This window comes from Heteronotia binoei, chromosome 5, assembly GCF_032191835.1.
Source record: "Heteronotia binoei isolate CCM8104 ecotype False Entrance Well chromosome 5, APGP_CSIRO_Hbin_v1, whole genome shotgun sequence".
Classification (NCBI taxonomy): domain Eukaryota; kingdom Metazoa; phylum Chordata; class Lepidosauria; order Squamata; family Gekkonidae; genus Heteronotia; species Heteronotia binoei.
Window position 1 is genome coordinate 18,793,961 of NC_083227.1, and position 142,713 is coordinate 18,936,673.

General features: G+C 46.5%; 2 protein-coding genes across 2 annotated transcripts; one reads left to right on the top strand and one right to left on the bottom strand.

Moving 5' to 3' along the window:
- The first annotated feature begins 27,202 nt into the window (after positions 1-27,202).
- Positions 27,203-107,949, top strand: LOC132571134 (complement C4-like). Its single transcript, XM_060237815.1, has 41 exons — positions 27,203-27,344; positions 32,378-32,570; positions 37,717-37,894; positions 39,508-39,578; positions 40,500-40,588; positions 41,892-41,974; positions 43,568-43,664; positions 46,903-47,008; positions 48,111-48,234; positions 50,956-51,071; positions 52,931-53,101; positions 56,319-56,498; positions 57,310-57,492; positions 59,506-59,661; positions 61,326-61,452; positions 61,566-61,637; positions 63,379-63,567; positions 66,286-66,397; positions 66,733-66,803; positions 71,037-71,176; positions 72,817-73,026; positions 74,618-74,669; positions 75,273-75,362; positions 76,084-76,287; positions 77,957-78,032; positions 79,602-79,758; positions 80,671-80,796; positions 84,914-85,085; positions 85,908-86,080; positions 88,559-88,717; positions 90,071-90,130; positions 93,446-93,539; positions 96,035-96,218; positions 96,747-96,837; positions 99,519-99,593; positions 100,444-100,549; positions 101,777-101,866; positions 102,852-102,944; positions 105,153-105,236; positions 107,033-107,165; positions 107,358-107,949. The coding sequence occupies exons 1-41, from the start codon at positions 27,268-27,270 to the stop codon at positions 107,497-107,499; spliced, it is 5,106 nt and encodes a 1,701-aa protein (XP_060093798.1). The 5' UTR covers positions 27,203-27,267; the 3' UTR covers positions 107,500-107,949.
- A 14,496-nt stretch (positions 107,950-122,445) lies between these two features.
- Positions 122,446-138,224, bottom strand: LOC132571788 (zinc finger protein 260-like). The gene is made up of 5 exons (XM_060238582.1): positions 138,186-138,224; positions 134,246-134,372; positions 133,168-133,293; positions 130,170-130,370; positions 122,446-124,843 (listed from the first exon to the last, which is right to left on the bottom strand). Exons 1-5 carry the CDS (start codon positions 138,222-138,224, stop codon positions 123,003-123,005), a joined length of 2,334 nt encoding a protein of 777 aa, XP_060094565.1. The 3' UTR covers positions 122,446-123,002.
- Between the last annotated feature and the right edge of the window lie 4,489 nt (positions 138,225-142,713).

The window sequence follows — 142,713 nt, forward strand, 5'->3', positions numbered from 1 at the left end:
TTCCAAAAATATTGGACCAGAGGGTCCAATTCTATGAGCCCCAAAAATGGTGCCCCTATCCTTAATTATTTCCTATGGAAGAAAGGCATTTAAAAAGGTGTGCTGTCCCTTTAAATGTGATGGCCAGAACGCCCTTGGAATTCAATTATGCTTGTCACATCCTTGTTCCTGGCTCCACCCCCAAAGTCTCCTGGCTCCGCCCCCAATGTCCCCAGATTTTTCTTTAATTGGACTTGGCAACCCTAAACCCTAAATATGCCCTATTCAGTCTCTCTTTGCTTAGCAAGTTCAGGGCCTCATAAAAAGGCAATCCATCAGGTCCAGACTCTGCTGTTTTCCTCCCCAAAGACCCCCCCCCTTCCTTGATGTCAGATCAATACTATTATAACTTCCTCTTCCCAGAATCACTTGGTAAAACTTTCCTTGGACTGTTCCACTTTGGACTATAAGCTTTTACACTTTGAAAAACTCTGGCTGCACTAGGGTTGCCAATCCCCAGGTGGGGGCAGGGGATTCCCCGGTTTGGAGGCCCTCCCCCTGCTTCAGGGTCATCAGAAAGCGGGGCGGGGGAGGGAAATGTCTGCTGGGCACTCCATTATTCCCTATGGAAACCAATTCCCATAGGGAATAATGGAGAATTGATCCATGGGTATCTGGGGCTCTGGAGAGGCTGTTTTTTGAGGTAGAGGCACCAAAATTTCAGCATAGCATCACGTTCCTCTCCTCAAGACATCCCTCAGGTTTCAAAAAGATTGGACCAGGGAGTCCAATTCTATGAGCCCCAAAAGGAGGTGTCCGTATCCTACATCTCTGCTGGAGGGAAGGTATTTAAAAGGTGTGCAGCCCCTTTAAATGTGATGGCCAGAATTGCCTTCAGAGTTCAATTATGCTTGTCGCAACCTTACTCCTGGCTCCACCCCCAAAGTCCCCAGATATTTCTTGAATTGGACCCGGCAACCCTAGGCTGCACATTAAAAATAGAAACCCAGTTGTGCTCTTTTATTTATTGAATGGATTCATTCTATCTTTGTGTGGAAGAAAATCAAACACATAACACACACCTCAGCCTTTAGTAGTGCAGTCCTGGCAAAGTTTTGCTTATAAAGAGACTCGAAGAGGCTTTCATTCCCACAAAGCCTTGATCTGCAAAACTGAAAACTGTGTGTTCAGCCTGCAAATCAGCCCCAGACAAGCTGAGCTCGGCATCCTGGATTTACTAGGATAAAATACGAAGGGTCTGTTTAAGTGTTATGAAGATGGTATGCCTGCTATGAAAGAATCATGGCCAGGCATTTGCTATCTGTGGAACTACAGAAATGGAGACCGGAAGCTGTTCCTGCTGTTAATCAGCAGTTCAGAGATTACAGGTTGCATTCAATAACAACCCAAAAAAAAAGACCCCACAACTAGTTGTGTAGCTCCCTCAAGCAAGTAAGCCATGCCACGTGCCACAAAAAAACAAAACATGTAGACTGGGAGAACACTTTCCAGGCCCGCATATGGATATTAACCAGCAAGGTCTTTGTTAACCAGCCAAATAATTTTAAATCATTAACCAGCTGTCTTTAATTGGTTAGAATGAATAAATCTGCATACTGCCAAAATCTCCATACAAGCTGTTGTTTAAAATAATGGAAGGAAAAGGCGAAGGAGTTTTTGTTTACTGAAACGTCACTCATTTGAACAAAGGTGGGTGAAGAGTATCATTCAAATAAAAAGATAAAAGCCACCATTGACTTTCTCATTCGCTGTTACAGAATTACGTCAAAGCCGAAATAGGTTTTAAAGGAATATGTCCCTAGCAATCTCAATGATTCAACTACAGATAAGGTTGCCAACCTCCAGGTAGGGCCAGGAGATCTTTTAGAATTACAACTTATCTCCAGGCTGCAGAGATGAGTTCCCCAGAGTAAAATAGCTGCTTGGATGCTATGTCATTATACCCTGTTGGGGTCTCCTCTCTCCTCCAGAGGCTCCACCCCTCAAGGAATTTTCCAATACAGAGTTGGCGACCTATGGGTGGTCTTTGGGGAGGGGAGGAGCCTCCTTCCAAGCAGCCATTTTCTCCAGGGGAGCTGATCTCTGCCAGCAGGAGATCAGTTGTAAAAGTGGGAGATCTCCAGGCCTCACCTAGAGGCTGGCAACCCTGATTGTTGGAAGGGACCTCCAGGGTCACCTAGTCCAACCCCCCTGCGCAGGAAATTCCCAAATGGAACAACAACAAAAGCCAGGGAAATTCGCCCTTTATCAGCTGATAGCAGGGCTTTTTTTGAGCAGGCACACACCAGAACACAGTTCTGGCCGGCTGGGTGTCAGGGGGTGTGGCCTAATATGCAAATGAGTTCCTGCCGGTTTTTTTCTACAGAAAAGCACCGCGCAGAACAATGGTGCTGTCAGGGGCTGTGGCCTAATACGCAAATGAGTTCCTGCTGGGCTTTTTCTACAAAAAAAGCCCTGGCCGTCTCCCCCATCCATGCCAAGCAAATAACCAATAACCTGCTTTCCTCTTCAGTGTGCTTCAGAAGAATGCAGGAGGAAGCACCCATTTGGAAATTGCTGCCTGCCTCCACCACAGAAAGAGGTTTAGAGTGGAAATTCCCTCCCACACCAACATCTTGTGTCTGGCCCTTCATGTGGACAGGGCCGGCCCTGTTACTAGGCAAACTAGGCAACTGCCTAGGGTACTGGGCTTCTGGGGGCACCAAATTGGGCACCCCCCCCACTTGCCACAGTGACCTGGGCTATCCAGATCAGGGAGCAATTTCAAGTTTTGTGCTTTTTATTTTTCCCACAATTCATCTGTTTTTGAAAACTGGTTATCAGTGCGGGGCGGGGGGAGACGAAGTTAGCCTTGCCTAGGATGCCAGATAGTCTAGCGACAGCCCTGTGTGTAGAAGGGTTGCCAACCACCATGTGGTGGCTGGAGAACTCCTTGGATTTCAATTGAGCCCCTCCTGGTGATCTTTCCACTGCAGAAAATGGCTGCTTTGGAAAATAGGCTTTGCAGGGGTGGCCAATGTTAGCTCTCCAGATGTTTTTTGCCTACAATTCTCATCAGCCCCAGCAATTGGCCATGCTGGCTGGGGCTGATGGGAGTTGTAGGCAAAAAACATCTGGAGAGCTACCGTTGGCCACCCCTGCATTATACCATGCTGACTTCTTTCTCCTCCCCAAACCTGGTCCTCCTCGGACTCCAGCCCCGAAATCTCCAGGAATGTCCCATCCCAACCTGGAGCTGGTAACCCTAGAGCTCTCCAGGCCCCACCTGGAAGTTGGCAAGCTTACTTTGGCACAAAGGTTTGACTCACCAGCACATTCATGCAAAGTTCAGTCCTTGGATTTCAGGAACCTGTTTTTCAGGTTAAAAGGGCACAGTACTAATTTCGAAATAAATAAACAGGCAAAAGTGTAAGACTGAATACAGTATCCATACCAGATCCCGTTTTGAAAATGGCAAATTTCCCCTTTGAGGATGCAATCCTAAAAATGCTTTCCTGGGAGTAAGTCCTATTGAATAAAATGGGACTTACTTCTGACTAGACTGGTTTAGGATTATTCCCTCAATCTTAGACACATAGTTAACTATTGCATTCCCAATAACAGCAGGTTTTCATAGTAAAATGTACAATATTTATGATGTTTTATTTACTGTTAGCGTTGCTAAAAAGGTAAAGGTAGTCCCCTGTGCAAGCACCAGTCGTTTCCAACTCTGGCTTACCTGAAAAAAAGGGATGGGACATTTTCCTCCAAACTAGTTGGTAATCCTATTTTTTAAGGAAAGACTTTTTTGCCCGCTTGACTCCTGTGAAGACTTGAGATGGTTAACAGAACAAAAAAATCAATAACAAAATTGCACCATTTTTAATACAATCAAAACAATCACCACTAGAAAAAACTAGTAGGGTTACTAACCTCCCAGCCGAGCCTAACAATCTCCCAAAGTCACAACTGATTTCCAGACTACAAACATTAGTCCCACCCCCCCCCCCCCACCCGAAGAAAATGGCTACTTTGGAAGGTAGACTGCATGGCATTATAACCAGCTGAGTTCGCTCCCTCGCAAAACCCTGCCCTCCCCAGGTTCAATGCCCAAATCTCCAGGCATTTCCTAGCCTGGAGATGGCAACCCAACAATTACTTAAAGGCACCTTTAAAAATTCCGCCTTAGCTGTTGTTCTCTTGGTGACGTAGAATAAATGCTGACATTTTTAAACATGAATTAAAAACAGGGATTCGGATAAGGGTTTTCAGTTAGAGATGGAAATAATACAAAGTCCTCTACTCACAGCAGGGCTTCTTCTTTACGATGGAGCATGTCCAACAACAACATTTGTTGGGAACTTAACAGTTCACAACCCAAGGAAAGCTATGGCGTGGCTGTGATTTCAGCAAATGCCTACATTGTGTTTGAATTGCAAATATACCAGACCACCAGAAGATCTACAGTGGTGTATGTGCGAAGACTTTGTATAAGGCAACTAGACCAAGATTCCTGTCAGGCCTCTTGTGGCAGTTTTGTGGGGGTCACAGAACTCTTAAAAAAAAAAAAAAAACACTTGCTGTTTGACAAGCAAAAATATATCAAGATGGGTAGCCATGATTTCACGCAGCAGGGGACCAGGAAGGGCCTTCTACTGGCTGCCACCTCTCTGGTAAAGGTCTGTCTTGAAGGACCCAGAGCACCCACCCAACCTTTTTGTCTTCATTATTAACAGATACCTTTTAACCATGACTGAAGAGATGTGAGGACCCAGGCAGTATAAAAAGTTTATTGCAAGTGCTCTAGAGCAAGTGGGTAGTAAAACATTTAGTGCAACAGTGAAATAAGAAACAGTAAAGGTTGGTGTAAATAAATAAAAGCCCTGGCGCATCTGACTAGACATTCCCTTTCTATAACTCCAAATCAACTCACTTGCTGCTGCAGCTTTTCCAGAGAGCACCTACCTCCCTGCAGCCTTTCCAGAGAGAGCAAACTGCCTTTCCAGCCAGGCCTTTTATGCTTTCCTCCCAGGTCCCACCCCCTGTAGGCTAGTTTACACTCCAAATCTCTGCCACCCAATCAGAGGGACAGAAGGAATCCTGGGAGATGTAGGCCCCTGTATCTACTCCTGGGCAGGCTTCTCCCTACCCTAAGCCATACTAGGCCTCAGATCATGACACATTGTAGGGTTGCCAAGTCCCCACCAGCTGCCAGCAAGGTCACTCCAGCAATTTGGGGGGAAACTCTATAGCATCATAGAGTTCCCCTCAAATTGCCAGAACATCCCCTTGCAAAACCAGAGTCCCCCCACCCAAAAAAAATTTCTAGAATGTCCCCATGTGATGTGCCTGCCATCCCAGGGCAGACCCCCCCCCCAATCCCTCTCTTCCTTGGGGAGGGTGTGATCAGCTGCTGAATGAAAGGTCCAGTTTTAAAATGTGTGGGTATTTTACAGAGACACGTAGGGTTGCCAAGTCCAATTCAAGAAATATCTGGGGACTTTGGGGATGGAGCCAGGAGACTTTGGGGGTGGAGCCAGGAGCAAGGGTGTGACAAGCATAATAGAACTCCAAGGGGAGTTCTGGCTACCACACTTAAAGGGACCGCGCACCTTTTTAAATACCTTCCTTCCATAGGAAATAATGAAAGATAGAAGCACCTTATTTTGGGGCTCATAGAATTGGACCCCCAGTCCAATCTTTTTGAAACTTGGTTGGTATTTTTGGGAGAGGCACTGAATGCTATACAGAAAATTTGGTGCCTCTACCTTTGAAAACAGGCACCCCCAGAGCCCCAGATACTCGTGGATTAATTCTCCATTATTTCCTATGGGAATAATGGAGTTCCCAGCAGACATTTCCCTCCCCTCCCCTTGCTTTCTGGTGACCCTGGAGCAGGGGGAGGGCCTCCAAACTGGGGGATCCCCTGCCCCCACCTGGGGATTGGCAACTCTAGAGATATGCCTTTTGTGTGCGTGTGGAAACTGAGGTAAATAGGTTCTCCTGGGTTCACAGAACTCACAGTTATAGTTGTGACTGGCCCTACTGTGTTGGTGTTTTTATCTGCAAAGATGTAGCCTGTTAAACACTGGGATGTATGCCTAACGATGTACCATGCAAAAGACTGCATAATACAACAAATGGATCTTTTAAACATCCTGGAGTTGAGATATTCCTGAGATGTGGGTCCAGATGAAGCCTGAAGAGGGTGGGGTTTTGTAAGAGAGACAAATGCCTTACCAAGAAGACCATAAGGTGAAGCAGCGAAATTTTATTAAGCGTTCTTGCAAGAGCGGGTGTCCAAACAAGTAGGCAGGCACACCTGCTCCAAATGAAGCATGTCTTTTTATCCCTATCCCGGCCGCAAGGTGTTCCTCCCGTCTCCAGTTCTCCAGGCTGGATACTAGAGTTAACAACCTATCAGATTCACCTAAGCATGTTACAGGAAGTCCCGCCTCTGTTTACATCTCCCACCACCCTAATTAAAGCGACCCCAGCCTCTTATTTGTTAAATGCCTTATTTGGTATGTTAGTTCTCTTAGACTCAGTGGTTTTAGCAAAGCTTAGCAATTTTTAGCAAAGCCACTGTTGTGTCTTGCATTTCAGTCCCAAAATTACAACACAGCGGACGCTACGGAGGTGACCAGTGGAAGTCCACTGGTCCCCGGATGTAGCTCCACAAATACGCTCTGCCAATCAAGATCTGTGGCGGGAAGTTTAACTGGCCAGGATTGGACCTGGCCAGACTGAGGGTTGTTCCGGGGTATGTATATAATCGGGACCCAGCCCGCGTTGTTTTGCCTTGTTATGTACTTGCTAATAAAGCATGTTGCCTTCAACACGGCTCATCACTCAGTATATTACAGTGGTGACGAAGGTGGGATCCTAGCCAGGTAACTCCCCAAGTGGGACTTCGCTGACCTGGCTGGAGACGAGGAAGGCACGCATTCGAGGGAGACGGAAGCGCCCGCCGCTGCCATGGTGAACCCAAGTGGGACGACGGGCCACATTGCAGAGTTCGACCTCGCCAACCCCGATAGGTGGGAGACCTACACGGAGCGGGTTGACTGCTACCTACGAGCGAACATGATTACAGACGACAGCCGTAAGAGAGACGTACTCCTGAGTGTCTGCGGGGAGGCCACATTTGAGATTGCAAAGGGTCTCTCAGCCCCCACGAAGATCACGGAGAAAACGTACGAGGAGATAGACTCCTGACCGGGCACTTCTTGCCCCAGCCTTCCACCATCGCCCGTCGATTCCTCTTCCACAACAGGGATCAAGGGGCGGGAGAGACAGCCGCCGTCTACCTGGCCACCCTCCGCCAAATCGCAGGGAACTGCAGCTTTGACAAGCTGGAGGAAGCCCTGAGGGATCGCTTCGTCTGGGGCCTCCGAGACGAAAGACTGCAGCAAAAGCTCTTCGCAAAGGAAGAGCTCACCCTCCAACTCGCCTTCAACGAAGCCACCGAGTTCGAGAGAGCAACCAAAGCTTACAACAACCCGCGAGCGGAAGCAGTCCACCAGGAGGAGATGCCACCGGACAACCCAGAGGAGGAGGAGGCAAACCAGCTACGTCACCAACCAGGAATGGGGCCGAGAGCGCCCACGCGGCCACGAGCGACAGAGAGACCAGCCAACACCAAATGCACCAGCTGTGGGGATCCACATGAGCGCCGGTACTGCCCCTACCGCAACGTGGACTGTAGGAACTGCGGAAGAGTGGGCCACATAGTGCAGGCCATGGGCCACTGCCAAGGCCACCCGCAGACACCAGTCCACCAATCACAACTCGACCAATGCCTACTCAACCGCTTCGACTAGCCTGCAGGTAATGAACTTGCCCCTCACCACCCCAGATAAGGTCAGGGTGTCGGTCCTAATCAAGGGCACTCCATGCCTAATGGAGCAGGACTCGGGCTCCTCCATCTCCATAATTTCGGAGGAGTCTCTAAGAAAACTTTGTCCCCATGGTAGGCCCCGGCTGCAACCGGCGGACTTTATACTGCGGGACTTCCAAAAAAACCCTGTACAGATTCTGGGTTGGGCCACTGTAAGGGTAGAGTTTAAGAACTTTAAGGGCAAGCTGGACATTCTCATGGTCAAACGCCAGCTCACCACAGTACTGAGGCTGGCCTGGTTTCGACCGCTGGGTATTCAAATAGTGGGGGTGCAGCAGATGCGAACGCAAAATTTCGAGCACGTGTGCAGGGAATTCCCAGAAGTGTTTGATGGGTCCCTGGGGTGCTACAAGGGGCCTCCCATCACCTTACTCCTCGATCCCCACGTGAGACTGATAAGGCTGAAGGCCAGGCGAGTTCCGTTCACTCTTAAACCAAAAATAGAAGTGGAGCTGGACCGCCTCACGGCCCAGGGAGTGCTAGAACCGGTATCCTATGCTGCATGGGAAGTACCCATAGTCACTCCAGTGAAGCCGAATTACAAGTGCACAATAAATAAGGCACTTCAGGACAACACATACCCCGTTCCGGAGGTCAGCCACGTACTGGCAACCCTAACAGGCTCTAAGGTTTTTGGGAAACTGGACTTGGCCCAGGCGTACCAGCAACTCCCGGTGGATGCCGAGACAGCAGAAGCCCAGTCCATTGTTACTCACAGGGGAGCTTTTCGGGTGCGGTGGTTGCCATTTGGGGTTAGTGTGGCTCCGGGGATTTTTCAGAGCATAATGGATGCTCTTCTCAAAGGGATCCCAGAGTGCAACTGTTTTTTGATGACGTTTTGATCGCCGCCCTGGACACTGAGGAGTTCAGCAGCCGTCTGCGTGAGGTACTCCGCCGTTTCCAGGTGGCGGGAGTTAAAGTAAAGCAGGAGAAGTGTTCCCTCGGAGGGTCGAGGATAGAGTTCTTGGGGTTTGCAGTAGACGCTGCGGTAATCCACCCAATGGCCGACAAAACCAGGGCTGTTGTCCATGCCCCGGCCCCCACGTGCAAGATGGAGTTACAAAGTTTCTTCGGATTATTAAATTTTTATCATTCATTTTTGCCCCACAAAGCGGCTATCGCAGAACCCCTTCATAGGCTCCTTGATAAAAACGCCCCATGAGTCTGGGAAAAGAAGCAGGCCGTCACTTTTCAAGCAGTCAAGGACCTCCTAGTTTCCAATGATGTGCTCCACCATTTTAACGAATCCTTACCAGTGATTCTGGCTTGCGATGCTTCCCTGTACGGGGTGGGCGCCATTCTGGGGCACCAACTCCCGGACGGGAGGGAGGTTCCCGTGGCCTATTATTCGAGGACCCTGACCCCCGCAGAGTGCAACTATGCCCAGATAGACAAGGAGGCCTTGGCAATAGTGGCGGGTGTGCATAAATTCAACGACTACCTGTACGGTAGGCGTTTTACGATCGCCACAGACCATAAGCCGCTACTGGGGCTCCTCGCCCCAGACCACCAGACACTGCAAATTCTGTCACAGCGCATCCTGCGGTGGAACCAGTTCCTCAACTCATACACATATGCCCTGGTCCACCACCCCGCCAAAGCTATGGGACATGCGGACGACCTCAGCCACCTGTCGCTGCCCTCTATGGACCCGGATCCCGCCCCCGCCCACCCTGTGATGCTTATAGGGACTCTACCAGAGAGGCCCCTCCACGCCGCCGAGGTAGCTAGGGCCACGGGTAGAGACCGCATCCTTGCACGAGTTTTAGACTGGGTGGGAAGGGGGTGGCCCACGGGCAAACTGGACGCAGAATTCAGGGCATTCGCATCACGCAGAGAACTGTCCATGCACAAGGGGTGCCTTATCTAAGGTAGCAGAGTGGTGGTTCCCTCCGCCATTGCGGAAGCAAGTGCTGGAAACCCTACACAAAACACACCCGGGGATAGTGCGCATGAAGACCCTGGCACGTAGCTATGTATGGTGGCCAGGGATGGATAAGGAGATAGAAGGGTGGGTTCGAAGGTGCCAACCCTGCCAAGAGTCCCGACCTGATCTGCCCAGTGTCCCTGTCCACCGCTGGGAGTCCAACAGGAGGCCGTGGTCCCGGTTAAATCTAGATTTTGCGGGGCCATACCAGGGCCAAATATTCTTTATCTTAGTCAATGCATACACCAAGTGGTTGGAAGTGATTCCCGTAGCTTCAACCTCCACCGCAGCGGCAGTCAGAGCCTTGCAAAGGGTCTTTTGCACTCATGGGATTCCTGAGACCCTCGTCACGGACAATGGGACCGCTTTCACCTCCCGGGAATTCCAGGAATTCTTGAATCAGTACCTCATCCAGCACATTTGGTCTGCCCCTTTCCATCCAGCCACCAATGGCCAAGCAGAGCATATGGTGCGCACCACTAAAGAGGCCCTGGGTCGCATTGTACAGGGAGATTGGGATCACCGCCTGGCAGCCTTCCTATTTGATAACAGAATCACCCCCAACCCCATCACCGGGTTAAGCCCTGCCGAGTTACTAATGGGGAGGAAGGTGATCACGAGGCTAGACAGGTTGCATCTTGACCGGGCTATGGACCTCCACAGTTCCCCCCAAACCAGGGAAGCCGCTGGGGGATTCTTTCCAGGGGATCCGGTATATGCAAAGAACTTTGCAAGCGGGCCGGAGTGGTTCGCCACCCGGCTGCTGCGGGTCACCGGGTCCCGCTCCTACGAGGTCTCGTCGGAGGGGGGCCAGATCCTAAGGAGGCATATTGACCAGCTGCGCCGTCGCACATTGCCGGAAGAACCGGCAGCAATCGGGGGAGCGGGAAGCAGGGGAGTACTAACAGCAACACCCCCGGAAGCTGCCCAGCCTATGCCGGCCGCACCGACTATGCGGGCAGAAGAGCACCACAGCGGAGGGAGCACCCCCCCCCCTCCAGAGAGGAGATTCTGGAACAGCAACAGGCGACGGACAGCCCTTTTTCGGTGTCACCCCACAACGAGGAACCAGCCACCCCACCAGCCACGGCAGCCGTTCCAACTCCCCAAATAACCCCGAGGAGGTCGACCTGGGAACACAGGGCGCCAGCCTACTTGAAAGACTTCGTGTCTTGAACTAGGGGGGGGGAGGAGTGTTGTGTCTTGCATTTCAGTCCCAAAATTACAACACAGCAGACGCTACGGAGGTGACCAGTGGAAGTCCACTGGTCCCCGGATGTAGCTCCGCAAATACGCTCCGCCAATCAAGATCTGTGGCGGGAAGTTTAACTGGCCAGGATTGGACCTGGCCAGACTGAGGGTTGTTCCGGGGTATGTATATAATCGGGACCCAGCCCGCATTGTTTTGCCTTGTGATGTACTCACTGATAAAGCATGTTGCTTTCAACACGACTCGTCACTCAGTACATTACAGCCACCATTCTGATTTCAACTAGCTTTCCCTGCTTTAACTGTCTACTTCCCAAAAGCTTCCTGTTGTTCTGTCTACTGGCCCTTAGCAGCACTGACCACAAGCCTCGTTTCGGATCATGTAAGCAGCAAGTAAGGTTAATTATAAAACATACATTTTATATCCTTATTTTATGCCTGTAAGCATTGCACCTAACTATTCCTATATACAAAAACAACATTCCCATTCTTCATTTCTCTCAGTTTGGTGAGCTTGCCGTCTTCTTCACCAGTTTCGACTCTTGTTTCTTTAGCAGCACCTTACATAGCAGATGTAAACTGACGTTTATTTACGTGCAAATAAAAGAACCATCTGTTGATGCCCGTATATCAAGCAACAGTTAACAGAAAAAGGAGCAAGCCAAGTTCTTTTCTTCTGGTGAACTGGCAACCACACAAACTCGCAACACTGCCGTATACTGAGTCAAACCACAGATGTATCAGGGTCAGTAAACAGCCAGAGTGGTGGTCAAAGACTAACCTCTGGGAGAATCAGGTTCAAATCCCCACTCTGCCATGATGGAAGCTTGCTGGATGCCCTTGGGCCAGTCACACATTCTTAGCCTAACCTACCTCACAGGTTTGTTGTGATAATAAAATGGAAGAGAGCAAAATGGCGTGAGCCGTTTTGGGTCTCCATTGGGGGAAACAGCAGGATAGAATAACAGAATCATAGAGTTGGAAGGACCCCCAGGGTCATCTGGTCTAATCCCTGCACAATGCAGGAATACCTCCTCCTAAGGTTCATAGGATCAACATTGCTGTCAGATCGCCATCTGGCCTCTGTTTAAAAACCTCCAAGGAAGGAGAGCCCACCACCTCCTGAGGAAGCCTGTTGCATTGAGGAATCGCTCTGTCAGGAAGTTTTTCCTAATATTGAGCCAGAAACTCTTCTGATTAAATTTCAACCCATTGGTTCTGGTCCTACCTTCTGAGGCCACAGAAAACAATTCTACACCATTCTCTATATGACAGCCCTTCAAGTACTTGAAGACGGTGATCATATCACCTCTCAGCCGCATCCCAGTTCTTTCAACTTTTCTTCATAGGACTTGTTCTCCAGAGTCCAGACTCCTCACCATCTTCGTTGCTCTCCTCTGGACCCATTCCAGCTTGTCTATATCCTTCTTAAAATGTGGTGCCCATAACTGAACACACTACTCCAAGTGAGGTCTTACCAGAGCAAAGTGATATTATCACTTAACGTGATCTGGACACAATACAGTCCAAAATTGCATTTATAAATGAAGTAAATAAATGAATAAGAAAGGATTTTCTGCTCTGTCTGGCATTGGCTCTCCAGGGTCTCAGGTGGACATCTTTCACTTTGCCTGTTACCTACTCCTTTTAACCGGAGATCACATTGTCACCCTACATGACAAGTGGGTACTCCCAAAGCCCACCCATTTCTGGCAAATCTGCTCTCACTGTATCCTGAACAGGGTTGACAACCTACAAGAGGTGGCTGAAGATCTCCCAGGATTACAACTGATCACCAGACTACAGAGATCTGTTCCCCTGGAGAAAATGGTTGCTTTAGGGGTGGACTCTCTTACTGAGATCCCTCTCCTCTCCAAACTTTGCCTTGCCCTAATCTGTACTCTTATAACACCAGGAATATCCCACTTTGGAGCTGGAAAACCCTTGATTTCTGAAGCCTCGTTTCCTTAGAACATGATGACTCCGTGGTGAGAAAAATGCACCTCACCAATCCTCCCTCTAAGCTGTGGCATCTTGTGAACAAATATTCTACTTTGTGAGCTACTGCCATTAAAGTTGTGAGCTCCTGCATAAATTCGTTTGCTCTGGGGCCATTTTACTTGAGCTAAGAAAAAAATAGGTGAGCTGGAGACTAAAAAACTGTGAGCCTGCCAGCTCACACTAACTCAGCTTAGAGGGAGCACTGCACCTCACACATGGTCAGAAGCACTCTTGTTTTTATTATTTCACATATGACAGAATCTGAGTCCAAACTGAGTTCTCGTTTATGACTTGAAAGCAGAAGAGAAGGTGGGCAAGTGAGAGAGGGCCTGGAAACCAAGATTGTGGGGGGGGGGGGGGACCTGAGGGGAAAACCGACTGAATGACAGAGCGTGTCAAACAACAACAACAGCTCAGCACTGAGATTCTAAGACATGCTGGCTCATTTTTCTTCCGCTAATTAGTCCCCTAATTACTTGGCTGTTTTGCTTAATTAAAACCAGAGAGAGACAGAAAGGGGGGATTTATTAGGGGTTCTACTCCTCGCTCCCAATCAGCGCTAATTAATATCATCTCCAACGGCACGCTTAATGAGCTGCTAATTAACCATGGAGGGAGGAGAATTCATTCATCCTCCTCTTCACCTGCTTGGCTGGTTGACCCCCCAAAAGATGGGGAGTCACTGATTACACACACACTTCAGCAAGCATGCCCTTGATCCCGATCCATCTCTTCAGATTTCCAGTCAGGTTCAAGAGCTTCTTTCTGTTTATTGTGGAGTGTGAGGGAATTTCCCATCAGTCACGTGAATTCCCAGTAGAAGGAGGCTGGGATGGGAGAACAGCCAATAACCCTGGGGTGATGTCCAGTTTTGGAGGGTGGATACCAGAGGGGGCGGGAGGGGATGGGCTCTTGGTGAGGCTGGCGTGAGCAGGATTAGACTTTTCTCCCCCTGTTTCCTTCGAGCCTGAATTGATACCCGGTTGAATCTTTCTCCCAATCTGCCTCTGTGTTTGCTGTAGTGGTTAAGTGCATGGACTCTTATCTGGGGGAACTGGGTATGATTTCCCACTCCTCCACATACACCTGCTGATGTGACTTTGGGTCACCCACAAGTTCTCTCAGGTTTGTTCTGCTTAAGGGCAATTGTGGGAGAGTTCTCTGTTGTGGAGAGGGGAAGGGAAAGGAGATTTGTAAGCTACTCTGAGACTCTTTTCACTGCTAGCACAGGATGGGTGTAAATCCAATCTCTTTATCTCTTCTTCTCTGTGTGTCCCCTCCAAAGGGTGCAGGACGCAAGTGTCGAAAGGGAGGCACCCCAGAATTTTGGCACCCAGAAAAAACTGTCTGGGTTCTTAACCTTTTTTTTTTGCTATCGAGTCTCAGCCAGCTTATAGCAAGCTGTAGGGTTTTCAAGGCAAGAGACATTTCAGAAGCTGTTTGCCTTTGCATTATAACCATGATATTTCTTGATGGTCTCCCATCCAAGTACTAACCAGGGCTGAACCTGCTTAGCGCTTCTGAGATCGGTCTGGCCTGGGCCATTCAGGTCAGGACAAAGGAAAGTGGGGGTGATGGAAAGTGCCATCAACTCATAACTGACCTCTGGTGACCCCATCATGGGGTTTTCAAGGCAAGAGATGAGTGGAGGTAATTTGTCATTGCCTGCCTCTGTGTAGCGTATGACTCTGGGCCCTTCTCACTTAGATTGGATGCAGGGCTTTTTTGTAGCACAAACTCCTTTACATATTAGCCAATCCTACAAGATTTCAGGTTTTCACAGCTGGTAACATCATTAGGGTTTGTAGAATCTTTCGGGCTCAAGTGCCGTGTTCTACTGGAGAACACTCAATGCACAGCAGCCAAGAAGGTCTGAGCGCCTGCTCCGGCTGCAACGCCACTGAGGATGTTCTCTGCAGCTGAGAACGAAACGTCTGGAAGGAAAACTTTCTCCAGTAGAACACGGCACTTGATCCCGAAAGATTCTACAAACCCTAATCCTACAAGAGCTTACAGGGCTTTCAATACAGGGCCTACTGTAAGCTCCAGGAGGATTGGCTACATCAGAGGAGTGTGACCTAATATGCAAAGGAGTTCCTGCTACAAAAAAAAGCCCTGAATGAGATAAGGCTAGCTAGGTCAGGGATTATTTCTTCACCTTCATACAACTATGAGGTTAACCCTAAGAGGTTGGGGGAGATCATTGTGGCTACATCCAAGCAGTTTTTCTACCCTAGCTTCCAAAACGGAGCAGTGACCATCCACATTACGTCACCCTCCAGTTATCCTCATTCCAGGCTTTCCCTTGCTTTGCCCAAATCTTTCTGGCAACATCACAGTGGAAGCCTGTTAGTATGGCATCTGGACAACGAGGTGCACATTTTTAAACTTCCCATACTTCTGTAATTCCCATCACTTTCCTTTTTAAAACAAAATTCATAGGGCTTTTAAAAAAAAATCATAATTCCTTCTTTTTCTCTCTTTCTCTCTTTTTTGCTGTCAAGTCACAGCTGACTTTCAGTGACACCCAAGGGTCATATTGTAGAAAACAAGGTGCTGAAGCTCATTAGCATAACTCATTTGCATATGCCACACACCTCTGACATCACCGGAAGGTGTACTAAATTATATCAGCCCAGCATCTACCTTAAAATGCTTATTGAGTTATAACTGTCATAATAAAACCTTACACCAATCATACTTTTAAAATTACTTTCTCCTATGTGGCCACAGTGGCATGATGAAGATTTCCGTCTGCTTTATAAGTTCTGGTTATTTTCCCATTTTTTGTGGGGGGAAATATTAGAAAATTTGTCAGATCTTAGAGTTCAGCAAAAATTCTCACAGGGGGGTTGAACAATGGAGCCCAGAAGCAAGTATTTTTCGGTGAGGTGGGCAGTAAGAAAGAAAAAGCACAATAAAATTTAGAGGTTCTGGAGCTCTGCTCCTGTGAGCTCCTGCCCAAAATGAAGCCTGGTGACACCATAGGGTATTAAAAGAAAAAGAGATTTATTTTTATTTTATTTATTTTATCTTTAGGATTTCTATCCCACCCTATCCTGCAAGAGGGCCCAGGGCGGCTCAGAACATGAGTCCAAGAATAAAACCACATACCAGATTAATTAAAATAAATCATTAAAACATTATCATTAGCAATTAAAATTAATTAACTAATATAAATACCTGTTGGCTGCTCAGCAGATACTTCCTTAGTTCAGTACAGGCTCAGCTTGGTGATGCACTCTAATTAAAATAAGTCACTCACTCCTGGCGCCCATGATGTAAGTGGGGCCAGGTTGCTTGACGCAGAGGGGAAACATTCAGAGGTGGTTTGAAGTTGCCATTGCCTGCCTCCAAGGCTTTTCTTTTTTTGACAGGAACTCCTTTGCATATTAGGCGACACACCCCTGATGCAACCAATCCTCCACGAGTTTACAGGGCTCTTAATACAGGGCCTACTGTAAGCTCCAAGAGGATTGGCTACATCTAGGTTTCCCAATCCCCAGGTCCCAGTGGCGGATCCCCTGGTTTTACAGGCTTCCCCCCGCCCCCAGTCAGCTGGCCGGCGGGGGGAAGCCTCGCCCCCACAGCCACCATGTACCTCTAGAGCTCCTGCAGGTTTAGAAACCTGCAAACAGGTCCCGTTTTAAAATGTCTGCGTGTGTTTCTGTTGTTTGTGTGCCTTTAAAGTTGAGCAGGAAGCAGGAAACAGGAAGCACTTCATGGGGAAGGGTCAGCAGCTTCCGTTTGTTTTGCTTTTGTTTTCAGAGCAAGTAACCAAACCCAGTAAGTGTGTGTGTGAGAGGGAGAGAGAGGGAGGGTTGCCAATTCCCAGGTGGGGGCAGGGGATTTCCCAGTTTGGAGGCAGTCCCCCCACTTTAGAAACTTTAGAAAGGGGGGGGAGGGAACTGTCTACTGGGCTCTCTATTATTCCCTATGGAGAACGATTTCCATAGGGAATAATGGGAAATTGATCTGCAGGTGTCTGGGGTGGAGTGTTCTTTGAGGTAGAGGCACCAATTTTGCAGCATAGCATCTGATGCCTTTCCTCAAAACACCCTCCAAGTTTCAAAAGGATTGGACCATGGGGGCCAATTCTATGAGCCCCCAAAGAAGGTGCCCCTATCCATATTTCTAATGAATGGAAGGAAGGCGTTGTAAAGGTGTGCAGTCCCTTTCAATGTGATGGCCAGAACTCCCTTTGGAGTTCAATTGTACTTGTTCCAACCTTGCTCATGGCCCCACCCCCAATGTCTCTTGGCCCCACCCCCAAAGTCTCCAGATATTTCTTGAATTGGACTTGGCAACCCTAGCTACATCAGGGGTGTGTGGCCTAATATGCAAAGGAGTTCCTGCTACAAAAAAAAGCCCTGCCTGTCTCTGCATAGCAATGCTGGACTTCTTTGGCCGTTTCCCATGCAACTACTAACTGGGTCAAGCTTGCTTAGCTTCTAAGATCTCATGAGATTGGGCAAGCATGGGACATCAAAGTCCAAGGCACTCACTTGCAATATCATTTATGTTTTAAAAAGCCCTTCGGTGGTGTGCCATAGGGGGAGCTGCAGCAATGCAGGAAATGCCTCATGTGGACAAGTGCAGATTTTGGTGCATTCACAGCAGCGATTAATTCATGACAGAATTGCCGCTGTGTGGATGCCGCGAGTGTTGCTACTGCTGCTTCCATTCCACAGCTTGAGGTGGGTAGCTATGTTGGTCTGTAGAAGAAGAGCAAGATTCAGATTCAGGAGCACCTTAAAGGCCAACAAGATATCCAGGCTATGCCCAGGCAAGCCCAGTCTCATCAGAGCTTGGAAGCTAAGCAGAGCTGACGCTGGTTAGTCCTTGGATGGCAGAGCTCCTTGGAATACCAGCAGTCTGGAGGCAGGGACAGGCTTTACTCTGCCACCTCTCTGATTATCCTCCAGTAGGGGTCAGTCACCAAAGGTCGCCATGACTTCCAGCTGCAAAGAGAGTGAGAGAGAGAAACAAACAAGCAAACAAAGTTTTTCAGACTATAAACCTTCAAAATAATTGTATACGATGGCAGGAGCTTTGACTCTTGATTAGGGTTTCACCCTCTAGGTTGTAGCTGGAGATTTTCAGGGCTTCTTTTGTAGCAAGAACTCCTTTGCATATTAGGCCACACCTCCCAGATGTAGCCAATCCTCCACTGTAAGCTCCAGGAGGACTGGCTACATCAGGGAGGTGTGGCCTAATATGCAAAGGAGTTCCTGCTACAAAAAAGAAGAAGCCCTGCCTACTATTACAACTGATCTCCGGTGATAGAAATCAACTCACGTGGAGAAAATGGCTACTTTGGCATTGAAGTCTTCCCCTCCCCCAAACCCCACCCTCCTCAGGCTCCACCCCCAAAATCTCCATGAAAATATGAAGCTGCCTTATACTGAATCAGACCCTCGGTCCATCAAAGTCAGTATTGTCTACTCAGACTGGCAGCGGCTCTCCAGGGTCTGAAGCTGAGGGTTTTCACGCCTATTTGCCTGGACCCTTTTTTAGCGGAGATGCCAGGGATTGAACCTGGGACCTTCTGCTTCCCAAGCAGATGCTCTGCCACTGAGCCACCGTCCCTCCAGGTATTTCCCAACCTGGAGCTGGCAACCCAACTCTTGAAAGTGTATGCCCTGGATATCCAGTTGGTCTCCAAGTGTGTCCTGGACTCAAATCTTGCTCTCCCGTAACACATACGGAAGGGAGGACACTCACATCATGAACTCATGATGTGTCCAAGGCCGCATGATGCCCACAGCCAACTTGGGAGAAGACCAAGTCCTCTCCTAAGTCTAGGTCAAACACACAGTTCACAAGCCGAATAACTGTCTGTCTGATGTGTCTCTCTTAGGGCTACCAATCCCCAGGTGGGCAAACCCTATAAATAAACCACTGTGTTTTTGTGTTGCAAATAAATGCTTAAACAATTTCTTTCCTAATGATGCAATTATATTATTATCATCACAAACCAAAATTCATTAAATGTCCATAGAAAAATCAAAAACTGCAAAGTAACATTGTATTGTAATATGTGAACAATTCTATCCTCTCTGGTGGTACTTGTAGAATTTCTGCAAGAGACTGGCTTACTAACTTCTGCAAATCTTCAGATTTTTTCCTCTGGGACATTTTGAAACCTCAGCATGTAAGCTGCTCTGTCAATTTCTAGTTGAAGAAGTCTGGTATCATATAATTTCTGATCTTTACCCAGCTGTTCAATCTTTTGAGTGTTGTCTGTCACTTGCCCATCTAAAGCCTAAAGTTTTATTGGTCTCTTCTGGTTTTTTTTCTGTTTTCCCATAGTCCTTGTTTAATCTCTGTCATCTGCTCTCCTTTGTGGCTTAATTGTGCTATAGCCGTTAGGAGAATATTTTGCATTTCTTTCCTGACCCCCTGCATACTTGTAGATGTAGTTGCAAGTCTCCCTGGTCCAAGCGAGGAGCTGGGTGAAGGAATCATTAGTTTGCCCTCTCGGTTGTCCTTTTTTGGGGGGGTCCCTCCTTGAACCCAGCAGCCGTTTTAATATCGGGTCTCTCTGTCATTTCTCCCTTCCCAAAATTGTTATGGAACAGCGCTCCTATTTTATCAACTGTCTCAGCAACAAGATCTTAGGTTGTTTGGATACTGTACCTTCCAGCTACTACAACAATTCCAGCAACCCCCAAATAGTGATTAGGAGAATTATAAACAATATGGTGTTACAATAACAACCACTTAAGTGCAACAAGTATCTCCAGATACTGCAAGACCAAACAAGCAATCGTTACATTGTATTTTAGTCCTCAGGTCAAGTCCAATAGTTCTGTCACATCAAATTCTATTGGATCAGTTCCTGTATAAATTTAGCCACTCAGTCTAGTGTAGAATTTAAGAGAAATGGCATCTCAATTGTAATCCAAGGCAATATAAAAATCCAAGCTATAATCCAAGGCAATATCCAAACTATAATCCAAGGCAATATAAAATCCAAGCTATAATCCAAGGCAATATCAAATCTAAAACTGTAATCCAAGGCAATATAAAATCCAAGCTATAATCCAAGGCAATATCAAATCCAAACTGTAATCCAAGGCAATATAAAATCCAAGCTATAATCCAAGGCAATATCAAATCCAAACTGTAATCCAAGGCAATATAAAATTTAAATTATAATCCAGGGCAGCCAAGTCCAATTTGAAAGCACTCCTCTGATTTAATTAAAAAAGAAGAACAAAAAAAAACATAAAACCAAGCAAAAGAAAGAAGCAAAAGAAAAGAGCAAAAATATATTATAATCCAATTGCCTGCTTATATGTCATCTAAAAAAGGGAGAAAAAAGAGAGAAAAATGCCAGCAACCAAAATAAAAAAATAATCCAGCCATGTGTTTGGAATTCCAGGTCCAAATCAAATAAAAACATTTAAAAAAGAAGCCCAAAATTTCCATATTCCATATAATCCACCAAAAGAGAGAGAGATAAAATAACTTCTCCGTTTAATCCGCTACTCACAGCACACTGACTACACATTTAAGAACAACAAAGTTTTGTTCAATGGGCTTTCTTCATAAAATAGAACTTTCTGGGTCATTCAGCCATCAAATCCTCATACCACGATACAAAACTTCAATTCTTCTGGAAAGCTTTGTGTATTTCTCTAATTTATACACATAACCCCCCCCCCCCCCCCGAGGCCGGGAGCCTGCATCATCAAATACAAACATACGGTAGCTTCACACAGTCCCACGGCATACAAGAATCAGTTCAATTTGGGTTATAGTAGGTAATAACAGGTCTTCTTTAAAACAGAATGGTGTGAACTGGGAAAGTTATTTCCAGAGCAACAGGTACAGAAAGTCAAGATTCAGAGAATTAGGTAGTATCTTTTGAAAACCTTGGCAAAGGAGGAAAGACAAGCCGGGTATTCCCCCCTCTCTTTCCTCCCTTAGAGACGCCTGCTTCACTGCTCCTTTCAGTCTTTCACTCTCAAAGTTGCTCTAAACATGTAGAAGGTAAAAAAGAAACACAGGGGTGCGGTCACACGTCATGTTAAAAGCGGGTGTGTAGCGCTCAAATTTGAACCGCTGAATATTGATTCGATGCAGGGTTGTTCAGACGAGCATCCAAGAATGTGACTCATTCTGTTGTTGAGCGATCAGACATCCAATATTATCACGCTCTTTTCTTGGAGCATGCGTGATCAGATGGTGATTTCTGGGGGGGGGGGGGGGGGTTCCATTGAACATGCACCCAACTGTTTGGAGGTGGGAAATCAAACGTTGCTTCAGAGGCAGGGGGGGAGGGGGAAAGTTTCCGGAATCAACGTTGCCGATTCAAACCAAGGAACTGCCACGAATTACTTTCCTAGAAATTGGCAGTGACAATGATATCTGGAAATCCTCCACATTGAAAAAAAATATTTTTTTCCTGCTCTGAATAGTGGGATAACGTTCCCCCCCCCCCCCCCGTCCGATCCTGTGTTGATTGGAGAAGCAGAAGCGTCACCTCAGATTCCCGGATGATCTGGCAATGCGCATGTCTGCTGGGGCTTTTTTTAAAAAAAAAAAGGTGGGAGGAGCGGTAAACATTCCAAGGGGCAGTATCGCGCGTGAGCTGTCCAAACAGGAAAAAGCCGATCTTGTGGTGCTTTTTTGAAAAAGGGCCGGACTTTCTGCGCTGTCAAATTAATGCGGCACTGATCCGCAGCAAGTCGGAATGACCCTGGATGATGCTCGATTGCCAGATGTGGATGTCTGGGCGAACATATTTAATCCGTCAGCGAGACAGAGCTGTGTCGCCACTAATGGTACGTGTGACCGCACCCACAGACAGTCCGTTTGAAGTCAGCACATGCAGAATGGAGAGTTGCAGCACTTGAAACAAGAAGAAGGTCCGCTGTTCAACCCCGATGCCATTTAAAAATGGCAATTGGGACGGCAAGGCTTTGCAGCACCGGTGAGCTCGGGAGGTATCCGCTGCTACCCTTCCCGCTCCACGCCTTGAGCTGCCTGCCCGCTTGGACCTTCCCTGGGTCCCAGACTTGAATCCCCCAAGCCTGGGGGGCTCCTCCACCGTCCGATTAGAGAGCAATCCTCGGGAGCTAGCCGGGATCGCCTTCTATATTGGGTCACCGAAACCGGAAGTTTCGAGCTGGCCAAGTGTCATCAGTGGCAGCCATTGCCAGGAGAACATAAGAACATAAGAGAAGCCATGTTGGATCAGGCCAATGGCCCATCCAGTCCAACACTCTGTGTCACAGAAGAACATAAGAGAAGCCATGTTGGATCAGGTCAATGGCCCATCCAGTCCAACACTCTGTGTCACAGAAGAACATAAGAGAAGCCATGTTGGATCAGGCCAATGGACCATCCAGTCCAACACTCTGTGTCACAGAAGAACATAAGAGAAGCCATGTTGGATCAGGCCAATGGCCCATCCAGTCCAACACTCTGTGTCACACAGTGGCCAAAAAATTATTTATATATATATACACATATACATACACACACACACACACACTGTGGCTAATAGCCACTGATGGACCTCTGCTCCATATTTTTATCTAACCCCCTCTTGAAGCTGGCTATGCTTGTAGCCGCCGCCACCCCCTGTGGCAGTGAATTTCATACGTTAATCACCCTTTGGGTGAAGAAGTACTTCCTTTTATCCGTTTTAACCCAACTGCTCAGCAATTTCATTGAATGCCCACAAGTTCTTGTATTGTGAGAAAGGGAGAAAAGTACTTCTTTCTCTACTTTCTCCATCCCATGCATTATCTTGTAAACCTCTATCATGTCACCCCGCAGTCGACGTTTCTCCAAGCTAAAGAGCTCCAAGCGTTTTAACCTTTCTTCATAGGGAAAGTGTTCCAACCCTTTAATCGTTCTAGTTGCCCTTTTCTGGACTTTTTCCAATGCTATAATATCCTTTTTGAGGTGCGGTGACCAGAATTGTACACAGAATTCTGGTGTACAATTCGGTGACCAGAATTGTACACAGTATTCCAAATGAGACCGCACCATCGATTTATACAGGGGCATTATGATACTGGCTGATTTGTTTTCAATTCCCTTCCTAATAATTCCCAGCATGGCGTTTGCCTTTTTTATTGCAATCGCACACTGTCTTGACATTTTCAGTAAGTTATCTACCACGACCCCAAGATCTCTCTCTTGGACAGTCTCTGCCAGTTCACACCCCATCAACTTGTATTTGTAGCTGGGATTTTTAGCCCCAATGTGCATTACTTTGCACTTGGCCACATTGAACCTCATCTGCCACGTTGACGCCCACTCACCCAGCCTCAACAGATCCCTTTGGAGTGCTTCACAGTCCTCTCTGGTTCTCATCACCCTGAGAGCTGAGCAGGGTACAGTGCATTGCAGCAGGAAAAGCAACTGGTGGAAATAGGGTTGCCAATCCGCAGGTGGGCAGGGGATCCCCCAGTTTGAAGGCCTGCCCCCTGCTTTAGGGTCATCAGAAAGCAGGGGGGTAGGGAAATGTCTGCTGGGCACTCCATTATTCCCTATGGAGACCAATTCTCATAGGGTATAATGGAGAACTGATCTGCGGTTATCTGAGGCTCTGGGAGGGGAGTCTTTTGTGGTAGTAGCATCAAATTTGCAGCAAAGCATCCAATGCCTCTCCTCAAAACATCCTCCAAGTTTCAAAAGGATTGGACCAGGGGGTTCAATTTTATGAGCCCCCAACGAAGGTGACCCTATCCTTCATTATTTCCAATGGAGGGAAGGCATTTTAAAGGTGTGCGGTCCCTTTAAATGTGATGGCCAGAACTCCCTTTGGAATTCAGTTATGCTTATCACAACTTGTTGTTCCTGGCTCCACCCTCAACATCTCCTGGCTCCATCCCCAAAGTCCCGCAGACTGAATTGGACTTGGCAACCCTAGGTGGAAAGGAGGGAGGCAGAGGAAGCCGTGTGGAATGGGCTGGGGGCGGGGTGGGGTGGGGGGAACGGATGGAGCTCCTGGCTGCACAGTGCCAGGGTGGGAGATGGAAGGAAACCCCCCTGTTAGCACGCAAAGTGCAGTCCCTTCTTCACTCCAAAGTTTTAGGGTTGGCTGCCTCAATGTGGCCATATTCAGAGCCTCCAGCTTTTGCCCCTACCTCAGAAAGCTTCTGAGGAGTGGCAAGCCCCGTGGTAGTGGATGGAAAAGGATGCCCCCTGACTTTTTAAAAAGCCCCCCGGCTTGTAAAATCCTGGCTACGGCCCCGCTCTGACACATGGAAATACAGAAGGTGAAGCTTTTCCGAGGAACAGGAAAATATGCTGGGCAAAGTTTAACATCTGAGTGACAGGCTCGGTTAAAGGCAGGCCCAGGACAGAAGCTGGTAATCCATGTGCAATCAAGCAACGAATGCTTTAATCGCAAATCAATATGAAGGGAGCACAGCACATGGTTTCGCCTTGTACTGAATCAGACCATTGGTCCCTGTCATGCTCAGTATTGTCTCCTGGCAGCGACTTCCCAGATGAGGTCTTTCGAGGATTGCCAGGTCTGTGTTGGGAAATACCTGGAGTCTTTGGGGGTGGATCTGGGAAAGGGTGGGGTTTGGGGAGGGGGGTGGGCCTCAGCATGGTATCTGACAGGAGGCGCCCTGTTGATGGTTCTGGGCTCCTGTCCTCAGTCTCCAGATTAGTGAAAGACAGGCTCGGAGGCAGAAATGACATTGCACAGTACACGATGTCACATCCAGCTGAAAGCCTGGACATGATGTCATTTCCACCTCTGGGCCCACTGAGAAAGCTTCTGGAGATGCCAGCCAATAGCCTAGGGTTGCCAAGTCCAATTCAAGAAATATCTGGGGACTTTGGGAGTGGAGCCAGGAGACATTAGGGGTGGAGCCAAGATCAAGGCTGCGACAAGCATAATTGAACTCCAAAGGGAGTTCTGGCCGTCACATTTAAAGGGACGGCACACCTTTTCAATTCCTTCCTTCCATAGGAAATCATGAAGGATAGGGGCACCTTCTTTTGGGACTCATAGAATTGGACCCCCTGGTCCAATCTCTTTGAAACTTGGGGGGTATTTTGGGGAGAGGCACTAGATGCTATACTGAAAATGTGGTGCCTCTACCCCAAAAAACAGCCCCCCCAGAGCCCCAGATACCCATGCACCAATTCTCTATTATTTTCTATGGGAATAAATCTCCCTAGGGAATAATAGAGTTCCCAGCAGACATTTCCCTCCCTTCCCCCCGCTTTCTGATGACCTTGAAGCGGGGAGAGGGCCTCCAAACCGGGGGATCCCCTGCTCCCACCTGGGGATTGGCAACCCTACAACAGCCTGACATCTTTTCCAAAGCGTTCCCCTTAGGGTTACCTACTCCAGGTTAGGAAAGTTCTGGAGATTTTGGGGGTGGAGCCTGGGGAGGGTGGGGTTTGTGGGAGGGGAGGGACCTCCGCAGGATATAATGCCCTAGAGCCCATCCTCCAAAACAGCCATTTTCTCCAAAATGGATCGCTGTCATCTGGAGGTCAGCGTCAGAGATTATGTACCAAAGTGTCTGATGAAGAAAGCTTTGATGCTCAATCTTGTTGCTCTCTAAGGTAATACTGGAAATCAGCTGTAATTCTTGGAGATCTGCAGGCCCCACTTGGAGACTGGCAAGCTTATTTCCCCTGTACTCACCCACACACATTAGGGTTGCCAAGTCCAATTTAAGAAATATCTGGGGGGTGGAGCCAGGAGACGTTTGGGGTTGAGCCAGGAGACTTTGGGGTGGGGCCAGGATACTTTGGGGGTGGAGCCAAGTTTAAGGTTGTGACAAGCATAATTGAACTCCAAAGGGAGTTCTGGCCATCACATTTAAAGGGATGGCACACCTTTTCAATGCCTTCCTTCCATAGGAAATCATGAAAGATAGGGGCACCTTTTGGGGGGCTCATAGAATTGGACCCCCTGGTCCAATCGTTTTGAAACTTGGGAGATATTTTGGGCAGAGGCACTAGAAGCTGTACTGAAAATTTGGTGCCTCTACCCCAGAGCCCCATATACCCGTGGATCAATTCTCCATTATTTTCTATGGGAATAAATCTCCATAGGGAATAACAGAGTTCCCAGCAGACATTTCCCTCCCCTCCCCCTGCTTTCTGATGACCCTGAAGCAGGGGGAGGGTCTCCAAACTGGGGGATCCCCTGCCCCCACCTGGGGATTGGCAGCCCTAACACACATACACAAGCAACAGCAGTTTAGACGTATACACCCTCTGAACAAAGAGAATGAGCTGCAGAGGTTGATAGACATTGAGGAACTGATCCTCTACAGCAGGAGTCTCTGATCTTTTTGAGACTTGCAGGCACCTTTGGAATTCTGACACAGAGTGGTGGGAACAGCCACAAAATGGCTGCCAAGGGAGGCAGAGCCAGTTACAAAATGACTGCTGCAGCTTACCGTCAATCACACAGACCGATTTCGCACTCAGCTTACCCCGCTGTCACGTTCCTCTTCTCCACGCAGCGTCCTTCGGATTTCCCACTATGTGCTCCGGAGCTGCAGCAAACATTGTGGTTTTCGTGTGGCAAACAGAAACCGCTAAAAAACAGTTTCCGTTTGCCGCGCTCAAACCGCAATGTTTGCTGCAGCTCCGGAGCAGATAGTGGGAAATCCGAAGGACGCTGCATGGAGAAGAGGAACGTGACAGCGGGGTAAGCTGAGTGCGAAATCAGTCACAGTGAATATCCGTATACTCTGCAGGCAGCTGCTGCCAAAGCAATGTCTTACATAAGAACATAAGAGAAGCCATGTTGAATCAGGGCAATGGACCATCCAGTCCAACACTGTGTCGCACAGTGGCCAATATATGTGTGTGTGTATATATATTCTTCTTTCCAAAAAATCTGCATAGCCAATCAAATCCCCAATGGCCAACCAGAAGCCTTGCTTGGCAAAACCCCCACCTGGCCCCACCCACTCTTGCAAAATACTTGGTGGGCCCCAAGAAAGGTGCTGATGGGCACTGTGGCATCCCCAGGCACCACAATGGGGACCTGTGCTCTCCACATTTATCCACAGGAACCAGGTATGGAAGGAGATCTCATTCCAGATCTCTTTTTGCCCGGAAGGTTTCCAAAGGATGTGACTCAGTGTGAGGGCAGGGCCTTGGGTCATTAATAATTATCACAGCATGCAAACACACTTTCTCTTCTCCCCCCACCCCCTCCTGGCAGTGGGACTGAATTGCAAAATCCTCTTTCAGCACCAGAGCAGAGGAGAAGTCTGCCCTGCACTGACGCAGCCCAGAGATGTTGCCCAGCAAGTGGCTGCCACTTTGGCTAGCATGGATGGGGGCTTTGGTCACCCTCAGCCAACAATCTCCAAGGTAAAACGGGGGGAGGGGTATTGGCTATGGGGGGGGGCATGTAGAGACCACCACCCTGGTTTCTTCTTGAGGGATAGCTGTGTTTCTTTTCTGGTAGAGTTCTACTGTCTTCAGTAGTGGTGTGCCAGGCAGAAATCCAACCAATGAAGCTCCCCACACCATTGTGTTTCGTTGGTGGTTGGTCCTCCACCTGTTGGTTTTCTGTCTGCCACAGGTTGGCTGCAGCCAACGTTACAGCAGTTGAAGGTTTTTTGCATTGTCGTTAAAAAGTTGTAACCCTGTTTGCTTTAAAATTATTTAACAGAATCTGGCACTTTGGTTTACTACATTCCATTGCTTTCTGGGTTTTTAAAAAATTATACTTTGTTGCAATTATGTTATAGATTTATTGTCTGCTTTATCCTGATTAGAGGAGTCAGGTTGGGCATATGGTAAACAAACGATGGTGCAGTAGATTCTTCTGACTGAGTTTGTAATAATATTTGCATGTAATTTCACTTACAGGCTGCTACGGCACTGGAAAAGCACATCATATTTGTTAGGTGGTAGGTGGGATGGGGTTGTCGGGGCCAGGAAGAGTTAATTAATCCTGGTGTTGAAACAAGCATGAAGGCTAGCAACAGATCTGAGAACAGGGCTAGCTGTGGGAGAGGAGGTGGTGGTACAGTTGCCAACTTTGTAACTGGCTGGCCCCTACACCTGTACCTTTAAAAACCTTCCAAACTGTACCAAGTATCAAGAGATACCATTTAGCTCCACACCACCAGCTGCTAATTTCTGCACAACTAGGTCAAAAGAACAAGCTAGGATCTGTTTTCCTTGTCCAATTTGCAGCAGGGGGGGGGGGGGTTTGCAAACTGCGAGGTTGCATGTGAATGATTCCCTCCCCCTTTATTGTCTGAAAAAAGCAAAACAAAAAACAGTCAGGCAATGCCAGACCACCTCTGAATATCTCAGGGGTGGCCAAACTTGTTTAACATAAGAGCCACATAGAATAAATGTCAGATGTTTGAGAGCCGCAAGACATGAATGTCAGATGTTTGAGGGAAGGAAGGAAGGAAGGAAGGAAGGAAGGAAGGAAGGAAGGAAGGAAGGAAGGAAGGAAGGAAGGAAGGAAGGAAGGAAGGAAGGAAGGAAGGAAGGAAGGAAGGAAGGAAGGAAAACAGATTGGGAGAAGGAGAGGTGGAAAGAAAGCAACTTTAACTTTAAATGCATTCTCCAAGCCACTGGCTGGCTTGGCTTGGAGAAGTGATTTAAAAAGACAAATGCCTTCTCCAGGCTGGCTGCTGATGGGTTGGAAGGGGCTTTAAGAGCCACACAAGATGTGTGAAAGAACCACGTGGCTCCCGAGCCATAGTTTGGCCACCCCTGGAATATCTCTTGCCTTGACAACTCCACAGGGTCACCATAAGTCAGCTGTAACTTGACAGCACTTTCCACATCCATCATTGGCTAGCGGGAAACTTGTAGGGGGAAAGTGTCCTGCCCTTTTAATAGAGGCTTAATGTGTGGAAGCGGGAAGCTGAAACTTCTCATGGCATGGCATGGCATGGAGGTAAATAACATCACCAGGTAAACAGCATCCCATTAATACTCAGCTTTCCATTCCCCAGGCCCAGGTGGGGAATCCCCTGGTTTTTGGAACTTCTGTCTGCCATGGGCCGGGGAATCCCTGCCCTCAAACAGCAACATGGTGTGGTGACACTCTAGTTTGGAGGCAAAACTCTATGCTATGGTGCCAATTTTACCATAGACTTTTGCCTCAAAATCAGAGTGTCGCCCCAACATCACTGACACGTCGATTTCACTTCTTGTTGATGTCAGCATGTTGCACCACATCCCACCCATTTCCGAAGCACACCCCCCCCCAAAAAAATCCCCCCCACTAGTGTGACAAGAGGAGCTGGCAACCCTACGTCTACTACAGGAACCAGCCAATTTTCCAAAGCCTGTTGACAGCCCTACTCTTTGGGTAGGGTTAGCTGACAATCGTACCCATGTACACTGGTATGACTACACGTCCCTTTCCACAGTGTGGCAAGTAGAAGCCCCCAAGGGCTATTTCAGGCTAGGGAAACAGTGCAAAGGAGGTAGCCGTAAGCCTCCTCTCCAGGGGTCATTTTGTAGAAAAATAGGTGGTGGAGCTCATTAGCATATGCCGTCCCCCTCCAAACAAAAGCAACCTGGGTGAGCAAGCCCTGCCCTCAGGCAAAAGGCCAGCAAGCCACCCGTTGCCCAAAATCACATAAGAAGTGGAGAAAGGGTGGCGAGGGCTTTTCCAGGGGTTAATGAGGGCTGCTGGGGGTGTGACAAAGCTCTGGTGGCTGGCTGGCTGCCCACTCTCCCAATCCAGGGATTGTTATGCAGTTGCACCTACTATTCTATGGACAAGGTAGGTGGGGAGGAAGAGGGGGAACCATCAGAAAGGTCCTGTGAGCTCTCGCTGAATCTGAGGACTGCTCCTCTCCATATGCATTGTTGGTTCAATTCCAGTCAGCCCTCTGTGTTTCTAGAACCTCTTTGGGTGAAGGACTTCCTTTTATCTGTTCTAAGCCTTGATCCTTTTCACTGGAGATTCTGGGAATCAAACCTGGAACCTTATCCATGCAAAGTAGATGCTCTACCACTGAGCCCAGCTCCTTCCCCTAAACTATTTTTTAAAGCATGTTATTCGGTTGTTATATTCGTAACATCCTAAAAACCAAGGTAGACAAGAAGAGTAACATATTCCACAATACATGACTATTGAACAGAAATCCAGTATGGTTAAGAGTGGCAAATTCTAATTGGAGAGAGCTGGATTTGATTCCCCACTCCTTCACATGCAGTCAACTAGGTGTCCTTAGGTCAGTCAGAGTTCTTGAAAGAGCTCTCTCAACCTCACCTACCTCACAGGGTGTCTGTTGTGGGGAGAGGAAGGGAAGGAGATTGTAAACTGCTCTGAGACTGGGGTATAAATCCAACTCCTCCTCCTCCATGTTTTTTTAAGAAAACATGCAAAAAAGGCTCTTTTCTTACAAAACAAAACAGAAAACAGCTTGTGCAGCATTGGAATTTCCATAATTGTTATTACTGGATGAAGGTCCAAAGACAAGACCAGGAAATTTCACTCTGTGTGTAATTGCAGCCAAGCTTCATATTGCGAAATGATGGAAATCTACAGTTTCCTCACTGAATTTTTCTTGGGTTTAGGGGGAAGGGATGAGCACAGGCTGTTCTAGAGGGGAAAATGTATGTTGGGTTAAGATTAGAACGTCAGAATTGGTGTGCTGGATGTCCGAGGAAGCTGATCCCTCACCCCAACACTGGGGTTGAGATGGGCTGCCTAAACGGGACCAGCTACTGAAACAGATTTATGAGCAGGCCTGTGGCTACAAGGGGGCCTTGTGGGGGTCCTGCCCCCTGACTTCCTGTCAGGTGCCCCGACTTTCCCTTCCCCCTGCCACCTCCCCCCCATGATTTAAATTGCACAGGAGGGGCACCCAGGAGCATCTACTGCCCCTCCCACACCTCTCAGTTTTCACCCCTGTGGTCCCTCAAGCGGTGGTGGCAGGGTAGAAAGTCATGCACCCCATGTCAGGCACCCTGAGTTATGGCGGCAGCAGCCAGCAGAGAGAAGCTCCTAAGTGCCCCCTGACTTTTTTACCCAACTTTTAAAACCCTGGCTACAGGCCTGTATATGAGTCCTGTAAAACAATAGCGTTTGGGGAAATTATTGCTTTCCAGGAGGTTTCTTTCAATGGGAGATTTGACCTGTGTGTTTGTAGTGAACCTGTGTTGATTCTTCTCCATTATTGTAAAGGTTAGGGTTGCCATCCCTCAACTGGCAACTTCTAGGAATTTGGGGCATTTGGACATAGTGAGTGGTGTGTGATTTAATAGGGTTGCCAACCTCCATGTGGGGCCTGGAGATTTCCTGGAATTAGAACTGTTCTCAAGAAGACAGAGATCAGTTCCCCTAGAGAAAATGGCTACTTAGATGGTGGGCTCTACCTCACTGATGTCCTCCCCTCCCCCCGCAAGCTGCACTCCCAAATCTCCAGGAATTCCCCACTCAGAGTTGGCATCCTTAGGTGACATCAGTTCTTTTTATGTACCTTCAAGGCTTTTTTTGTGCTGGTATTCACTGGTAGTGAGAACCGGCACCTTTCCTTCAGGGTTCTCCCAACTCCTGAGGGGAAGGATTGGACAGTGGAACCTTATATCTGAATATTAGCACCTTCTTTGTTTACAAAGAAAGCACTCTGTCCTGTAGAGACATGGGAAATTCCCAGACTGGAACTGGACGCGAAGCTGTGGTGTTGTGCAATGTCACTCTCCCCCCTTATTCTGTTCCCACTGCTCCATGGAACAGTAGCAGGGAGGGCCAAGAGTGTGGGGGTGGAAGTTCTCCTGCCATTATGGGTGCATGCGTTAAGTGCTATCATTTTGCAGGGGTGGCCAAACTGTGGCTCAGGAGCCACAAGTGACTCTTTCACACATGTTATGTGGCTCTTGAAGCTCCTTCTTCTGCTCCATTGGCTGCCTTGGAGAAGGCATTTATCTCTTTAAATCACTTCTCCAAGCTAAGCCGGTCAGTGGCTTAGAGAATGCATTTAAAGTTGCTTTATTTCACCTCTCCTTCCCTCCTCTCTCCCCCATATATTTTCATCCCTCCCTTCCTTCCCTCTCTCCCTCTCTCCTTCCCTCCCTCAAACATCTGACATTCATGTCTTGCAGCTTTCAAACATCTGACATTTATTCTATGTGGCTCTTATGTTAAGCAAGTTTGGCAACCCCTGGTCTCCAGTATTTGTGAAGCACTTTCCCAAGTACTTTTCCCAGGGCTTTTTTTTTTTTTTTTGAGCAGGAACGCACAGGAACACAGCTCTGGCTGACTTGCTGCCAGAGGGTGTGGCCTAGTATGCAAATTAGTTCCTGCTGGGCTTTTCCCCTCTAAGGCTGCTGCGTGTCCATTATATTTGCCTTAGAACAAGGGGGGAGGCATTGTGGGCCTACAGATATTATATCTCTGCCCCGTTCTCTCTGTGCAGGTTGCTGATGGTCGCCCCCAGCGTGGTGCCTGTGGGGGCAGAAGTGGCAATCGTGCTTCAGGTCGATGGAGCCTCCTCCTCCAGGTTTTCGGGCACCCTCTATTTCCAGAACGAGAATACAGGGGTGAAATGCTCTGTTGAGGAGCCGTTTAATCTTCAGCCCAACGATTTCTTGCAGAGAATCACACTGAAGGTACAGAGAGCCATGTCCCTTAGGAAAGGTACTCCCATGTCTATCTTTGGTCCCAGGAGGAAAGTCATCTTTGCATGAGCAGTGAAGAAGAATATGAGTCTTCAGGGCTTTTTTTTTTTTAGCAGGAACGCACAGGAATGCAGTTCTGGCTGTCTTGGTGCCAGGGGTGCGTAGCCTAATATGCAAATGAGTTCCTGCTGGGCTTTTCCCACAAAAAAGCCATGTGGAACAATGGTGCTGTCCGGGGGTGTGTGGCCTAATATGCAAATGAGTTCCTGCTGGGCCTTTTCTACCCCTGTGTGTCTTCGGACATGTGCAGAGTATCTCCCCTTCAGCTTCCATATAGGCTAGTAATTTGAAATTAGTGTGGAAGGCTTCTGGGGGATTTCCAGACATTTAACACTGGTTCAGCTATCTACTCAAGACATTTAACACTGGTTCAGCTATCTACTCAGGTGCCCCAGGCTGGCGCCTGCCCCACACCCCGCCTCTGCACTCTTGCCCGCAGGGTGGGCAGGCGTTGCGGCGCTCCAGGTGAGCTGCACCTGCGCAGTGCATACACAGAGGCACTCTGAGCCTGCCCTAAAAGGCTGAGCAGGGGCTGTGGGCAGGGCACAGAGGAGACCACATGCCGATGCACCACCCTGTCACTCTCGGCTTCCCGGGAAGCCAAGAGTGATGATGATGATGATGATGATGATATTGGATTTATATCCCGCCCTCCACTCCAAATTTCAGAGTCTCAGAGCAGTTTACAATCTCCTTTATCTTCCTCCCCACAACAGACACCCTGTGAGGTGGGTGGGCCTGAGAGGGCTCTCACGGCAGCTATCTATTCAAGGACAACCTCTGCCAAAGCTATGGCTGACCTAAGGCCATTCCAGCAGCTGCAAGTGGAGGAGTGGGGAATCAAACCCGGTTTTCCCAGATAAGAGTCCGCACACTTAACCACTACACCAAACTGGCTCTCACACACCTCTGCAGTGCTCAGATAGAAGCACACCACAGCAAAAGTACAATATTCAAGCCAATGTCTGCTCCAGGGGTAGAATTCCAGCTTAAGACTGCCACTGATGCAATATGCCAGAACCAGAAAACATAGAAATATGTGCAGAGCCAATGACTCTGTACTCTATAACAGGGGTCCCCAACCCCTGGGCCATGGACTGGTACCAGTACGTGGCCTGTCAGCAACTGGGCCACACAGGAGGTGAGAGTGGTAGGGTGGGGGGAGGAGTGCCCAGCACCGTAGGCAAGGTGGCACCCTAGGCAGCCACCTACCTCGCCAGCTCCCACGTGCCGGCCATGTTCTTATCCAGCCTTTCCTTTAAGATGCTGGAGGCAGTATGCATGGTTCTCCTTTCCTCATTTTATCCTGGCAACAAACCTGTGAGGCAGGTGAAGCTGAGGTAGTCATGCCAGTCTCCAAGTGGGACCTGGGGATCCCCTGAAATTACAGCTCAGCTTCGGACTGACAAGAGACCAGTTCTCCTGGAGGAAATGGATGTTTTGGAGGGTGGCCTCTGTAGCTGGGGACCCCACTGATGTCCTGGCTCAATCCCTAAATCTTCAGGAGCTTCCTAGCTTGGATCTGGCAGCCCTCCCTTTAAATCCAAAGATTGGGGACATGAACAGGCAGGGGTCGTTTTGTAGAAAAATAGGTGGTGGAGCTCATCCAGGGATTGTTATGCAGCTGCACCTATTCCCTGCCAGTGGCCAGGAGGACCTGGCAACTCTCGGCCGAGGAAGTGCTGAAATGTGCATGTTCTGTGAAAGGGTAAATTTTTGGCAGGAGTTCCCAAATGGAAGAAAAAGAATGGCGTGTAAGGCAGAAAATGCAGCAGACTCTGAATAACAGAGTAGGAGGAGTTATTTTCATAACCCTCCCCCCATTGTAAAACAGAGAGCAGTCAGGGGGCAGGGGGGAGATTTTGTTCTCAGAGCCAGTTTGGTGTGGTGGTTAAAGTGCACAGACTCTTATCTGGGAGAACCAGGTTTGATTCCCCATCCCCACTCCTAGTCTATAGATATCCTAAATTGCTTGATATTTTCTTTTTTTCCCCAACACAGCATTACTTCCATCAGGTTTTCCCTTACAGAATTTCTATATATAAACTGAAAAAGTTAAGGCGAGCCGCCCCATCTCGGAGCGGGCGGCCGCTGCGCTGCTGCCGCCTCTTCTCCGCTCACCGTAGCTGCTCCTCCGAGATGGGTTCAGGCTGAGTCCATCTCGGAGGAGCAGCTAAAATGAAGCCGAGAAGAGGCGGAGGCAGCGCAGTGCCATCGCCCGCTCCGCCTCTGAGGTAAAATCAGAGAAGGACCCAGATTCGCGGCTCGCCACGCTCCTGGCCTGCTCGCCACGCTCCTGGCCTGAGCCCATCTCGGAGGAGCAGCTACGGTGAGCGGAGAAGAAGCGCCGTTTCCCCCCTCCCCCCGCTTCCGTTTTTTTGGGGAGCGGGGGAAGAGGCTGGAAATTCTGGGGTCCCCCGCCAGGGCGGGAGGGTTGGGAAGCCTAGAAAACATAACTGTGATTTATAAAGGCTACCATACTTTTAAAATAAAAATACTTTTGAATTTACAAATACCATTTACACAAAAATAACCATTTTCCACAGAGCTCGTTGTTTAGTAATACAGCATACAAGTAACCAGTTATAATAATAGACACATTTTGTGTTGCTACTTCATCAGTATTCTTAACGAACGTCTTCTTATTGTTTAGCTGTATGTAATAAAGGAGTAAGCCAGGCTCTTTTTTCAAACCTGTACAAAGCCTTCCATTTCATTGCTGGCCAAAAAAACCTCTCCATGGAGACTGGATACAAGCCCTGAGGCTTCATGAAGGAACCACCCATTGTTGCACTGCGCTTTTCTATATGGAGCAAGCCAATTCATTTCTCTTGTATCTGCTTCCAAACCTTCAATTCAAAAGTTGGCATAATGCTCTTCAAAATGTAAGCAATGCAACAATGAGACCTCATAGAGGAAAATATTTATAAATTTCTTATATAAAGAGTAAGCCATTCTTCATTTTAAACAGGAACAAAGCCTTTTTCTTCTTAATTCCAAAGAGCTTTTTGGCCAGCAATAAGAATAAAAGCCTTTGAATAAGCCTAAGAAGAGGACCCTGATGCAATCCTAAAATGGAAGTTGTGGATCAGACCACTGGTCCGCCTAGTCCAGCATCCTGTTTCACTCAGTGGACTAGCGATGGAGAACTGCTTGACTGACTATATGCCTCCTTGCGGGGGTCATCTCATTAGGGTTGCCAATCCCCAGGTGGGGGCAGGGGATCCCCCGGTTTGGAGACCCTCCCCCCGCTTCAGGGTCGTCAGAAAGCGGGGGGAGGGGAGGGAAATGTCTGCTGGGAACTCTGTTATTCCCTATGGAGATTTATTCCCATAGAAAACAATGAAGAATTGATCTGCGGGTATCTGGGGCTCTGGGGGGGCTGTTTTTTGAGATAGAGGCACCAAATTTTCAGTACAGCATCTAGTGCCTCTCCCCAAAATATCCCCCACGTTTCAAAACAATTGGACCAGGGGGTCCAATTCTATGAGCCCCAAAAGAAGGTGCCCCTATCCTTCATTATTTCCTGTGGAAGGAAGGCATTGAAAAGGTGTGCCGTTCCTTTAAATGTGATGGCCAGAACTCCCTTTGGAGTTCAATGATGCTTGTCACAGCCTTGATCTTGGCTCCACCCCAATGTCTGCTGGCTCCACCCCCAAAGTCCCCATATATTTCTTAAATTGGACTTGGCAACCCTACATCTCATAGAAAAAGAGGTGCTGCTGGAGCTTATTAGCACAACTCACTTGCATATGCCACACACCCCTGACCAGGGGTCATTTTGTAGAAAAATAGGTGGTGGAGCTCATTAGCATAACTCATTAGCATATGTTGGCTTCCCCAGCCGAAAGCAACCTGACGCATCAAAGGAGAGCCCTGGGCGAGCGAGGCCTGCTTGGGCTGGCTAGAGATTCAGCCAGCCCAAGCAGGCCTCGGTCACCTGGGGCTCTCCTGGGCCGCAACCCCGCCCCCCATCAAAAGGCCAGCAAGCCACCCACCGCCCAAAGTCACTTGAGAAGTTGAGAAAAGATGGCATGGACTTCTCCAAGGGTTAATGAGAGCTTTTGGGGGTGTGGCAAAGCCCTTGGTGGCTGGCTGGCTGCCCACTCTCCTAATCCAGGAATTGTTACGCAGCTGCACCTACTATTCAATGGGCAAGGTGGGGAGGAGGAGGGGGAACCCTCAGAAAGGTTCAGGAGCTGTGCTCCTGTGAGCTCCTGCTGAATCTGAGGACTGCCCCTGACATCAGCAGAAGGTGAACTAAATTATATCAGCTCAGCATCTACCTTGAAATGCTTCTTGAATTAAAATTGTCATAATAAAACCTTACTCCCATCATGCTTTTAAAATTACTTTCTCCTATGTGACCACAGTGGCATGAGGAAGATTTCCATCAGTCTGCTTTCTATGTTTTGGTTATTTTCCCAATTTTTTTTTGTGAAAAAACATATTAGAAAGTTTATCAGAGTTCAGCAAAATTCTCACAGGGGGGTTGAATAATGGCGCACAGAAGCAAGTATTTGGGGGTGGGGTAAGAAAGAAGAAGAAGACGACTGCAGATTTATACCCTGCCCTTCTCTTTGAATCAGAGACACAGAGTGGCTTACAATCTCCTGTATCTTCTCCCCCCACAGCAGACACCCTGTGAGGTGGGTAGGGCTGAGAGGGCTCACACAGCAGCTGCCCTTTCAAGGACAACCTCTGCCAGAGCTATGGCTGACCCAAGGCCATTCCAGCAAGTGCAAGTGGAGGAGTGGGGAATCAAACCCAGTTCTCCCAGATAAGAGTCCGCACACTTAACCACTGCACCGAACTGAGAGAGCAGAATAAAATTTAAAGGTTCTGGAGCTCTGCTCCTGTGAGCTGCTGCCCAAAATGAGGCCTGCCTACTTATAGGGAAATCCCTGGACCTATAGAGAAAAGCGTTTGTGTTTGGTGTGCAAGGAATTTTGTTCACAAGATGATATTCAACTATATGACTTATCCACCTGTAGGCTGAAGCTTTGCCACTCAATTTTTTGTTGGGTAAATGAGGTCATTGTCTTCCTTCAATACTGCTCTTTCTTTGTTCACTCAGGTGACCCACGAACTCTTCTCTCAATGCGGACTATCTCAACAGAGAAGGGACCGTTACATTCAACTTGTTGCCCGCAGTGGTTCCAATCCTGCCCAAACCCTCAACCTGCGTTGGAGCACCCAGAGAGGGTACCTGTTAGTGCAGACCGACAAGCCTATCTATACCCCTCGGCAGAAGGGTGAGCCCACATTTAACTAGGGTTATGGGGCACAGGCTTGGCACAGCAGGAATTCTTAGGAGAAGGGCCTGGGAAGCTGGGAGCATTGTGTGATGTGGTGACTCTTGGATGAAGACCCAGAAGTGGCGTCACCGTGTTAAATGATGCTCTAGGATTTTCCTCGAGGTCTATGGTAAAAGCCATAGCGTTTCAAGGGATTTCTAGAGAGTAGCTTGATACAGTGATGTCACTTCTGGATCTTTACCTGGAAGTGATGCAAGCACAACATGCAACATTGTTGTCCCTGTTTCCCCCTCCTTCTCTAATGAGCAAGGATGGGGAAGGGGAGAGAGAATAGGTGGGGGTTTACCTTAACAGGCAAGTGGCCAGGGCCGGCGCGTGGGAGTAGGCCAAATAGGCAGCCGCCTGGGGTGCCAACGGGCCAAAGGTGCCATAAGGCGCCCCCTCTCCACATGCACCGTGCCCGCTGCCGTCCTGACTTCACTGAGGCTTCAGTCCAACACTTCTGTGTTTTTTGTTGGTTACCCTTTTCCTTGACAAACAGCACTGAGCTTCAAAAAGAAAGACCCGCAGAATTTCCATCTGTTACGCTGATGTTACAGGGCAGTCTCTTAGTTTAAAGTCACTTAAGGCATCACATCTATCCTAGGCCTAGATCTGTGACATTTCTAACATTTACAATTGCACTGTGAAGAGTTACAACCTTCTAATTTCATTGAAGTTAATCGGATGAGAAGGGTCCAACTCTTTGATTAGGACTGCACAATTCCTCGTCTAGTGAAAGTTTTTAAAATGTAGTTTAACACATTGAAAAGATCAATAATATTATCACCCCTCCTGCTCGGCCATTTTTGACGTCCACTTATTTTTTCATTCTAGGTAGGTAGGAAGGTCGGGGGAGAGGGAGACTCACACACACAAATTATTAGGCAATCTTCTTCCCTTTGAACATATGAACATATGAAGCTGCCTTATACTGAATCAGACCTTTGGTCCATCAAAGTCAGTATTGTCTACTCAGACTGGCAGCGGCTCTCCAGGGTCTCAAGCTGGAGGTTTTTCACACCAATTTGCCTGGACCCTTTTTTGGAGATGCCGGGGATTGAACCTGGGACCCTCTGCTTCCCAAGCAGATGCTCTACCACTGAGCCACCATCCCTCCCCCTTTCATCATTAAAGTATACATCCACCCTCTCTAGTTTTAGTCAAAACCAAGAAACACAAGTAATGCCTATCAGAGAGAGAGAGCAGAAACACAATAAATGCTACACGCACATAGTCCCAAACTCCATCCTTATCATTTCCAGTTAAAATAACACCAATTGTCAGTTAGGAAAAATCCAGCAATGCTTGGGTTAAATGAACTCAAAATGTGACTGTGCAAAAATTGTTTATTAGCAAAAGATGCTATGCTACTGTTGCCAGAGGCGGGCTAGCACTAATTCAGTGCCAAGGAAAAACGTGGAGACCTCTGGAAAGGCATTTAGGAACCTTTTGAATCCAAGTCCAACCCATCTCTGTGCAGATTCCCTCTCGGGCTTCCTTTGGCCTCTCACCTGCCTTTCCCTTTCTCCCCCCTTCACCTCCATATTCTATCTATCTTTTCCTTCCAGTGAACTACCGAGTCTTTGCCTTGGACCACAAGCTGCGGCCAAGTTCTGAGCCTGTCATTATCACTGTGCAGGTAATATGAAAGCTCTCCAGCCTCTTTGCAAATCCATCAAGTTAAGGCAGGGTCCCCCAATGTGGTGCTGATGGGCGCAAGACAGCCTGCCTTTCTTGGCACCAGTGTTCCCTCTAAGCTGAGTTAGCGTGAGCTAGCTCACATATTGTTACCCTCCAGCTCACACATTTTTGTCTTAGCTCAGGAAGGATGACCCCAGAGCACAATAATTTACGCAGTAGCTCACAACTTTAATGCCAGTAGCTCACAACTTTAATATCAGGAGCTCACAAAGTAGAATTTTTGCTGATAAGATTCTACAGCTTAGAGGGAATATTGAAAACTGGATGGGTCTCCTGCCAATGAGGGCTTTGAATTTGCCACTGAAGATCTGATTGGCTGTCAGAGTAAAAGAACATCATTGTTTCAGCGTCAGCTGCCACCACAGCGTTCATTCTATTCTCTCTCATTCCTCTTGCCCAGTGTATTTTTGCATTACCCCTCTTCTGTCCTGCACTTGGGCTTCCTCAGTGTTTGTGGCTCTACTTTCTCAGGCAACCATTTGGGGGTTGCTCCCACCAGTGGTGCCCACAGGGCCCCGAAAGCAGGGCTTTTTTTTTTTTTGTAGCAGGAACTCCTTTACATATTAGGCCACAAACCCCTGATGTAGCCAATCCTCCAAGAGCTTACAGGGCTTTTAATAGAGGGCCTACTGTAAGCTCCAAGAGGATTGGCTACATTGGGGGCGGGGACCTAATGTGCAAAGGAGTTCTGCTACAAAAAAAGGCCTGCCCAAAAGATTGGGGAACCCTGAGTCTTATAAGGGGTGAGTCTTGACGAAGGAGTGAGTGGAAAATGTTACTCGTTTAAGACCCCCAGCCCACCCCCACCAAGAAAAACCCCATTCACTGTTTTGTCCTCCTGTCTCCCTGTTGCCACCAGAATCCGCGGGGTCTTCAAGTCCGGAGAGATCAGCGTGCTGCACTCAACTTTGTGATCAGTGATCACATCAGTATCCCAGATATTTCAGAGTAAGTATCCCCAGCTTTTCAACCAGTCTAGCTCAAACCAAACAGGCAGGATACTAAGGTTTGAACAAATTATAGGAAATACACCTGACACTAGGCAATTAATAATTAATAACTGAGTCCTATGCAGTAATATTTTTCCCCAAGTTCATACGACGATCCCAGGTATGTATTACTTTGTTCCAAATTTTTCCTTCCACAGTGGTGTGGGCTCTATAAAAAATATAATACATAATTTAATGTTAATTACATGCAGTTTGTACAAAAAAATTAATTAATATAAGCAATTTCGTTATTATTTCTCACAGGCTGTGAGAAATAATCAATGAAATTGTTTATATTAATATTTTTTAATATTTTTGTACATAATGCATGTGATTAATACAAAATTATGTATTGTATTTTTGATAGAGCCCACGCCACTGTGGAAGGAAATATTTGAAACGAAGTAATAAATACCTGGGATCTTCGTATGGACTTGGGCAAAAATATTACTGCGTGGGACTCGGTTATTAATTTTTAATTGCCTAGTGTCGGGTCTGCATTTCCTATAATTAGGACACTAAGGTTACCTGGTCTGTGTTGGAAAACACTTGGAGGCTTTGCAGGTTGATCCAGGAGAGGGTGGGGGTTTGGGGAGGGAAGGGGCCTCAGCATAGTACAATTCCCTAGAGGCCACCCTTCCAAGCAGCCATTTTATTCAGGGGAGCTGATCTCTGCCAGGTGGAGATCAGTTGTAAAAGCGGGAGATCTCCAGGCCTGCCTGGAGGCTGGCAAGCATACAGGACATTTGTCCTCCTGCTGCCCTCCTCCTCCATGTTTGGCAATCCTAACAATGCACCAACTCAAGATTCACCATGTGTGGTGTGGTGGTTAACAGCGGCAGACTCTAATCCAGAAAACTGGGTTTGGTTCCCCATTGCTCCACATGAAGCCAACTGGGTAACCTTGGGTCGGTTACAGTTCTCTCAGAACTCTCTCAGCCCCAGGGTTTCTTTTGAGTAGGAACGCACAGGAAAGCAGTTCCGGCTGGCTTGGTGTCAGGGATGTGTGGCCTAATATGCAAATGAGCTCCTGCTGGGCTTTTTCTACAAAAAGCCCTAAGTGAAACAATAGTGATGTCAGGGGGTGTGGCTTAATATGCATTTTTTTTCTGCTCAGCCCCACACACCTCACAGGGTGTCTGTTGGGGGGCGGGGGGAAGGCAATTGTAAGTCACTTTGAGACTCCTTTGGGTAGAGAAAAGTGGGGTATAAAAACCATCTCTTCCTCCTCACCCTGCTCCCTTTGTCTTTCTCCTTCCCAGGCCTGGCATTTGGCGTATCACAGCCCAGTTTGCCGATACTTTGGATTCCAACACCACCACAGAGTTCGAGGTGAAAAAATATGGTACGTCAGGGGTGGGGGTGGGGTGTGTGTCGCTAACTTGCAAAAACTGAACAGGGCATGCACAATATTTGTCTCCTAGAGATAAAATAATATCCCAAATGGCACGTGTTTTCTGTTATATTTTTAAAGCGGCATATTCTCACTGGCTACTGTTTTCAAGCAGCCCCACTTACAACATCCTGGCATTTCTCCCTAATGATATGATTGTCTTTGTATGTAGATAACATGTGGAATTCACTGCTGCTGGAAATAATGGTGACTGCTCATGCAACTGGTTTGAAAAGGGGGATCACACACATTCGTGCTGGGCCGGCCCTGCCTAGGACGCTGGCCTTCTGGGGGTCCCAAACTGGGTGTCCCCCCATGTGACTCAGTGATGGTATGAGTGCGAGGGGGGGGTGGTGCATCAGAAGTTAGCCTTGCCTAGGGTGCCAGGCAGTCGAGGGCTGGCCCTGCATTCGTGGGCAATAGGATAGACCTATGATGACTTTTTGGTAAGATGACAAAATGGAACCTCCATGTTCATTGAAAGTCCATGTCTTAGTCTGAGTACCAGTACAGGGGAGGGGTATGAGGAGATCTAGGTCTAGACCATTGGTCTGATCCATAAGAACATAAGAGAAGCCATGTTGGATCAGGCCAATGGCCCATCCAGTTCAACACTCTGTGTCACACAGTGGCCAAAAAACCCAAGTGCCATCAAGAGGTCCGCCAGTGGGGCTAGAAGCCCTTCCACTGTGCTCCCCCCAGCACAAGAATACAGAGCATCACTGCCCCAGACAGAGAGTTCCAACAATACGCTGTGGCTAATAGCCACTGATGGACCTCTGCTCCATACGCCTATCCATTCCCCTCTTGAAGCTGGCTATGCTTGTAGCCGCCACCACCTCCTGTGGCAGTGAATTCCACATGTTAATCACCCTTTGGGTGAAGAAGTACTTCCTTTTATACAGGGGCATTATGATACTGGCTGATTTGTTTTCAATTCCCTTTCTAATAATTCCTAGCGTGGCAGTGGCCCTTTTTATTGCAATCGCACACTTTCTTAACATTTTCAGTGAGTTATCTACCACAACCCCAAGATCTCTCTCTTGGTCAGTCTCTGCCAGTTCACACCCCATCAACTTGTATTTATAGCTAGGATTTTTAGCCCCAATGTGGTCCAGAGTGGTTCTTCCTGGCTGACGACAGATGGGCAGTTTGGGGACAATGGGAGGTGTCCCAAATCCGGCCAGCTCAAAATTGAGTGTCTGAAGCCCATCCCCTGCAAAGCGCCCGTACCCTGCCCACAGGGCAACTTGGCACAATCAGACGGCTGTTGCACACCATCTCCATAGCTTGGTTTGGGTTTCTTCCCCCCCCCCCCCCCATTCATTTATTGGTTATGTGTATGTGTGCTCATGCTCCCATGCATCTGCACACTTGAAATCAATATGTTTTTTAACAAAAAAGCTGGAAGCGGCTTTCCTAAGTAAAACATAATTCTAGACCAGGAACTTGTGCGCTGATCTCAAAAGGCATAGAGCGTTCATATGGGGGATACGGGGAAAGCTACTCCCATTAAATGTCTTCCTATTTTCTGTCTCTCATCAGTGCTTCCTAATTTCGAGGTGACGATCGTTCCACAACAGAAATATATCCTCGTCTCCGGACAGCAGGACTTTGAGTTGCAAATTGATATTCAGGCTAAGTACGAGGCACTGGGGAGATACCGTTTCAGATTTCCGCACTCCACTTTTGTAGCTTTAAAGTTTTTGGAGAGGTTTACAATTGGGAATAAAATGGTTTACAGCACAAGCCATATAAATCAAATGTAGGCAGTCAGTCTGGGTTTGTGCCCCTTCCGTTATTTGGCTACCTTGCCCAAAATGGTGAAGTTTGAGCCCGAATGATAGTTGCCACCATCAAAGTCCAAACTCTGGTGAATTTTGAGAGGGGGCATCAGGATTATCTGCAGACAGAGAGCCAGTGTGGTGTAGTGGTCAGGAGTGTTGGATTAGGATCTGGGAGACCCGGGTTCGAATCCTCACTTGTGCCATGGAAGCTCACTGGGTGAACTTAAGCCAGTTGCACTCTCTCCGCCTAACCTACTTCACAGGGTTGTTGTGACGATAAAATGGAGGAGAGTAGAATGATGTGACACTGGGGAGAAATTCAGGGTATAAACAAAGTAAACAAAGTCCCCCAGCCCACCCCCACCAAGAAAAACCCCATTCACTGTTTTGTCCTCCTGTTTAGTTTCCAGCTAAACTTTAGGAGGAACTTCCTGACAGAGCAGTTCCTCAGTGGAACAGGCTTCCTTGTGAGGTGATGGTGGGCTCTCCTTCCTTGAATGGCCATCTGACAGCAGTGCTAATCCTGTGGATTAGGTAGGTCATGAGAAGGAGGACAGGAAGGGTTGCATCAGTGCTCAGTTCTTGTGGTCCTTTATTACACACGTAGGGAAATGGTGGCTGACACTTTGGGATCAATCAGAAATTTTTCACCAAGCCACTTTGTTAACGGATCCAGGAGGTGTTTGCCATCTTCTGGGCATGAGGATGTGTGTATGTGTGTCTGTAGGGGGGTATTTGTGAATGTCCTGCATTGTGCAGGGGACTAGATGACTTTGGTGGCCCCTTCCAACTCTAGGATGCTATGATTCTGTGATTAGGAGCAATAACCCAAGGGGACCCAGGCTTGGTCTCTGAGAGGAACTGATATCTGGAGATCAGGGGTGTGCGGCATATGCAAATGAGTTGTGCTAATGAGCTCTGGCACCTGCTTTTCTACAAAATGACCCCTGCATGGAAACAGCATCTGGGAAAGTGACTTCCCTGTTTTTGCTGCTCCACATACATAGAAGACTCCATGTGGAGCAGCCAATGGGTGAGTGTTAAGAGCGCATGCTCCCTGTAACAGCTAAATTGTTTGGAGATAAAGTTTTGGTTTCACCCCTGGGTCTTTGAAATGTATCATATTCGTTCATAAACAACCTGCATTAGAGTTTTGTCATTTGTATTTCCAAGGTGGTACCTTTAAGAAGCCTCAGGGTTTGTATCCAATCCCTATGAAGAGTTTTGTGGCCAGCAATGGAGTTGAAGGCTTTGCTATGCTTCTATTGAAAGGAACTGGCTTACTCCCTTGTAATACACAGCACAAGTGGAAGATATAATATTGATGAAATGGGAAACACGAAACGCGTCTATTATATTATTAACTAGTTATTTGTATGCTGTATCAGTTAATCACTATGGGCACTGTTTATAAGGATTTAATTGTTTTTTATGGTTGTCAATGTGAACTTTGTGTTGAACATGTTAAGTATGAAGCCGTTTTCTATTTAAAAAGTACATAAACATATTTTAAAAGTGTTTAAAAGTTTGGTAGTTTATTCATATCACAGAGATTGTTTCAGTTCCTGTATATATTCTCACTCTCTCTCACTAGGAGAGCCAGTTTGGTGTAGTGGTTAAGTGTGCGGACTCTTATCTGGGAGAACAGGGTTGGATTCCCCACTCCTCCACTTGCACCTGCTGGCATGGCCTTGGGTCAGCCATAGCTCTGGCAGAGGTTGTCCTTGAAAGGGCAGCTGCTGTGAGAGCCCTCTCCAGCCCCACCCACCTCACGGGGTGTCTGTTGTGGGGGAGGAAGGTAAAGGAAATTGTGAGCCGCTCTGAGACTCTTCGGAGTGGAGGGCGGGGATATAAATCCAATATCTTCATCTTCTTCTTCACTGTGATTCCCCTGTTGTTCCCACTTGGAGATTGGCAATCTTATTTGGACTCTTCTTTATTTTTAAAAAGCTATTGTTCACAGCTGCTCTGCAGCTGCAGGGAACAAGCTGGGTCCACAGAATCCAGATCCAGCTCTTTCAAAACATAAACATGTAATTCTGGCCTTTGCCACAGTAAAAGACTAAGATAAAGCAGATAAAAGTAATATTTCAATACAGCATCAGATGTAAAACTGGGTAGTTCTTAAAATCCCAAGAGCAGCCAACGTAAAACCACAAAAATCCCCCTAAAAGAATGGGATAAAAGCAGAATAATCTAGTAAAACTGTCAATAAAACCTCACAGGGGGAGAAGGGGGCTTGAGCAGCTGGAGGAAATACCAGTAGTGTCTCTTCCTGATACCTAAAAACTTCTATATTTGTTGCAAGCTGAGCTTCTGCAGGGAGTGTATTCCCAAACTTGGGAGCCATCACAGAAAAGACTCTTCCTGTAATGCTCAGTCAGGTTGTCTGGGAAAGCAGAGACCAGGGCCTCTGAGCCAGTTTGGTGTAGTGGTTAAGTGTGCGGACTCTTATCTGGGAGAAGCGTGTTTGATTCCCCACTCCTCCGCTTGCACCTGCTGGAATGGCCTTGGGCCAGCCATAGCTCTCGCAGTTGTCCTTGAAATGGCAGCTGCTGCGAGAGTCCTCTCAGCCCCACCCACCTCACAGGGTGTCTGTTGTGGGGGGAGATGACATAGGAAATTGTAAGCTGCTCTGAGTCTCTGATTCATAGAGAAGCGCAGGGTATAAATCTGCAGTTTTCTTCAGATGAAGATCTTAACAGGTGTACAGTCCTTCAGATGTCCTGGTAGGGTCGCAAGCTCCTGGTGGGAAAATACCTGGAGATTTTGGGGGTGGACCCTGGGAAGGGTGGAGCTTGGGAAAGGAGGGGCCTCATCATAGTACGCCATAGAGTCCACCCTCCAAAGCAGCCATTTTCTCCAGAGGAACTGATCTTTGTTGTCTGGAGATATCTTGTGATATTGGGAGATCTTCAGCGACTTGGTCCCAGATGAAGAAGAGTTTTACAACCCTCTTTATTGTATTCAGAAGCAACCAATGGCAAAAAACTGGCAAGATAAAGAGTCTCTGTAACTTATGCTATGCTAGCAGTCTAGCTGTGATATCAGTAACCCTTGCCAACCAGGCTTTCATTTCTTCTCCCTCAACAGGTTTTTCTATGGGAAGGGGGTCACTGGAACAGCTTATGTGCGGTTTGGAGTAAGCGATGATGATGGAGCAAAATTTTACATCCCAGGACTGGAGAAACGAGTTCCAGTAAGAGAACTGATATTTTCAGTCCCACCTCCATCTGCAACTTCTGTCAGCAGAAAACTTCATTGGGTTCAGCCTCCCTTCGTTCCTCTCTGCCTCTTACAAGGAGTCATTCAGTGCCTTAAATGAGTGTGCTGGAGTCAACAACTGGGAAGTTGTATTCTCTCCCTGGATACTATTTCCAGCTGTCTGTGTAACTGGGTGTGGTTATTCAGAGTTTCTGCAAATCCTCATCTTTACCATCTTCACATGTTCCAGGACGGATCAAGATCTGAACTCCAGCTTAGCCCTTAAAACCTGGCCGCTAATTTTTGATGACAGCTATCTTTTGAAGTATTTATTTTATATTTTTATTTACAAGATTTATGTCTCACCTTCCAGTCCAGTTGGGCTAAAACCAGAGCAATATTTTTTTTAAAGCCATAATAAAAAGGATTGAGAGAATGCCAGAGGAAACAAAAAAGTCTTCACATCTCTGATGAAAGACAGTGATAGAAAGGGTTAGATGAATCACACTGGGGCGAGAATTTCACAATCCTGGCATGAAAGTTGTGAGCTACTGCATAAATTAGTTTGCTCTGGGGCCATTTTTCCTGAGCTGTGTGTGAGCCAGAGGTTAAAAACTGTGAGCTAGCTCACACTGACTCAACTTAGAGGGAATACTGGAGCCAATGTATGGGGAGTGACTCTGGATCAGTGATAGAGCATGCTTGACATGCAGAAGGTTCTAGGTTTGGTCCCCAGCTTATCCACTGGAAAGGACCACGTAGGAGGTGATATGAAAGACCTCATCCTGAGACCATAGAGAACTGCTACCATAGAGTAGGCAAGACTGGCCTTGACGGACCACTTGTCCAATTCAAGGCAGCTTCATGTGTTCCTCCCCACTAAGTTGGAGGAAGTCTCCTTAGACTGGATGTGGGCCTTTGCTTCACTCGCTGGAGCGGTAGGATCCACCCCAATGTGCAATCACGAACCATCCTCTCTCTCTTTCTCTTTCTCTCTCTGCCCTAGGGCCCAGAACATTTTTGTCTCACCTTATTCAGTATATAATATAATTTTTGAAAAAATTTCCTCTCCTCCAATCAAATCCCACCCCTTCTAGGTAATCGATGGCCACAGTTCGGTATCACTGACACGCAGCCTCCTGTCAGAAAAACTGGGGCGTCCTCTGCAGGGGCTGACTGGAACAACACTCTTCATTGCAGCCACTGTCATAGAGACAGCAAGTGAGTTTGGAAACAGGAACATCTGTCTGTCTATACCAGGGGTGTCAAATGTGCGGCCCGTGGGCTGGATCAGGACCCCAGAGGGGCTCCTATCAGGCCCTCAAGCAAGTCTGCTTCCTTTTTCCTCTCTCTTGCTTCTTTCTGCGTCACAGCTTGCTTTTCCAGGATTTCTCAATTGCACAGAACTTACAGAGCAAAACCTCTATTTTCTCTATTGGCTGAGGCTCCTCTCTTGGGGGGGAGGGAGAGCTTGCTTTGATACTGACCACAATATTGCAAGAGGGCTAATATTTTAAACATGTTTTATTGTAGAGGGTTTTTTTTTTAAAAAAAATCTTTAATTGTGTTTGTCTGTGTCCTTTATAAAGTTTATACCTCCACTGCCTAGTGTTACATTTTATGACACACATGGCCCAGCCTGACAAAGTCTCATTTATGTCAAGTCCAGCCCTCATAACAAATGAATTTGACACCCCTGGTCTACGCTAAGGCTAAGCCAAACTCCTTAACACGTTTGCATATTTTGCCTGATGTAAGGAAAAGGGCTTGCAGGGCCAGTTCCTTCTTTAGTCAGGGAGTTTGGGAAAGTTCCGAAGCCATCCCAGGTCTCCAATTGGCCGGATGACCCTTTCCCTTGCTCCTAAGGGGTATCAACTTCTCCTGCGATACCAGTTGCTGACGCCAACAAATATGATTGCATATCTCCTGCTAGGTGGATCTGTACACCTAGCACTCTGTATATCCGTTGCTATCTAAAGTCTCCACCTAGTCGCTGCGTCTCCTTCCTGTACTAGCTAATGCAGCAGTGATCTATTGTGATTTTGTGCCATAGGGATGGAGAGCCAGTTTGGTGTAGTGGTTAAGTGTGCGGACTCTTCTCTGGGAGAACCGGGTTTGATTCCCCACTCCTCCACTTGCAGCTGCTAGCATGGCCTTGGGTCAGCCATAGTTCTGGCAGAGGTTGTCCTTGAAAGGGCAGCTGCTGTGAGAGCCCTCTCCAGCCCCACCCACCTCACAGGGTGTCTGTTGTGGGGGAGGAAGGTAAAGGAGATTGTGAGCCGCTCTGAGACTCTTCGAAGTGGAGGGCGGGATATAAATCCAATATCTTCTTCTTTATTACTGCTGTTTGAAAAGTAGGACCACATAGCTGTGGTGCATTTACAGAGATCAGGCTCTGAGAAGTCAAAATATAAGTTTAAGAAACAAAAATAAAGAGTACAAATGGTCTGTATAAGCCTCAGGCAAAGCAAGGATATAAAGAGAAGGTGAAAGCATGCGATCCTCTAAACCCTAAACTCTACACCTATCCTAAACAATATTGAATTAGGATAGGCTAGAAATCCTTGGACTTGCAGCACCTAAATGTCCTTCATTCCCTTAGAACTAGGACTTCTCCCAATTGTCCCTTTCGTACGTGGTCGTGATGGGCTGCATTCAGACCTTGGAGCATATGTCGGCAGCCTCTCGGCTTAGGAAAAGGGTGGCACAGTTTGAAGCATCCCAGGGCGCTCAGATGGTGTACACCCGGCTGCCAGAACAAGGATGGCTGCTGTCAAGTCCCCAGCAGTTCAAGAATCAATGACAGTTGATTGCAAGAATAGCTGTTTATTGGTACATGACAGGTCAGAGCAAGATGGTCCTTGCAAAAACTGGCACTGGTGGGCAAATGCCCTCTACTTATAGATCAAGCTTAAACCTTTACACATTCAAACCTAAGGTGTGAAGTGGACAGTCCCTCTCCCAGTAATTCTTTCCCAGTCCCCTTGCAGTGCAAACATAATCAGACAGAGACAACCTTGGTTATCCCTGAGACTAGGCAGAAGGAATGCTTCGGTTGTTACACAGAGATAGTAGCGGTACAAAGCAGAGACAGTGGAAAGTGAAAGTACTCCAGACAAATTACAAGAGCCTCTATTGACAGCTGCACGCAACTGGAGGAGCAGATACACTGCTCACGCATTTGAGAAGCGCTTCCCTGGTGCACCCCGGCCATTCAGACGGCCAGGAAAGGCAACAGGGAAGTGCTTCAAATATTTGCCGCCAGTTAATACCTGATGGCTTTTTTAAAGCAGCAGCGAGGCAGCTGGAGACGAGGTGGGTGCCCTTGTGGTTCAGGGCCCAGATGTGCATGTGTAAACATGCCATTTTAATCCAGGTGTGAGGACAGCTGTTTTGCCCCAAATTGCCTGTCTGAATCCAGCCTCAGAGTCTCTTTTGTAAAGATATAGTCCTTATAGTTTGAACTTCCCTGTCCAGAAGCTGAAAGATAAGAGAGTTTGGTGTAGTGGTTAAGTGTACGGACTCTTATCTAGGATAACTGGGTTTGATTCCCCACTCCTCCACATGCAGCTGCTGGAATGGCCTTGGATCAGCCATAGCTTGAAAGGACAGTGGCAGTAAGAGCTCTCTTATCCCCACCTACTTCACAGGCTGTCTGTTGTGGAGGGGTGGGGTAGGGAAGGTAAAGGAAATTGTGACTGCTCTGAGACTTTGAGATTCAGAGTATAGGGTGGGATATAAATCCAATATCTTCTTCTTCCATGTATAAATGAAGTCAATAAATTAATAATAATAAACAAGATTGTCTGGAATTTTCTATTGAAATTAAGCACATGAATCATTACCAGTTCTGGGCCAAGTGGCTAACCTAGTTAGGAGCTGAAAGAGGGGAACTCTAGTGTGTCTCCTTTATCCCACCACTTGTTTTCCAACTTCCTGCAGGTGGAGAGATGGAGGAGCAAGAACTCGCCTCTGTGAAATTTGTGGAATCACCGTATTTGCTGGACCTCTCCAAAACCAAGAAGTATTTTGTACCTGGGGCACCATTTGAAGTGCTGGTATGTGTGTGCAGGATTTTTTTTCCGGGGGGAATGTAGTGGAACAGAAAGTTCCAAGCACCTCTTTTTCCAGAAAAGAAGCCCTGTGTGTGTGTGTGTGTGTGTGTGTGTTCTATCTCTTCAAGTGCTGCAGCATGTCCCATGTTGTGTCAAGGGTATTTTGTGGCCCCATACTGAATCCTAGCTTGAATCCTAACTTTCCCCCTCTTCCTTTCTTATGGGTGGTGGGAAATGCTGTCAAGTCACAGCTGACTTACGGCAACCCTGTAGGGTTTTCAAGGCAAGAGCCGTTTCAGAGCTCAGCTTCCTTTGCCTGCCTCTGCATCCCAGCCATGGTACTCTTTAGAGGTCTCCCATCCAAATAGTAGCCAGGGCCAACCCTGCTTAGCTTCTGAGATCTCATGAGATCGGGCTAGCCTGGGCTATCCAGGTCAGGGCCCTCTCTCATTACTTTTTCAAACCCTTCTCATCTGTCTTGTTTTCCTACATCTGCACCTCTAAGCTACTGAAGGTCATTGTTCCATTAAATTAAATCTGAAATGCAGAATACAGACTTTTGAATGATCTGGCACTCTCCGTCAGCTAGATTTTAATGAAAAATCCTCTTCCTCCCCCAGCTGTTTTTTTTTTTTTTTAAATAAACAGGAGATGTCAGGGTCCAGGATTGCACCTAGGACATTCTGCTCGTGGGCTGCATTCAGTTTGGCTGGTCATAAATTGTGCAGGTTTGCAATCACTCACCCAGGGCCAGCTACTTGCTATTGTGCAATAGCAGCCACCAAAATAAAACCCACTGTGGAGCAGTGGTTAAAATTTTAGAGGAGAAGAAGAAGAAGAAGAAGAAGAAGAAGAAGAAGAAGAAGAAGAAGAAGAAGAAGAAGAAGAAGAAGAAGAAGAAGAAGAAGAAGAAGAAGAAGAAGAAGATGATGATATTGGATTTATATCCCGCCCTCCACTCCGAAGAGTCTCAGAGCGGCTCACAATTTCCTTTACCTTCCTCCTCCACAACAGATACCCTGTGAGGTGGGTGGGGCTGAGAGGGCTCTCACAGCAGCTGCCCTTTCAAGGACAACCTCTGCCAGAGCTATGACTGACCCAAGGCCATTCCAGCAGGTGCAAGTGAAGAAGTGAGGAATCAAACCCAGTTCTCCCAGAGAAGAGTCCACACACTTAACCACTACACCAAACTGGCTCTCCAAGGATCTCCAAGACCCATGTTTCAGTCGCCACTGGATGACCTTGGGCCAGACTGCACTCTCCTATCTAACTGGGCTTTCCTCCCCCCTAAAAAGTTCCCCATCTCTTCTTTTTTGTATCCCAGACATTGCTTACACCAACATCAGGTTGTCTCAGGATGGGCAAACTACACGGGGTGCGGGGGCGGGGGGAGAGGATGAAATCCTTTCTTCTTGTATGCTGTGGAGGGAAGGGAGCTCCCAGGTGCTTGTGAATCATACAGAACCAGGATGGGCCAAAGGCAGGTGCAATTTGCCACAGAAGATTTCCCCATCTCTTAATTCCAGGAGAAGCATTGTCTTAGACTTTTGGTGTTACAGACTGCTGTTGAAGTCACAGAAGCAGGGCAGAATGGTCTCTGCACTTTCACCCTCACGCAGGGCCAGCAATTGCCTAGGGTGCTAAACTTCTGCGGGCACTGCCATTCATCTGTTTTAGATAACTGGTTATCCGTGTTGGGGGGGGGGGGTGCACCAGAAGGTAGCCTTGACTAGGGTGCCAGATAGTGTAGGGCCGGCCCTGCTGGCCTCACATTTGCCTACTTGCTGTATGCATCTCGGTGCGCTTATGTGTACGTATACAATTGTACTTCATAAACTTCTCTCTTTCTCCCCCTCTGCCAGGCTACTGTTTCACTCTCGGATGGCACACCTGCTTCCCACCTCCCAGTCCATTTCTCCACCCAGATACCTGAGGGGCCATCCCCTGAAAACACTCGAGTAGACACCAACAGCCATGGGCTTGTGAAATACAGGATCAACATGCCCATCGGAGCACAGACTGTCAAGTTTATGGTATAAGAATCCTTCCTGCGCTGGAAGTGGGAAGAGGGCAGACTCGTACGTTCAAGGAAGCGGGAGAAGGGGGGATAGTAGGAGAAAGGGAAGAGGCTCACAAGCCCTAGAGCGGGGGTATCCCATCTTGTGTAGCCTGTGGACCCTTTTGGAATTTATGAAACTAGTTTGTGCCACTGACGTTTGGGTGGAATTTTCCCCAGAGCAGACACCCTTTGTGCACAGACAGTTCACGTAGTCTTGATCGGAACAGCTGGAAGTCTGCATGGATGCGGCCTGCTGGCCAAGGTGACAATTCCTTGCCTGCAAGCAATTCAGCTCAGTGATTCAGCTGGTTCTTGATGGTTCCCATCATTGCCACTGAAATAAAGTGAATTCAGCCAGCTCTGAATCAAGAGCACTTTATTGCAAGAGGAAAAAGTCATGAATAGCACAGGCACTTCATTCAATATGTACTCTGTGGCTGAGTTAGTCCCCTTTAGTCCTATTGGCTCACTCCAGAATCCTTCATTTGCGTCTCTTTGTTACTAGTTGTTACATGCCTAGCATCCTGATTGGCCAATTCTTCCAGTCTTCAGGATCCTGGTTTGCAAGGAGGGCCTGTCTCAAGCTCAGGCAACAAGTACCCAGTGAGATGCAATACATAACAGTGACCAAACCACAAAATGGCCACCATATAAGCTGAAGTCAGTTATCGAATGTTGGAAGGCTACTTACAGGCCAAGCATTGTCTTAAGACGGCAGTTATTTCTGAATGGGTGCCCCCTGCAGATGCTAAGTATTGCCTCTCAGACTCTTCTGAAGCATCTTCTTGTCCAACAGAGTAGAGAGAAGCCAGGAGGGGCAGGCTTTGGGGAAGAAGGGCATTGACACCAGGAAACACAATGATGAGTGCCATGTTGGGGGATCGCTATGGTTGGTCCTAGAAGCAAACTTCCTGGGTGAATGACCTTTCCCACAGCCCTCTCTCTTCAGTAGTCCAAAAATCATGGGCCCTATGTAGACTAGTAGTCAGAAAGTTGAGGGGGAAGGGGATATGGCTGCCTGGGGAGCTATTGTCAGAAATGGTGTGATGTCACTTCTAGCCAGTGTGGCGTAGTGGTAAAAGCATGGGACTCTATAATAATAATAATATTTTATTTATATCCCGCCCTCCCTGCCGAGGCAGGCTCAGGGTGGCTAACAACATGTCCATACAGTAATTATACAAAACTTTTAAAATCAACATCTAATCTGGAGAACCGGGTGTGATTCCCCACTCCTCCTCCCCAGGAAGCCTGCTGGGTGACTTTGGTCCAGTCACTGCTCTCTCAGAGCTCTCTCAACCCCACTTACCTCACAAGGTGCCTGTTCTGGAGAGAGGAAGGGAAGGAAATTGTAAGCCTTTTTGAGACTCAAGGTAGAGAAAAGCAGGGTAGAAAAACCTACTCTTATTCTTCTGGGGAAACCCAGATGTGTTGTCACGCCTCTCTAGGAATTGCAGAAGCTCTGTGGTGATTCCTAGAGAGCATTGCCATCACTTTCCAGGAATACCTGAAAGTGACATCTCACCTCTCTAGGAATCGCTGGGAACTCTATGGAAATCCCAGAAGTGGCATCACACCGTCCATCTCCTCAACAGCCTCTTTTAAAAATTTTGGAGCTGGGGACAGGTGATCTCTTGCCACCACCTACGTCATGTCACATTCTATGTCACATAATTTTCAAGATCCAGGATGCAGTATAGCAGGGGTGGCCAACGGTAGCGCTCCAGATGTTTTTTGCCTACAACTCCCATCAGCCCCAGCCATTGGCCATGCTGTTTGGGGCTGATGGGAGTTGTAGGCAAAAAAACATCTGGAGCGCTACCGTTGGCACCCCTGCAGTAGAACATAAGATGAACTTTGTTAACTGTTTACATAACTTAGAAGGAGCAGAACTGACTTGTGGCTTCAACCCTGACTGTGCTCACCTGCTCTGAACCTTCAGGATTTATATCATGTTAAGCACCAGCCACTTAAAGGCAGGGCTTTTTCTGAAGCAGGAACTCCTTTGCATATTAGGCCACACACCCCTGATGTAACCAATCCTCCAAGAGTTTACAGGGCTCTTAATACAGGGCCTACTGTAAGCTACATCAAGGGTGTGTGGCCTAATATGCAAAGGAGTTCCTGCTACAAAAAAAGCCCTGCTTAAAGGTATAGTGTCCTCTAGGGCTGCCAATCCCCAGATGGGAAGCAGGCAAATACCGTGACTAAATAACAAAATCCTTAGAAACAATTTATACAAAATTTATAGGATATATTAAAAGTGATACCAAGACATATTAGTATTTAAAGTTCAGGGTGAAAAATTTAGAATAAACTTAGAACAAGTTTGTATGTCATGTTCTAAATTTTTCACGCTAAACTTTATTAGTATCTAAGTATGTTGGTATCACTTTGAATATATTCTATAAATTTTGTATAAATTGTTTCTAATAATTTCGTTATTTAGTCACGCTATTTGCCTGCTTCCAACTTCTCCATGACTCTTCCTCTTTTTGGTTTTAATCCCCAGGTGGGGGCAGGGGATCCCCTGGTTCAGAGGCCCTCCCCCACTTCAGGGTCATCAGAAAGTGTGGGGGAGGGAAATTTCTGCTGGGCACTCCATTATTCCCTATGGAGACCAATTCCCATAGGGTGTAATGGAGAATTAATCTGAAGATTAATCTGCGGGAATCTGGGGCTCTGGGGGGGGCTGTTTTTTGAGGTAGAGGCATCAAATTTGCAGCATAAAATCCAGTGCCTCTCCCCAAAATTCCCTCCAAGTTTCAAAAAGATTGGACCAGGGAGTACAATTCTATGAGCCCCAAAAGAAGGTGCCCCAATCCTCCATTATTTCCAATGGAGGGCAGATGTATGGTCCCAGTAAATGTGATGGCCAGAACTCCCTTTGGAGTTCAATTGTGCTTGTCACAACCTGGCTTCTCCCCCAAAGTCTCCTGGCTCCACCCCCAAAGTCTCCTGACTCCACCCCCAAAGTCCCCAGATTTTTCTTGAATAGCACTTGGCAACCAGTGTCCTCACACAGCCTAGCAAGGGCAGAAATGGGTGAATTTGCATTTCCTACCTCTTTAGTCAGAGCAGCTGATTCCTCTGAAAGAAGCTGTGAGAGTTAAGTTATACACATACACCAGTTTATCGGATCGCCATAAGGTTTGCCAAGTGAATGGCAAGGGTCTTTGTTGTCCCTACAGATAACAGCGGGGATGGAGGCTCCAGCAGAAGCCACTCTAACTGTCACAGCCATGAAGTCCCCGAGGGGCAGATACTTGATCATCGACAGCCCAAAGCACCAAGACTTGAACCCTGGAGAGACCCTCGATCTGGGGCTGAAACATGTCGGAACAGATGACTTCTCTAACTTCTACTACCTGGTGAGTCTGTGTGGCCCATTGATGGGCCCCCACCCTTCCTGGCAGAACAAACCTCTGAGAATGGGAGGACATCATCTCTCAGCTTTTAGATCCGTCCCTTGCCTGTTTTAGTTGTTTGAAAGGTTTATATCTCATCTTTCCCAGCAGCTCAAGACAGCTTAGAAGTCTTAAATGTAAAACATCACAATCTAAAACCCAAGAAAATAGAACCGCAAATGAACCCCATCAGAAGATACCTGAGTCTGTACCCTGTTAAAAGCCATGGGAAATGAGCGCCTCCTAGAAAGTTTTAAAGAGGACGCAAGCCTCCATCTCCTCAGGGAGCATAGGGAGACACAACAGAGAAGGCACAGAATCTGGAAGATGACAAGTAGGTTGGCTTAAGAGGGAGAACAGCCAGTCGGTGGCAGCCTGGGGAACATAGTTGGACTGTGAGGATTTAGAGTTGCCAAGAACATAAGAGAAGCAATTTGGATCACGCCAACAGGTTAAGGTGTGTATTCAAGAGGGGTCACATATATAATGCCCACCTACAATCTTCCTTGGAGGTTTATAAACAGAGGGTAGATGGCCATCTGACAGCAATGTGAATTCAGGGGGAGGTATTTGTGGATGTCTTGCATTGTGCAAGGGGTTGGACTAGATGACCCTGGAGGTCCCTTCCAACTCTATGATTCTATGAATACAGACAGACAGACAGACGGATAGAGAGATACATACATACACCAATGTTGTTTTTGCTTGTATATATGGTGGTTCAGACTGCATCACATTCTTCACCTGCTGTTGTGAATTGTCCTTTTGCTTCCAGATTTTGAACAAAGGTGACATTGTCTTTGCCAGCAGTGTGGCCCGTGGCTCTTTTACTGTGGTCCCCATCCGCATCACGCCCAACCTGATGCCAGCGTTTCGGGTTGTGGCCTTTTACCGTGTGGGGGATGAGGTTGTGGCAAACTCCATCTGGGTGGATGTAGTTGACACCTGCGAAGGGAAGGTAAGTTGTTTTTGGAATGAGTTTGTTTCCAGGAGAAGTCTTTCCTGGAATCCACTCCTGGAGACTACATACTTGATTTGTATGTTATATATTTATTACTTATTTCACTGAGGCTGAAGGTGGATTATACATTAATGAAAAGGGTGGGGGGTGGGAAACTAAACCCAAATATAATCAGTGTGATAGAGGGCTAAGCTACGTATAACACAATTCACAAAAATGTATAACAGTTATTATAGAGTGTTCACACAAATGAATTTAAAATATTATGTCTGAATATCAGACTGCATAAAATTTGCAAACAGAATACAATTTCACAAACGCATTTGATGGACTTCCAATAATCCACAATACCCATACACGTTTCGGACCCTAAGGGCCTTCCTCAGTGGTCAATATATAAAATGGTATAAAGTCACACATCCAGGAATAAAAATGATAGCAGGCCAGGTATTGCTTCTTATAAGATGTGTGGTTACTTAAAATTATATAAAGTAAGCCATAGCTGGATTGTCCTGAAAGCTTCACAAACACGTCAGAATATTCACCTTTATGGTTCTCTGGTATAGAGTATCTATTATCACTGGATGGGAGGTAGCACCACTAAAAGTTGTTTTCAGTTTTGTAAACTCCCTATTTCATTTATCCCCAAATCTTAACAAGAGTAATATCCTGTGTTTCCTGTGGTATTTTATGCCTGTACTTCAGTAGTATTTTTTTTTAATTTGTAAATTGCAGTATATAATGGTGTTGGGGTCATATTTACAAGCAGAAAGAAAGAAATTGCCCAGTAAAGACTGCTAGAAAATGTAAACAAACTGAGAACATGCATAAATATATGTGTACATATGATTTTCATGTGAAAATACAAAATTCAAGATAACGATGCAATGCATAACACATCCAGCTCAGTTTCAATATACATAGGAGATACACAAATATGAAGATCAGATCATTTGCAGATGAGCTCATTAGATAATTGGCAGGTCTTCTGTAAACAACTAGCATGGAAGCAATCTGCAACTATACAAAGGAGAGAAGGGGGAAAGGTTTGCAGCAACACAGAATGAAGAGAGAAGGCCAGCTGAGACTTGGAAAAAGGCACAAAGCAGGAAGCAAGAAGACTGTAAGTGAGGGGTGTCAAACTCATTTGAGGGCCAAATCTGACATAAACGAGGCCTTATTGGGCCGGGCCATGTTGGGTCTATTTAAGATTAGATAGCAGCGATATAAACTTTATAAAGGACACAGAAAACACAATTAAAAGATTTTTTAAAAACCTTAAAACATGCTTGAAACATTGGCACATTAATCTTAAAGGTGCTTTCTTTGTATCTCTCCCATGGGATCCAGGGAACTAGGCAAAGGAAACTCTGGCTTTTCCTTCCTTCCCCAGGGGACCTGGAGAGGGAGGAGCCTCAGCCAATAGAAGGAAGACAGGTTTGGCTCAGTAGTTCTGCTATGTGATTGAGAGAGCCTAGCAAAGCAAGCTATTCCTCCCTCCTTTCTCCCCAAGGGAGGAGTCTCAGCCAATGGAGAAACAGGTTTTGCTTTGTAGCTCTTGTGCAATTGAGCATGTCTGGCAAAGCAAGCTGTTATGCAGAAGGAAGCAGATGACAGCCAGTTGCTCAAGGGCCTGATAGGAGCCTTCCAGGGCCTGATTTGGTCCCCGGGCCACATGTTTGAAACCCCTTTGCATGGTGTGGTGTATGAATAGCACAAGGAGTGGCCAGGATTTTAAAAACCATCTGCAAGGGTGTCAAAAGGTCTTGGGAAGGGTTGCCAGCTCTGGGTTGAGAAATACCTAGAGATTTTGGGGGTGGAGTCTGAGGAGGGTGAGGGTCTGAGGGGCCTCAGCAGGGTATAATCCCATAGAGTCTACCCTCCAAAGCTGCCATTTTCTCTAGGAGTACTGATCTTGAGGGTCTGGAGAGAGGCAGACTCCTGGTACCACCTGGAAGTTGGCAACCCTAGTCTCAGGCCACCCCCTAACTGTGTCCCACTGATCTTTAGCTGCGTCTCAGCACAAAAGAAAAAGCCAGCCAGCTGCGACCCCAAGATGTCCTGAGACTCACCGTCACTACCGACGAGAGATCTTCCGTCTCGCTTGTTGCTGTGGACTCAGCTGTCTACGCCCTCAATCGGAAGAATCGCCTCACTCAGGGCAAGGTACTGCTGTGCGCTCCCCTGCTTCTGCCTTGTAGTTCTGGTTCCCAGATGGGTAGCCAAGTTAATTTGGGGCAGCAAAATAAAACAGGAGTCTGGCAGCACCTTAAAGAGGAATAGGGTTGCCAAGGCTAACTCCGAAAATATCTGGGGACTTTGAGGGTGGAGCTAGGAGACTTTCACATTCCCTAAAATAAATAAGCAAAAATACAGCAGAGCAGTTCCCCTGAATACAGTCTTCATTTCCTCATCCCCAAGCAGCTGCATGTGCCCTGTACACTCTCTCTCACACACACACAGACACAGCCACCACCAAAATAAACAGTCTGTAATCCCACACTTGTGTGGTCTCACTGGGGCAATTTACTCATGAGCTGCTGAAGTTCCAAGTTCTTCACACTAACTCAGGAAAACCAAAGGTTCTAGTTTATCCTTTTCTATGCAAACGACTTCTAAAAGGATTGTTAAACAAGTGGAGGGTCTGGACAGCTACAGTTTCACGCCTCACTGGGAGCAGCCATTTTGTTCCGCCGGCTCACCCCGCCCCCATTCAGCCTGACTCCTAGATTTAAAGGCTCAGGCACTCCATCCAAAAAGCAAGCCTTTCCAAGCTGTTTCTAGCATTCTGAAGTGGAAAGGCACATGGTTGCTGTGGGGGCAGGGCTTCCCGCCTCTGGCCAGCCGACTGGGGCCTGGAAGGAGCCTGAAAAACTGGGGGATCCTTCACTGGGACCTGGGGATTGGCAAACCTAGTCCTCCCCAGGCTCCATCCCCAAATCTCCAGGAGGTTCCAAACCTGGAGCTGGCAACCCTACTCCCTACCAAAGGCCATGTGTGAGAGGCTGGCAACCAGTGCTGGATTAAACCCTGTGGAGGCCCCGAGGCAGTCAAAATCTCGGTGCGGGGGGCCTTGCACATTATCTCAGACTTCCTCACACTGGCCATTCAGTGAAGTGCGAAACCACCACAGAGAATGCACAGGAACAGGCTGATTGTTACCAGCTTCAGGGTGGCACTTTCAGAAGGCTTTTCTCTCATCAGTGAAGCTGTCACAACAGAGCATAGCAGGAGATGTGGTCCCAAAGGCATATGGGCCAAAGGCCATTAGGAAGGGTTGCCAGGTCCAATGATCATGCCAGCAGAGATGGGTGGGTAGAGAAGCCTGCAGGCACTTTCTCAAAAGCCCCTTTGACAAAGCTGCGGGAGGGAGTGAGGGAGGGAGGCAGAGAGAGGCAAACTTGGCAACAACGCCAGCAGCAGTTGCACCAGGCAAGTTGAGGAAAGAAGAACAAGACTGCAGATTTATACCCTGCCCTTCTCTCTGACTCAGAGCGGCTTACAATCTCCCATGTCTTCTCCCCCCACAACAGACACCCTGTGAGATAGGTGGGGCTGAGATGGCTCTTACAGCAGCTGCCCTTTCAAGGACAACTCCTGCGATAGTTATGGCTAAACCAAGGCCATTCCAGCAGCTGCAAGTGGAGGAGTGGGGAATCAAACCCGGTTCTCCCAGATAAGAGTCTGTGCACTTAGCCACTACACCAAACTGGCTTTCCCTCTGCTCTTCTGTCCTACCACCCAATTGCAAACACCCTTCCATCAACTGACATCCAACCATCCCATCTTCTCCCTGCCCACTTTCTCTCCTTCTTTCTTCCTTGGACCAGGTCTTCCAGGCCATGGGAAGTTATGATCTGGGCTGCACAGCTGGCAGTGGGGAAAACACCCTGGGAGTCTTTGCTGATGCTGGACTCTCCCTCCGTGCAGGCAACCTGAACAGCCCACTCCGAGAAGGTGAACTGACAGGGCCATAAGAAAAGGGTTCAGTGGGGGAGGGGGAACCATGGGCAATCCTTGTCACATTCAATTCACACGATCCCATACCTTGTCCTTTCTTGCTCCCACAGCCCATGGGTGCAATGCGAAAGCTTCCCGGAAGAAGCGTTCATTGCAGATCCAGATCCAACTCCAGGAGAGGCGTGAGTGATGGGAGGGGAAGGGATGGAGGTCTTGGGGTGGTGGAAATCAGTGCATGCAAAGCTTTTTTTTTTTTTTTAAGCAGGAACGCACAGGAACACAGTTCTGGCTGTCTTGGCATCAGGGGGTGTGGCCTAAGGGCAGCTAGAATGATTCACTTTCCCTATGAAGAAAGGTTAAAACGTTTGGGGCTCTTTACCATGGAGAAATGTGGACTGAGGGATGACATGATAGAGGTTTACAAGATTAGGCACGGGATAGAGAAGGTAGAGAAAGAAGTACTTTTCTCCCTTTCTCACAATACGAGAACTCGTGGGCATTCAATGAAATTGCTGAGCAGTTGGGTTAGAATAGATTAAAGGAAGTACTTCTTCACCCAAAGGGTGATTAACATGTGGAATTCTCTGCCACAGGAGGTGGTGGTGGCTACAAGCATAGACAGCTTCAAGTGGGGACTGGACAAACATATGGAGCAGAGGTCCATCAGTGGCTCTTAGCCACAGCGTATTGTTGGAACTCTGTCTAGGGCAGTGATGCTCTGTATTCTTGGTGCTTTGGGGGGGGGGCAACAGTGTGAGGACTTCTGGTGTCCTGGCCCCACTGGTGGACCTCCTAATGGCACTTGGTTTTTTTGGCCACTGTATGACACAGAGTGTTGGACTGGAGGGACCATTGGCCTGATCCAACATGGCTTCTCTTATGTTCTTATGCAAATAAGTTCCTGCTGGGCTTTTTCTACAAAAAAAGCCCAGAGTGCATGCATATATCCATACCAGGCTCCATCTCCCACATTCTGGTATGTCTTTCCCCCTCTCTTTTTTTTTCCAAATGAAAGAAAGGGACCTAGAACAGGCATCCCCAACATGGTCCCCATGGGCAGCATGGTGCCCACCAATGCCTTTCCTGACATTCATTGAGTGTTTTTAAAAGTGGGTGGGGCTTTTGCCCAGCAGGGCTTCTGAGAAGCAATGCGTATGCAAGATAATATTTTAAAACAATGTGTTTGTTTGAAAAGGCCTCCTGGTAAACATAGAGCCTGGTTAAGAGTTACCATTAAGGTTATGAATGACCTCACTCCCTGACACTTCGTGCTTGGCTCCACCCCGGGGTCGCTTTGTAAAAAAATAGGTGCTGCAGCTCATTAGCATAACTCATTAGCATATGCCCCCACCTCAGCCAAGAGCAACCCTATGCAAGAAAAGAGTGAGGCCTGCTTGGGCTGGTTAGAGATCCAGCCAGCCCAAGCAGACCTCACTCGCATGGGGCTCTCCTGGTCCGCCCCCCCCCCCCCAGTCTAAAGGCCAGCAAACCACCCAAAATCACATAGGAAGTAGAGAAAGGGTGGCGTGGGCTACTTCAGGGGTTAATGAGGGTTGCTGGGGGTGTGGCAAAGCCCCTGGTGGCTGGCTGGCTGCCCACTCTCCTAATCCAGGGATTGTTATGCAGCTATTCAATGGACAAGGTAGGTGGGGAGGAAGAGGGGAAACCCTCAGAAAGATTCAGGAGCTGTGCTCCTGTGAGCTCCTGCTGAATATGAAGCCTGGCTCCGCCTCCTAAAGCAGCCATTTTGTGGTTCTGTCAGAATTTGAAAAGTGCTTGCAGGCTAGGAAAGATGGAAATCCCTCGCCTAGAAAAACTGGCCTAAACTTGTGGAAGGCGAAGTACAAAATGCCTGCTTCTCTTTTGATAGTGTCCACTCACCTTTCTCTCGTCTTTCACAACCCCTCCTCCCCCTCTCCCCAGTTTCCAACTATTCTGCCTCCGAGTTTCAGAGCTGCTGTCGGGATGGCATGGTGCTGATTCCCATGCCCTTAACGTGTGAGCAACGGGCCAAGCGGATCGAGGGAGAGTGCCGTACTGCCTTCCTTGACTGTTGCCGATATGCTGCTAAACTACGACGCCAATCTGGGGGTGCCCGTGGTCTTGCAAGGAGTGAGTAGAGAGCCTGCAATCTCTTGTATCCCTTTCCCCTCTACTTTAAGGAGTCTCAAAGCATCTAACCTTTCCCTTCTTCCTCCCACAATAGGGGCCTTGTGAGGTAGGAGTGGCTGAGAGGGCTTTGAGAGAACTGTGACTGGCCCGAGGTCACCCAGCAGGCTTCATGTGGAGGAGGAATGGGGAGCTGAACCCCCAGTTGTCCGGATTAGAATCTGCTGCTCTTAGCCACTAAACAACACCGCCTCTCACTCTGGCAACCAGCTTTTCAATCACTGCCTCGATTGCAAATTCCTCACTGTCTTAAACTACTTTTACCCAGGGCTATTTTTGTAGCAGGAACTCCTTTGCATATTAGGCCACACACCCCTGATGTAGCCAGTCCTCCAAGAGCTTACAGAGCTCTTAGTACATGGCCTACTGTAAGCTCCAGAAGGATTGGCTACATCAGGGGTGTGTGGCCTAATAGGCAGAGGAGTTCCTTCTAACTGTAATGGTATCTTAAAGTCGAACAATATTTCAGAAATTCAGCTTTTTGTCTGTGGTGGAAGGTTCTAATAATGAAAGTATGCAATACAAAATATTTTTCAGCCTACGAAGTATTTCACAAATGGTTTTGTTCTTTCATCTGCCTTGGAAAGGCAGACAAGATTGTTCAGACTAGATGCTTCAGACTTTGACTCTGTTCAAACAGGGCTTCTAAGAGCCATCTTGGGCCCCTGGACAAAGATCCCATCACCCCGTACCCATTGGACTCTGGTCGGAACCCTGATCCTAATAAAACAGATCACTTGGCTTGCTGCATCTGAAACAATAGAACGATCTGCGTGTCCCTCTGTCAGTCCTTTTCTGGCATCATGCTAGGTATTTGAGAGCCAGTTTGGTGTAGTGGTTAAGTGCACAGACTCTTATCTAGGAGAACCAGGTTTGATTGCCCACTCCTCCACTTGCACCTGCTGGAATGGCCTTGGGTTAGCCATCACTATTGCAGGAGTTGTTTGAAAGGGCAGCTTCTGGGAGAGCTCTCTCAGCCCTACCCACCTCACAGGGTGTCTGTTGTGGGGGGAAAAAGGGTAAAGGAGATTGTGAGCCGCTCTGAGACTCTGAGATGCAGAGTGAAAGGCGGGGTATAAATCCAGCATCTTCTTCTTCATCTATTTGAAAATTGGTCACCAACCTCAGGATGATGATGGAATTTGCCATGCCAAAAATAAAGGGATCAGAGCATCCTGGGACAGATTATCTCCATAAGAGGCAACATGAAAGAAGAGATTTTAAGCAACCCGTCATGTGTCTCTAATACTCCAATCCCCAACTCGCTTATATTGCAGTGGTACAATACCACGTAATGGTTCTAAAATGTTAATTATATTTTATTAGTTTTAACTTGTAAATATGAATGTTGTTAGCCGCCCTTAGTCCGCTTGCAGAGAGGGCGGGATAGAAATTTAAAGTAAATAAAAATAAATAAAAAAAATAAACCTGCCATGGAAGGTTGCTGGGCAACACACTCTCAGTCAGATCTACCTCACAAGGGTGTTGTGAGGATAAAATGGCATGGAGGAGAACGGTGGAAGCTGCTATAGGTCCCCATTCAGAAGGAAAACAGCATATTATATTTGTTAAAAAACTAACTTTGCCTCCAGTTCTCCAGAAAAGGATGATTCCTGTGGCTGTTGCTTCATCAGGTACTGCTGAAGCCCTTTTGGCAGGATGAGGAAAGAGTTAATATTCAAATGACTGTTAAACAGGGTGGGTGCAGTGACCCGGGGTAGGATTGCCTCCAGGTGGAGGGACATTTGTGAATTTCCTGCATTGTGCAGGGGGGTTGACTAGATGGCCCTAGAGGTCCCTTCTAACTGTAATGGCATCTTAAAGACTAACAATATTTCCATATGAGGCTTCCTAGGTCACAGCCTACTTTGTCAGACAGACTACCATATGGAGGAATTTTTATAGGGCAGGTTGTATATACGTGGGGTGGAGTTGAGGCTTGATGTGAACTATGGTATAACACAGGGGTGTCGAATTCATGAGGGCCGGATCTGACATAAATGAAACCTTGTTGGGCCAGGCTGGGACATGGTGGGCCGGGACCTATTTAAGATTATGTAGAAGAGATATAAACTTCTGAAAGGACACAGACAAACACAATAAAACAGACTTAAAACATTAGCACTTGTTGGTCTTAAAGGTGCTTTCTTTGTATTTCTCCCATGAGATCCAGGAAACTGGGCAAAGGAAGCTTTGGCTCTTTCCTGCCTTCCCCAGGGGACGAGGAGGGGGAGGAGCCTCAACCAATGGAGAAAATCGAGGTTTTGCCCTATAGCTCTGCTGTGCGATTGAGCAAGCCTTGCAAAGCAAGTTGAGATGTAGAAGGAAGAGAGAGGGAGAAGGAAGCAGACAAGAGCCAGTTGCTTGGGGGCCTGATAGGAGTTCTCCGGGGGCCTGATTTGGCCCCCAGACCACATATTAGACACCCCTGGTATAAAACTTTCAAGTGTAAATCTCAACGTAAAGGGGGAAAGGGAAGATCTGATGTGTCTTGAACTCTTTGGAGGAAAAAGCAGGATAAAATGTGCAGAAATATGGTTCTATTCTACATAACCATTGCGCTGTGATAGATGGTGGATCTTTATATGCAAAGATTAGGTGGTTGGGACGCCTGCAGGACACATGGTCATTCTCAGCTTGGGATCTCCTCTCTCCACATAGCTCAAGACCTAGAGGAGGAAGAGGATTTTTTCGATGACGAATTCCTTCAAATCCGGAGCGTCTTCCCTGAGAGCTGGCTGTGGAAAACATACACTGTGGACACAACACGGACGTGAGCGGGCCAGAGGACTTTCCATAGTGTTCCCTCCCTTCTGTTTACTGGTGGTTGGGGGTAAAAGTGCTCCAGTTATCAGATTCTGGGTTTGGGGTTACATTAGCTCAGGAGGCAGAGCGGCAAAGCAGACGTCACAAGTCCCTGGGCCCACATCCTGAGGGGGAAATCCTTCCCCTCGCCCACCAGGCATCTAGTCAAACAGCAGGGCAAGGCCTACACAGAAGCCTCACACAAGAATTAGAACCCAAAGGTTCCGCATAGCTTTCCTGCAGGCTCCCCTGCCACACCGGTTCCCCATCTGGTAAAAAAGGTGTCTTGTTTGTCTCCCACAGGGAAACGTTGCTGCTTCCTGACTCCATCACCACTTGGGAGATCCAGGCAGTGAGCATGTCACTTGGCAAAGGTAAACAGAATTTTACCATTTCTACCAGACATTGAATCAAACTTCTTTTAAATACCCTTTGCTTCCCCAGATGCACAGATTCATGTTCAGCTGTTGGAACATCCATCTCTTTACTAACGAGTAGAACAAGGTTTGAGTTCAGGGGGTACCTTTAAGACCAATGAAGGAGGGAGGGGTGGGGGAGAGAGACAGCCAGACAAGGTGGTGGAATACTGACTCCATGGAGTGGATTGCAGCAATTCTGACTTCAGGGGGAGAATCATGGAGGATCTCATTTTTGGAATGTCCCTGCAAAAAAGAAAACAGGTTTGCAGTCCCTGCAAAAAGAAAACAGGCTTACAAGCAGGGCTGGCTCGCCCACTAGGCAAACTAGGTGGTTGCCTAGGGCACTGGCAGGGTGGGGGCACCGAATTCAGCCTTCCCCCCACCCCCCTAGGCAAATGCCTCGTTTGCCTGCTCCCCAGCCTCCTCCGCCTTCCCTCCCTCCCCCAAGTCTATTTAAACTCCCAGGATCGGTGGTGGAACGCCGCGCTCTAGGCTATCAAAATGTGTGCCCCTCCCACCAATCAGCTGATCAGCGGGTAAATCCGCGTGGCGCACTATCAGTGCCTGGGCAGGCCAACAGCAGCACTGTGGCCGCCTTTTCAGGCTTCAAGGTCCACTGCTGCTGGCTTCCCGGGCATTGACAGCTTGCTGTGCGGTTTTACCGCTGATCAGCTGATTGGCAGAGGGGCACACCTTTAGATAGCCCAGAGCACGGCGCTCCATCGCTGGTTCCGGGCATTTAAATAGATTTGGGGGAGGGAGGAGGCGACATGGGAGTATGACGCTTGTTACCCTAAGGGGTTGTGAGGGTCTCCTGAGTTTGTTGGGAATTAGCTAGGAGGCCCAGACAATGCTAGAGGGGGTAACAAGCAGGATCTCCACTTATGTTTACAGGGATTTTTCCCTCAGTAGAACTCTCAAATGAACCAGGCCTTAATTAATGAAATGATTTTTATTAATAAAGGTTAAAGAAATAAAAATTAAAAAGTTATCACTTGAAAAGCACTCTAAACACACATACAGGTTCAGAAAATAAAGGTAGTAGCATGTATAGAGATAAAAAGAACTTATTCTATGGGACTATATTACCTGTCCAGAGAACATAGATCCAAGTAGAAGGATGAGCAAAATGAACCAGCGTTCCGCTCAAGTTTACCCAACCTTGTGGCTAGGCGTGTAAGTCTGTGGACTTCCAAACACACACACACACACACACACTTGGACAGATGGTGGTTGATATAACTTTGGGCAATAGCGTGATTGCTCCTAGAACAATGCTGTAATGGTGTGAATGAAACAATGTATCTGAACCAGGGAAGCTGCATAGCTTTCCCATGGGGTGTGAATGCGATGTAATGTTCATGTGAAAATGTCTATTGTGCTTGGTGACCTCTAACAGACAGGACAAGAGAGCTATTACATGGGGTATTATGGGATTAAAATGGTTTTGACTATAGACTCACATAGAATGAACCAGGTAGGGGGGAAATCAGGCAAGGTAGGGGAATGAGTTAGTTGTACTGCCTTTTCTGGAAATTAATCTTTGACATCGATGGGTTTAAAAGAGGGAAGGGAACTGCCAAAAGCCAGACCTTTGCATCTTTAGGATCACTTTTCCCAGACAAGCCTCTGGCCAGTATTTGATGACACACATTCCATGTGATTGTAGGACCTATTTTGATCCTCTTTGCAGACCAGGTAACAGTCCAGAGGCATGACCCTGTGAGAAAGAAGGTTGCCTGCGTCACCTTGTCCAAGACACCAGACTAGTCCTTTGAGGGAGGAGGGGCCCAGGCATAACGCACTGCAGCAGCGCGAGGGGACGTAGGGGGGCACGGGGGGGTCCGAGTCTGCCTAGGGCGCTATGCACCCAAGGGCCAGTCCTGCTTACAAGTAAAGGGAGGGATCAGATATTTGTATGTGCCATGCTAGGTTTCTAGTCACATGGATATTCTTTTTTAACATGACTGAACATTCAGAACTGGAAGGTGACCTGAAGTGGTGCAATGGATTCTATATTTTTATTTTTTTTAAATACTTTCATCTTGCAGGACCAATGTTCCCTCTAAGTTGTGGAGTCCTGTGAGCAAAAATTCTACTTTGTGAGCTACCGGCATTAAAGTTGTGAGCTACTGCATAAATTAGTTTGCTCTGGGGCCATTTTTCCTGAGCTGAGACAAAAATGTGAGAGCTGGAGGCTAAAAAAATTGTGAGCTAGCTCACACTAACTCAGCTTAAAGGGAACACTGTGCAGGACCCAGGGTGGCTTACCCTTGCCCTAAACAAGTATGACAATAAATAGCATTGATAATTTCACATGATGGTCCTCCTTCAGACAAAAGACCTTTCAGTGCCTCAGACATACTGGAAAGCAGGGCTGGACCCCTGGTCTTCTTCCCGCTCCCTGGCTGGCCAGCCCTCTTTCACACTGCAGGGATGTGGTAATTCATTACCGGTTTGAAGCTTTATAGAACCCGTTGAAACCCATTGGCTCTTTGTGACCTCTGACCCCTGAATAATACCTGCCATGCCACCTTCCGGTCATCCGCTGTGGTGGAACTGAAACGCAGCAAAGAACAAACTGGCAGCCCCCTTATCTGGCTAGGTATTGTGCTGTTGAAAAAGAGCAGAGATTCACCCTTCTAAATCCATTCAGGTCGGTGGGCTTAGAAATCTGCAACTCTGTTTAGATTTACACAATAAATCACCAAAATATCCATTTCAAAACTGCTGGCACTTTTCATATCAACACATTCAAAATGTTATCCGTTTTAATGTCTCTTCTACAAAAATATTGACAGTCTATTAACTAATGTCTTCATAATCATATCCATCTGTCTGGCCACTTCACCATAAACACAGAAGTTACTCCTGTAACTACCCACCCACCATCTTCTTTCTCATACATATATGACTATATAAAACTGCCTTATCTTGAGGCATATTTTGTACTCTCTGGCAGTGGCTCTCATAAGAACATAAGAAAAGCCATATTGGATCAGGCCAATGACCCATGCAGTCCAACACTCTGTGTTACGCAGTGACCAAAACCCAGGTGCCATCAGGAGGGCCAGAAGTCCAGAAGCTTTATAGGGTCAGTTGTACTCTGGTTGGCTCTTTGTGACATCTGACCTCTGATCATGCCACCTTCTGGTCATCCACAATGATAAATCCGAAACACAAGAGAGAGCAAAACAGCAGCTCCCTCATCTGGCAAGCAGTTGTGTGGCTCTCCAGGTTTCCAGGAGATCTTTCATATCACTTTCAACCTGATCTTTCAAACTGAGTACTGCTTTTGAACTGGGTAACGTCAAGCCTTCTGCATGCAAAGCAGGTCCTCTTCCACCGAGCCATGGCCTCTCTGCCCCCAAGGGGGTCCTGTTCCAATTCCCAGTAGTCTAAGTTTACATTTCCAATAGTAAACTGGAGCAGCCAGAGAGATGGCATAAGAACATAAGAGAAGCCATGTTGGATCAGGCCAATGGCCCATCCAGTCCAACACTCTGTGTCACACAGTGGCCAAAAAACCCGAGGTGCCATCAGGAGATCCACCAGTGGGGCTAGAAGCCCTTCCACTGTGCCCTCCCGCCAAGCACCAAGAATACAGAGCATCACTGCCCCAGACAGAGAGTTCTGCTGTGGCTAATAGCCACTGATGGACCTCTGCTTCATATGCTTATCCAATCCCCTCTTGAAGCTGTTTATGCTTGCAGCCGCTGCCACCTCCTGTGGCAGTGAATTCCATGTGTTAATCACTCTTTGGGCAGCTAATAATAGGCACAAAGCATTTGCACCATGTGGGCAGAGTGAGATATCTTATTGATATCATGTCACCGGTTTTCAATGCAATGTTCAATTTTAAAAATTCAGAATTCTAGCTTTTTTTAGGTCTGTACAAACAGGAAAGACAGCATTCCATTCATCTATCCATCCATCGTTCTCCCTTTCCAGGGCTTTTTTTTTGTAGCAGGAACTCCTTTGCATATTAGGCTATACCCCCCACCCCCGATGCAGCCAATCCTCCAAGAGCTTACAGCAGGCCCTGTAAGAAGAGCTCTGTACGCTTTTGGAGGATTGGCTACATCAGGAGGATGTAGCTTATTATGCAAAGGAGTTCCTGCTACAAAAAAAGCCCTGTCCCTCACCAATCTTCCCTTCACTGATGCTCATTCCGTCTTGCCTTTTCAGGGATCTGCGTCTCAGAACCTCTTCAGATTAAAGTCTTCCAAGAGTTCCACATCTCTCTGAGGCTGCCGTACTCGGTGAAACGTTTTGAACAGATAGAGCTGCGCCCAGTTCTGTACAATTACCTGCCTGACCCCATCAAGGTAAGAGAAAGTCATGTAAGCATTTCCCGCTTGGGATGGCCCTTTCCTTGGTTTGCACTTCCCCTGGCCGTACTGGGCAGGACAGAATTAAAGGTAAAGGTAATCCCCTGTGCAAGCACCAATCGTTTCTGACTCTGGGGTGACGTTGCTTTTACAATGTTTTCACAGCAGGCTTTTTTATGGAGTGGTTTGCCATTGCCTTCCCCGGTCATTTACACTTCCCCCCCAGCAAGCTGGGTACTCCTTTTACCGACCTCGGAAGGATGGAAGGCTGAGTCAACCTTGAGCCAGCTACCTGAACCCAGTTTCTGCCGGGATCAAACTCAGGTCATGAGCAGAGAGCTTGGACTGCAATACTGCAGCTTTACCACTCCGCGCCACGAGGCTCTTTACTCCCCTCTTTATTATCTTCTCATGCACAAACTCAAAAGATGGATCTTAATCTCCTGACGCTTGTGTTACGGATGTTCTTGAAGACCAGTAATTTCTAACAGAGTTTTAGCGAGAGGCTTTATTTCCCGTGTTACGTACACGGAGATATATCTTTCATTCCATTTACAACTGCGTTTAAACAGGGTGCATTGGTCTTTCAAACCATACAGAATCCCTAAAAAACCTGTTTACCTCAGGCGGAAGTTGGGAGTGAACACACAACACTACAAGCGAGGATCACCTTCCCCTCGCAGACTCAACTCTTTAATCATGCTGTTTCCTAGGTATCCACTAGGAGGAGCTGTGGGGGAGCTAGGCTGAGAATGTGTGACTGGCCCAAGGTTCACCCACACAGGAAGCTTCCGTGGCAGAGTCAGGATTTGAACCTGGTTGTCCCAGATCCTAGCCCAGTACTTTAACCATTACACAGAGTCGGGTCTCTCTTAGAGCAGAATCTCTAATCTGGGACCACCAGGTTTGATTCCTCACTCCTCCACATTCAGCTGCTGCTGTGACCTTGGGCCAGTCACAGTTCTCTCAGTGCTGTTCTCTCAGGAGCAGTTCTGCAGGTCGTCTGTTGTGGGGAGAGGAGGAGAAGGAGATTATAAGCCACTCTGAGACACTGAGGGCGTTTTTGCACTGACCTTATTCCGGAGTGACGTTCCTCTTCACCGCGCAGCGTCTGCACGGATTTCGCACTAATTGCTCCACAGAACCCGGAAGAGCCGCAAAGTCCCGCGGCTTTTGCGTCGCAAATGTAAACCACCAAAAACCAGTTTACATTTGTGACACAAAAGCTGCGGGACTTTGCGGCTCTTCCGGGTTCTGCGGAGCAATTAGTGCGAAATCCGCGCAGATGCTGCGCGATGAAGAGGGACGTCGCTCCGGAATAAGGTCAGTGCAAAAACGCCCTCTGTGAAGGGTGGGGTATAAATCCAACCCTCTTCCTCCTCCAGAGAAGACTAGGGTAGAACAGAATTTCCCTGTTACATTACTTCTCCATGGAAAGGGAGTTTTGGGTGAGGGAATTATTCAGACATGCAGTTCCCCATACATGCCTGCAGTCTGAAATTACCCCCCAGATTTGCCTTTGTAGAGTAAAACTGGCTCCTGCCCAATTAATCAGCAAAATGTATTAAAAGTAACAATGCTAAATTAAATGTTTAAAACTAATGCATAATCCATGCGTCCTCCCTTTCCCCTTTTAGGCCTTAGTCTATCTGGAGCCCGCTGAGGGCATCTGCTCTCCAGCCACAGTGGGCCCAGCAAGGAAGCAGCAGGTGGAGGTGCCAGGGAACTCGGCAGTCCCCGTCCCATTTGTTCTGGTACCCATGGGAGCGACCAACATCCCCATCACAGTCGTTGCCCATGGAGGCTGGGGGGCTGGGGACAAGGTGACGAAGCTGCTACGGATTGAGGTAAGGCTTTTCCAACGCACAAGAGCCGGTTTGGTGTAGTGGTTAAGTGTGCGGACTCTTATCTGGGAGAACCGGGTTCGATTCCCCACTCCTCCACTTGCAGCTGCTAGCATGGCCTTGGGTCAGCCATAGCTCTGGCAGAGGTTGTCCTTGAAAGGGCAGCTGCTGTGAGAGCCCTCTCAGCCTCACCCACCTCACAGGGTGTCTGTTGTGGGGGAGGAAGATAAAGGAGATTGTGACTGCTCTGAGATTCAGAGTTGAGGGCGGGATATAAATCCAATTTCTTCTTCTTCTTCTTCTTCTTCTTCTTCTTCTTCTTCTTCTTCTTCTTCTTCTTCTTCTTCTTCTTCTTCTTCTTCTTCCTCCTCCTCCTCCGCTCCCAAGCACAGGAATGTTCAACAAAGTTGTTCTTCTTGTGGTGCCAGGATTGCCATTAAAGTGCTGGCTACCAGTGGGAGCATTTTGGGGGTGGGAAGGGAAATTTTAATGTCACGCCCACTTTGTATCGGGAAGTGACATCACGACATGCCATAAATTCATCTGTCTCTGATAGACGAATTCCTAGAGTGGTGTGTTGTCACTTCCAGATGCAAACCAGAAGTGGTGTCACAAGTCATCATGTGGTGTCGCTCTGCACCCTTGCACCTTCCCTGCCAGGGTGAAGAGACCCAGTGGGACCTGGAGCCTGACCACCCACGGGAAAATAAGCAGTGCAAAATGAACATATCAATTCCATGCACAAATTTGTTTAGCACTCACTAACACATTGGCACTTCACTGTGTGTTTGTGTGTCATTGTGTGTTCAACTAGCTGTTCCTTGTCTCTTGGGTTTGGATTTTAATAACATCACATTTTCTTCTCCCAGAAGCTCAGATGACATGTATGTTGGGATGATCCAGCTTTATTTTGACAGTTGTCTTGTGAATTATCTTGTGAATCTTGACAATTAGCTTGTGAATTAGACTGGGCTACCAGAATGACTGGCCCAGCTCCTGCCCCCAAGCCAGGGAATCAAAGCCAGCTCTCCCTTATCTACGTCTCTCTCTCCACCTTGTAACACAGTGCTGGCTGCTGTGTTGTCCCTGGCCAGGGCATTTTTTTGTAGGAAAAAGCCCAGCAGGAACTCATTTACCTATTGGGCCACACCCCCTAACATTGAGATTGTGAGCTAATTTGCATATTGCACTACACCCCCTGACACCAAGCCAGCCAGAACTGCATTCCTGTGTGTTCCTGCTCAAAAAAATCACTGTCCCTTGGACACATATACATACACATACACACACCTATGCCTGCTCTAGAGCCAGTTTGGTGTCATTTTTAAGTGTGTGGACTCTAATTTGGGAGAACCGAGTTTGATTCCTGACTCATCCACATACAGCTGCTGGGTTACCTTGGGTCAGTCACAGTTCTCTCTCAGAGTTGTTCTTTCAAGAGCAGTTCACTCTGGGCTCTCTTAGCTCCACCTACCTCACAGAGGGTGTCTGTTGTGGGGAAAGGAGATTGTAAGATGCTCTGTGACCCCAAGTGAGGGGCAGGGTGTAAATCCAATTTCCTCCTCTTCTTCTTCCATCTCTTTTTCTATGACAGAGAGAGGGAGCTGTTCAGCTGGAAGAATACACCATCCCCCTGGATATCACAGGTAAGAAAGAACAGCAGAGGTAAAAGAGCTAGAAGAAGAATGTCTGTGGGTTGTGGGTGCATAATTCAGTCTGAATACATAATGTTTTTCACCTTTAAAAATTCCCAGGGTGGTTTCATCCTGTTCCCTTATGACGAAGCCTTTTAATACAGAAGGGAAAATAAACCCACTGAGGGCCAAACAGCTTGTTAATTTTTTTTAGAAGTGGGTCCGGATTCTCCATTGGCAGTGTAGAGGGGTAAACAGCCTGAAATGTTTTGTTTTTCTTCTTCTGTCAGAGGTCATCTTTATGCAGACTTTAGTTTTAGCTTAATTAGCTATGTGTGATAAGGGAGGGATGGTTGGTTGGTGTTGGTAAGTGATAAAAGACATGAATTGTTTATATATTCTAATTTTTTTCTTTCGTCCCGCTTTCCTCTTCCTTCTTTCTTTCTTTTTTTAACGGCCTGTCCCAGTTGCCTTGTTAATTTACCAATTTGCTTTCATACGCGTGTTACTCAAACCATCGTGGTTCTCACAAATGTAGGAGGGCTACAGCAAGGCTTTCTGGGTTGAAACCAGAAGGACCAAATCATTCACCTTCCTTTTCTGTTTTGGGGCTAGACGGCCGTGCCAGATCTGTGGATATTTTGGGAGAGATACCGTCCAATGCCATTCCTGATGGGGACTTTAAGATGAATGTTCGATTGACAGGTGAGAAAGCAAAACGAAGACCCTCACACCCTAATTTCCATTTTCAGTTTTTGTAACACTGAAGTGTTAAATTGTGTAGATAGATCCAGGTGGGAACAGTGCCGGATTAAAATCTGTGGAGGCCCCTAGGTAGTCGAAATCTTGGGAGCCCTCCCACAGATTATCTCAGAGTCAGGGTGCCTGACCCACTGGCCATGGCCCCCACTGCAGCCTGCAGGCACCTTCTCAAAAGCCCCTTTGACAAAGCTGTGGGGGAGAGAAATAGAGAAGCAAACTTGGCAACAACGCCAGCAGCAGCCATACCAGGCAAGTCAGGCAAAGAGTGGCTCAGTAGCTGGCTGCGTGTGCGGGCTAGGAGGGCAGCAAGCAGGGGGGAAACCAGGGGAGAAAGCTGGCCCAGGGTCCCTAAAGATGTGGGGGCCCTTAGGCCAGTGCCTACTTGGCCTAATGGTTAATCCGGCCCTGGGTGGGGAACTATGTTGGTCTGAAGCAGCAGAACACAAGTTTGAATCTGGTGGCATCTTTATGACCGATAAAAGTTTTATTCAAAGTATGTTTTTGTGTGCGCACACATCTCTTCAGATCCAATGAAATGGAAATCACAGAGGTAGAGGGTGAGTGGTAAATTAGCATAACAGCTAAATCCAAACAAACGGTGGCAAACTCAGGTCTGTTAAACGTCTTCGTTATGCTGCTGAACTGTGTATTCACTTCAACATAGGACATGTGCCAACCGACACTCTGGAGAGTTCTCTGTCGCCTGAAGGCCTGTCGTCACTGCTGCGGGTTCCACGGGGATGCGCTGAACAAACCATGATCTATATGGCTCCAGGTCTCTATGCCATGCACTTCCTGGACCAAACAGAGCAGTGGCTGAAGCTCAAACCAGACAGCAAAGAAAATGCACTGGAGAATCTCCGCACAGGTGGGATATATTCTGGGATACACGAGGAAGACACTCTAGGACAGGGGTCACCAACATGGTTCCTGTGGGTGTCATGGTGTCTCCCAGCACCTTTCTGGGTCCCCACCAAGGGTTTTTAAAAAGTGGGTAGGGCCAGGTGGGGCAATTGCCCATCAGGTCTTCTGACTGGCCACTGGAGATCTGATTGGATGGGCAGATTAAAATAACGTTTCACCTGCAGCTGCCACCAGTGTTGGTTTTCTTCCCTCTCACTCCTCTTTCCCAGTGTAATTTTTTCAGTCATCCCTCTTTCCCCCTGCACTTAGGATTTCCTCTGTGTATGTGGCTATGCCTCTGGTGGCAGCCATTTTGTAATTAGCTCCACCTCCTTCGGCAGGCATTTTGTGGTTGTGCCCAATGTCTTGTATCAATATTCCAAAGTTACCCAAAGGCTTGGGGACCTCTGTTCTGGGATATGTAAGGAGGCTGAATATGCACTGAACAAGTATATACCCATGCCCTAGATTACTTCAACAGATATGGACATGATCTGTGGATTAGCATGCCTTCAGGCAAGCAGTCTGCTTTCCCTGTTATATTTTATGTATGCTAACATTCAGAGATTTTTTTTGTGGCAGGAACGCCTTCGCATATTTATTTATTTATTTATATTTCGATTTATATCCCGCCCTTCCCACCGAAGTGGCTCAGGGCAGCAATATTGGGCCGCACACCCCTGATGTAGCCAGACCTCTAGGAATTTACAGGGCTCTTAGTACAGGGTCTACTGTAAGCTCCAGGAGGATTGACTACATCAGGGGGGTGCGGCCCGATACGCAAAGGAGTTCCTGTTACAAAAGAAGCCCTGCTAACCGTGATTTGGCACTGTGCTTCCCTTTTCACTCTCTCTTCCACTGTTTGTTGACGTTCCAGAATGATTTCCCTCTTTCCCAGCATTCATTTCACTTAATAATTTCCCAGTTACCCCAAGGTCACATCTTTTGAAGAAAAATGGCTTCCGCTTCTGGAATATACTGAATCTAAAAATATCTTACCTATTAACACAACTTACTTTCAGTTTCTCTCACTATAATTCTTTCTAACTTGTGCTATCCCCTCTTTCTCTTTTTATTTAAATATTCCCTTTCGTTTGGCTTGGAATGGAGCAAGGCATTATTCTTAGCTCACGAGTCAAAAATTCTAGCCCAGTTATCAGTTGATTTATCCTTAATAAGATATTTATTTATTTATCAGTTGATTGATTGATTGACAAACTGGCCGTTATCTTAAATGCTGAATAAGATGTTCTACAATGTTATATAGACCATGGTGATTGACAAACTGGCCATTATCTTAAATGCTGACTAAGATGTTCTACAATGTTATATAGACCATGGTGCTTTATGCATAGTAGAATTTTGTTATATATGGAATTAACCTACGTGATACTACTTCATCCAACAAAGTTCTGTATAACTTGGAATTTTTAAAATAAACTTATCGTATGTTAAAAAAAAATAATAATAATAATTTCCCAGTTCACTGACGGTTCACTTATTTATGAAAAACGTAGCCCGCCCCTTTTCCCACCCTGTGTATTCCCCCGCAGTCAAAACTGGTAAAGAGATTGCTGAAAACTAGTAGAGGATTGATGATTAGGGGAGGAACTTACTTGCCTTTCGTGTCACAGGCTACGAGCGAATCCTCACTTTCCGGAAGTCAGATGGGTCATACGGAGCTTGGATCCATACCCCGAGTAGTACCTGGTGAGACCCAGCACTGCAAGGGGGCCTGTGTGGGCCTTTGTTGTGTGGGGGGAGGCGGGTGTCCCAAAGGGAATATTCCACATCTAGAATTCTGCACTGAGGGAAAAAAGAATCCTAAATTTCTCAACCAGAACATGCAGACAATGGAATAAAACGGGCAACGCTTATGCAGAAATCATTTACTTTATAGTACATAAAGTCTTCCTGAGACTCAAGATGTTATAACTATAACAATGCAATAAGTATAGCACATAAGACATACAACTAACAAAGTGAGAGAACACTGGGATGCGTTGCTTTGAAGGATTCTTCTGCTTGATTTTAGGATTTTGTGTACCCGCCCCCCTTGGTTTTAGTTTGATTTGGGAAATCCATCAATCTCTGTTGTGTTGGGTATGCCTGCTAGGTGAGGGACGGCCTTGTTCACAGAGCAACGCTCTCCCATCACTGTGAGCTATGATATGGTAGGTGGTGGGCAGGGCTTTTTTCTTTTAGCAGGAACTACTTTGCAAAGTAGGCCACATCCTTCTTAAATAACAGAGCCCCGTGGTGCAGAGTGCTAAAGCTGCAGTACTGCAGTCCTAAGCTCTGCTCACGACCTGAGTTTGATCCCTGATGGAAGCTGGGTTTTCAGGTAGACGGCTCCAGGTTGACTCAGCCTTCCATCCTTCCAAGGTCAGTAAAATGAGTCCCCAGCTTGCTGGGGGGGGGGGAGTGTAGATGACTGGGGAAGGCAATGGCAAACCACCCCGTAATAAGTCTGCCTTGAAAACATTGTGAAAGCAACATCACCCCAGAGTCGGAAACGACTGGTGCTTGCACAGGGGACCTTTCCTTCCTTCTTATGTAGCCAAGGTAAAAGGTAAAAAAAAAAAAAGGTAAAGGTAGTCCCCGTACAAGCACCATTCGTTTTCGACTCTGGGGTGACATTGCTTTCACAACATTTTCATGGCAGACTTCTTACAGGATGGTTTGCCATTGCCTTCCCCAGTCATCTACACTTTCCCCCCAGCAAGCTGGGTACTTATTCATCCATCCTCGGAAGGATGGAAGGCTGAGTCAACCTGAAGCTGACTACCTGAACCAGCTTTCACTGGGATCGAACTCAGGTCGTGAGCAGAGGGCTCCGACTGCAGTACTGCAGCTTTACCACTCTGCGGCACTTATTCCAGGGCCAGGGCCTACTGTAAACTCTTGGGAGATTGGCTACATCAGGGGGTGTGGCCTAATATGCAAAGGAACTTCTGCTACAAAAAAAACCCTGTAGGGGGGGCCAGCCATGATTCATATATAGAATTGCTAGCCACCAGCACCTGGAGATCTTTAGCTATTAGTTGACCTCCAGCCAACCAACAGCAATTCCCCTGGAGAAAATGGCTGCTTTGGAGGGTGGACTCTATGGCATTATACCCTGTTGAGGTCCCTCCCTCCCCAAACTCCACCCCCAATAGGCTCCACCCCCAAAAACATCCAGGTATGTCTAAACGCAGAGCTGGCTACCCTACAACACACTGTGCACTTATCAGAGCAAGTGTATTGATGCTGAATCTATGACCACCCACTTTTCAGGCTGACGGCTTTTGTGGTGAAAGTTTTGTCTCTGAGCCGTCAGTACCAGACTGTGGACGAAGGCAAGATCCGGGAGTCGGTGCAGTGGCTGCTGAAGAAACAACAGTCTGATGGCTCCTTTGTCGACTCAAATCCTGTCTATCACCGGGATATGCAGGTGAGCCCCCAGCTCCCTGGGCAGCCATCTTTTTCATCTCACATTTACAGTTATCTGCTCCCCCCAAAGCAATGCTTTGCTGTGCTAAAACCAGTCCTGTAGACATGGGGGGGGGGGGGGGTGCTATGGGGCACTACCCCCTGACCAAGCCCATAGATACAGGGGGGCCTGGCTGCTGCACCCAACCCCCCCTTCCACTTGTATGGCCCCCTCCTTTCCCTGCTGCTTTCACTACTGCTGCTCTCCCTGTGCTCTTGCTTCCCCTGTTTTTGCCTCCCCCACTCTCCCCACTGCCCTTTTTCACCTCTCCCAGTCTTCCCACCACCTGTTTTTGCCTCCCTTGCTCTCCCCACCGCCCATTTTCACTTCCCCCACTCTCTCTTCCCGCTGCCCGTTTTCGCTTCCCCCACTCTCCCTGCCACTTGTTTTCACCGCCCCCCGCTCTCACTGCCCTGTTTTCACCTCCCTCGCTCTCATCGATGCTCTCACTGCCCCATTTTTGCCGCTCCCCCCGCCCCCGCTCTCCAAGTTGCTCTCGCCACCCTTGCTGCCGATGCCACTCTTCTTTTAAATTTATATTTAAAGTGTGTGACGTCATTTTGGGCCCCTCCACTTAAAATTTTCTGGCTATGGGCTTGCCCCTGACTTCCAGGCAGGGCTCCCAATTCTTAGGGGGCCTTCCTGGTTGCAGCCTGATTTTTCTGTTTTCTGATTTGGCCACATTCAGAGCCTCCAGCTTTTGCCCCACCCCCGGAAAGTTACTGAGAAGTGGTGAGCCCCGCAGTGGATGGGAAAGGGTGCCCCCTGACTTTTAAAATTCTGGCTATGGCCCTGGCTAAAACGTTGCTTCATAAGTTGCAGTTCGTTGTTGCTTTGAGGCTACTGCTGTGTGTACCTTCTTTTCTTCCCTAGGGTGGTGTTGGTGGTCTTCGTGGGGGAGCTTCACTCACTGCATTCGTCACCATCGCACTTCAGGAGGCCTTGGTCTTGTTCAAAGGACAGGAGTCAGACCCAGCGAAGGAGCAACTCATACAAGTGGTATGAAGTGAGGGAAGGCGGTATGGAGGGGGGAAGAGGTACAGAGAGAGGGGAGGGAAGGGAGTATGGAGAGTATAACATAGTGAGTTCTAGGCATTGAAGAGGCGAGGTGGTAGTGATAAGAGAAGCCATGTTAGATCAGGCCAATGGCCCATCCAGTCCAACACTCTATGTCACACAGTGGCCAAAAATTTTATATATATATATATATATATATATATATATATATATATATATATACACACACACACACACTGTGGCTAATAGCCACTGATGGACCTCTGCTCCATATTTTTATCTAACCCCCTCTTGAAGGTGGCCATGCTTGTGGCCGCCACCACCTCCTGTGGCAGTGAATTCCACATGTTAATCACCCTTTGGGTGAAGAAGTACTTCCTTTTATCCATTTTAACCTGACTGCTCAGCAATTTCATTGAATGCCCACGAGTTCTTGTATTGTGAGAAAGGGAGAAAAGTACTTCTTTCTCTACTTTCTCCATCCCATGCATTATCTTGTAAACCTCTATCATGTCACCCCGCAGTCGACGTCTCTTTTTGAGTACAGCATGATAGGTGGCTGCACTAACTCAACTGGCGAACGGGGCCTGCTGAGCCAGCTATATCCAACACTGGGTTCCCATGCTAGCACATTATTAGGTCATTCAAACCAGCAGGGGGGCTGTGATTAGATCAGGGCAATTTGGATTTGGATCCTACTGCCCATTGTTCCCAAGTCCCCAAGCTCAGTTCTTCAGGCTCCAATGAGCCAGGCAGGAGCACCATTTGGTAACATATGGATTCATAGCAGGGCTCTTTTTCTAGCAGGAGCTCCTCTGCATGTTAGGCCACGCCCCCCTGATGTAGTCAATCCTCCTGGAGCTTACAGTAGGAACTGTACTAAGAGCCCTCTAAGCTCTTGGAGGATAGGCGCCATCAGGGGGCGTGGCCTAATATGCAGAGGAGCTCCTGCTAGAAAAAGAACCCTGCATTCATAACAGAAAGACCCAGGAAAGAAGGGCTAAGGAGAGAGAGGAGATATAGGAAGAGAGAAGGGGAAGGGGCTATGGAGGGAATAGTCCTGTTTTGCAAGCAGAAAGATTAATTCGTGATGCCTAGAATCTCGACTTTCATTTGACCAAGGAGAGAGTTTGGGAGGACGGTGGGATTTGGGGTGACTGATTCACCCGTGACTCATTCTGAAAAGGTATTGACATGTAAGATTCTCCCCTGCACCCCCCCCCCCCCCGAAGAACTGGCATAAAACAGTCAGCGGTGTCTTTGGGGCTGGATGTTGACAAGGAAGGAGGGATGCCAGCCCCCAGGTGGGATTACAGCTAATTCCAGGAGAACTCCAGCCCCCGCCTGGAGGATCACGATTGAAGTGTTTATTTATCAGATTTCTGTCTCGCCCTTCCCCAACAGGCTCAGGGCAGCTGACAACAGTTTAAAAACATTAGCAATTCACAAACATATTAAAATTAAATACGTAAAAAACATTCCCATACATATTAAAAATCCAAGAGGGCAAGCTTCTGATTTCCATTCTGTTCGTTCAGTGAGATTGTCGGTGCTGAAGGTAATAGCCACCTCCCCCTAACCATTAAAGGCAAGTAGTTCGGTCTTACAGGCCCTGCGGAACTGTGGCAGGTCCCGCAGGGCCCTGATGTTTTCAGGGAGGGCATTCCGCAAAGTGGGGGCTATTACGAGAACGCGCTGGCTAAGTTGACTTTCTTGGTCAATTGAACTTCTTTTGGTCCAGGGTGTCAAGTCGATGGATTCAAGAATGAGTCAAAGTTGATACTAAGACTACATTTATTGATAACCGGTACTCTGGCGCAAGCCTCTATCTTGCTAAGAATGAAACCAATACATTGATACATGGGTTTTAAGATATACTTCAAAAACATTCCCACGGGGGGGCGGGTTTTACAGGAGGAAACATTCACACATAACTACTAGATACTTTCTCAGGCGATAGCTGACCAGTGCCCTTGAACTGTTATGCAAGGCTTCCTCCCACCTCAGGCCCTGAGAAGGCGCCGACTAGTTCCTTCGCACCAGTTGCAAATCAAAATAAGAAAAGGGGGGAAGGGAAGCAACTAAGGTAAAACATTAGCAGCAGTGGATCCATTATGATTTTAACAGGGCCTATTGCTTAGGCCATGATCCCCCAGTCTTAAGTCATTATTAGTCGATCTTGACACAGGGATCTTAAGGAGATGTTGAGACCCTGAATGTAGTGCTCTCTGGGGTACATATTACTCTCTGGGGTACTGAGTGTTACTCAGTGTTGAAAAAGTAGTGCTCTCTGGGGTACTGAGTGTTGCAAAAGTTTGGCAGTCTTACCCAGTGCTTGAAAACATTTGTGAGAAGCTTGAAGAAGCTAACGTGAAACAAGGGCGCCAGTACAACTTCGTTGCTTTCATGCACTGCTGACCGCACATATCAAGAGATATTAGACCGTTTTGATATCAATTCTCCTTCACCTGGATTTTCCTGAATTGATTTGGCATTAATTTGCTGAAAAAGATGGAACTGGTTTCCGGCGAGCACGTTCCTTGCTTTGCATAGAAGACTAATTTAGTTGTCTACTTTGAACAAATGTATGCCCATTTATTATTGATTATTGACTGGTTCAACAACTTGGTTCTTTGGTTTGTTCAGAGGCTGGTTTTCATGGCAGCCTCGTGCTTTGTATTCCCCTGCCCGCCTGGAGGATGGCAGCTCTACTTCACCTCTTAAATATCGTTCTATCATTTCAATCCTGACTTCCTCCCCACCCCCATCTGCCATATCGGGATACCAATAGCAACTGCACTGGTGCTGCAAGGCTTCCAGCTGAAGAGATCCGAGTCCTGTTCCTCTGGCGCCTTGTCTTAATTGGGCTGAAAACAAGAACATAAGAAGAGCCCTGCTGAAACGTCGACTGCGGGGTGACACGATAGAGGTTTACAAGATAATGCATGGGATGGAGAAAGTAGAGAAAGAAGCGCTTTTCTCCCTTTCTCACAATACAAGAACTCGTGGGCATTCGATGAAATTGCTGAGCAGACAGGTTAAGACGGATAAAAGGAAGTACTTCTTCACCCAAAGGGTGATTAATATGTGGAATTCACTGCCACAGGAGGTGGTGGCGGCCACAAGTATAGCCACCTTCAAGAGGGGTTTAGATAAAAATATGGAGCAGAGGTCCATCAGTGGCTATTAGCCACAGTGTGTGTGTATATATAAAATTTTTTGCCACTGTGTGACACAGAGTATTGGACTGGATGGGCCGTTGGCCTGATCCAACATGGCTTCTCTTATGTTCTTATCGGACCAGTGGTCCCTCTAGTCCAGCCTCCTGTCTCACAGAGTGGCCAACCAGTTCCTTTGGAGGGCCAACAACAGGGCATAGAGGCTGAGACTTCCCACTGATGTTGCCTCCTGGCTCCGGAGTCAGAGGCTTAGTGCTTCTGAAGGTGGGGGCTCCCCTCAGTCACCTTGGCTAGTAGCCATTGCTAGACTTACCCTCCGTTCATCTATCTAATGCTCTTTTGAAGCTGTCTATTCCTGTGGCCATCGCTACATCCTCTGGCAGAAAATTCCACATCTTAATCTCTGTATAAATTCCTTTTGTCCATTTTGAATCTATTGCTCATCAGCTTCATTGGAGGAAAAAAATGTCGTTAATACACCTGAAGCAAATGTCGGCTATTATTGTATATGGGGGTGGAATTTTAGCAGGAGCTCCTTTGCATATTAGGCCACCCCCCCCCCAATGTAGCCAATCCTCCAAGAGCTTACAAAAAGGAGCCTTGTAAGCTCTTGGAGGATTGGCTACATCAGAGGTGTGTGGTCTAATATGCAAAGGAGCTCCTGCTAGAATTCCACCCCTGCTTACATATCCCCCCTTTCCCTTAGTGTCTGGCTCATTTTTATATAAGGACCAAGGAAACAAGGAGAGGGAGGCAGCAAGCTCTTGACCAAGGTCCATTATTATCCATGTGATCCAGCATCCTTGCGGCATCCACAAGGACCTGGTAATGCGTGAATCAGCCCTTGAGCTACAGACAGTGGCAAGAAGTGCCGTCACAGTCTTGTTCCTCAGCCCCAACTCTGTTGATTTCTCTTTCAGAAACTTGGCCTGCTTAATGCCACCTCCTACCTGGCCCGCTCGCTGAATGATCCTTCTCTGGGTTCCTACCCTGTTGCCATCTCCAGTTACGCCCTCTCCATTGCGTCGCATGACCAGTCGGCCATCACTTCTGCAGACACCCTCCTGAAAACACTCGCTACACGGGATCAAAGTACGAGCCATCGGTGTCCATTTTGGCTCCTCATTGAACTCTGCCTGCTGAAAGCTCTCCCTCATTCCGCACTGCCCTGGATAGTCCAAGCAAGCCTGATCTCAGAAGCTAAGTGGGGCTGACCCTGGCAAGTACTTGGATGGGAGACCTCCAAGGAATACCAGGGCTGGGACGCAGAGGGAGGCTATCAAGCCACCTCTCTGAAACATCCTAGCCCCGCTCAGGTCTTCAGAAGTCACCATGGCTTCCAGGCATGCAAGCACACACAATATTTTTTTAAAATGCTCTCCTTCATTCTGCCCGTTGTAAAGGCAGGGCTTAATAAACTCTGTCCCCCAGGAAGGAATTTAAGGCAGATCTGCACCAGTTTGGTGTAGTGGTTAAGTGTGCGGACTTTTATCTGGGAGAACTGGGTTTGATTCCCCACTCCTCCACATACACCTACTAAAATGGCCTTGGGTCAGCCATAGCTTTTGCAGGGGTTGTCCTTGAAAGGGCAGCTTCTGTGAGAGCTCTCTCAGCCCCACCTACCTCACAGGGTGTCTGTTGTGGGGGGGAAGGTAAAGGAGATGGTGAACTGCTCTGAGATGCTAAGATTCAGAGTGAAGGGCGGGATATAAATCCAGTATCTTCTTCTTCTACTTCGAGAGCAGAATAAGGCCAGATAGGATTTCCAGCTCTGGGCTGAGAAATACCTGGAGCTTTTGGGGGTGGAGCCTGGGAAATGTGGGGTTTGAGGAGGGGAGGGACCTCAGCAGGGCATAATGCCATAGAGCCCACTCTCCAAATCAGCAAGAAATGAAATCTGTTCTCTCCTTCCAGATGACACGGAGATACACTGGGCAGTGGACCAAGGGGCCTCGGCCATCTCTGTGGAGGCCACAGCCTATGGGCTGCTCTTCCTAGTGAAGCAAAAGGACACCGTAACAGCTGGGAAAGTGGCTAAATGGCTGACAGAGCAGAGGAATTATGGAGGAGGCTTCAAATCAACACAGGTACCATCCCACATGAGCAGAATACTCTGCCTTTTGCAGAAGGGGTATTGGAGGGGTATCAGAGTGCAGTGTTGAGGGAAGGAAATAGGCATAAGAACATAAGAGAAGCCATGTTGGATCAGACCAGTGGCCTATCCAGTTCAACACTCTGTGGCACACTATGGCCAAAACTGAGGTATCATCAGGAGGTCCACCAGTGGGGCCAGTTTGATCTGGTTTTGCAGCCATGAGGTGAGGGGGGGGGAGTTTGTTGTCCTGAATACAGGGTTCTTTCTAGGAAGTGGGCTGAACAGAAAGCTTTTAGCCTGAGTATCAAGCCTAGAGCCAGGCAGGAGATCAGCCAGTGGAGAGGAAAGACTTCCTTGACTATTGAAAGCCTCCCCTCCCTTTCAACCACCGCTTTGTGTGTGCTGTTATGTACTGCATTTCACTGAGTTCTTGTTGCCTGAGCTTGAGACAGGCACTCCTTGCAGGGATGGGGTGCAGGGGCAGCCTGGGACGGCAAAAACCCCAGCACCTCCCCCCAGTCCATGGAAAAACTGTCTTCCACAAAACCAGTCCCTGGTACCAAAAAGGTCGGGAGCCACTGGAGCAGAGTCTCTTCTTTGCATGCAGAAGGCCCCACGTTCAATCCCCGGCATCTCCAGTCAGAAGGATCAAGGGGTGAGGTGACGCCCCTGACCTGGATGGCCCAGGCTAGCCCAGTCTCATCAGATTGTAGAAGCTAAGGGGGGTCAGCCCTGGACAGCATTTGGATGGGAAGCCACCCAGGAAGGCCAGGGCACTATGAAGAAGCAAGCCACCTCTGATGACCAAAAGAAAAAGAGTAGGTGATGCAACCTGAGAGGATGGAGACCCACTGCCAGTCAATTAAGTGTCACTGGCCTTGCCAGACGAGGGGTTTCACTCTGTAGAAGGCAGCTTTTTTTTTAACCTGCAATATCTCTTTATTTAGAAGTTTGAAAATTACAATAATAATAAGAGACAAAAATATAACATAGTAGGGATGTGTTGTAAACCCCCCCCCCCCCGACTATGTAGTAAATGCAAATACCCAGGGCTTTTCTTGAGCAGGAACGCACAGGAATGCAGTTCCAGCTAACTTGGCATCAGGAGGTGTGGCCTAATATGTAAATGAGTTCCTGCTGGGCTTTTTAAACGAAAAGCCCCGTGTGGAACAATGGTGACGTAGGGGAGTGGCCTGATATGCAAACATTGCCTAATATGCAAATGGACTTTTATTTATTTATTATTTGCATTTACGCCCTGCCCTCCCCAGTTGAGCTCAGGGCAGCTAACAACAGTAAAACAAGTAAAACAGTAAAACAACAATGTTGAATTATTGCAATAAAATTATTATAATAGAACATTATTTAAAAAAATATATAGATAGCAATATAAATTAATATTTAATTTGTGGTTCCAAGATGGCATTAATAGCGCTTTCCACAAAAAAAGCCCTGCAAATACAACAGAATCAGGGAAAAAAGCTGCTATGCATATTCACATATCCAGATGGAAATACCAGTAGAAAAGCAAAAAAAAACAAACCCAAATGGGTCAAATCTTAAATTTTGATGCATGCATTACTCTTGATGGCATTAATCGCTTCTAACTGAGAAGAATATTCTTTGTTAGAGGCTAGATAATCCAAATATGGGATCCAAACTGTTAAGAAAGTAGAATTATATGAGTCGGAACCTTGATGCTCGAGTGAGTCTGTGATGTGATTTTAGATCTAGTTTATAATTTTGTAGACTTCCATTTGGATGCTCTCTCTAAGCATGCTGCCACACATAGTTTTTCTAATAACTCATAATTATTAAAGTTTGCTAGATGACATGTCCATATATTCAAAACTAGGTGTTCAAATTCTATAGGAATGTAAATATGTTAGAACAGGGGGCCTCAACCACTAGTCCGTGGCCTGCTAGCAACTGGGCTGCTGAGAAAGGCAGAGCAGCCCCACTGCCCCTTTTGCCCACCTGGGACCCCGGCAGCCGAAAGAGGTAGCACAGCCTCACTCCTTGTGTGGGAGGCATCCTTGGAGCAAGGCCACATCGCCTCTTTTGTCCACCCAGGTCCCGGGTGGGCGAAAGGGGCGGTGCTTCTGCGACCTTAGCCTACTCCTTATTTATAGGCCCCCGCCAATCAGCTGATTGGCGGGGGTCTTTAAATGGGAGGGGGAGGCAGATTGGCCTTCCGCCATCTAGTGGGGAGGTGGCAGAAACAGCCCCAGTCTCCCCCTCCCCCATTTAAAGACCCCATGGGGGGCAGGGACAGGGTGTGGGTGGGGAGGCATCCTGGGGCAGCAAAAACCCCAGTGCCACTCCACCCCGCGCCCCCCCCCCACACACACACACACACACCAGTCTGTGGAAAAATTGTCTTTCATGAAACTGGTCCCTGGTGCCAGAAAGGTTGGGGGCCACTGTGTTAGAAGGCAGCTTCAGGTTTTGTACGTGTGTTTTCTTTCAGGACACCGTGATAGCGCTGGAAGCTCTGTCCCAGTACTGGATCAGCACCTTTGACGAAGAAGGCAATGAATTGAAAGTAACCCTCACCTCTCCTGGGAGAAGCTTGCCGACACGAGTCTCCCTTGGGAGGTCAGATGACCCAGTCCAGGAAGAGCTGCAGGTATGCACTACAGGGCTTTTTTTTGTAGCAGGATCTCCTTTGCATATCCCCTGATGCAGCCAGTCCTCCAAGAGCTTACAGGGCTCTTAGGGTGTTTTTACACTGACAATTTGTAACTCTCTATCACCACATTGGAAACTCACCTTATATTACCTGACGTTCTCACAACTGTTTTGCATCGTTGCCGCCTGAAGCATCTACATTTGTTTTGGTGAGATGAGTTCCTGAGCTGCTGCTGTAATGTTTTTCTCTAAACTAGTTTTGATCTCGTCATTTCTCTACAGGCGTTTCAAACTTGTATTGTAGAAGTTTTCATGCGTTTTAAAAGACTCCTCCAAAAGCCACAAGGTGCAGTAATTTGCATGAGAACAGACAGCACTTGAAATTTTTACATATCATTGCTTGCCTCATCTTGTAATTTAAATTTGTATTGTTTTTGCAGTGTTAACATGATTTCCAAGCAATCCTATACATTTAACTAAGCACTGGTATTCCGTCTGCCCTCTGATCAGAGACCCCCCCCCAAAAAAAATTGAAATGCTTAAATGTAAAAGGAAAATAATTAAAGTGGAACAGTGGCAGGCGATTTGAAGATTCTAAAACTCTGGATCAAACTGAATGTAAAAGCACCCTTAGTATAAGGCCTTCTGTAAGCTCCAATAGGATTGGCTACATCAGGGTGTGTGCGACATAATATGCAAGTATAATATGCAAACTATACAAAATAATATGTATAGATTGATGTTGATAAGTAAATTAGGTGGACCACAACTAGGAAAGACACATCCTTTTGTGATTCACCTGGATTTACAGAAACACCAATTGGCAGAGGACTTTATTACCTTTTATGGCATGGCTATCCAGGCAAAATGACCAAGCTACATTGTGTTACCATGTGACCAAGCTGCATACTGCAGAATCGACAAACAGCTTGCATTTCAGCCCACAATACTTGTTCCCCTCGTCTGATGAAGTGTGCTTAAGAGAGCACACAAAAGTTTACGTTCTAAATAAAACCTGGTTGGTCTTAAAGGTGAAACTTGACTCCTGCTTTGTTCAACTGATTCAGACCAACACGGCTGCCCGCTTGGATCTCTAATATGCAAAGGAGTTCCCGCTGCAAAAAACCCCCAAACAAACAAACAAAAAAGCAATGCAGTGTCAACCTTCCCTTGAGCATTCTACAGAGGGGGTCCCAAGGAGGGGGAAGAAGCCCCTTTCTTTCATTCTTAGCCTCCCAAGCCACCCAGTGACTTTGATCCAGGCCTCCAAAATGGATTTCGAAAACGACATCACCATGTGCTCTGCTCTGTGAATTCACTCTTTTCCTGTCTGTGGTTTTTTTTCCTTCAGTTTTCCTTGGGGAGTGACATCCATGTAAAGGTGGAAGGGAAAGGGAAAGGGACTTTGACTGTGAGTATCTTCATGCCCTTTAAATGTATTTGGCAATATCGAAGTAACCATGGGTTCCCTCTCATGTTGCCCTCCCAATCCAGCAAGGTAAGCTACAAGAAGAGTTAGCAACAGATCCAAAGGGCTCCCTGTAAGCTTCATGGCATAACAGGGTTTCCAATCCTCAGGTGGGGGCAGGGGATCCCCCAGTTTGGAGGCCCTTCCCCCGCTTCAGAGTCATCAGAAAGCAGGAGGAGAGGGAAATGTCTGCTGGGCACTCCATTATTGCCTATGGAGACCGATTCCCATAGGATATAATGGAGAATTGATCTGTGGGTGTCTGGGGCTCTGTGGGCCCCCCTGTTTTTTGAGAGGCACCAAAATTTGCAGCATAGCATCCAGTACCTCTCCCCAAAATACCCTCCAAGTTTCAAAAAGTTTGGACTAGGGGGTCCAATTCTATGAGCCTCAGAAGAAGGTGCCCCTATCCTTCATTATTTTCAGTGGAGGGAACGCATTTAAAAGGTGTGTGGTCCCTTTAAATGTGATGGCCACAACTCCCTTTGGAGTTCAATTATGCTTGTCACACCCTTGCTCCTGGCTCCACCCCCAAGGTCTCCTGGCTTCACCCCCAAAGTCCCCAGATCTTTCTTGAATTGGACTTGGCCAACCCTATGGCATAATGGGAATCTAAATCCACATCTTACCTGTCTAAAAGCATCACATTATCTGCTACAGGAAACAGGATTTTCCCACCACCTTCCAATACAAAAGAGCATGAGAAATTCCTCTCCCTCCTACATCCCACTGTTCTTACCTGTAGTTCCCAACATCAAAACCTTTTAACTATTTCCTTTACTGATATTTGAGATAACTGATTCTTGGACCCTCCCCTATTCCATTGACATCACAGCGAAAAAAAAACAGAAAAGAAGGGGGGAATTATTAAAAAGATTACTGGTATATGACATACTGGCCCTACATTTCTGGGGGGGGGGGGACTGGAGAAGGACTCCACCCCTAATCTTTAAAATGCATATGCTGAACCTGAGCTTCTCAATAATCCTCCAAAGGACTGGCAAAGCACACTCATATAATTTTAAAAGTTAATCTGTTCTAACAATAGTACAGCTTTAATAAAGTCATTTGTTTTAATGGAATTTGAAAGACGACACAAAGTAGAGTAACCTTGTCTCCTCTTCACCCCGCCCCCAAACTCTTAAAGCATGATGGTGGAAGAGGAGAAACCAGTAGTCAGGATCTTAGTAACAGTTCCTACAGGGATCCTTGTAGAAGGGTGGAAAGAGTGCTCCTAAGAAAGTTATGGCAATGGTGAGTCAGGTAATGATAAATCAGAAGAAGTTTGGTAATAAATTTGTGTTTTCTTCACATTTCATCTAGAAGAAAGCTTATCTAGGGCTATATTGAAACAAGTCAAGGACTTTTCTAAACTAGCAAGGCACTTGTGTCAAAATAGAAAAGGGAAAAAATCTTTCTGTATCATTATTTTTTCTTCTGGGATTCTTTCTACCTTTTGATGTTAGGGTGAGCAGAGCCAGCCTGTGCCAGCACAGTGCGATAGTAGCTCAACCACAACCACCAGTTCTAACATCTTAGCCTTATCACTTACTCTGACATTGTATTCAGGCAAATTGAGTTCACTCCCTGTCCCCCAAATATGCAAGTTGGATTACTGTTGCTTTTTGCAGGAACCATTTCCCACTATGCCTGTGGTCCCACTTTCTGCCACTAGATGGCTGTATATAATTTGCCAAAATTTTACATTTCCCTATTTTGACAGGGAAAGAGCCCCGTGGTGCAGAGTGGTAAAGCTGCAGTACTGCAGTCGGAGCCCTCTGCTCACGACCTGAGTTCGATCCCAGTGGAAGCTGGTTCAGGTAGCCGGCTCCAGGTTGGCTCAGCCTTCCATCCTTCTGAGGTTGGTAAAATGAGTACCCAGCTTGCTGGGGAGAAGACTGGGGAAGGCAATGGCAAACCACTCCGTTAAAAGTCTGCCGTGAAAACGTCATGAAAGCAACATCACCCCAGAGTCTAAAACGACTGGTGCTCACACAGGGGACTACCTTTACCTTTATTTTGATGGGGAAGGCAGTGGCCAACCAGCCCAGTTAATAACACTAACAAACACAGACCCCAATTTGTGATTTTTTTTTAATCTGCTAAAAACATTCCCATGGTTCTACATACCAACTCATTGCCCACTTATATTAAGAACTGCTGCTTGCCATTCCATTTTTGTCTGATGAAGTCTGTTTAAGAGCATACGAAAGCTTACATTCTGAATAAAACTTAGTTGGTCTTAAAGGTGCCCCTTGTCTACTGCTTTGTTCTATTGCTTCAGACCAACACAGCTGCCCACTTGGATCCAACCACCCCGTAAAAAGTCTGCTGTGAGAACATCATGATGCCACATCACTCCAGAGTTGGAAATGACTGGTGCTTGCACAGGGGACTACCTTTACCTTTTTACCTTGCCTGGCAGGCAGAAGTCTGATTAGGGTTTGTAGAATCGTTCGGGCTCAAGTGCCGTGTTCTACTGGAGAAAGTTTTTCTTCCAGACGTTTCGTTCTCGGCTGCGGAGAACATCCTCAGTGGCGTTGCAGCCGGAGCAGGCGCTCTGACCTTCTTGGCTGCTGTGCATTGAGTGAGGCGCTCTGACCTTCTTGACTGCTGTGCTCTGGCCTTCTTGGCTGCTCACTCAATGCACAGCAGCCAAGAAAGGTCAGAGCGCCTGCTCCGGCTGCAACGCCACTGAGGATGTTCTCCGCAGCCGAGAACGAAACGTCTGGAAGAAAAACATCTGGTAGAACACGGCACTTGAGCCCGAAAGATTCTACAAACCCTAATGATGTTACCAGCCATGAAAACCTGAAATCTTTGAGAAGTCTGATTCCTCACTAGCCTAGGGCCGCTCTCTTGCTCCTCTTCTCTGCGGGGCTTCTGTTGGATTTCACACTGGGGCAGATAGTGTGAAATCCAACGGAAGCCCCGTGGAGAAGAGGAGAGTGAGAGCGGCACAAGGCTAGTGAGGAATCGGTCCAATAGTCCTTTGAAGAAAGAGCAATGTAGTCACGGTGGAATCTTCCTCACCTGTTGAAGCTTTGCCGTTGCGTACGTGTTGAAGGCATAACCAGTGCTATTGCAAGAAACAAAAATAACGGACTTCCCTCTCCTTCCACTGAGTGGGATGAAAGGACGAGGGTAGGAGGGGCTGGGGCAGAAGAAGCCGGGGCTCCTGAGTTCTGCAGGCTGTGGGGTCTTGTGCGATACCTCTGCTGGGGGAGTTTATAGACTCCTGTCCTTCGATTCCCTCAGGTCCTGAAGCAGTTTAATGTCATGACCGTGCAGAACACCTCCTGCCAAACCCTCGGCTTAAAGGTGGAAGTGACCGGCTCAGTTCGCCGAGATGGTAAGTCAGGATTGAAACTAGACATTTTAATGCCTTAGAGTCCATCCTCCAAAACACCATTTTTTCCCAAAGGAACTAGGTTTGCCAGTTCCCTCCTGGCAACCAGCAGGGGATGGGAGGGGAACTTCCTTGGAGAAAAAGAAAAGCCCAGGCCTCATTGCTACTGTCACACAGGAAGTGATGTCATCACACCAGTGTCGTCCAGGCAACACTCTGGTATTTTGGCAAAACCAGTTTGGTAAAAGCAGTTTCTACCATAGAAGTTTTGCCCTGATACAAGAATGTAGCCTGGACATAAGAGCATAAGAGAAGCCATGTTGGATCAGGCCAATGGCCCATCCAGTCCAACACTCTGTGTCACACGGTAGCCAAAAAACCCAGGTGCTATCAGGAGGTCCACCAGTGGGACCAGGACGCTAGAAGCCCTCCCACTGTTACCCCTCCCAAGCATCAAGAATAAAGAGCATCACTTGCTCCAGACAGAATTCCAACAGTATACTGTGGCTAATAGCCACATCACTTGACATCACATCACATCACTTGTGTGATGATGTCACTTCCTGTGTGACACCAGCAGTGAGGCCTGGGCTTCCAGGTAAGTTCCCCTGTCAGCCAGCTGATCAGGGTCTAAGAGCAGGGCCCATTGGTGGGGAACCCCACCTCCACCGGAGGGTCTGGAACTGATCTGTGTAGTCTAGAGATCAGTTGTATTTCTGGGAGCCACATCTGGAGGCTGACAAACTTAGCTGCTTAAAGTCCAGGAGACAATATGGAGAGGTTCACGATATGGGGGGTGGGCTTGTCCCAGCAAACAGGCTTTAGCCAGAGCCAGATTAACAATTAGGCCAAGTTGGCACTGGTCTATGGGCCCCCATGTCTTTAGGGGCCCTGGGCTGGCTCCCCCCCCCCAGTTTCCCCCCTGCTTGCAGCCCTCCCAGCCTGCACACGCAGCCAGCAACTGAGCCGCTCTTTGCCTGACTTGCCTGGTGCGGCTGCTGCTGCCGTTGTTGCCAAGCTTGCCTCTCTCTGCCTCTCCCCCACAGCTTAGTAAAAGAGGCTTTTAAGAAGGTGCCTGCATCTCTTTTAGGCACGTGTTGGGGAAAATGTTCAATAAAAAGAGTTCTGCTTTGAATTGGACCATATTATAAGTGTATTCCTAAACTGTTATTGTTCTCTTCCCTTCCTACCTCCGATACCCCCTTCTCCGCTTACTTTGGAAACTAATAAAAATTTTAATCTCAAGAAAAAGAAGAAGGAGGTGCCTGCAGACAGTGGGGGGCATGGGAGGTGTGGCGGGCGCTCAGACTCTGAGGTAATTTGTGAGGGGGCCCCCAAGATTTCAACTGCCTAGGGGCCTCCACAGGGTTTAATCCGGCACTGGCTTTGGCATGCGATCGGCAAGAGACAGACCTTGAGAAGAACTGCTCAGGAAAATAGCAGCCTTCACCAGCTTCATGAGATCCCGACCAGCCTCACTCCAGTCCAGTGGATTAAACAGATTTCAAATCAACCTGCTCCTCAGATTCCCCAGCCAGAATTTTATTTTTATTTGTTTTATTTACTTTGGATGTATATGTCGCCCACTCTGCAAGGGTGGCTAACAGTCGTGGTAAAAAACCAGTTTGAATTACAGTTTTAACGATAAAAACATGTGCAAACAATTTAAAAACCAGATGTTTGGTGCTACAGAAAAAGATTTTTTAACATAGGTGGATCAGATTATATTGATGTCTCAGTTCTTCTGTTAATCTGTTAGTGGTCCTACTAATGGTATTGCTCAGCAGCATAACAGTGGCAGCCTCATCCCAAATTAGTTGTTGTAGGCCTGTCAAAATTCGGTTTTACAGGCCCTGCGGAATTGGGAGAGGTCCCACAGGGCTCTTATGGCCTCTGGGAGAGCATTCCATAACATCGGTGCTGCCACTGAGAAGGCCCTGGCCTGTGTAAAGCTTAGTCTGGCCTCCCTTGGTCCGGGGATGGATAGCAAATTTTGGACTCCTGAATGCAGTGCTCTTTGGGGCGTGTATGGGGAAAGGCGGTCCCTTAGATAGACAGGTCTTCGGCCATATAGGGCTTTAAAGGTTAATACCAACACTTTGAAACGGACTCGGTACACAATAGGCAGCCAGTGCAGTTCTTTTAGCATTGGCTGAATCTGCTCCCATCAAGGAAGCCCCATTAACAACCGCATCGCAGCATTCTGCACTAGCTGCAATTTCCGGGTCAGAGTCAAAGGTAGCCCCATGTAGAGGGCATTACAGGAGTCTGGTGACCATAGCATGGATCACTATTGCTAAGTTGCGGTGCTCCAAGAAAGGAGCCAACTGCCATACCCGCCGCAGATGGAAAAAGGCAGACTTGGCAGTGGCTGCTATGTGGGCCTCCATAGTCAGAGAGGAGTCCAGGGGCACTCCAAGGCTCCTGACCTTTGAACTGATTAATGTTTTCCTGCCTTTCATCCTATTTCACGAGCCTCTCTCGTTTCTTTCTTTAAGCAACATTAAGTGAGTACTACTATGAGGATGAAGACTATGGCACTGAAGAATCAAGGCCACCGTCGCTGCCTGCTGACCAGCCACTCTCACCCATCCAGTTATTTGATGCCCGCCGGCGCCGCAGGAGAGAAGCCAAAGGTCCCGACCAGCTGCGAAGAGACGTCACTTACAATGTCTGCATCTGGTACGTGAGACGGTTGCTCTAACTTGAAGGCCAGTTTGGTGTAGTGGTTAAGTGTGCGGACTCTTATCTGGGAGAACTGGGTTTGATTCCCCACTCCTCCACTTGCACCTGCTAGCATGGCCATGGGTCAGCCATAGCTCTGGCAGAGGTTGGCCTTGAAAGGGCAGCTGCTGTGAGAGCCCTCTCCAGCCCCACCCACCTCACAGGGTGTCTGTTGTGGGGGAGGAAGGTAAAGGAGATTGTGAGCCGCTCTGAGACTCTTCGGAGTGGAGGGCGGGATATAAATCCAATATCTTCATCTACCTCACAGGGTGTCTGTTGTGGGGGAGGAAGGTAAAGGAGATTGTGAGCCGCTCTGAGACTCTTCGGAGTGGAGGGCGGGATATAAATCCAATATCTTCTTCTTCTTCTTCTAACTTTCCATGACAAGTGTGGGAGGTGGGACTTCTGGTTCTCCCTCCTGGCCACCTTCTGATGGTCCAGACTAATCCTCCCCTCCCACTTCTGTTTCTCTTCTTCTCCATCCAGGAGGCAACCAGGGGCCCTCGTCTCAGGCATGGTCGTCGCTGACATCACCATGCTCAGTGGCTTCCAACCGGACCAGGATGACCTCGACAAGGTAGCGGTTAGGGACAAGAAGGGGGGACAGATGGCCCTTGCTGATGTTTTCTAAAATGCTGGGGTTCAAACTTCCCTCACCACTCCTTCTGTATAGAAAGAAACTGATTAAAAATAAACTTTTACCTCAGTGGGGGTGGGGTGGGGGAAGAGATGTGATTTTTCTGCTTGGAAAGAGGGGGAAACACATTTGAGGGAAAACCACCACCACCATGAAAATGAAATGTTTGGAGGTTGGAATGAGGATTAAAGGAGTTAGAGCTGAAATAGTTTTAGGCCAAGGACTCCTGGCCTTATTGAGCCTGTGAACACCTTCAGAATTCTGTGTGCATGAAATGGCTGCCACAGAGGGTGGAGCCAACTAAAAAGTGGCTGCTGCAGGAGACAGAGTCACACATGCAGAGGAATGTAGGGGGGGGTAATGAACAATACACTGGGAAAGAGGAATGAGAGGTGGCAGCTTTTGCTGAAACAATGGCAGATCTTCAGTGGCCAGCCAGCTGCGCAGGTGGGCAAGAGACCCACCTGGCCTCTCACCCACCACCCAAAAACACTTGATGGGTGCTGAGAAAGGCAACTGCTTGTTCTCGTTTGTGTCATTCACCCAAGTTCTGAAAGAGGTAATTGATAATGGTGAACCGGCAGCACGGGCTCTCCCTTGGTGAAGTCCACAAGGCACTGTATTATCACCCATGCTTTTCCAAAGATATCCATGTAAGGCTATAAAATGCGATTGTCCGGAGGCTGTAATTAAAACCAGCACCTTGAGTTGAAAACAGACGCCACCGTAAAGATCGGGAAACTGGAATAACGGGTGCCTCGGCCTGCCCCCCTCTCTAATGTTTTACAATTGGTTTATGATGAATTCCCTGAGGGAACCTGCAAGAGAATGTGAATGAATTCATAAACACTGGACTCCAAATTCTAAAGCCTTGGGGAACTTCAGCAGCTCTTCAGGTGTCCTGGCCCGAGAACCTGGTGTCACGAGCGCTGTGGTTACCATGCAGGGCCTGGAGAGCTCCTGACTACAAAGATCACGTAACCAGAAGGAAAATGGCTGCTTTGGAGGACTCCATGGCATTATACCCCACTGAAGTCCCTCCCTTCCCCAAACCACATTTTCCCTAGGCTCCACCCCCAAATCGACAGGAATTTCCCAATCCAGGGGTGGCAACCCTAGCAAGTACATTTCAAGTTAAAAGGAGTAAACATACTCCTAAAGTGGCAAACTTCCTTTACTGTGCTCATTAGAGAAGTCTGTTTAGATTGTTTAATTAACCACTTCCTGCATTACCCATGGTTCTAAAGATTCCTACAAGCAATAAATTGTGGCCAAAGAAATGCAGCTTTATTCAGCTTTAACCAAGAGTAACAGTGAAAATGTCCCTCACCCACCCAAGTGAGCTTTTTAAGGAGAAAGAAAAGTCTACTTCACGAGGCTAGCAGTCTGTCCAGGAAAGCAGGCTGGGGTGCAGTGTTTCTCTACAGCTTGCACACAGCTTAGAAGTTTGTCCTCTCCTTTGCGAGGCCTTTTCACTCCCCCGCTGTCTTCTGTGCTTGAAGCTGTTCTTCCTCTGCCATCTTCCAAAGTTACTACTGTCTTCCAAAGCTGCCACTGAATCCGTCACTGAGGCTGTCACCAAAGCCGTCACCGCCCTCTCTCCACAGTTGCCTGCTTCTTATCTACACAGCTCTCCCATCCCAGGTGTTCTTCGTTTACAATGCTGTGTAGGATTTAAACCCCTGCTGTCCTGGATTCTGCTCTCATGGAGAAGGGCTGTATGGCTCACCACTTACCTAATTTCCACTACACTTCTCCCCCCGCCCCCGCTTCCTTGATTTGATGCTGTTGTTGTTATGCCAATAAAGGGATTGTGACTGTTAAAAAGAGTAATTTTTTTGGTGGTACCATCTCTCTTGAGGGTTCAAAGGAGATCATGGGATGTTCCAGTCTACCGGCACTCTGTACTCACTTGTACTTACTTCTGTGTTAAGGGGGGGTGGGGACTGCCACAGATCAGAAATGGTTGGATTAACCAGGTTGACTGTGCCTCACCTGAATTATCCAGAGATTTTGGAAATGTACTTTGTACTTTGTTCTTATATTTGCCAATGTTCGGTATATGAAGAAAGATATGTATATTTTGGTATTTATTCTTTTAATAAAGTTTGATTGATTTTTTTTTTAAAAAATACCCATAACAATGAAACAAACAAACTGAGGCAATTTCAAATCTAAACCACTAGTTTGAAAGCAGCTTGCTTGTCTGTTACAGCCTCATCGTTGGAAGGAGAGCGGCAGTGGATTTAGATGAGGTTGGGGGCTGGGTTTTCTTCTGGGGGAATCTGCTGAGAGCCAGTTTGGTGTAGTGGTTAGGTGCGTGGACTCTTATCTGGGAGAACCGGGTTTGATTCCCCACTCCTCCACTCACAGCTGCTGGAATGGCCTTGGGTCAGCCATAGCTCTCATAGGAGTTGTCCTTGAAAGGGCAGCTTCTGTGAGAGCTCTCTCAGCCCCGCCCACCTCACAGGGTGTCTGTTGTGGGGGGAGAAAATCTAGGAGATTGTAAGCCGCTCTGAGTCTCTGATTCAGAGAGAAGGGCGGGGTATAAATCTGCAGTCTTCTTCTTCTGGCGTTGTTCACCTACTGATTTCTGATCTGCCTCTCGCCTGCCTCCTCAGCTGCGAGATCTCGCCGACCGGTACATCAGCCATTGGGAGATCCAAGGGCAACGGCTGCTGCTGTACTTTGACACGGTGAGAGAAGCTTGCCTCAAAATGAAGGATTATAGATGTTTTTAGTATAGGCTTAGAAATAGCTACTTCCCTGGTCGCCTAGAATGAATAAGAGTCTCTTATAATTGGCCCCCATGATAACAGAACATATGTTTCATATATAGGTTTCAGAGCCAGAGCAGTGTAGTAGATTGAATGTAGGAACAGGGAGACCCAGGTTTGGATCCCTGGTTTGCCATGGAAACTCTCCAAGTGACTTTGGGCTAGTCACACACTTAGCCTAACATAAGAACATAAGATGCCATGTTGGATCAAGCCAATGGCCCATCCAGTCCAACACTCTGTGTCACAAAGTGGCCAAAACACAGGTGCCATCAGGAGGTCCACAAGTGAGACCAGGACACTAGAAGCCCTCCCACTGTGCCCCCCCCCCCCCCCGCTCCAAGCACCAAGTATACAGAGCATCACTGCCCCAGACAGAGAGTTCCAACAATACGCTGTGGCTAATAGCCACTGATGGACCTCTGCGCTATAGCCATATGTTTATCCAATCCCCTTTTGAAGCTGGCTATGCTTGCAGCTGCCACCACCTCCCATGGCAGTGAATTCCATGTGTTAACCTACCTCACAAGGTTGTTGTGAGGATAAAATGGTGGAGAAGAGAACTAAGATGCACTTGGTCCCCATGGGGAAAAGGAGAGGTATAAATGAAGTAAAATAAATAAATGTCCCAGGTTCAAACCTTGACATATCTAGTTAAAAGTGTCTTGGGTCCACCTTGGAGACTGCTCCTGGATGGAGTAGGCCACTCTGGACTAGATGAACCAATGTGCCAATTTGGTTTGAGGCAGTTTTGTGTGTTCACATATAGGTGCCAGAATCAGGCCAGGAATGTATCTCCTTTGGAGCAAAACAGCTGGTCCCTGTGGGAAAACTCCAGCCCACAAGTGCCTCCCTCTATGACTTCTATGAACCAGGTAAGCCTGGGGAGATCATGGTGCAGAGTCCCCTAGGTGGAGTCGGGTAATTTCTCCCTTTTTGAGGGGGGGCGTTGGGGGATTCTGGAGACCAGGGGTCCCCAACTTTTTTGAGCATGCAGACACATTTGGAATTCTGACAAGGTGTGGTAAGCACAATCACAAAATGGCTGTCACAGGAAGTGGAGCCAATCAGAATAAGGCCGTCACAGGAAGATCACAGGACATCAGGGGGGTGCGGTTATAGATGTCTCTAATAGTAACAAAAAGACATTTTTGGTAAGAGCCCTGTTTAACAGGATGCCTTTTAATCTGCGCAGCCAGTCGGAATCCCTGCTGGGCAAATGTCTCATTAAAGCCCTCCCATTTGCTAAAAGGAAGTTATTGGTGAGGGCCGTGGTGCCTGTGGGCACCATGTTGGGAACCCCTGATGTATACAGCGGTGGGTTGCCTTTGTTAGTCTGCGTGGATAAGTAATGGAGATCTTGGTTCACAATCATGATTTTTAATGTTACGTGTAGACTATTATGTTCTCACTGCCATGATTTAGTGTGACAGGCTTGGTTATGGGGGGGGGCACATATTTTTGACTGGCCCTGCGAGCCGACCAAAATTCATGGATTTCCCCCCCAACTATGACCTTCTCTGTGACTTCAAGCTTGAGATTTGGAGGCACTTCTCAGAGGGGCGAGGAGGCATCGACTGTGAACTCTTTTGATTATCAGTGATTAAGGACTTGGGGAGTAACTGAATTCAAGTACCCCTATTATATATGCTTCCCTGTGCTCCCAGCACCCCTCCTCCCTCCGAGAAGCGTGAGGCTGGGCTCTACCGGCTTTGAGGCAGCCGGCATCTGAGAGTTTTTCTAAAAGATCACTGGAGAAGGCTTCTCACCCCTCCTTTCCCGAACTGGGGGGGAGCAAAGCCTCCTCCAGTGCTCTCTTTGAGAAATACGCAGATACCAGCTGCCTTGAAGCCAGTAGGGCCCAGCCTCATTGTGGCAAGCTTCTCGGGGGGGGGGGGGGGTGCGAAGTGTGGCAGAAAGGAAGGGAGGGAGCTGGCAGGAGCAAGGGGAGAGAGGCAAATTTAGGCGGTTGTCTTGGGTACCTGAAGGGGGGGGAGCCCAATTTGGCGCCCCCTCCCGGCGCCCTAGGCAACTGCCTAGTTTGCCTAGTGGGCAAGCTGGCCCTGTGCACATATCTTCCCTGTTCCCCTCTTCCTTTACAGAGAAGCGCTGCAGCATCTTCTATAGCGTACAGAACAGGGACCAGTTTGTGTCGGCGTTGTGCTCAGACGATGTCTGCCAATGCGCAGAAGGTAAGTGGGCCAGCCTGAGCGCTAGAGTTAGCTTTGGGTTTGTTTTTTTTTAATAGGATTTTCAATTGGCTGTCTGGGCAAGAGAGCTGCCCCTGGCACAATAAGAACACGTGTTGGGTGCTGATGCCCTGTCCCAACTCAACTCTTCCCTGGTTGCCCAAGCCGAGCACACATGAAGACCAGCTTTGAAATTCCAAAGTTTCAGGCCCTTACTCCACACCTGTTCCCATCCTCATACATTTCTGCCCAGGAATTAAGATTTCAGGGAGGAGCCCTGCCGACTGACCCTTCAATCAGAGAAACTCATCTGGTGGGCATGCAATAGAGGGCCTTTTTAGTGGCAACCCCACGATTATGGAACAACCTCTGCAGGGAGGTGTGCCTGGCCTCCTCAATGTCGATTTTCAGGAGGCAAATGAAGATGGCCTTATTGAGGGCTGCATCTGACTGATTTAGTTTTTATTTATTGGCGGTCCTAATTGGGGGGTTTTCAATTGTGACCTTTTTTGTGCTTTTATAATTGTTGTTTTATTGTTTATGTATATTGTTTTTATTTTGTATTGTAATAGTTTTATCTATATGGTTTTGTTTTTAATAGTTTTATTTATATTGGATGCTGCCTTGAGTTCCTCAGGGGAAATGTTTAAAATAAAATACATAAAACAACCAGGGGGGAGGGTCTTGTCTCCCAGTTCCCCTCCCTGTCACTTCCCTCCTAGGGACATCGGCTATTTCTCTTTTACATTAATACTATGAACCTTCCACTGGCAGGACTTTTCTTGTAGAAGGAACTTCTTTGCACATTAGGTCACACCCCCTGATGTAGCCAATCCTCCCGGAGCTTACAGTCCTTTACTAAGAGCCCTATAAGCTTTTGGAGGATTGGCTACATCAGGAGGGTGTGGCCTAATATGCAAAGGAGTTCCTGCTACAAAAATGCCATCCACCGGGATTCTGATTGTATCTCTCTCCCCCTCCCCACTAGGTGCCTGTCCACGCTTGAAGCGAACTCTTCAGGAACCCATTACAGAAGACACCCGCATGCAGTTTGCGTGCTACAGTCCCCGTGTCCACTATGGTAAGCGTTTGGCTCTGCAGCAGAGACCCCCAGGGGTTCTGTGCTGTGTGTTTGGCTTTTGACTCTTTCATTTTCCCCCTACCCACAAAGCCTTTTCTGACTTCCAAACAATCACACGCTGCAGTTCATTTTTCCCCATGTCTCTGCTCTGTAACTTCTCTGAACTTGTCTTCGAGTTGAAGTTGAAGCCTCGTGAGATGTCCCCTGTTCCCTCCAAGCTGGGCACGTGAGCAGCTGCTCTTTAACACAGGGAGCAGTCTGGAGTCGCATAGGGTCTTGCCCATAGATCCAAGTGGGCAGCCGAGTTGGTCCTCACAATTAAGAGCAGGCCTTTTTTTGTAGCAGGAACTCCTTTGCATATTAGGCTACACATCCCTGATGTAGCCAGTCCTCCAAGAGCTTACAGGAGGCCCTGTAAGAAGAGCCCTATAAGCTGTTGGAGGATTGGCTACATCAGGGGTGTGTGGCCTAATATGCAAAGGAGTTCCTGCTACAAAAATAGCCCTGATTAAGAGACCTAATGATATTGACATCGATCTCCAATTCTGACATTTATTGCCTTTGCTGCTTTTTGCACCCAGTCAACCCAAACTGATGATTTCCAGACCCCAACTTGTGATTCTTTGAATCTGCTAAAAACATTTCCACTATGTTGCGTACTAATTCACTGCCCACTCTCTCTACATGTAGGACTGCTAATTCCATCCCATCCTGTTGTCTGATGAAGTTTGCTTTTAGCACACGAAAGCTTACATTCTCAATAAAACTTGGTTGGTCTTAAAGGTGCTACTGGGCTCCAACTTTGTTCTGTTCATTGCCCATTTTAAGCATCCCGCAGTTATATTCTGCTCAGGATTCTCAGTAAAAAAGGTAAAAGGTAAAGATAGTCCCTTCTGCAAGCACCAGTCGTTTCCGACTCTGGGGTGACGTTGCTTTCACAACGTTTTCACGGCAGACTTTTTACGGGGTGGTTTGCCATTGCCTTCCCCAGTCATCTACACTTTCCCCCCAGCGAGCTGGGGACTCGTTTTACCGACCTCGGAAGGATGGAAGGCTGAGTCAACCTCGAGCCGGCTACCTGAACCAGCTTCCGCTGGGATCGAACTCAGGTCGTGAGCAGAGGGCTCCGACTGCAGTACTGCAGCTTTACCACTCTGTGCCACGGGGCTCTGTAGGGGAAAAAATTAGATTGATTTGATTTGTTCAGTTTATAACATTGAATATAGCCCACTACAATTTTGTGTAACTTCAGTGCGCTTGGCTAGGTTAATTTCACTTATTTACAGCATTTATAGCAACCATTTCCAAATTTGTTGATCCCGTGGACAATGTTAGAGTTTCAAGAACGGATTATGGCCTGGGCAGCAGGGCACAGCAGCTGCCCTCAGGGCACTTTCAAAATGAGGGAAGGTTTCCAACCAAGCTTCCTGTTAGGGCGGTAAGGTATAAATTGGTGCTCGATGCAGGTGATGCCTGCTAAAGGTGATGCCTCTTGGGGGTCTTCTGAACCACCCTTGTTCCAGTATTGATACAGAAAAGCCAGAATTAAGAATATAAGAAGAGCCCTGCCGGATCAGACCAGTGGTTCATCTAGTCCAGCCTCCTGTCTCACACAGTGGCCAATCAGGTCCTCAGGAGGGCCAACAACAGGGCAGAGAAGCCAAGGCCTTCCCCTGAGGTTACCTCCTGGCTCTGGGATTCTGAGCTTTAGAGACACTGAATGTGGAGCTTCCCCTCAGTCACCATGGCTAGTAGCCACTGATACTCATCCTCCATTCATCTATCCAGGCCTTGGATTCATTGGGACTCACAGGAGTACAGCTCCTCAGCCTTTCTGAGAGTTCCACCTCCTCCTTCCCACCTTGTCCATTGAATGGTAGGTGTAGCTGCATAACTACCCCTGGATGAGCTCCACCACCTATTTTTCTACAAAACGACCCCTGGATCTATCTAAACCCCTTTTAAAGCTGTTTATTCCTGTGGCCATTGCTACATCCTCTGGCACCCATTGTCTGTCTGTTTTGAAGATGAAACACGTACTAGGTGCTAGGAAACAAATGGATGCCATGTCTGGAAGCACTGCTCGAGTAGCTGTTGTGGACCAAGCATGTGAGGCAATGTGTTTTTTAAAAGAGTAACTCCTGTTTTATAAGTTTCCTGGCCAATAATAGCTTATCCTCCTATTTGCCTTTTTTCTGTCACCCACAGCGTTCCGGGTTCAAGTGGAAAGTGAGAGTCAAGAAAGTGCCTTCCGTGTCTACAGAGTTAAAATCCTGGAGCCCTTGCAGTTCAGTGAGTGAGACTTTTTGTTTGGGGGGAGTAACGCGATTGAGCAGCCAGTGCTCCTTTGCAGCCCACAAGCAAATGGAAGGCTGAATCCCCACAAAATCGGGATATTCAAGATCAGATCTGGGTCCATCCGAAGCTTGCCAGTTCCATGTCAGGAAATTCCTGGAGATTTCTGGGGTGGAGTCTGAAGAGTGTGGGGTTCAAGGAGGAGAGGAACCTCTGCAGGAGAATAATGCTACAGAGTCCACCTTCCAAAGCAGCCATTTTCAGGGGAACTGATTGCTACCTCAGCTGTAATAGGAGGAGACCTCCAGCTGCCACCTGGAGGTTGGCAACCCATGCTGTCACCTGGGAAACATGGAATAAGAAGAAGAAGACTGTAGATTTATACCCCACCCTTCTATCTGAATCAGAGTCTCAGAGTGGCTTGCAATCTATCTCCTTCCCCCAGAACATACACCCTGTGAGGTGGGTGGGGCTGAGAGAGTTCTTACAGCAGCGGCCCTTTCAAGGACAACTTCTATGAGAGCTATGGCTTACCCAAGGCTATTCCAGCAGCTGCAAGTGGAGGAGTGGGGAATCAAACCTGGTTCTCCCAGATAAGAGTCTACGCACTTAACCACTGCACCACACTGCAGCCCCAGCTTATGTCCTTCCTCCCTCCTTCCCAGTCTGTTTTTTGCAACACTTCAGCTACACACTCAGGGATCTAGAGATGTATCTCCACCCCTGTGTGCAATTTGTCCCACTGTGGCACTTCCACCCACCCTAGCAGAGCAAGCCTGGGATTGGGAAGGCCAGGTTAAGTGACAGTACAAATCCTGCTTAGAGCATACGAATGCTTACATTCTGAATAAAACTTAGTTGGTCTTAAAGGTAACACTTGTCTACTGCTTTGTTCTAGCACAAAGCCAAGTTATGTGAGGAGGAGGGGATGAGAGAGGGGGACCCAAATGACTTCCCCCCCGTGTTTGTCTTTCCTTTTAAAAAACATTTTATTTTTATTTATTTTTACTTTAGTATATTTCTATTCCGCCCATTCCCTGTAGGGCTCAGGGCAGAGTACAACATATGATAAAACAATAAAATGCAATAAAAACATTTTAAAAACAGACAACTCAACAGCACTCAGAGAAGTTTACGTATCGTCACATATTGCCCAGCCTGACCGTCTCACATCTCATAGAGATGGCACATGTGACAATCTGTTTTGTAACACAGGTGACAGTGCTGATAGGGGAAGAAGAAGAAGATATTGGATTTATATCCCGCCCTCCACTCCGAAGAGTCTCAGAGCGGCTCACAATCTCCTTTACCTTCCTCCCCCACAACAGACACCCTGTGAGGTGGGTGGGGCTGGAGAGGGCTCTCACAGCAGCTGCCCTTTCAAGGACAACCTCTGCCAGAGCTATGGCTGACCCAAGGCCATTCCAGCAGGTGCAAGTGGAGGAGTGGGGAATCAAACCCGGTTCTCCCAGATAAGAGTCTGCACACTTAACCACTACACCAAACTGGCTCTCCAGATCAACCAACCAGATCAAGGCCAACCAGATCAAGAACAGAAACCCGCAGCCTCAGCTAAAAGCCTGACAGAACAGCTCCGTTTTACAGGCCCTGTAAACATCAGTTTATTAGTGTTGTTTCTCACATATGTCCCAGCGAACCCCTGTTTGAGGGACTGATCCCAGCGAACCCCTGTTTGAGGGACTGATCCCATCGACCTCACCTGGTAGGCTTCAGCCAGGCTGCTCCACAAAGTGCTCTCAGCACATTTTCTGTTTCCCTCTCTCCCTCTCCAGCTGCAGACATGGGGGTCTCCACTGACCAGACCCGACGTTTCGTGGTCCGCGCAGCATGTCGGACACGCCTGGATCCAAACAAAGAATATCTTCTAATGGGACGTGACGGAGAAACGCGGGACTCTGACGGCCGGTAGGTTAAGGAGGGGGAGTCGGATGCAGAAAGGCAGGTGGAAAGGCAGAGAGGATCAGTGGGGAGTAGCCAGAAATTTTGATCATTGGCTGGCAGGCTGTGTCAGGCTAGGTCGCTCAGGCTAGCACATTTCTCGCAGATGGGGGTGGGTTATGCTGGGCTTTCCTGTGTTCTGACTCAGCCTCTCCACAGCCCCCAGTACCTGCTGGATATGAACACCTGGGCGGAGGAGCTGCCTCTATCTAAAGACTGCAAGGCCACCAGGAATCGTAACAAATGTATCGGCCTCCAGGATTTCATGAGTGCCTTTGCTGAGAATGGCTGCCGTGTCTGAACCAAGAACTGGACCAGAATCCCATGTGCGCGTGCGCTCTGTCTCCCTGGATCATCTGCAACTTTGTCTCTGAATGGAGCTACGGATGCCAAAATCCCGTAATTCCTGTATTTCTTCTCATCTGATGCTTTGAGGGATCTGAGAACACAATGAAGAGGCCTGATGAACCAGACCAAGGGTTTCTCTCGGGTGGCATTTCAGTTGCCAGTGGGGGGCTTACAAGTGGAACATGGACACTACAATCCAGAGACAGACATGGTGCCTTTTAGGTATCATGGCCGACTGACCTGACCAATAGGAGTTCTCAAACCTCATCTTTCAGCCTCCTCTTTCTGAATGCAGTTCGTATTACTGTGGGTTAATAGCATAGGATAAATTTACAAACTTTTCTTCATTCTTGCACATGTGCATTAATGTCAAGCCATCCTGCAATAAACGGGTCATATTTTTCTGCTTTTGTGGTGGTCATTTTCTAGCATCAGAGAGTTTGGCTGTCACTAATGTGCATCTTTAAAACTGTATTCCTGGATATTTGAGGGGAAATAGTTTTTACTCGGGGAAAAAATTCAGCTTAAAAGTCTCAACAAAATGCACTTTGACCACCTGTAAAATTAAGTCAAGTGGACACAAACCGGGGGAAATGGGGGCTTATTTCATTTCCTGATTTGTACGGTTGACTGAACCAGTTCATGGTTCATTTGGGGTAAAATTCACTGGGAGTCTTCATCAACAGGCTCTCCTTCACCCACCCTCCAAGTTTGGCAAAGTGCTAACGGGCTGATCCTACTTAGCTTCTGAAATCTAAGGAGACTGGCGGGACGTTGTGGGGGGGAAGACACCAAGGGTGGGGGCCTGGGGGAAGTGAATGCCTTCACTCGGGTGGGTGGATGGGAGGACAGCAAGGGTGAGGGGGGTCACTTGCCCAGAGCCTCTTTCTAGAGGGGGCAATTTTTGCAAACCGAGCAGAACCAGTATAATTTCCCAGTGGATCCAGGTCCACTGTAACTGTGCAAACCCAACATTTCTGCTACTTCCAGAGGCTGTCATTTCACTTCCAAAATACTTCTGCTACTCCCAGGGGCCATCATTCCACTTGGGAGGGCTGTCATTCCAGTCCCAGAGCACTAATTCTATTTCTGGGGGTCATCTTTCCACTCTGGGACCTGTTATTCCAGCCCCAGGCCAGTTTATCATGGCCTAGAGACATTAATTCACAGTTCACTTTGTGTTTTCATTGCAACTAAGAACATAAGAGAAGCCATGTTGGATCAGGCCAATGGCCCATCCAGTCCAACACTGTGTCACACGGTGGCCAAAAACCCCCTCAAGTGCCATTCAGGAGGTCCACCAGTGGGGCCAAGACATTAGAAGCCCTCCCACTCTGCCCCCCCAAGCACCAAGAATACAGAGCATCACTGCCCCAGACAGAGACTTTCTGTGACCAATAGCCACTGATGGACCTCTGCTCCATATGCTTATCCAATCCCCTCTTGAAGCTGTCTGTGCTTGTAGCTGCCGCCACTTCCTGTGGCAGTATTTTGTGCTGTGACGTATTTAAATGGAGCCCATGCAAGTCAATTGGCATTTCTGGCTCCCATTATCTCCAGTGGGCTTACAGGCCTGTCCTAGTTTCCAATGGGCAATCCTGTCATTCTTTTTAGTACATCCCCTCAGCAGAACCCAGTGCCATTTTGGCAAAGCCAGCATAACAGGACTAATGTGAAGCACAGAAACACACTCCAAGCAAGGGGGGAGGGGGTCTGCCAGACCCAGGTTCTTGCTTTGAAGCTGACTGGGTGATTTCAGACCAGTCATACACTTTCAGCCTAACCTACCTTACAGGGTTGTTGTGCAGATCAAAGGGGGGGAGAGGAGAATGATGTAAGCTGCTTTGGTTCTCCCCCCACACACACACACACTGTGGAGAAAATCTGTCCTTTTCTTATGTAGAGATTGCAGGGGGGGAGGCAATAGAAAGCTTTAGTCAGAGGGGCAGACAAAGGGAAGGAAATACGGTTGCCAACTCCAGGTTAGGAAATTCCTGGAGATTTAAGGGGTGGGTCCTGGAGAGGGTGGGGTTTGAAGAGGAGTGGAATCTCAGGTGTAATGCCATTTCCTCCTGAGGAACCACTGTTGCCAATGTCCAGGTGATGGCTGGAGATCACTCAGGATTACAACTGCTCTCCAGATGGCAGAGATCAGCACCCCTTGTGGTGGTGGGGGGAGTGAAAGCCTTCACTTGAGTGGGTGGGGAGACAGCAAAGGGGGGGGCACTCACCCAGAGCCTCTTTCTAGAGCCCATTGTATTTTTCTTCACAAGGGGCCTTATTCTTAGTAAGAACATAAGATCTTTGCAGTATCACACCAAAGGTCTACCTAGTCTAGCATTCCATTCACGCAGTGGCCAGCCACAGGCCTCTAGGAAGCCCACAAACAGGAAGGCTGCAACAGTCTGTGCTCCCCAGCCACTGATTCAAAGAGGCACAGTGTTGTAAGGAACCACACAAGACATGTGTCCAGGAACAAATGCTTAGCTTGAAAGCCAGCTCCCTTTATTTTATAGCGTTCAGTTCTTCTGTTTCATCACAGAAGTCACAAGACCTTCCCACGAGACATGCAAAGCATTTGCCGGAATTCACCCTAGTACATTCTCTAGAAATAACTTGTCTCCATGTGACGGACCCGAGAACATCTTTATTTCCCCACATTTAAGAAAGTCCCTGCTGACCTTTGTCTGGGTAGCTAAATTTGTGATCTTCCCACTCGTCTAATGGTTACTGGGTCAAAAAGTCATGTAACTGTTATATGTAACTGGGGCAAGATATCAGATCCCTGCTGCATGGTGGGTAAGTGCTATGTGTCACTGGGTCAAGGGACCATGTTCCTGCTGTATGGTACTACAGCATAGCACCTCCGATGCGTTGCAAGCCTGTATGGGGGAGGGGTCATGGCTCAGGGGTAGATCCTCTGCTTTGCATGCAGAAAATCCTGGGTTCAATATCTGTCATCTCCATTTAAAAGGATCAGGCAGTAGGTGGTTTGAAAGAACTCTGACTAGGACCCTGGAGAGCTGCTGCCAATCTGAGTAGACAATACTGACTTTCATGGGCCAGGGGTCTGATACTCTAAAAGGCAGCTTCTTGTATATCAAAGGCATCATAAATTTGGAGCAGTGTCAAAAAATGCTGCCCGAGGAGACATAAGCGGACAACTTACTGGTTATGCTTCCATTGTGAATTTGCAGACAATCTCGAGATTAGGTAATGGTACCGTAGCACCTGGTAGAGAAGGATACATTCCCATGAAAATATGGTCGATAAGTTGGAAGACCTACAGAACTCAGCATTTCCAAAGGTACCACACTGTTATATGAATCCAACACCCTTACATCAAAGGGCCACTTTAAAACCCAGAAATGGTGCTGTATACAATTACAGTCCAGGATGCATTTATTCCAATAATTCCCATAATATCAATGGAGTTTTAATTTCAGTTTAAAAGGCTTCTGTTTCCCATCAGACTAAGTTCCTCAGTCAGCATCAATAAATATCCAGGATAATCATTTAAAAAATAATTGGCTTGGGAGCAGCCCTGTAGCTAAGTCACAAAGGGAGGGGGCCACAGGGGCAGCTGTAGGAGGGGGGACCATGGGGGTGAGAGGAAAAAGCTGGAGAGGCTGGGGGCCACCCCTCCCCCCCCAGTGTGATTTAAATTGCATGTAAGCTCTGATTCCTCTTCTACCTTTCCAATGAAGAAAGGTTAAAACACTTGGGGCTCTTTAGCTTAGAGAAACATCGACTGCGGGATGACATGATAGAGGTTTACAAGATTATGCATGAGATAGAGAAGGTAGAAAAAGAAGTACTTTTCTCCCTTTCTCACAAAACAAGAACTCGTGGGCATTCAATGAAATTGCTGAGCAGTTGGGTTAGAATGGATTAAAGGAAGTCCTTCTTCACCCAAAGGGTTATTAACATGTGGAATTCACTGCCACAGGAAATGGTGGCAGCTTCAAGCATAGACAGCTTCAAGAGGGGAATGGATAAACATATGGAGCAGAGGTCCATAAGTGGCTAAGTGAACTATTAAGTAAACTGCCCTAAAATTAGGATTTTGGGGAATTTAGAGTGGAGGGCAATCTGCCTTTTAGCGAGATCAAAAACCTGTTTATGCAGAAGGTGTCTGCTTTGGAATTTATCCAATAATGAGACAATGTAATATAATATAAAAAAAATTATTATGAAATAAGGACAAACATACAAGGGTATAAAGTCACACAACTTACATACAGTCCTAATGAAAATAAGATAGAAATAGGGGTACATAAACAGATTGACAAACAGGGTAATAATTACCTATCGTCTTCAAGGAAGGCTCCAATGGCAACAAAAAGGAGGTGGGGGATGGACCCTCAACTGATCAGGAATCGGGGGCGTATCTAACAGTGGGGTATGGGGTACTGTCAGATGCACACATGTGGGGAGTTGAGTCAGAGGTTATAAGGACTACCTTGAGCCCTTAGGGGGTAGGAGGTACAGGGGCAAATGTCAGGTGGTTAGTTGATATATGACCTCAGAGAAAGGGGAGGCTCCATATGACCATAAGGGCTGGACTTGTGCAGTAGCCAATTGCCAGTTTATTAGGAGCACCTGATTGGATACCCATACCTGGCCAATGAGCAGACCAGGCCCTGGTTACCTGATTGGGCTTCCAGGTAACAATGGACAAAAAGGGGGAGGCTCCAGGGCAATGCATGGGTGAGGATCTTGGGATGGAAGTGATTAACAAGCTATCAAACTTATCTAAAGGTGACAATAGAGGGCCAAATTGTTACCTAAGGTGACACCGATTTATACAAAGAAGTCTGGCTCTAGATGAAGATGTTCTTCTTCTTCACCTCCATACTGGCACCATCTATTGTCTTGAGTTTTGTTGAATAAAAGCTTAAACAGTCTGGCAGGGTCTGTGCTTAAGATACGCTTGATTGCCTTATGCAAATGCCACAGCTGTTGAGTACGTGAGCCTTTCGTTTCGCTGTCATGGAGTCTGGTATTGCAGGAAGATGGTTGCTGGTGGTGTTAGCTTACCACAGTGGCTTTCGTGATCGATGCTGAAAGCCTCTTGCCCGGACAGTTCCTGGCAGCGCAACTTCTTCCACTGCAACGGCCGAGATGGTGTGTGCATGGAGTGGCTAGAAACCCATCTGTACTTGTGGCTAACATTCTTCCAGAGATACAGGGTGCTTGTTGTAATGCTGAGACTATTCACATAAGTCTCTTGAACCTGGTGGATAAAACCCACGTTCTATGGCAGATGTGTGTAAGTTGAATCTCCAGACACTCTGGCAACCAAATGGGTGATTACGATGTCCGTATAAAACTGAAATGAGGGGTCTCTTAGTCATAGAACATATGAAGCTGCCTTATACTGAATCAGACCCCCCTGGGTCCATCAAAGTCAGTACTCAGACAGGCAGCAGCTCTCCAGGGTCTCAAGCTGAGGTTTTTCACACCTATTTGCCTGGACCCTTTTTGGAGATGCTGAGAATTGAACCTGGGACCTTCTGCTTACCAAGCAGATGCTCTACCACTGAGCTTCTGTCCCTCCCACAGCTTATCGTTGGAACTCTCTGGGGCAGTGATGCTCTGTATTCTGGTGCCATCAAGAGGTGAACCTCTTGATGGTACTTGGGTTTGGGGTTTTTTTGGCCACTGTGTGACAGAGTGTTGGACTGGATGGGCCACTGGCCTGATCCAACATGGCTTCTCTTATGTTCCTGGAGCTCAGCCTGCAGTGATCAACTTCCAATTCTGAAGTTCAAAAGAAGGCTGATTTGTATCTTTGCACTTCCTCCCTATTTCCCTGCTTTCCTGTGCCCTTCCCCAAACGGGAGCAACAGAGAACGCACACAGCTTGTACACATTAGCTGGGGGAGACATGTCCTGGCCACCCTCCTCCTTCCCTCCCCACCCCAAAAGAACTCTAGCTGCCCTTACAGCCTGTGCAGTCTAGGGGCCTCTTCCCACCCACCCATAAACTTACTGTTCAGGTGGTGGGGCTGGCTGCCCACCTATCCACACAACTTTTGGAATCTGCCCACCCATCCAACTCTGCTCAGAGTGCTTCAGGGGAGAGCTTGCTGGTGGCGCTACCTGCTTCGTGTGCTGAGGCGATCGGGGTGAGGGGTCCCCGGGGGGGGGGGAGCCAAGGCTTGGGGAGGGGGCCCATAAAATCCACGAGGAGACTGGGCCCCATGGGGCACTAGGGCCTGCTTAGAAGACTTCTGGGTATATGGTGTCCTGAATGGGAGCTTTGTTATACAGCTCCTGGATCTCAACTCCCTGGGGTATTCAACGCTAGTGGGAGAAAGGCGACAAATCTTTCACCCCCCTGACAAGAGACACGTCTGCATGTGACCCTTTCTGAGATGGTATAATCAGCCTCAGAACTGCCAGATTTCATTAAGACTATGAGTTGAGATTGGGCTAGTGCCTGCCAAATAAGGCTGTCTCTTTTTGTTTTCTTATTTTACTCCCCACTCTCATCTTTCAAGCATATTTTTATCTTCATTTATTTTGTAGTCAACACAAGGACACGGAGAAATTATTAGTAATGAGAAAAATGATTTTAAAAAGTGGTAAGTTTGTGACAGAATACAATTCCCTCCTCCCTTTTCTTTTCCTTGACATGTAGCAAGTTTTCTTGAAGGGGAAACAGAACATCAAGGTCAGGATTAATATTAAGCAGTGCTTTTTTTGAAGCAAGAACTCCTCCGCATATTAGGCCACACCTCCCTGATGTACTCAATCCTCCAGGAGCTCACAGTAGGCCCTGTAAGAAGAGCCCTGTAAGTTCTTGGAGGATTGGCTACATCAGGGGTGTGTGGCCTAATATGCAACGGAGTTTCTGCTACAATAAAATGCCCTGGTATTAAGCATTATTATAACCTTCAAATGGTAAAAGGGGGAGCAGAGAAGATCAGAGAAGATTATAAACTTGCGAAAGTCATGAACTTTGGACTGCATTATAGCTCAACGCCGTCTTGATCTTACAAGTATATTGAAATAAAAAAGTAATAAATCAGCTGACCTACCCACAATGGGATGACTCCCAAGCAATACGCCCTGTGAGGACCTGAATTGGACTTCTGAGGTGCTCTACAGCTTAGAATTGGGTGTTTTCTGGCATTCCCTAAAGGTTTTACCCTCCTGAAAAACAGACTTTTTCCTGATCTCATCCTTACGGTAACGGAACTAAGAACTAGACTTCACAAATCTTATAGTCTTTGCTGCCATCTAGTGCTGAGAATAAAAAACTGCAAAAGCAAGGGGTTTTTTTACATTTTTATCATAACTTTGTATAATTGAAAATTCAATTAATATTTTAAAAGTAACTTTGATATTAACCACATTAATAAACTAATATTAACATTCATTATATTCGCCCTCTCTTTATAACCTGTATACTATTTTGTTAATTTAAGCAGACTAGCAGTCTATCTTCCTTTTAAGCAAAATACTCTTCTAGAAAGAAAGAATTTTTTTTTTTTATTTTTAACATATTTTGGTCATACTTTTTGGAAAGCTATGGGGAAATATTTGAATTTAATTGTGTATTTTTCAAAGCTGCATAATAAATAAAGGATAAATTTGTATCAAACATTTAAAAATAGGAGATTAAATAGATGACACAGAATGTCAAGAAGTTTCAAAGAAAAGAAAAAGACTGGAGAAGCAAGAACTACGTAGATTTTTCAGACCATATAGAAAAAAGCCATCATCGCTGATGATGCGTTGAGCTGTTTTGCACTAAGAGCTGTTCTGTGACCACTAGGAGTGTTCTGTTATTGTCTCTTTGGGGCCTGTCTAGCAACAGGTTTCTCTGGGTGTCATTCCGTCTTTGTTAATCTGGTTCCTTACTTAATCAGATGGATTAGTTCCACAAAGGTTTCCTGTAGATTTTGACATTTTTGCTTGTGTTCCTTTTGCCGTAATTAAATCCAAACAAATGGTGACGACCATATAAACTTAGCTTGATGCTCCTGTTTAGTCCTGCATCTGTTAAAATGTCTTCATTATTTTGTATACTGATTTGCTGTTCTCCTTTGAATAAACAATTTTATTAGTAACATATGGTAGTAGAACTATAACTACAACTTATAAAAAGCTTAATATATATTAAGAAAAAGACCATCATTCTACCCCACATCTTACTTTCTCCCACCCCTCCCCCAATTACTTGACCCCCGCCAGTGTTATTTTCTTTAAAAAAACAGATATTAAAGGTACCCTTAACTATCAAGAAAAAAAACGAAACAAAAAAGAAACATAGGGAAGAAGAACCCCCTTCAAGAATTGTATTGTATTGTTATCTTAAAAATCTTAATCCTCAAAAATTGTCCAATGTCCTTTTATTTTCCACTCTTTCTCTACATATCTTCTGAATTTCTTCCACTCTTGGTTAAAAAGTTCTAAATCACAGTCTCTTAATTTTCTTGTTAATTTGTCCATTTCACTCCATGACATAACTTTCATAATCCAGTCCCATTTTTCTGGTATTTTTTCTTGCTTCCACAACTGCGCATACAATGTCCTAGCAGCTGAGAGCAAGTACCATATTAATGTTCTATCTTCTTTTGGAAATTTTTCCATTTGTAATCCCAGCAGAAAAGTCTCTGCCTCTTTATTGAATTCATATCCCAGGATCTTAGATATCTCTTGTTGAATCATTTGCCAAAACATTTTAGCTCTTTCACAAGTCCACCACATATGGTAGAAAGAACCTTCATGCTTTTTACATTTCCAGCACCTATCTGGCATCTTATTGTTCATCTTTGCTAATTTTTTTGGAGTCATATACCATCTATACATCATCTTAAAACAGTTCTCTTTAATACTATGACATGTTGCGAGTTTCATGGAATTTTTCCACAGATATTCCCAAGATTCCATCTTTATTTCTTTATTTACATTAATTGCCCATTTTATCATTTGAGATTTCACTACTTCATCTTCTGTAGCCCATTGTAAAAGTAATTTGTACACTTTTGAAATTAATTTCTCATTATCTCCAAGCAGAACTCTTTCCATTTCTGTTTGTTCTTTCCTTATTCCTTCAGCTTTGATATCATTCTCCATCAAACTTTTTATTTGTTGCATTTGAAACCAATCATATTTATAGTTTAGTTCTTCTGCAGTTTTCAATTCTATTTTCCCGCTTTGTATTTTTAGTAACTGGTTGTATGATAGTTGTTTTTCCTTGACTGTTTTGGCCGTTAACTTTATCACTTCAGCCGGCACTATCCATAAAGGTCTCCTCTCATCACCATATTTCTTGTACTTTATCCACACATTTAATAAGCTACTCCTTATATAATGGTGAGAGAAAAGACCGTCCATCTTCTTTTTTCCATAGTACAAATATGCATGCCAGCCGAATTTTTTTCCATGGCCTTCTAACATTAGAAGTTTTTTATTTAATAACGTTATCCATTCTTTTAACCATACTAAACAAATTGCTTCATGATACAGTTTCAAATCTGGTAATTGGAATCCACCTCTCTCTTTCGCATCTATCAGGACTTTCATTTTAATTCTAGGTTTCCTCCCGGCCCACACGAATTCCGAAATTTTTCTTCGCCATTTATCAAATTGCTTAGCATCTTTCACAATGGGGATGGTTTGAAACAGATACATAATCCTTGGTAAAATATTCATTTTTACTGCAGCTATTCTACCCAACAGTGACAAATTGAGCTTGTTCCACTTTAGCATATCTTCTTCTATTTTACGCCATAGCTTTTCATAATTGTTCTTAAACAAATCAATATTTTTCATTGTTATCTCTACCCCTAGGTATTTTACCTTAGAGGTAACTTCACAACCCGTTAGTCTTTGTAGTTCTTGTTGTCTATTTTTCTGCATATTCTTACATAAGATTTTTGATTTTTCTTTGTTTATATAAAGTCCCGCCAACTCCCCAAACTCTTGTATTCTCATTAACAACAAAGGTGTAACTTGTAAAGGATTTTCATTTATAAACATTATATCATCTGCAAATGCTCTGTATTTATAGGTAAATCCTTTTATTTGTAGTCCTTCTAAATCTTTTTCTTCTTGAATCTGCATTAGTAAAATTTCAAGAGTCATTATAAACAGCAATGGCGAAAGCGGGCAGCCTTGTCTGGTACCTTTACTAATTTTCATTTCATCTGTAAGATCTGCGTTAATGCACAGCCTTGCACTTTGTTCAGAATATATTGCCTTTATCATTCTTATAAAACTTTCTCCAAGCTCCATTTTTTCCATCACTGCAAACATAAAGTCCCAATTTAAATTGTCAAATGCTTTTTCTGCATCCGCAAAGAATAGCGCTACTTCCTTTTCTGGATGTCTTTCATAATATTCTACAATATTTACAACGGTTCTAATATTGTCTCTTATTTGTCTTTTGGGAAGAAAACCGGCTTGGTCCTCTTTTATAAAATTTATCAAATATTGCTTAAGACGTTCTGCCAGAATTCTTGTAAATATTTTATAATCATTGTTCAAAAGTGAAATTGGTCTGTAATTTTTCACATTTGTAACATCTCTTTCTTCTTTAGGTATCAAAGAAATAACAGCTTCTTTCCATGTATTTGGTACCTTCCCTTTGACTCTTATTGCATTCATCAGCTTCTGTAATTTTGGTATTAATTCATCTTTAAACATTTTAAAATACTTGGCTGTATAACCATCTGGCCCGGGAGCTTTATCATTTTTCATCACGTTGATTGCTGCCTCAATTTCTATTTTTTCAATTGGGTCATTCAAAATTTTTCTCATATTCTCAGTTAATGGCTCAATTTTTATTTTCTGTAGATATTCATCTATCTTTTTTCTCTTTACTTCAGCACCTTTAAACAGCTTGGCATAATACTTAAAAAATTCTCTTTTTATTCCCTCTTGAGTAACTACGTCTCTTTCATCTATCACAATTCTATTAATTATTTTATTTTCCCTCTTTTTTTTCAGCTGCCACGCCAAGTATTTCCCCGTCTTATTTGCTCCTTCAAACGATTTTTGCTGGAGCCTTTTCAAGTTCCATTCTACTTCTTTGTTTAATAAATGTCTTAGTTGAGTTTGCAATATTGAAATTTCCCTTAGAATTTTCTTTTTCCCTGGTCTTTTCCTCAGCTCTCCTTCTTTTTTCTTTATTTCATTTTGAATATCCAGTAGTTGTTTTTCTTTTTCCCTTTTATCTTTATTGTTCAAAGTAATCAGCAACCCTCTCATTACTGCTTTATAAGCATCCCAGACCGTCTGAAAATCGATATCTTCTTTATCATTCACTTGGAAAAATTCTTTAGTTTCTTTTCCTAGGAAAGTCACTGTTTCTTTGTTCTGTAGCAAGTCTTCATTCAATCTCCATCTTCTCAATCTTTTGGACAGTTTTGTAATCCACATTATTGGGTTATGGTCAGTGCCAATTTTAGGCAAAATCTCTATCTTTCTTGTTATGAGGCCTAAATCTCTGGTTCCCCATAGCATGTCAATTCTAGAAAATGTCTTATGTCTTGCAGAAAAAAAAGTATAGTCCCGCACTTCAGGGTTAAACTTTCTCCATATGTCCTCCAAATTTTCCTGTTTTACTAATTCAAAAAAAGACTTTGGCAATTTTCCTTCTTTTCCACTATTTTTTTTCCCTCCGGATCTATCCAATGAGTTCTCAACTGTTCCATTAAAATCTCCCATTAAGAGTATTTGATCGTAGGTCAACTCATCTAGTTGTTGTGTAATGTCTTTAAAAAAAACATCTTTTGCACCATTAGGTGCATATAGTCCCAATAACAGCGTTTTTTTCCCATTTGATGTTATTTCCACTGCTACAAATCTTCCATCCTTATCTTTAAATACCAATTTTGGCTCCAGGTCTTGTTTAATATAAAAAACTACTCCCCTTTTTTTCTGGTCAGCTAACGAAAAAAATTCCCTTCCCAATTGTTTGTTCCATAAAAATTTATAATCCTTTTGTTTAATGTGGACTTCTTGCAAACAAATTATATTACAATTTTGCTTTTTAATCCAATGAAAGGTTGCCCTTCTTTTTTGTGGTGAATTTAGTCCATTAACATTCCAAGACAATAGTTTGTAATCCATCATGGTGCAAATTCTTTATTTTCTTCAAAAAATCTCCTCAGTTCTCGGGCATTTGTGATCGTGACTCTCTTCCCCTGAAGTTCAAAGCTCACACCCTCGGGGATTATCCATCTATACCTTGTGCCATTGTCTTTCAATTTTTCTGTCAACTTTTTATATGTTCTCCTGTCATTTATCACTTCTTTCGGTAGCTCCTTCATAATTCTCACTCTGCTACCTCTTACTATCAATGATTGTTCAAAGTTTCTCTTCATAATCCTTCCCACCATTTCCTTTGTCATGAATCTTACAACCACATCTCTTGGTAAGTTATTTTTTTTGGCATATAGCGAGTTGACTCTATACATGTGATCATACATGCTTTTAGTCTTATCAGGGTCTTCTTCTAAGAATTCTGCGATTATGTTTGTTATATATCCTTTCAAATCATCATTCTCTTCCTCAGGTACTCCTCTCAAACGTAGCTGATTTTCCATTAATTTGCAGTCGTGAATCGTCACTTTTTCTTGTACTTTCAGCAAGGTGGTATCATGTATTTTAACTTTCTCCTCCACCTCCTGTACTTTCTTGTCTATTTTCCCAATTTGGTTTTTGAGGTCATCCACTTCTTTTTTAATCACTGTAGTAAGTTCTTCCTTCAACTCTTCCATCATTTTCTTAACTCCTTTCATAATCCTGGCTTCCATAGCCTCCATTTGGTCTTGCATTTTATCTAATGAAAGGGCTCTTGTTCGGGGCTGCCTGGGCTCTGACATTTAAGCAAAGAGCAAGGGGGATGCAATTAAAATACCAAAAATTTCCGTCGCACAATTTGCAAGTTTGACTACCAAGTTCAGAAGGTCTAAATTTTCTCTCTCAATTAAACTTTGTTCTGTTTTCTTCTGAGCTTCCCAGGCCCAGATATAAATTTTTGAAGAATTTTTCCCCTTTAAAAAAATGACGAAATTTTTGACCTCACCAATTTAAAATCTGACAGTCAGGTTCAATAGAGCAGGGCTTGCCCTTTCCAGCAAGCCCAATTTCGCTGGTTTCTGAGCCCCCAAAGCAAAGATATTTAACAAAAAAGTCTTTAAAAAATCCAAAATGGCGGCCGCGATTTTTTCTCCTTTTAAAGATTTTTTTCCCCTTTTAAAATCACCCCAGGAGCCCACCAATAATGTAGTCAATAGTTCTTATCTTCTTACCCTTTTCCCTGTCGTTTCTGTCACTTTTTAAAGTCCCAAATCTTTTTAAAACGATGTTTTAAATTGAACCTCCCAGCAATGGCTGCCGATGTTTCTCTATGATGTAGAGTAGGCTTTTTTCTTTACTGCTTCCTGTCTCTGTCACCTTCAACCTTATAGATTGCTTGACGCACTTCCTGTCTTGCTCAGTAGAGTTAAAGGACTGTTCCAGTATATTCCTGCGCAGTATGGTTGTTTACATTCCACAAATCGTAAGTAGACACAACAATGATTTCTCTTCAATTTTTAGCAGTTTTTAACACTGTCTTTTATGTCAAAATAGTCCAAACTTCACCCTTCCCTTCTTCTACTTGCAAGTTTTATATTTTCCCCTTATTTCCACCTTTAAAACGTCTCTTTAGTCTGTAAATAGCTCCGGAGTGAAAGAAGAGTTTCTGTACCTTTTTTCCTCTGTTTATCCAAGTTCCACTGGTCTTCCAAGACTTTAGTTGTTTAAAAATGTCCCAGAAGGTTAGGATCGTGACGAGCTTATGCCAAATCCATGGCTCTGAGAGATCTTGCAGACGATAATTTTGCAAACTTCTGAGACTCCTCAAAGCCTCAAAGGACCCTTCTCCAAAGCTCCTTTTCAGCCAAGGTAAATCTCTTCTAAAGTTTTTAGTGCAAGTCTTGGACCTTTCTCTCACTGAGAAAGGTAGGCAGTGGGCTTTGGTTTGCCCTCCACTACCCCGAACAAGACCTTCAGCTTGCTCCCGTTACGAGAGACAACTCAGCTCGCCATTTTCCTCCCCGGAAAGCCGCTATACTGATTTGCTGTTCACCCTCTACCTATATGTATAGCACGGGTGGGGAACCTTTGTCACTTGGTGTGGCCCTCGGGGATTGCTGGACAGATACATAGATTGCCATGTGGCAGCCTCCCTGGGGCCTGGCTGGCCAGCCAGAATTCCTGCAGGGCCTGGAAAAGTTACTGTCACAGTTCAGTTTGCACTTGATTATCCCAGATGGTGTGGCCTAATGTGCTAATGACTGTGTGACCTAATATTGGGGGATGTGGGCTAATATGCTACTGAGTTCTTGCTGGGCTTTTCTACAAAAAAGCCCTGGACCTATGCATTTGTCTAGGGCGGCAGGCCGTCTGTGTGGGTGTGTGTGCCAGATTAGGCTCTCCTCACATGACTTCTAATAGAAAAACAATTATTTGCATTAATTTTGCTGACCTGAATCGTTCTCTCTCGGTGGAGCACTGTTTTTTATGTTGATAATTTTGTATGGCCTGCAAATAATGTTATAAATATCCATCTGGCCCTTGGCAGAAAAAAGGTCCCACACCCCTGATGCATATACTGCTAACTTACATTTAAACATACCTGAGGAAGTGTGCATGCACACAAAAGCTCATACCTTGAATAAAACTTTGTAGGTCTTTAAAGGTGCCACTGGATTGAAACTTTTCTGCTTCAGACCAACATGTCTACCAACCTGAATCTAAACTAGAATATGAGTCCATCTGTCCTACTTACTGCAAAGTGGAGTGATTCCAGATGCCGAATAATATTAGCAAGTAAAGAATACTGCTGCAAACAGTACCACTGAAATACAATACAAATACTGAAAGCAATACAAATGCTTCAGTCCTCATATAATTTAAACCAGTGTATACAATGTCATCATACCCTCCCTCCAAAGAAATTACAATTCACAATACCAATTTCATTACAAATCAATTGCTTCCACAGTTTCCAATAGAGGTATCTGTAGTCTTCAACAATTCCTTCCTTTTGGGATTAGCCCATGAAGTGTGCAGAGCAGCAGAGACCCTATAAAATAATGCTGTGATGGGCAAAAAGAGCTACACGGTTGGTGAGCAAAGCAGGTCAGAGAGGGCCATAAGGAATTAAGAAGAGAACATCAGGCCAATTATGGAAAAAAACTGAGTTTTGGAAAAGCTTAACCTGCAGCAAACTCCTCAACCCAAAATTATCTATGACCACACAGCAAAAATTATCTTTCAGCTTTTAAAAAAATCTTTCCTTATCCTCTAGATTTTCTCAAGTGCAGCCAGATTGCCTTTCTTTGCAAACTTCTTCCCACAGGGTAGACACTGAAAACAATTTTTCTGTGTGTGGAATCTCTCACAGTGGAGAAGGTCAGTCCTCTTTCTGGAACCTTCCCCCTCATCTCAGCATCTGGATGATTTCTCTCCTGTGTGGATTTTATGGTGACTTATGAGGCCTGAACTATTAATAAAGCTTTTGCCACACTCCATGCATTTAAATGGTTTCTCTCCAGTGTGCGTGCTTTCATGTACCTGCAGGGATGTCCTGCAACGGAAACGTTTCCCACAATCCAGACACTGGAATGGCTTCTCTCCTGTGTGGACTCCTTGATGACGCTGTTGAGAGGCCTTTGAGGAAAAGCTTTTCCCACACTCCAGGCATTTATATGGAGTGTCACCTGTGTGCAGCTTCTGATGTCTCAGCAAGCGTAAAGGATTGTTGAAGCTTTTTCCACATTCCAAACACTCATTCAATTCCTTTCCGGGGTGGAATTTCTCATGCTCAGAGAGGTGCGATTTCTGCCTGAAGCTCTTCCCACAGAGGGAGCACTTGAAGGGCTTCTCTCCTGTGTGGACTCTCATATGCAGAATGAGGTTTGGTTTTTCTCTGAAGCTCTTCTCACACTCTGAGCAGGAGTATGGTTTCTCTCCTGTGTGAATTTTCTCATGTCGAATAAGTTTCTGTTTTCTTATAAATCCTTTCCCACATTCTTGACAGCTGTACAGCTTCTCTTTGTGGATTTTCTCATGCTGAGTAAGTATACGTTTTGTTTTAAATCCTTTCCCACATTCTAGACATTTGAACGGGTTCTCTCCTGTGTGTTTAATTTCATGGCGCTGAAGGGCTGAAGTCTGGCTGAAACTTTCCCCACAATCGGAGCACCGATACTGATGCATTCTCTGCTCATGGTGAATATGGGTAGATCTATGACGGAAACGCTTCCCACATTCTTGGCACTCATACGGTGCGTCTCCTCGGTGAGTTCTCTTATGGCGTATAAAGTTTGAGGCGTTCTGAAAGTCTTTCCCACACTCTGTGCACTGATAAGGTCTCTCACCAGTGTGAATCCTCTTGTGCACTCTGAGGTCTGCACTGTTTCTGAAGCTTTTCCCACAGTCTGAACACTTATGCGGTTTCTCTCCTCCATGGATTTTCTTGTGCCTCTTGAAGTTTGCAAGGCAACTGAAGCTTCTCTCGCAGTCTGAGCATTTATATGGTTTGTCTCCCGTGTGGATTCTCTCATGAACAGCAAGCTGCTCTTTCTCTCCGAAGCACTTTCCACACTCTGAGCATTTGAACGGTTTCACTTGTGTGTGGATCTTCTTGTGTCTAACAAGATGCCCGTTGCTACTGAAGCTTTTCCCACACTCTGGACATGGATATGGTTTCTCTCCAGTATGGATCTTTTTGTGACGTCTGAGATCTGAAGCAGCTCTGAAACTTTTCCCACAATCAGAACATTGATGGGGTCTTTCTTCCGTGTGCAACCTCTCATGGCTGAAAAGGTTTGATGTGGAGCTGAAACTTTTCCCACAGACTGAGCATGAATACGGTTTCACTCCTGTGTGAATTCGCATGTGTATAATAAAGGGACCCCAGAACTTGAAGCTTTTCCCACACTCTGAGCACTGGAATGGTTTTGCTCTTGCATCGGTTGTCTTGATTGTGTTAAGGGTGGAGTTTCTGGCCTGATCTTTGAGAGGCTTGACTGTCCCATCCATGTGACTCCTCTCTTGCACTCTAACTTTGTGGAGGTCCTTGTGGCTGTCCACAAAAGGACTGGTTTTCTTCTGAGGAAGCTTCTGTTGGTACCTCCCGGGCCCTCCCTGAGTCACACCTCGTCTCCCTTCCTTTTGATCCTGGGAGGTTCCCTCTTTGATCCATTGCAGTGCTGTCCCTTTTGGGGTCACTGGTGGTGCACTTTCTGCTTGCAGTGACTTCTTCTCTTTTACCTGCTCAGCACCTGTTTGGGAGAAAAGTAAGGAGGGACACAGTCACACTTCTTTTCTTCCCTGCAAAAAGTAGGACCTAGATTCCAGATTTACACATCACAAGCAGGGAACCCGCACAGCCTTCCAGGGGTCACTTCACTTCTCACCAGCGTTCCATCTATGCTGAGTTAGTGTGAGCTAGTTCACAGATTTTTAGCCTCTGGCTCACACATTTTTGTCTTAGCGCAGGAAAAATAGCCCCAGAGCACAATAATTTATGCAGTACCTCACAACTTTAATGCCAGTAGCTCACAAAGTAGAATTTTTTCTCACGAGACTCTGCAGCTTAGAGGGAACACTGCTTCTCACTTTATCTCTCCCCCTGTATTTCCTCTTTCCCTCCTCCAAGCAGCCCTCATATCCTCTTCCTTTTCCTTGCTTTCTTCTCTCCTTCTCACTTCAGCTAACCTTTCTTTTACCCGCTCCCCCCATCCTCAGCTTTATCATTTAGTTCATTTATACTCCACCTTTCTCCCTGGTGACCCAAGGCAACTAAGCCTCACTCTCCTCTCCATCTTTCGAACCTAAGACTTTCCATTTCCTTGTCAGCATTCTAACCACAACATACTCACTCAGCTTTCTCTCCTTCCCTCCCCCAAAGTCCAGCTGCGTTGCAAATGTTGTGTGGTAACAAATTCCTCAGGTGTGTTGTGTGGAGGCCACTGTCCCGCTAGGATGAGTGTTGAGTTTTGCAAGCCTCATCCCTTCAGTCATACTACTGCTAAGACAAGTCTTCCCCCATCCTATAACCATGCATTGGATTTAGGTAGGAAAAATACAATGCATGGTTATAGGATGGGGGAGACTTGTCTTAGCAGTAGTCTGTGCGAAAAGGATCTCGGGGTCTTAGTGGACCATACCCTAAACATGAGTCAACAGTGTGATGTGGTGGCTAAAAAGGCAAATGCAATTTTGGGCGGCATCAACAGAAGTATAGTGTCCAGATCACGTGATTTGATGGTATCGCTTTACTCTGCTCTGGTAAGACCTCACCTAGAGTATTGTGTTCAGTTTTGGGCACCACATTTTAAGAAGGATATAAACAAGCTGGAAGGGGTCTAGAGGAGGGCGATGAAGATGGTGAGGGGTTTGGAGACCAAGTCCTATGAGGAAAGGTTGAAGGAGCTGGGAATGTTTAGCCTGGAGAGGAGACGGCTGAGAGGTGATATAATCACCATCTTCAAGTACTTGAAGGGCTTTCATATAGAGCAGGGGTCCTCAAACTACGGCCCGTGGGCCAGATGCGGCCCTCTCGAGGACGTTTATGCGGCCCGCCGGGTTATGGCAAAATCAGACCAGAAGTGACGTTTGACCTAAACTCGCGTTAGCAACGCACACTTCCGGCACTGGGCTGAGGCAGCAGAGACAGAGTGTGAGGTGATACCGAGGTGAGGTGAGTTCCCAGGCCAGGGTGTGTGGTGTGGGGAAGGGAGAGAGATGCAGAAGACGGAGAACTGACGGCCCGCGGCCTTGTACAGTAATGGCAGTCTGGCCCTCCAACAGTCTGAGGGACAGTGAACTGGCCCCCTATTTAAAAAGTTTGAGGACCCCTGATATAGAGGATGATGTGGAATTGTTTTCTGTGGCTCCAGAAGGCAGGACCAGAACCAATGGGTTGAAATTAAATCAAAAGAGTTTTCGGCTCAACATTAGGAAGAACTTCCTGACCGTTAGAGTGGTTCCTCAGTGGAACATGCTTCCTCGGGAGGTGGTGGGCTCTCCTTCCGTGGAGGTTTTTAAACAGAGGCTAGATGGCCATCTGACAGCAATGAAGATCCTCTGAATTTAGGGGAAGTGTTTGTGAGTCTCCTGCACTGTGCAGGAGGTTGGACTAGATGACCCTGAAGGTCCCTTCCAACCCTATGATTCTATGAAAGGGTTAAGCTGAAGTTTCTGTAAGCTAACGACAGCAACTATTTGCATGGAACCAATTAGCTGTAGAGTAGAATCTTCCCACCAAAAGGGGGACGTTTAATTATGACTTCAGGACTGACTATTAGTCAGGGATCATTTTGTAGAAAAAGAGGTGCTGGAGCTCAATAGAACTCATTTGCCTATGCCACACACCCCTGACATCACCAGAAGGTATACCAAATTATATCAGCTCAGCAACTACCTTAAAATGCTTCTTGAATTATAATTCGTCATCATATATATTTATTGCTCACAGACGATTTGGTCATAAGCAAATGGCAATGAAATAAAAAATTCATCAGTATTATAGATTTTGCAGAATTTACAAAATAGACGTTTAGAATCAGCAAAATGCACAATATAAAACATCATTTCCCATTTTCTTTAATCCTCCTCTTGTCTCTTAACTCCCAGAAGAAATTTTACAACTGAAACTGTGATGGTTAGATCAAAGCCACCAAGCAAAAGCTGGAGCTTTTGCCACAGACAGATCAATATCAGAAATCAATGGGTCGATAAACTGTTTTCTTAAATAGTTATACCTTTGGCAAACAAAAAACACATGTTCTATAGTTTCAACAGAGCCAGATCCACAACCACATAATCTCTCAGAACAGGGCTTTCTCAGCAGTAGGGAGTACATTAAACCTGGCTAAAAAGAAGGCTCTTCTGTAGGCTGGTATGGTCAGAAAATCTATATAGGGACAAAAGGACTTGGAATATGTAAAACCAAAGAAGGCAGGAGAGCACACGCGATGGGCAAGAATTATAACTGTTTTAATAAAACCTTACTGCCATCATACTTCTAAAATTACTTTCTCCTATGTGGCCACAGTGGCATGAGGAAGATTTCCATCAGTCTGCTTTCTATGTTTTGGTTATCTTTCCCAATTTTTGTGGGGGGAAATATTAGAAAGTTTGTCACACCTTAGAGTTCAGCAAAATTCTCCCAGGGAGTTTGAACAATGAGCCCAGAAGCAAGTGGGGTTTTTTTTTTTGGGGGGGGGGGGGGGAGAAAGAAAGAGCACAATAAAATTGAGAGGTTTTGGGGCTCTGCTCCTGTGAGCTCCTGCCCAAAATGAGACCTGCTGTTAGCTAATCAATAAACTGGAGATAGTTCATGCTGTTCTGCACATATGCAAGGGATGGAACTTTGAGGAAAACTTCCCTTTCTTAGGGTTGGACAAAGAAACAAGATGGTGTCAATCAGAACTAGAAAGATGAGTTCATTAAACCGTTGTTGTTTCTTTCAATGTGATCCCTTCCCTAATTTTGAAGAAAACTTTTTCTTAGAAGCTAAACACACATTATGCGATGCATTCCTCTGCTTTGCCTCATTTACTCTGCTAAATATCCAACGCTAAGTCACACAAGTTGTGCGGAGGTAGCTATTGGGCCCAGGAAAGTTTCATGTTCCAACTTTTGACTAACGTAGACCAACAAGTCAAAACAAACCACTGGTGGAAGCAGGGCTTTTTTTGTAGAAATAGCCCAGCAGGAACTCATTTGCATATTAGACCACATCCCCTGACACCAAGCCAGCCAGAACTGCGTTTCAGTGCATTCCGGCTCAAAAAAAACCCTGGGTGGTAGAAAGTGCCATCAAATTTAGCTGACTTATGGTGACCCTTGAGGGGTTTTCAAGACAAAAAATGTGCAGAGGTGGCTTGCTGCTGCCTGCTTCTGTGTAGTAGCCCTGAACTTCCCTTGGTGGTCTCCCTTCCAAATATGACCCAGGGATGACTCTGCTAACCTTCAAGGATTTGAGGAGATTGGGCTCACCTCGGCCACTCTGGTCAGGGCAAACCAACCATTTCACTACCATTTTATCAGCAGAAAAGCAAGAAAAAAAGCCAGCAAGACAGGCTGTGTGCATACTGATGAGTGGCCATTTCATTGCAATATAAAACTGGCCAGAGACCGATTCGTCATCTGATATAGCCAGCAACTGAAGAAACCCAGCTTGATAGAAAATCCTGAATTTAAGAACCTGAAGTGAAGTCAATGGATTTGCACATATTGAACTTGCTAGCGCCTTCGGAATTCTGAGATAGGGTAGTGAGCAGTGTTCTCTCTGAGTTAGTGTGAGCTAGCTCACAGTTTTTAAGCCTCTGGCTCACACATTTTTGTCTTAGCTCAGGAAAAATGGCCCCAGAGTAAATTAATTTCTGCAGTAGCTCACAACTTTAATATCAGTAGCTCACAAAGTAGAACTTTTGCTCACAAGACTCCACAGCTTTAGAGGGAACACTAGTAGTGAATGCCAGCCCAAAATGGCTGCCACAGGAGGTGAAGCCAAACCCAAAATGGCTGCCACACTTTGCACAAGAAATGAAGAGGGGAATAAAAGGAAATCAAGGAAAGCTCAGCTCAGATGCGAAAAAGAGAGAAAAGTATCCACTGGTACATCATGTGACAATGAATTCAACAGGCCTCTTATCCAACCCTTAACTTCTGCAACTCTGACATCTTGTGAGTGAACCCTGTAGTTCAAACCACTTTGGAGACGGAGAGATGTTTCCAAACCACTGCAAATGAACCTCTGCTCTCCAGAAAGTCTTCTGGATTTAAATTTCTATTGTGGAAAGGGGTAAGTGAGTGAGTGAGTGAGTGAGTGAGTGAGTGAGTGAGTGAGTGTGTGTGTGTGTGTGTGTGTGTGAGAGAGAGAGACAGACAGACAGACAGAGAGAACAGAATAATAAATTTCCCGACACATCATATGCTAAGTGTTTTTCTGTATGCTATGAATGCATCAAGATTCCATTATGTTGATACAATGGGTGGGAAATGTGTCCATGTGCTTGTGTTACTGACCCACCCCCATAACTGGCTGGGCCAATCTCTGCAGAGAGCTGCCCTGAGCCCGATACAGCCACCCGGAGCCCAATAGGGGAGGGTGGGATATAAATACAATAAATAATAAATAAGACGAGATTCTCCCCAGAAGCCATGCGGTTCAGAGATCTGCAAACTGGCTCAACACAGAAAGCACTAGAAGGAATGTGTTTTTTGCCTCAAACCAGGCATCAAAAGTTGAAAAGCAAAGGCTGGGTGAATGGGGAAGAATAAAAGAAGGCAAAAGGAGGCTTTTGCTTGGTGCTTTTTCTCTGGATGTTTAGCACATTTCTGAGTCCTAGACCTCACAGGTCTACAGATGAGCCAATTGACCTGCAGCCATGAGCAATTCAAACAGGAGGGGGGCTTGCAGAATCCAGCCCTCCCCAAAAAAATAGTTCTCCCACTATCTATGTCCCACCCACCTGTGAAAGAACTTATCCCACTTACCATCCTTTGGAGAGGATTCTTGCCCCCATGTTGTGTCTGCCTTTGGTCTTCCATTCCTGGGACTTCTCCTTCGGTCTGCCAGTTCACTAAAATCCCCACTGGTCTCCCTGTGAGGAGAGGTTTTAGCCTTTTTCTTTCCAGGGTGCTTTCCTTGGGGTCTCTGTGGTTCTTGGAGTATCCCAGAATTTCCTCTTCTCTCTTGATACCTGGAAAGGTTCTTCTGGGCTCTGTGCAATAGCGTTTTCTTGGCTTTATTTGATGGGTGAGGCTCCTCTTTGTTCTCATTTGGGTAGCCACTACCTGTTGGAACGAACAGGAAGACTGATAAGAAAGAATACTGCATTCTGCCAGGAAGGGAGAATCTGATGAGAATGACTAACATAGACCAACAAGGCAGAACAAACCACTGGTGGTAGAAAGTGCCATCTCAGCCGATATATGGTGACCCCCCCCTCCTCCCGGTGGGGTTTTAAAGGCACAAGATATTCAGAGGTGGTTTGCCATTGCCTGCCTCTCGGTGTAGTGATTAAGTGCATGGACTCTTGTCTGGAAGAACTGGGTTTGATTCTCCACTCCTCCACTTGCAGCTGCTGGAATGGCCTTGGGTCAGCCATAGCTAGGAGTTGTCCTCGAAAGGGCAGCTGCTGGGAGAGCCTCTCAGGCCCACCCACCTCACAGAGTGTCTGTCGAGGGGGAGGAAGATAAGGGAGATTGTGAGCTGCTCTGAGAGTCTGATTCAGAGAGAAGGGCGCGGTATAAATCTACATTCTTCTTCTTCTGCCGCCTTTGGTCTTCTCCCATCCAAATACGACCCAGGGCTGACGCTGCTGACCTTCCGAGATCTGAGGAGATTGGGCTCTCCTGCACCATTCTGAACAGGTCAAACCAACCATTACACCACCAGAAAAACAAGAAGGAAAGAGAAGGCCCAGCTAGAATGGCTGTCTGCATACTAATGATTTTCACTGCAATATTAAACTGGCCAGTGGCCAATCTCTTCATTTGATATGACCTACAAATCAAGTTAGGTGAATTAAACCCAGTTGCATTATAGGAAATCTCCACTAAGAATCTGGGGCTGAAGACAATGGATTGGATTTGCATATTTAGCCAAAGTAGCTGCAGAGAGGAAGGCAGTATGGTACATTTTATATACCATGGCTCAAAAGACAGTTGCTACATGTTTTTAATAAACAAACAAACAAACAAAAAACACCCTGACTTGTGTAATTTGGTAATATCGTAAGATATACAGGTTTGTAAGGGGGAGTGGCTCTGACCAATATCCGGTCAGGAGCTTTTGCCTAACGCTCTCCCAGCTGTCTCCAAAGTTATATCTTTTTTCACCCCTTTAACTATATTTTTTGAACTTTTGAAAGATGCCTCCGAAAGGGGGGGGGAAAACCAAGCAGAAGGAAAAAAGCTTTCAGCCTTTAACTAATTTCTTGGAACAGCCGTCCACCTCCCACGCAAGGTTGGCGAGAGATGAGGAACCAGAAACTGAAGATAGCCCTCTCACTGTGAATTTATTGTCTCAAGCTATGTCTAAATTAAGACAAGAAATACGAGAGGATATAACTTCTATGCTTCAACCAATGTGTCAGCGTCCGGATGAATTAGAGAATTCTTGTAAACAGGCAAACCAGACCGCACTAGAAGCGTTAAAAAAAGCTCAAGAGACGACTTCAGATGCATGGACGAGGGAACGAGTTTTAATAATGGACTTTCGGAGCCGGGAGCTGTGCTCAAAATTTAGAGGCTTTAAATCAGATGTGGAAGCTGAAATGGACTTATATATATTCATGGCAAATTGGCTTGCTGAAGTAACCCACCTGGAAGCCGAAACTCTCCCACTCATTCAGAAAGCATATCGTGTTGGAAAGGTATGTGAAGACAATTCATCTTATACCAGAGATATTGTGGTGCAGTTCAAGGATTATAGAATGAGACAAAGAGTCTTTGCAGAGGCGAGGGAGAGAGGAGGCTTGGATTACCAGGGGTTAAAGATTCAGGTCTTTCCAGACCTTCCTCCTGAATTTTTAAGAATCAGAAGAGACCTTAAGGACACAACTGCCAAATTGCGGGACTTAAAAATTAAATATAAATGGCTACAATCAGGCAAACTATGTGTCCAAAAAGGCTCCACTTCGTTTACAGCTTCTGACGCAGCCTCGGGTGAGATACTACTCTCTAAATTAATTGCCTCCTCCCCTACGTCAAGAGTTAATAAGAGAAAGGAATGCTCTCCTCTCGTTCCTCCAAGGACAACCCGTGCGTGTACTGAGGAAGTTCATGTCAATCTGGAAGAAAGTATGGACTCTATTTAAAAGACACTGAAGCAACAAGAAAAGGGAAAAGCTGAAGAAACTTATAATTTATATGTATTGTTTTTTCTTTCAGAATTAAAGGCTAGGTGGGGTCACCTGGTGAGAGCACCTGGGTAACATCCCTCCTTGTTTAATTTAGTCCAGCTGAAGAAAGAAGAGTTTCTTCTTCTTCTTGACCTTAATTTTAAGGTCTCCAGGGACTGAGATATATATTTAGAATTTATTCTTTATGGATTTTTTTTTGAGAGTGGAAGGAATAATCAAGATATAGAAGAAGAAGGAAAATAAGAAGTTATATTGAATGCTTGTGGTATTAAGTTTTTTAAAATCTGTTAGGGAAAGCAGCATTGTTAAGCTTAATTATTCCTCTGCTATAAAAAAATAGAAAATATAAATAGGCGCATATATATATATATATATATATATATATAAAGTGGTGTGGAATAGTAACATATGAGACATTTTTAAGTTGCGTTGTTTTTGATTTGTTATTATGATACACCTACCTGTTGGAACAGGTAGTAATTGTAATTAGTCTATAATAAAACATTTGAGAGGTAAGATATACAGGTTTGTAAGAAATGACTGATCCTTGCTTCCTATTCTCCCCAAAAAAGGTGAGGTTTGGGGAAGGGAGAGACCTCAGCAATGTTCAACCTGGCTCTCTCCCTCCAAGCATTTATGTGTGCATTTAATACTGCCAGGTGTAGGGGGGAGGGGCTTTGGGCCATAACAAAATTGGCAAGGGAAACTTCAGCCAGACTCTTTACCTGGGACGTAGTCTGAAGGAACCTGCCTCTCTGTGATCTCTGGTGGATCAGGAAGCCAAAGCACCTTCCCTCCTTCGAGGCAGCAGATCAGGTCTGGTTTTAGAACTGAGTATCCTGCATTTGTGGCTGGAAAGGAAAGAGAGGGAGGGTCAGGAACACTTTGGATATGTGCCGCATGCCAGGGTTGGTGAAGCCAGAGTAGATATTTATCTGTCCATCAAAGAGGGAAAGAGGTTCCTGACCTGGTTAACCCAGGCAAACTCTATCGCATCATATCTCAGCAGTTAAGAAGGTTAAATTGGATGGGAGACCTCCTTGGAGTACCAGAGATGAGAGGGCAGAGGCAGGCTTTATTCAAACACCTCTGCATATCCTCCAGGCCCCCAGTAGGGTTCAGTCCCCAGAGGCCACCATGACTTCCAGGTGCAAAGGAGAAAGATGAGGAGCAGGAGGAGGAAAGAGGCTGCAGAACCTGCTTTGTGCAGACAAGCGATGGACCAAAACAATGCTTGGAAACATCACACTGTTGGCTTTTAATCTCCGCACACTTCTTCAGCCTGCAATACACAAGTGCCTCTAGGGAATGGTTTTCTACATGGACCTCTCTGTTGAGGAATCCCCAGCCCACAAACATATATGTAGCAACCTTATTGGCCTGCTATCGCCTGCTGACTGGAAGTGGTTCTGGGAGTGGCAGATGAACAGGCTGTCCCAAACCCTGGAGATAGCAAGGAGCAGCCACGTGGATTTCTGCACACAAAGCAGGCATTCTAAATTTGAATTGTAACTCTTCATTTCCAACTGAAGCTGGGAGTCAGAAGGAGTGGGGACAATCAGAAGGGGGAAGAAGGAGTGGGCAAGCTGACCTTCTGATAAATGTGTCTGCCATTTCTGATCCTTTCACCAACAAGCTTCCAAGGGACCACAGAGGTGCCCAAAACTGTTTGAAGGCCTTGTTCTTAGAGAAAAGGCAGCCAGTAAATCAGAGGCCTTACTTATTTTTATTTGATTTAGTTTAATTGGATATTACAGCCTGTGGAATCCACAGTTCCAGGAAATAAGTAGGCCAGGACCTTACCCAGGAAGGCCACAATGCTGTAATTTTCCTGCATGACCTCCTCATAGAGGGCTCTTTGCTCTGGATCCAGCAGGGCCCACTCGCCTTCTGTGAAATACATGGCCACATCTTCAAAAGCCACAGGGTCCTGAAAAAGAGAGAACGATTATCCAAGGCTACCCCTGGCATAAGCTCAGAAAACCACTAGGCCAGGGGTGGCCAAACTTGCTTAACGTAAGAGCCACACAGAATAAATGTCAGATGTTTGAGAGCCACAAGACATGAACATCAGATGTTTGAGGGAGGGAGGGAGGGAGGGAGGAAGGCTTAGCTTGGAGAAGTAATTTAAAGAGAGAAATGCCTTCTCCATGCTGGTGGCTTCAAGAGCCACACAATATGTGTGAAAGAGCCACATGTGGCTCCTGAGCCGCAGTTTGGCCACTTTTCCACGAGACAGTTAGCTGTGCACTTTTTTCAAGAAAATGCCTGGCTTGCAGGTGGCAGCCAAAGGAGGCTGGAGAGTCTTGAGATTTCTTTGTTTAGAAAGAAAGGTTAAGAGGAGGACATGACAGAGGTTTAGAAAATTATGCATCAGATAGACAAAGTGGATAAAGGGAGCTTTTTCTCTTTCTTCCATAATACGAGAACTCCGGTGAAACCAATGAAGTTGGGTGCAGATGAGAACAGATGAAAGCAATGACATCTTTAGTCAATGAGGACTCGAACTGGCCTGATCCAGCAGGGTAAATCACAGAATCATAGAGTTGGAAGTGTTCCACAAATCTGTGGCCCAAATGCCCTCACTCTAATAAAGACACTCGGCTGAAGTCCAAGTGGGGAGGAAGAAACAGAATTCATGGCAATAAATGTGTGAGTGGTGCAAAACCGTGGCCTGCAAACCAAGCTGTTCCACCTCCAACAGGCTGGTCAGGGTCTTCTGTTGCCCTGGTGACACGTTGTCCCATATACAAGAAGTCTAGCAGAGCTGGGTGTCATTTGAAATCTAACATATAGAACTGCTGAAGGCAGAACGTTGAATCCCAAGGGTGTCAAATGTGGCCCAGGGGCCGAATCAGACCCCCGGAGGGCTCCTATCAGGCCCCCAAGCAACTGCCTGTCATCTACTTCCTTCTCCATCTCTCTTGCTTCCTTCTGCAAAACAGCTGGCTTTGCAAGGCTTGCTCAATTGCACAGGAGCTACAGAGCAAAACCTGTTTTCTCTATTGGCTGAGGTTCCTTGAGGAGGAAAAGCTTGCTTTGCCAGGTTGTCTCAATCACACTGCTGAGCTACTGAGCCAAGCCTCTCTTCCTTCTGTTAGCTGAGGCTCTTCCCCCACCTGGTCCATTGCGGAAGGAAGGAAAGCGACAAAGCTTTTTTTGCTCAGTTCCCTGGATCCTATAGGAGAAATACAAAGAAAGCACCTTTGAGAACGAGTGCTAATGTTTTAAGCATGTTTTATTTTAAGGGTTTTTTTTAAAAAAAATCTTTAATTATGTTTGTCTGTGTCCTTTATAAAGTTTATATCTTTGCTATCTAATCTTCAATAGGTACACACACGGCCCGGCTTGACACTGCCCAGTCTGACCAAGTCTCATTTATGTCAGATCTGGTCCACATAACAAATGGGTTTGACACCCTAGCGTTGGGGATTTTGCAGAGAGTAAAGGTAGGAGGCTATGTGACCTACATTGTATGAAATCCCTGAACTCAAGGGAGAAGAAATTTTGTTAGCAGCACTGTAGACATTTTGTAACTCAAAGGCCAAGGCTCTGCATTTGATCACTCAAAATGCCTCCACTTGTGTGAGCATAAGCAGTGAGTTTAAGGATAAGCCAATAGTGCCGATCTTATTCCCAACGAAGGCTAGTGATTAGAGGAGCTGGATTCTGAGAGCATTTGGGAAACAAGGCTGTAAGAGTCAGAGTTGTAATGTATTCGCAACCTTCTTACTCTGTTGCTAGTGTAAACAATAAGACACAGCCAGGCTCTTGTTGTAGTTTTGCTGTGTATGCGGACTCAATTGTAGAGTGGAATGGGTGCTCCTGCTGGCCATACGAACGGAGCTTGGGGACTCGGGAACAATGGGCAGTAGGATCCAAATCCCTGCTGCTCTGCACCAATCACGGCCCCTCACTGCTTTGAATGACCCAATAGCGTGCTGCTGCGGGAACCCTGAGTTGAATAGAGTTGGCCCAGTTCCTCGGGCTTTTAGTGCAGCCCTATACTTTGCTGTACCTGATAAAGAGCTGGTGATCACAACCACCTCACCTCTTCATTGCATTGTACCCACTACTATATATAAGTTTAAAATGGAATGGACAGCCATGTTGGGTTGGCCCAGGCTGGGCCATGTGTGTACGTATTTAAGACTAGGTAGCAGAGATATAAATTTTATAAAAAACAGACAAACCCAAATATATATTTTGAAAAACTTAAAACATTAGCACTGATTGGTTTTAAAGATTCTTTCTTTGTATTTCTCCCATGGGATCCAGGGAACTGGGCAAAGGAAGCTGTGGCTCCTTCCTTCCTTCCCCAGGGGACTGGGGGGAGCCTCAGCCAATAGAAGGAAGAGAGGCTTGGCTCAGTAGCTCTGCTGTGCAATTGAGAAAGCCTGGCAAAGCAAGCTCTCTCTCTCCCCCTTTCCTTCTCAAGGGAGAAATCTCAGCCAATAGAGAAAATAGAGGTTTTGCTTTGTAACACCTGTGCAATTGAGCAAGCCTTGCAAAGCAAGCTGTGATGAAGAAGGAAGCAAGAGAGAGGGAGAAGGAAGCAGAGGACAGCCAGTTGCTCAGGGGCCAATAGGAACCCTACGGGGGCCTGATTCAGCCCCGAACTGCATGTCTGACACCCCTGGCTTAGAGGGAACATTGATTTAAACCAGTCTTCAGTCCATAATAACTTAAGAATTGGTTACTTTTTAGGGCTTAATTTAAACTTAGGTGCGTCTCCAGGGGAGCTGGTTTCAAATGCCCAGGTTTCCTCCGGGAAACAAGTCCCAGTTTGAAGGGGAGCTCCTATCAGTGTGCGATTGCAATAAAAAAGGCCAACAACATGCTGGGAATTATTAGGACGGGAATTGAAAACAAATCAGCCAGTATCATAATGCCCCTGTATAAATCGCTGGTGTGGCCTCATTTGGAGTACTGTGTAAAATTCTGGTCACCGCACCTCAAAAAAGATATAGCACAGGAAAAAGTGCAGAAAAGGGGAACTAGAATGATTAAAGGGTTGGAACACTTTCCCTACGAAGAAAGGTTAAAACGCTTGGGGCTCTTCAGCTTGTGAGGGATGACACGATAGAGGCTTACAAGATTATGCATGGGATAGATAAGGCAGAGAAAGAGGTACTTTTCTCTCATGGGCATTCAATGAAATTGCTGACAAGTCCGGTTAGAACTGATAAAAGAAAATACTTCTTCACCCAAAGGGTGATGAACACATGGAATTCACTGCCACAGGAGGTGGTGGCAGCTACAAGCATAGCCAGCTTCAAGAGGAGATTGGATAAGCATATGGAGCAGAGGTCCATCAGCGGCTATTAGCAACAAGGTTGGAACTCTGTCTGGAGCAGAGATGCTCTGTATTCTTGGTGCTTGTGGTGGGGGGGAGGGCACAGTGGGAGGGCTTCTAGCCCCACTGGTGGACCTCCTGATGGCACCCGGGTTTTTTGGCCACTGCGTGTGTGTGTTTGTGCATTTTGGCCACTGTGTGACACAGAGTGTCGGACTGGATGGGCCACTGGCCTGATCCAACATGGCTTCTCTTATGCCCTCATGAGCATATGCAGAACGCGTTCCTCCGTCCGGCAGCTCGGGAGTGACACAACCCCCCCCACACACACACACACTCCCGCCTTGCAAGGCAGAGTTGTGGCGGGGCAAGGACGCCGCACCCAAGCAGAAAACCCCACCAGTTAGTTAGTAGAGCAGCGAGACCCCGCCAAAGGAAGCGCCTCACCTGCACGCGGCATGAAGCGCTCACCGAGCGACGAGGCATGGCGACGGCGCGTCTCGCTCCTCCTTTTCGCAACCCGGGTCTCTTGCTCTTCCACGTTTGACGGGGCGGCAACCTCTCCGGGAGGGAGGGAGGCAGGCAGCCCCGACCGGCTCCCTTACCCGAGCTCCGGCCCTGCAGCTCCCGCACGCGTCTTCAAAGCAGCGCCTCGGCAGAAGCCAAGCCCCGGGGGAGGCGCCAGCCCGCCCTGCTTCCTCCAAAGCGCGCCTTCTCTAGTTAGGCGTCAAACTCCGGGCGAATTGAGAAACTAGTGGGGGGGGGGCGGGGCGGAGGGAGGAGGCTGCTCTTAAACAACGTTCCCTCGAAGTTGAGTTAGTGTGAGCTAGCTCACAGGGTTTTTTCCTCTCCGCTCAGGAAACATGGCCCCAGAGCAAAATGATTTTTGCAATAGCGCCCAACTTTACATAAGAACATAAGAGAAGCCATGTTGGGTCAAGGCCAATGGCCCATCCAGTCCAACACTCTGTCACACAGAGGCAAAAAACAAAACAAAAACCAAGTGCCATCAGGAGGTCCACCAGTGGGGCTAGAAGCCTTCCCACCGTACCCGCCCCCCCAAGCATCAAGAATACAGACAGAGAGTTCCAACAATACGCTGTGGCTAATAGCCACTGATGGACCTCTGCTCCATATGTTTATCCAATCCCCTCTTGAAGTTGTCTATGCTTGTAGTCGCCACCACCTCCTGTGGCAGTGAATTCCACGTGTTAATCACCCACTTCCTTTTATTCGTTCTAACCTGACTGCTCAGCAATTTCATTGAATGTCCACAGGTTCTCGTATTGAGAGAAAGGGAGAAAAATACTTCTCTGCCTTCTCTATCCCATGCATAATCTTGTAAACCTCTATCATGTCACCCCGCAGTCAACGTTTCTCCAAGCTAAAGAGCCCCAAATGTTTCAACTTTTCTTCATAGAGAAAGTGTTCCGACCCTTTAATCATTCTAGTTGCCCCTTTCTGCACATTTTCCAATGCAATATCTTTTTTGAGGTGTGGTGACCAGAATTGTACACAGTACTCCAAATGTGGCCACACCATCAATTTATACAGGGGCAATAGGATACTGATTTGTTTTCAATTCCCTTCCCAATAATTACCAGCATGGCGTTGGCCTTTTTTATTGCAATCGCACACTGCCTTGACATTTTCAGTGAGTTATCTACCACGACCCCAAGATCTCTCTCTTGGTCAGTCTCTGCCAGCTCACACCCCATCAACTTGTATTTATAGTTAGGATTTTTGGCCCCAATGTGCATTACTTTGCACTTGACCACATTGAACCTCATCTGCCATGTTGATGGTGGTGGGAATGTCATGGTCTGGGGCTGCATGTGTGCTGCCGGCACTGGGGAGCTACAGTTCATTGAGGGAACCATGAAAGCCAACATCTACGGTAACATACTGAAGCAGAGCATGATCCCCTCCCTTTGGAGACTGGGCCGCAGGGCAGTATTCCAACATGATAACGACCCCAAACACACCTCCAAAGCGACCACTGCCTTGCTAAAGAAGCTGAGGGTAAAGGTGATGGACTGGCCAAGCATGTCTCCAGACCTAAACCCTTTTGAGCATCTGTGGGGCATCCTGAAACGGAAGGTGGAGGTGCGCAAGGACTCTAACATCCACCTGCTACGTGACGTCGTCATGGAGGAGCAGAAGAGGAATCCAGTGGCAACCTGTGAAGCTCTGGTGAACTCTATGCCCAAGAGGGTTAAGGCAATGCTGGAAAATAATGGTGGCCACACAAAATATTGACACTTTGGGCCCCATTTGGACATTATCACTTAGGGGTGTACACACTTTTGTTGCCAGCAGTTTAGACACTAATGGCTGTGTGTTGTGTGATTTTGAGGGGACAGAACATATACCCTGTTATACCAGTTGTAGACTCACTACTTTACATTGTAGCCAAGTGTCATTTTTTCAGTGTTGTCACATGAAAAAATACACTTAAATATTTACAAATGTGAGGGGGTGTACTCACTTCTGTGACATACTGTATATATCAATGAAAAACATGGGGAATATGGTAGATGAGTTGGAAGACACCAAAGGACTACTTTAGCACCCAGAAATGATGCCACAGATGTGATAAACAGACAATAATAATTATGGTCCAGGATTCATATATTCCAATAATTCTTATAGTATGCACAGAGTTTCCATTTCAATTTAAGTGGTTTCTATTTCCCATCAGACTAAATTTTGCAATCAGCATCAATAAATATCCAGGATAACCACTGAAAACACTGTTGGCTTGATTCGTGGGACTCTTGCTCCTCACACGGGGAACTTTAGCTCAAGCATAGGAGACAGAAGAAAACTACTTATTTCAGCTCATTATGAACTTCGGTATCAAAGCCTTGCTACCATAAATATTTTGCTTTTTTTGTTTTCCTGATTAATTACAACATTGGTAATTTATTTCCTTATTTGTTAGCAATTACTGATTCTTTAGCATATACACATATATGTAACATTATACATCCACAGTATTCCAATGTATTTCTCTTTTAGAATAGTGTATTGGAATAATTTTTTGTATTGACATACTCAAAACAGGGACATTGGCTGTTTATCTCATTACACATACTTAACCCATTTTTACTATATTTTATTGTATTCTTTTTTCCTATGGCAAACTAGAATGATGTTTACATGTTAAAAAGTAAACTAGGTAGACAAGAGCATCACTATCCAATGTATTTCTCTTTTAGCTGTATTGACATACTCAAACAAGGATATTGGTTTATCCTATTACATATACTGAACCCATCTCCCACTATATTTTAATGTATTTTTCTCCTAATGGCAAACTATATGTATGTTACATGTTAAAAGGTAAATTAGTTGGATGGGGAAACTTCTAATATAGAAATGCCTTCCTTTTGGCCCAGTCTTAAAACAACAGAGTCATTAACCGACATTCTCACATTTGGACATATTACTGTTTTATTGCTTTGGCATGCTCGTGCTATTCAGATCAAAGGTTTGCACAATTTGTTAATTTTACTATTCGGTCATTGGATCTTAAGTTTGTACCATTTTGCATTCTAAACCACTGCCTACCAGATAATTTTACTATTCTGTCATTGGATCTTAAATTATTACCATTTTGCATTCTGAGCCATTGCCTACCAGATATATGTGGCTCTGCTCACTGTACCGGGTTCCCTCATCTGATGAAGTGTGCTTAGAGCGCACAAAAGCTTATGTTCTGAATAAAACTAAGTTGGTCTTAAAGATCCTACTTGACTCCTATTTTGTTCTATATCCAAAACATGTAATATTGAAATCCAAATGCTGCATATTTTCTACATTCAGGTGTTCTAGTTCATTTCTTTGACAGGATAGTTTTGATTTTATTTGTCAAACAAAATATATTTAAGAACAGAGCCTAAAATATATTTAAGTCCAGTGGCACCTTTTTAAGACCAAATAAGCTTATACCCAGAATAAAACTTGGTTGGTCTGAAAGATGCCACAGGAATTGAACTTTGTTTTGATGCTACCCACCTGTTTTGGAGATTTACCCATGGAGTATGAGGAGTAACAGAGACCCTACAAAATAATATGGTGAGGGGCGCATAGCAAAGCAAGCCAAGGTGAGCCCACAGGAATTAAAAAGAGAACATCAGCCCTGTCATGGGAGGACACTAAAGTTGTGAAGAAGCTTAACTCACAGCGGACTCTTCAAACTATAGTTATCAATGATCTTACAGCAAAGATTCTCTTTCAGCCTTATTTTTTTTAATGCTTTTCTTATCCTTTAGATTTTCTCGTGTGCAGCCAGATTTGCTTTCTTTGCAAACTTCTTCTCATGATTTTCCTGTGTGTGTAATCTCTCACATTGAAAAAGGTCAGTTCTCTTTCTGGAACATTCCCCCTCATCTCAGCCTTTGGATGGTTTCTCTCCTGAGTGCATTTTATGGTGACGAATGAGGCTTGAACTATGAATAAAGCTTTTGCCACACACCCTGCATTTAAATGGTTTCTTTCCAGTGTGCATTTTTTCATGGGCCTGCAGGGCTGCCCTGAAATGGAACCATTTCCCATAGTCCAGACACTGGAATGCCTTCTCTCCTGTATGGATTCTTTGATGACGCTGTTGAGAAGCCTTTGAGGAAAAGCTTTTCCAACACTCCAAGCATTTATATGGAGTGTCACCTGTGTGCAGCTTCTGATGTCTCAGCAAGCATAAAGAATTGTTGAAGCTTCTCCCACACTCTGAACACTCATGGCATTCATTTCCTGGGTGGAATTTCTCATGCTCAGAGAGATGCAATTTCTGCCTGAAGCTCTTCCCACAGAGGGAGCACTTGAAGGGCTTCTCTCCTGTGTGGACTCTCATATGCAGAATGAGGCTTGATTTTTCGCTGAAGCTCTTCTCACACTCTGAGCAAGAGTATAGCTTCTCTCCTGTGTGGAATTTCTCATGTAGAATGTTTATGCTTTTTTAAAAACCTTTCCC

Coding starts and splice junctions, on each gene's coding strand:
- LOC132571134 (XM_060237815.1), top strand. CDS start 27,268: ATGTTGCCCAGCAAGTGGCTGCCACTTTGGCTAGCATGGATGGGGGCT. Junction 51,072..52,930: donor GGGCACCATTTGAAGTGCTG/GTATGTGTGTGC, acceptor CCCCTCTGCCAG/GCTACTGTTTCACTCTCGGA. Junction 88,718..90,070: donor CAGTCCAGGAAGAGCTGCAG/GTATGCACTACA, acceptor TTTTTCCTTCAG/TTTTCCTTGGGGAGTGACAT.
- LOC132571788 (XM_060238582.1), bottom strand. CDS start 138,224: ATGCCTCGTCGCTCGGTGAGCGCTTCATGCCGCGTGCAG. Junction 134,373..138,185: donor GCGCTTCATGCCGCGTGCAG/GTGAGGCGCTTC, acceptor TCTCTTTTTCAG/GACCCTGTGGCTTTTGAAGA. Junction 133,294..134,245: donor CAGCATTGTGGCCTTCCTGG/GTAAGGTCCTGG, acceptor TTTCCTTTCCAG/CCACAAATGCAGGATACTCA.